General features: G+C 35.2%; 3 protein-coding genes and 1 long non-coding RNA gene across 9 annotated transcripts in view; 2 read left to right on the top strand and 2 right to left on the bottom strand.

Moving 5' to 3' along the window:
- Positions 1–2,325, top strand: part of LOC132551875 (integumentary mucin B.1-like) — a 2,659-nt gene extending 334 nt beyond the window's left edge. Inside the window, exons 2-5 of the mRNA XM_060216020.1 lie at positions 58–141; positions 606–737; positions 1,155–1,206; positions 1,994–2,325. Coding sequence (XP_060072003.1) covers positions 58–141; positions 606–737; positions 1,155–1,206; positions 1,994–2,325 — 600 coding nt within the window. The remainder of the gene's footprint in view (positions 1–57; positions 142–605; positions 738–1,154; positions 1,207–1,993) is intronic.
- A 37,727-nt stretch (positions 2,326–40,052) lies between these two features.
- LOC132551877 (uncharacterized) lies at positions 40,053–49,141 on the bottom strand. Of its 4 annotated transcripts, none has more exons than XR_009554301.1 (3): positions 48,997–49,141; positions 42,544–42,646; positions 40,053–41,127 (listed from the first exon to the last, which is right to left on the bottom strand). It is a non-coding gene; the product is annotated as an uncharacterized LOC132551877 (long non-coding RNA). The 4 variants fall into 4 exon arrangements; XR_009554303.1 differs by lacking the exon at positions 48,997–49,141 and adding an exon at positions 48,872–48,959; XR_009554300.1 differs by lacking the exon at positions 48,997–49,141 and adding an exon at positions 46,249–46,378.
- A 10,123-nt stretch (positions 49,142–59,264) lies between these two features.
- On the bottom strand, positions 59,265–103,305 carry LOC132551874 (TBC1 domain family member 14-like). The gene is made up of 12 exons (XM_060216019.1): positions 102,179–103,305; positions 81,844–82,068; positions 81,430–81,512; positions 69,725–69,842; positions 68,936–69,042; positions 68,409–68,501; positions 67,952–68,046; positions 66,741–66,812; positions 65,818–65,946; positions 65,415–65,524; positions 65,072–65,175; positions 59,265–64,802 (listed from the first exon to the last, which is right to left on the bottom strand). Exons 1-12 carry the CDS (start codon positions 103,303–103,305, stop codon positions 64,609–64,611), a joined length of 2,457 nt encoding a protein of 818 aa, XP_060072002.1. The 3' UTR covers positions 59,265–64,608.
- A 479-nt stretch (positions 103,306–103,784) lies between these two features.
- On the top strand, positions 103,785–127,080 carry LOC132551873 (uncharacterized). 3 transcript variants are annotated; one of them, XM_060216016.1, is made up of 20 exons: positions 103,785–103,859; positions 104,590–104,696; positions 105,881–106,019; positions 108,106–108,158; positions 108,426–108,535; positions 110,959–111,304; positions 113,176–113,259; positions 113,638–113,763; positions 114,053–114,157; positions 115,303–115,647; positions 116,003–116,064; positions 116,493–116,505; positions 116,762–116,970; positions 117,700–119,182; positions 120,955–121,051; positions 121,153–121,320; positions 121,848–121,881; positions 122,137–122,390; positions 123,028–123,067; positions 124,472–127,080. In XM_060216016.1, the coding sequence occupies exons 2-20, from the start codon at positions 104,616–104,618 to the stop codon at positions 124,926–124,928; spliced, it is 4,206 nt and encodes a 1,401-aa protein (XP_060071999.1). In that variant the 5' UTR covers positions 103,785–103,859; positions 104,590–104,615; the 3' UTR covers positions 124,929–127,080. The 3 variants fall into 3 exon arrangements, with proteins under 3 accessions (XP_060071999.1, XP_060072001.1, XP_060072000.1); XM_060216018.1 differs by having other exon boundaries at positions 122,137–122,379; positions 124,472–124,517; XM_060216017.1 differs by having other exon boundaries at positions 103,828–103,888.
- The last annotated feature ends 17,099 nt before the right edge of the window (positions 127,081–144,179 follow it).

Here is a 144,179-nt window from a genome sequence, read left to right as displayed (position 1 = left end):
GCCCAGGAACTGTATGATGATGTACATGTCTCTAACAATCTGATGTTTGTTTCACAGGGAGAAGAACGAGTCAATGCTACAGACCAGTGCTGTGGTCAATGTAAGTCTGTTGGCTGTGCTGCCAATGGTCAAGTCTACAAGGTAAGGACAACAGTCACCAATATCATAATCTCAACAATTTTGTTAACTTTACAATGGAAGTGACACATTTTGTTTTGTATGCCTCAATGATGTGAGATGATATCCAATTATGAGAAGTTTTCAGGACATCAGTTACAATTCTTGTTCTCATTTCCCTTTTTCCTGTCATTTCTTTAACCTCATTGTTGTATTTCTTAATATTCATTCATTCCCAACAGTGTTCATATCAGAAAATTAATAATTTATGATATTTATATTCATGGATTGTGTGAATTAAGTAAAATTGAAATGACACGGTCATATCAGCCTTTCATGCTTCAATCATCTGTCTAGTGACCTTAAAGGCTACTGGTTCTTAGGCCTAAACATAAGACTACACATTGTAATTAAACCTCTTTATGAAGACCACCTGCCTTTAACGGTCAGGTTTGACTATACCTTGTATTCACATTCGATGATTTTAGGGTGGAGAATCCATACCAGGGGCTCAGCAATGTTACTCTAAAGTATGCGAGTTTGATGTGAACAGTGCCAGCTATCTGATTCGTGAAACCCAGCTGGACTGTCGCACTGATAATTTGCCAACATGTCAAGGAGTAAGTTGATAATACTTTCTGGAATCTGAGAGGGAACTTGCTGTTAGGTAGCCTGACCATGGCACATTTAAATAAAAATCATTTTGCTTTATATAAATAAAACATGAAAACAATTCATGAAAGTTTTCTTTATACTCTGTTTATCCTGTGGCAAGCCTGTGCTTAAAGATAGGTCGAGACAAGTCAATCACATTGGGGTATATATATTTGTAAATGTTATTGTTCAGAATTGTTGATAAATTTTGTGATTTATCAGGGCAAAAACTTACAGACAGCATATTGTATTTGTTCTGTGTCAGCAGTGCTTTGACAAATCTGATATGTACATGTATTAAGACAAACATAGATTAGAAATTGTCCTTTTTTATTTGTAAACATCAAGAAAATAGTTCTCTCTTTATTGAATTTTTTTTTCAGAACCAGACAAAATATGACAGCACTGGATGTTGCAAAACTTGCATTGTTAGAGGTAAGTTTATAGACGAATTTTTATCTATTTGGTTTTGTTTTCCTTGATGCTTTTTCAGTAAAATATCAACACAGAATGAATGATATGTAGTTGACTTCAGACTAGAGTTAATTACCTTAGCAAATTTCTAAGTATTCGCATATAATACTATAGTATAAGACTAAACTTAGTATGTTTAATTTCTTAAACTTCTGACAAGTTTAATCTTAGCATGTGTGATGTCCAAGACTTCGGACAAGACTGACCTTAGTATGTTTGATTTCTAAGACTTTGGACAAGACTGACCTAAGCATGTTTGATGTCTAAGACTTCGGACAAGACTGACCTAAGCATGTTTGATGTCTAAGACTTAGGACAAGACTGACCTAAGCATGTTTGATGTCTAAGACTTAGGACAAGACTGACCTAAGTATGTTTGATGTCGAAGACTTCGGACAAGACTGACCTAAGTATGTTTGATTTCTAAGACTTTGGACAAGACTGACCTAAGCATGTTTGATGTCTAAGACTTAGGACAAGACTGACCTTAGTATGTTTGATTTCTAAGACTTTGGACAAGACTGACCTAAACATGTTTGATTTCTAAGAATTAGGACAAGACTGACCTAAGCATGTTTGATTTCTAAGACTTCGGACAAGACTGACCTAAGTATGTTTGATTTCTAAGACTTAGGACAAGACTGACCTTAGTATGTTTGATTTCTAAGAATCCAAATCAAGTGCAAGTTGACTTAAAATCACTTGTATATGAATGTTAGTTGAATAAGATTTGTTTTTTTTGTTTTAGCCACTGCTAGTCAGACGTGTTCAGAATGTTCTCCACGTCTAATGTTTGGTCAGCCTGCTGCTACGGTAGGGTTTTTCAAGGTTACAAGAAACAATACCATATGTCAGAACTCTGCCCCTATCCAAGATCTCACTGAATGTTCTGGATACTGTCAGTCACGTGCTAAGTACACAACACTGATGCGTGGCTTTGACAACAAGTGCAATTGCTGTCAACCTCAACACACTATCACACGCAATGTCACATTGAATTGCACTGATGGCACAACATTTGCCAAGACCTACACGGTGCCGACATCATGTGGTTGTAGTGCATGCACAGGCGGAGCCTAAAAATCTATCAATATGGAGAGGACCTACCAGAGGAAAACTTACCTATGAATGATACAAGGACTAGAAAACTGTAGTGTAATATCTCTAGGGCTATGGATACACCAAAAGGTGGAATGAGCTGGCCCTATTTTTGTTTATTGAGGGTAAAAATATGAATCTCTACTAGAAAATGTCAGCCCTCATCTCATTTTACTTGTACTATGTATTTCACCCCTAATAAATTATTAACATGCTCCTATCTTGTTGTAGTGATGTTTTGATGGATCGGTCTAATTAAGACACTGGGGTCTTGAGAAATGCTTGATGCACATTTCTTATATTGATAACTATCACATGATTGCTGAAATAAAGCCCGGTTTACTGTGACATCAGGAGAGCATACAGGAATGGCACAGACTTCATTATGTTGTTTCAGTAGGGGCCATGTATTATAAAATGTAAAGATGAGAGATCTTCAGGAATGAGAGCAAAAAACACATTTTCTGAAATATTTGTTAAAATTATTGATTATCTCATAAAAGGATGTAAAATTTGTACTCTCTTCATATCTGATTAATGAAACTGAATTGTCAAAAAGTTGCATTTTACCTTAACAGAGGTCATTGTTAAAAGAAAATTCTAAATACTTGCTTTATCAATCTCATATGAAACCAACACAACACAAAAAAAAAACCCGTTTTTATCTCTATTGTCATACAAGGTATTTGTTGTCCATCTGTCTATCAACTTTTTTCTACAAGTCAATACTAGTCATAAATGACTGCGATTTTAACCAAATTTTGTCAGAAGCATCCTTGGGGGAAGAAAAAACAAATTTGTATAAATGGTGGATTCAAGCCCCAAGAGGCTTGAGGGATAGGGCTCAAAAGGGTAAAAAGAGCAAATTCTTTAAAATCCTCCAACTGTTGTAGGAATTATTGAATTTTCTCCAAATTTGGTCTGATACATTCTTGGAAGAAATGTAATCATTTTTTTGTATAAACAGTAGGTATTGGCCCCACAGGGCTTGAGGGATGGAGCCCAATACGGGAAATAAGCATATTCTTCAAAATCCTTCTTTCCTGTAGGAATGATTGGATTTTGCCCAAATATTGGTCGGAGCATTGTTTAGGCCAAGGGGAATCATTTTTGTGTAAACATTGGGTGCCAGCCCCCTGGGATGGAAGGGGCCGGGCCTAATTGGAGAAATGGGACAAATTTTTTTAAATGCTTCTATAGGAATGATTGAATTGTACCTAAATTTGGTCTGAAACATCTTTTGGGGAAGGAGAATCAATTTTGTATAAACGGTGGGTCAGGACTCTCGGGGCAGGGTCAAGTGGAGGAAATTGGGCATATTCGTTAAAAATCCTACTTTCCTGTAGGAATAATTTGGTCTGAAGCATGAATGGTTTGTCTGAGCCCCTATGGACAGAGGGTTGGTATCCAATAGGACAACATATGTTTTGTGTTGTTTACATGAATAATTAGATTTCCTTTTTCTTTAATTCTAATGAAGCAATTTCAGCCGAACATAGCCAGGTTAGCTGTACACGCCCTTTTTTAAGTGGTAAAACATCTAAAGATGAAAATGAAAGCCCTCATGTTTCACAGTTCATCCTTTTTTCTTAGTCTGATTCAATACCATTGTAATATATATCTCTACCACGAGGTCAATGATGCAAAATTACGCAAGGAACAAGTGAACTATAATACAGAACAGAACTATTTGTCTGTCTCATGCCACAGACAAATCCATTATTGTATTCTAATGAATATGTAAATGAAAGCATTTCACTGAGAAAACAAAATCTAATTTCATTGTAATAGGCACTATCGAATTTGAACGAAAGCAACATAATTATATATATATATGTATTGACGTTAATATTTACAGAATGTACCAAGAGATAGGTCAGAAACTTAGGGAGGGGATGTCTGGACAAAATTTAAATGCTGAAACACACTATAGGTCATTCGAAAATTGTATCAAACTGCTATTCAGGATAACAGTTTCATATCGTGGTTACACAATGTACCGTGCTTCAAAGAAATTAGTTAAAACTGGAAGAAATTTCCCTACAAAAATATTGGGAAAACAAACGTCAATTTCTCCAGGAACTGTTCAGTGAAGTCGCCGTCCAGAACTATAGTTATAAACACATGAAATAGAGATCAGTTGAAAACAGAGATCCCTGTGAAAAATAATAAGATTATGAAATTATCAAAAAGAGGGCAGTAACTGTGGTTGTATAATCTCAAATACAGTCGAATCCAAACGTTGTTCAAGAAAGCTTCATATCAACATTATGGTGGTATATTTAAGTCTACCTTGTTTGAAAGAGATCGCTGACAGCTTTAAGAGATCTCCGGACAAACTTCACGACCGACGAACGGACAATTTTTATATCATGAAACTAACGTCATGCTTTTTGCTACAAAATTATTAGTTTTTGTCTATAACAGTGTTACGATAAAACTGGCCAAAATTGGTACCTTTCCATGTAAGCATTATTAGATGTGAGTTGGTCTACGTACACAATGGACATCAATTCCCTTGTGAAAAATGTCTCCATCCCCGAATTGTATCAATTCCCTTGTGAAAAATGTCTCCATCCCCGAGTTGTATCAATTCCCTTGTGAAAAATGTCTCCATCCCCGAGTTGTATCAATTCCCTTGTGAAAAATGTCTCCATACCCGAGTTGTATCAATTCCCTTGTGAAAAATGGCTCCATCCCCGAGTTGGTATACAATTCCCTTGTGAAAAATGTCTCCATACCCGAGTTGTGTACATACACAATGGACATTAATTCCCTTGTGAAAAATGTCTCCATCCCCGAGTTGGTATACGTACACAACGGACATCAATTCCCTTGTGAAAAATGTCTCCATCCCCGAGTTGTGTACGTACACAATGGACATCAATTCCCTTGTGAAAAATGTCTCCATCCCCGAGTTGGTCTACGTACACAATGGACATCAATTCCCTTGTGAAAAATGTCTCCAACCCCGAGTTGGTATACGTACACAATGGACATTAATTCCCTTGTGAAAAATGTCTCCATCCCCGAGTTGTATCAATTCCCTTGTGAAAAATGTCTCCATCCCCGAGTTGGTATACGTACACAACGGACATCAATTCCCTTGTGAAAAATGTCTCCATCCCCGAGTTGTATCAATTCCCTTGTGAAAAATGTCTCCATCCCCGAGTTGGTATACGTACACAACGGACATCAATTCCCTTGTGAAAAATGTCTCCATCCCCGAGTTGGTATACGTACACAAAAGAAGCAATGGACATCAATTCCCTTGTGAAAAATGTCTCCATCCCCGAGTTGGTATACGTACACAACGGACATCAATTCCCTTGTGAATAATGTATCCATCCCCGAGTTGGTCTACGTACACAATGGACATCAATTCCCTTGTGAAAAATGTCATATATTACATGAAAAATGGTCCCATCCCCGAGTTGGTATACACACAACGGACATCAATTCCCTTGTGAAAAATGAGTCCCTTGTGAAAAATGTCTCCATCCCCGAGTTGGTATACGTACACAACGGACATCAATTCCCTTGAAAAATGTACTCCAAATATTGATACGTAACAATGGACATGTGAAAAATGTCTCCAAATTGTTATGTTCACTCCGAGTTGTGAAAATACACATATATTTACAGGACATCAATTCCCTTGTGAAAAATGTCATTCAATATTGCAAAGTATTACCCCGAGTTCATTGATGGACATTTTGTGAAAAATGTCTCCATTCGAGTTGGTATACGTTCACAACGGACATTCCCTTGTGAAAAATGTCTCCATCCCCGAGTTGGTACGTACACAACGGATCATCCCCGAGTTGTGTACCCTTGTGAAAAATTCCATCACACCCCGAGTTGTGAAAAATGTCTCCAAGTATGACAGTGGACATCAATTCCCTTGTGAAAAATGTCTCCATACCCGAGTTGAACGTACATACAAATTCCCTTGTGAAAAATCTCATCCCCGGACATCAATTCCCTTGTGAAAATGTCTCCATCCCCGAGTTGTATACGTACACAATGGACATCAATTCCCTTGTGAAAAATGTCTCCATCCCCGAGTTGTATCAATCCCATTGTGAAAAATGTCTCCATCCCTGAGTTGTATACGTATACAACGGACATCAATTCCCTTGTGAAAAATGTCTCCATCCCCGAGTTGGTATACGTACACAATGGACATCAATTCCCTTGTGAAAAATGTCTCCATCCCCGAGTTGTATCAATTCCCTTGTGAAAAATGTCTCCATCCCCGAGTTGGTATACGTACACAACGGACATCAATTCCCTTGTGAAAAATGTCTCCATCCCCGAGTTGTGTACGTACACAATGGACATTAATTCCCTTGTGAAAAATGTCTCCATCCCCGAGTTGGTATACGTACACAACGGACATCAATTCCCTTGTGAAAAATGTCTCCATCCCCGAGTTGGTATACGTACACAACGGACATCAATTCCCTTGTGAAAAATGTCTCCATCCCCGAGTTGGTATACGTACACAATGGACATCAATTCCCTTGTGAAAAATGTCTCCATCCCCGAGTTGGTATACGTACACAACGGACATCAATTCCCTTGTGAAAAATGTCTCCATCCCCGAGTTGGTATACGTACACAACGGACATCAATTCCCTTGTGAAAAATGTCTCCATCCCCGAGTTGTGTACGTACACAATGGACATCAATTCCCTTGTGAAAAATGTCTCCATCCCCGAGTTGTATCAATTCCCTTGTGAAAAATGTCTCCATCCCCCTTGTGAAAAATGTCTCCATCCCCGAGTTGGTATACGTACACAATGGACATCAATTCCCTTGTGAAAAATGTCTCCATCCCCGAGTTGGTATACGTACACAACGGACATCAATTCCCTTGTGAAAAATGTCTCCATCCCCGAGTTGTATCAATTCCCTTGTGAAAAATGTCTCCATCCCCGAGTTGTATACGTACACAATGGACATCAATTCCCTTGTGAAAAATGTCTCCATCCCCGAGTTGGTATACGTACACAACGGACATCAATTCCCTTGTGAAAAATGTCTCCATCCCCGAGTTGGTATACGTACACAACGGACATCAATTCCCTTGTGAAAAATGTCTCCATCCCCGAGTTGTGTACGTACACAATGGACATCAATTCCCTTGTGAAAAATGTCTCCATCCCCGAGTTGGTCTACGTACACAATGGACATCAATTCCCTTGTGAAAAATGTCTCCATCCCCGAGTTGGTATACGTACACAATGGACATCAATTCCCTTGTGAAAAATGTCTCCATCCCCGAGTTGTATCAATTCCCTTGTGAAAAATGTCTCCATCCCCGAGTTGGTATACGTACACAACGGACATCAATTCCCTTGTGAAAAATGTCTCCATCCCCGAGTTGGTATACGTACACAATGGACATTAATTCCCTTGTGAAAAATGTCTCCATCCCCGAGTTGGTATACGTACACAACGGACATCAATTCCCTTGTGAAAAATGTCTCCATCCCCGAGTTGTATACGTACACAATGGACATCAATTCCCTTGTGAAAAATGTCTCCATCCCCGAGTTGGTATACGTACACAATGGACATTAATTCCCTTGTGAAAAATGTCTCCATCCCCGAGTTGTATACGTACACAATGGACATTAATTCCCTTGTGAAAAATGTCTCCATCCCCGAGTTGTATACGTACACAACGGACATCAATTCCCTTGTGAAAAATGTCTCCATCCCCGAGTTGGTCTACGTACACAATGGACATCAATTCCCTTGTGAAAAATGTCTCCAACCCCGAGTTGAATACTTACACAACGGACATCAATTCCCTTGTGAAAAAAGTCTCCATCCCCGAGTTGTATCAATTCCCTTGTGAAAAATGTCTCCATCCCCGAGTTGGTCTACGTACACAATGGACATCAATTCCCTTGTGAAAAAGGTCTCCATCCCCGAGTTGTATCAATTCCCTTGTGAAAAATGGCTGCATCCCCGAGTTGGTATACTTGCACAACGGACATCAATTCCCTTGTGAAAAATGTCTCTTCGTTCATCCCCGAGTTGTTAATACAATGGACATCAATTCCCTTGTGAAAAAAGTCTCCATCCACTTTTTGTATAAATTCCCTTGTGAAAAATGTCTCCATCCCCGAGTTGGTATACGTACACAACGGACATCAATTCCCTTGTGAAAAATGTCACTCCGAGAAGATACGTACAAAACGGACATCATATATTGTGAAATAAGTAAAATCTGTTTGTATTTTATCGATATATATATATATCAAAATGTAATTAACTGTATTCAAGGTTGATTTACAGTAATCATTCATATATTGCAAAAAATATTACATTCATTGATGTTTGGGGTAAATGCGTCTCAGCATTCAAATTGTATTCACTCCGTTTTCGAAGTTGCTTATATTTACAGTTAGATGCCTCACACCGCTGACGATATCCCGACGAATTATTGACAAACACTTCAGTATGACAGTGGACACTTTCACTTGAAGTCGTGTACAGGGAAGTAATATAAATGTTAAATACTGGTTTTAATGTCACATGATAAAAGATTTCGGAAACAACTCGTAGTTAATTGACCTTCGACCTACAGTTTGTATTGTCTCAATATCAACAATAATTGGGAGAACTCTTAGTTACTTTGAAGCGAACTGAACATACGGAATGTGATTCATTTCCGTGAACTTTTCATGATTTCATTACAAATCTATGAAATAAATAGTTTTGAAAGCAATAACCTTTACCCTTTTTTTTTCTTCAAAAAAATAACATTAAATTTTAAATAAAACTGTGATTTCATTACAAATCTATAAAATTTTAGTTTTGAAAGTTTAATAACCTTTTTCGTTTTCCTTTTTTTCTTTGTTATTATTATTACTATTATTTTTTTTTTGTAATTGTGGATTCTCACCATAGACAGGGAGAGCGATTTTGAAGCCACCTGTGACTTGGACTTTTTAACCTTCGCGACAGTCGAGTGTTTGTAAAATGCCGATGTCTGCACAGTATTTTTTCACCTGGGGGACTAGACTTGGCTCTGCCAATCAGAGAGCTTGTTGCATAAATTTAAGGAGATTGGTGAAGTACTTCAATACAATACTATCAAGTTCAGGGAAACGTCACCTACATTATAACTTTTAAGTGATAACGTATCTTTCACTAACTTATTTACATATATGTACAGTATAGTCTCATTCATGCCTATTTAAATACTGTTTTTAGATATATGAATACATATACATATATAGGCTGCGATTCCCTGAACTGATATGTGTTTTCTCTGATTTCCCCATAGTAAGACCCCTCGCGTACTTACAACAAGAGTGATAAGTTGAAATGAATTAAGTTTCTATATATAAATAGCAGATGCACATAAAATGATACAACAAGAAGAGAGAGGGGGGGTAGAAAGAGAGAGGGAGGGGGGAGGAGAGAGGGAGAGAGAGAGAGGGGGGTAGAGAGAGAGGGAGAGAGATTTTTTATCATAGACACAGATGGAACACCAAGATGAAAGAATTAATATTTAGTTGCTCGTGTAAGCTGTGTACAGACACTGGTCTATATGCAGAATAAACTAATTGTCAACTTTATCTTTTCTGATGCAAGGCTGAAAGGCCGTAATAGCGGACGTAAACCTGTTTAATATATGAATATGAATCAACTGTTTACATTTTAATGTTGATACTTTGTAAATATAAATAATTTTGACACTTATTCAATGTCATAGGGGTCAAATTTGTTGTAACCTCAAAACAACTTCTTCTGACACACCAAAAGACCCAGAAGCATAATATTTGGCTGGTAGCAAGGTCTCTGTGATACATGTTACAAACTTTGCCAAAAAGAAATTATCCTGAACTATATTCAAGGTTACAGGGGCCAAATTTTCAAACCCTGTAAAAGTCCGAGAAGCTAGATCTTTTGTGGAAAGGTGAAAGCCCGACAAATTGTGAGCAAAAAATAAAAGTTTACCTATAATCAAGGAGACGTCATTGTTAAAATTAAGTATTAGAAGCTATTGTTGTGGAAACTAGTTAACATTGATTGGATGAGCCCACTTTGAATGCCAATGATTTATGATGAAAACCAATTCTATTTTTTGATGAACGTTGGACACCAGTTGAACGATGCAGGCCCATTGGGCCTCTTGTATATCTGTGATTCCCACAGAGTTGGGTTTGTTAACCGTGTCTTGGCTATACCATCGTCAGTACTAACCAGATACGCTTCATCTCCGCCAGCGTGGTCATCTCCTTAACTTATATCTTGATTCACCATTTCTCTTCTGTTTACTCATCTGTTTATATCCTGTTACAAACAATGAATTTATTTACATTTTTATTGATTTACAAGAAAAACAACTTGATTTTTTTTAATTTGACGATTATTATGACATTCTTAACGGCCCGTAAACACTTAAAAGGTCATTAGGGCCTTCAACCGTTAAAACACACAACGATCGACGCGACATTCTTTATTTCCGTTTTTTTAAGTGGTTATAATATTTATAGAAAAAAGACCAATAAAAAAAATGAAAATGTTGTTTACAATTTTAGAATCGAGTCTATGGAAGTACGGTGTATAATTTATAAGTTCTAATTTTACGTCAATTACTGGAAATCATTTGTGATATAGTGGTCAGAACGGTGGCACTCTACACCCCAATACAATAGAAGTTTATTTGTAAACAAAATAGTATGGCTTTAAAAAAGGGAGTCTGTTTTATTGCAGTACGTTTATAGATATAAATATCAAAAATAAACAAATAGATTTTTATTCAAATATTGTGATACATGGATTTTGTTACGTATCACTAGTTAGCAGGTCTAAGATATATATGTAGGAAATTATGAAAAAAAGAATGGTTTTAAAATATATTCATATCTTTTAGATGATATTGCACATGGTACTTTAAGTGTTAGTATATCCGGATATTGTAAAATAATCAGACTGCTAGATATATATCTGACATAGATAAAGGGACACGCTTATTTGTTTTATGTAGAGGAGTTCCATTATCATTAAAACCTAAGGATTCATATACATCAATGTTCCTATCGAACCTCTGGTGTTTTAGAATGTTTAATCATCTCGATTTCGACATGTTTTTATCTTTATAATAAAATGACTAAACTCAACAGTCTAACAATTACAAATTAATTTTCCCCATATCTTACTTGAACCGTACCCTATAACTAATCTTGCGCAACAAATGCCTGAATTACTTCATGTGTGTAAAACGCATTGTTGACGAGTCTTTGTCCGAAGGAAATGAGCTAATTATCTTGTAACGTGCAGCATGATTGTGTGACTGAGTCACAATCTTTTTCTGAGGTATCCTTGTCAGAATATCAACTGTTGATAATGCGGATGTGTTATGTTCAAACTTTAATAAACCTACACATTGAGTTTGCGAAATATTCCATCGGTACTCCAAGAAACAGCGATAACAAACTTCAAATATTAGAATCCAAGATGGCCAACTGTCGGCCTTTTTCATTCACTGACCGTAGTGGGCACAGCTGGGGATATAGGTAATTCTACATATGAAGTTTGAGAAATATCCCTACAGTATTTCTAAAAAGAATTGTTTAATGACGGACGACAGATCACATACGGACGATTGACCCTGTCTTAGGGCAATATGAACAGCCCAAGGTTTGATGATGTGAAGGTAGAACGTCCGTTATTTCAGTAACGGCTAACCTGTACATTTTCATGTGATAACTGAGATGAATGATTATGATAATGCTACAACATAAAGAGACAATGAATCTTTTGATGTTGTTTTAGAGTATTATATTACTTGAGAAAATAAACGACAAAATGAAATCTTAGTTTTCTCACTTTTAATTTCATTTTTCTATAGTTTTGATTGGTTTGCTTATTCATTTTATTTTACCCAGAAGGTTCTTCAACATTATAACATTATTTTTGTCCTATTGGAAACAATACAACAAAACAGTTCTACTAGCTTAAACTATTATTATTAGTCACATAAAAACGGCATTGTTGTTTTTACGTGCTTTCGACTCGCGAAATAGTTTCTCAGATTAATGTGTTCGTTAGAGTATAAAGTCTCGAGTTGAATTGTGTCATAGGAACTCACTTGAATGTTTTAGGTTCAATAACGCAAATGTCGGTCAACGTATATTCTTTTCAGAGGTTTTTGTGTCTCGGGTTGTTGAACTTTTGTGGAACATGGCTAAATACATACATGTCATTATTGATAATATAACTATGGAGTCGTAAAGATAATTAATGAGTTGCGAAATGCATGATGTACATTTCTTATATTGATAACTATCACATGATTGCTGAAATAAAGCCCTGTTTATTGTGACATCAGGAGAGCATACAGGAATGGCACAGACTTCATTATGTTGTTTCAGTAGGGGCCATGTATTATAAGATGTAAAGATGAGAGATCTTCAGGAATGAGAGCAAAAAACACATTTTCTGAAATATTTGTTAAAATTATTATCTCATAAAAGGATGTAAAATTTGTACTCTCTTCATATCTGATTAATGAAACTGAATTGTCAAAAAGTTGCATTTTACCTTAACAGAGGTCATTGTTAAAAGAAAATTCTAAATACTTGCTTTATCAATCTCATATGAAACCAACACAACACACAAAAAAACGTTTTTATCTCTATTGTCATACAAGGTATTTGTTGTCCCTCTGTCTATCAACTTTTTACTACAAGTTAATACTAGTCTTAAATGACTATGCGATTTTAACCAAATTTTGTCAGAAGCATCCTTGGGGAAGAAAAACACAAATTTGTATAAATGGTGGATCCAAGCCCCAAGGGGCTTGAGGGGTAGGGCTCAAAAGGGTAAAAAGAGCAAATTCTTTAAAATCCTCCCACTGTTGTAGGAATTATTGAATTTTCTCCAAATTTGGTCTGATACATTCTTGGAAGAAATGTAATCATTTTTTTTGTATAAACAGTAGGTATTGGCCCCACAGGTCTTGAGGGGTGGAGCCCAATGCGGGAAATAAGCATATTCTTCAAAATCCTTCTTTCCTGTAGGAATGATTGGATTTTGCCCAAATATTGGTCGGAGCATTGTTTAGGCTAAGGGGAATCAGTTTTGTGTAATTATTGGGTGCCAGCCCCCCGGGATGCAAGGGGCCGGGCCTAATTAGAGAAATGGGACAAATTTTTTTAAATGCTTCTATAGGAATGATTGAATTTTACCTAAATTTGGTCTGAAACATCTTTTGGGGAAGGAGAATCAATTTTGTATAAACGGTGGGTCAGGACTCTCGGGGCAGGATCAAGTGGAGGAAATTGGGCATATTCGTTAAAATCCTACTTTCCTGTAGGAATAATTTGGTCTGAAGCATGAATGGTTTGGCTGAGCCCCTATGAACAGAGGGTTGGTATCCAATAGGACAACATATGTTTTGTGTTGTTTACATGAATATTTAGATTTCCTTTTTCTTTAATTCTAATGAAGCTATTTCAGCCGAACATAGCCAGGTTAGCTGTACACGTCCTTTTTTAAGTGATAAAACATCTAAAGATGAAAACGAAAGCCCTCATGTTTCACAGTTCATCCTTTTTTCTTAGTCTGATTCAATACCATTGTAATATTTATCTCTACCGCGAGGTCAATGATGCAAAATTACGCAAGGAACAAGTGTACTATGCCACAGACAAATCCATTATTGTATTCTAATGAATATGTAAATGAAAGCATTTCACTGAGAAAACAAAATCTAATTTCATTGTAATAGGCACTATCGAATTTGAACGAAAGCAACATAATTATATATATATATGTATTGACGTTAATATTTACAGAATGTACCAAGAGATAGGTCAGAAACTTAGGGAGGGGATGTCTGGACAAAATTTAAATGCTGAAACACACTATAGGTCATTCGAAAATTGTATCAAACTGCTATTCAGGATAACAGTTTCATATCGTGGTTACACAATGTACCGTGCTTCAAAGAAATTAGTTAAAACTGGAAGAAATTTCCGTACAAAAATATTGGGAAAACAAACGTCAATTTCTCCAGGAACTGTTCAGTGAAGTCGCCGTCCAGAACAATAGTTATAAACACATGAAATAGAGATCAGTTGAAAACAGAGATCCCAGTGAAAAATAATAAGATTATGAAATTATCAAAAAGAGGGCAGTAACTGTGGTTGTGTAATCTCAAATACAGTCGAATCCAAACGTTGTTCAAGACAGCTTCATATCAACATTATAGTGGTATATTTAAGTCTACCTTGTTTGAAAGAGATCGCTGACAGCTTTGAGAGATCTCAGGACAAACTTCACGACCGACGAACGGACAATTTTTATATCATGAAACTAACGTCAAGCTTTTTGCTACAAAATTATTAGTTTTTGTCTATAACAGTGTTACGATAAGACTGGCAAAAATTGGTACCTTTCCATGTAAGCATTATTAGATGTGAGTTGGTCTACGTACACAACGGACATCAATTCCCTTGTGAAAAATGTCTCCATCCCCGAGTTGGTATACGTACACAATGGACATCAATTCCCTTGTGAAAAATGTCTCCATCCCCGAATTGGTATACTTACACAACGGACATCAATTCCCTTGTGAAAAATGTCTCCATCCCCGGGTTGGTCTACGTACACAACGGACATTAATTTCCATTGTAAAACAATTTCCACTCCACGAGATGGAATACTTCTTTATTGATAAAGAAGCAATGACTTTTTTAAATGAACAATTATCTTTTAAAACCTTTCATCGATGTCAGTTTTGATTCACCTCTCTACATGAACAATATCGTAGATATATATATATATATATCACATATATTACATTGGTCCTCCTACACTTAGAGTTTCTACCCAAGATGTCGTTCTCCAAGTCCTAAATACACTCTGTTAGAATGGATATTTCACAGAAAAGTACTGTAAATATTGATAAAAATGAGTGAAGATACAATATTGTATCTGAAATTGTTATGTTCACTCCGTGAAGATAGCGAAAATATCGCATATATTTACAGTAAAATCTGATATTTTATCGCGACAAAATGAATTAACTGTATTCAAAGTTGATTTAGAATCATTCAATATTGCAAAGTATTACATTCATTGATGTTTGGGGTAAATGCGTCTCAGCATTCATTTTGTCAACCTTTTCAGAGTTGCTTCCCTTAGATGCCTCACACCGCTGACGATATCCCGACGAATTATTGACAAACACTTCAGTATGACAGTGGACACTTTCACTTGAAGTCGTATACAGGGAAGTAATATAAATGTTAAATACTGGTTTTAATGTCACATGATAAAAGATTACGGAAACAACTCGTAGTTAATTGACCTTCGACCTGCAGTTTGTATTGTCTCAATATCAACAATAATTGGGAGAACTCATAGTTACTTTGAAGCGAACTGAACATACGGAATGTAATTCGTTTCCGTGAACTTTTCATGATTTCATTACAAATCTATGAAATAAAAAGTTTTGAAAGCAATAACCTTTACCTTTTATTTTCTTTGTTGTCACCTACATTATAACTTTTAAGTGATAACGTATCTTTCACTAGCTTATTTACATATATGTACAGTATAGTCTCATTCATGCCTATTTTAAGACTGTTTTTAGATATATGTATACATGTACATATATAGGCTGCGGTTCCCTGAACTGATATGTGTTTTCTCTGATTTCCCCATAGTAAGACCCCTCGCGTGCTTACAACAAGAGTGATAAGTTGAAATGAATTAAGTTTCTATATATAAATAGCAGATGCACATAAAATGATACAAGAAGAGAGAGAGAGAGCGGGGTAGGGGGGAGAGAGAGAAGGGGGGGGGGGGAATTTAGAGAGATAGAGGGAGAGAGAGATTTTATAATAGACAAATATGGAACACCATATATATATATGTATATTTATATTTAGTTGCTCATGTAAGCTGTGTACAGACACCTAATTGTCAACTTTATCTTTTCTGATGCAAGGCTGAAAGGCCGTAATAGCGGACGTAAGCCTGTTTAATATATGAATATGAATCAACTGTTTACATTTAAATGTTGATATTACTTTGTAAATATAAATTATTTTGACGCTTATTCAATGTCATAGGGGTCAAATTTGTTGTAACCTCAAAATAACTTCTTCTGACACACCAAAAGACCCAGAAGCATAATATTTGGCTGGTAGCAAGGTCTCTGTGATACATGTTACAAAATTTGCCAAAAAGAAATTATCCTGAACTATATTCAATGTAACAGGGGCCAAATTTTCAAACCCTGTAAAAGTCCGAGAAGCTAGATCTTTTGTGGAAAGTTGAAAGCCTGACATATTGTGAGCAAAAAATAAAAGTTTAGCTATAATCAAGGAGACGTCATTGTAAAAATTAAGTATTAGAAGCTATTGTTGTGGAAACTAGTAAACATTGATTGGATGAGCCCACTGAATGCCAGTGATTTATGATGGAAACCAATTCTATTTTTTGATGAATGTTGGACACCAGTTGAACGATGCAGGCCCATTGGGCCTCTTGTATATCTGTGATTCCCACAGAGTTGGGTTTGTTAACCGTGTCTTGGCTATACCATCGTCAGTACTAACCAGATACGCTTCATCTCCGCCAGCGTGGTCATCTCCTTAACTTATATCTTGATTCACCATTTCTCTTCTGTTTACTCATCTGTTTATATCCTGTTACAAACAATGAATTTATTTACATTTTTATTGATTTACAAGAAAAACAGCTTGATTTTTAAAAATTTGACGATTATTATGACATTCTTAACGGCCCGTTAACACTTAAAAGGTCATTAGGGCCTTCAACCGATAAAACACACAACGATCGACGCGACATTCTTTATTTCCGTTTTTTAAGTGGTTATAATATTTATAGAAAAAAGACCAATAAAAAAAAGGAAAATGTTGGTTACAATTTTAGAATCGAGTCTATGGAAGTACGGTGTATGATTTATAAGTTCTAATTTTACGTCAATTACTGGAAATCATTTGTGATATAGTGGTCAGAACGGTGGCACTCTACACCCCAATACAATAGAAGTTTACTTGTAAACAAAATAGTATGGCTTTAAAAAAGGGAGTCTGTTTTATTGCAGTACGTTTATAGATATAAATATCAAAAACAAACAAATAGATTTTTTTTTTTTTCATTTCTTTTATTTTTGAAAAGTTTCATAATTTTTACAGATATTGACATCTACATGTGCAACACACTTTCCCATACATCATCATCATCCTCATCCTCATCATCATCAACCATCGTCATCATCTGTATCTCATTAAATAACAACATCCTCATCATAAACTATCATCAACCTCATCATCATCATCATCATCATCATCATCATCATCAAACCACAATATCCTCATAATCAACCAACATCATCATCATTATCATCAACCATCATCATCAAGATCCTCAACATCATCATCAGTAGAAGTCATTATCTTCACGGAATATTTATCAACACACTCATCATTTATCATCCTGCCGTCACACATCTTCCACACCCTCACACACGATTATCATTACCATAATAAATGCAATAATAATTATATAATCACAATGATATCATCATCAGCATTTTCATCAACATCCGCTATTTCTACCAACATATAGACATACATATAGACATGCATACCTTTGTACATGTATCAATCACATCATCACACACGCATTTCATGCTCTCTGCAAAAACAAAAAGAAATCCAATAAATTAAGTCAGTCAATATTAAGTCAGTAGAGAGAGAGAGAGAGAGAGAGAGAGAGAGAGAGAGAGAGAGAAAAAAAAAATGACTGGGCTACAGATGAAACTAAAATATATGTAAGTAGAGAGAAATATTTCCTTTTTCATAGATGTTCTTAGAAAAAAAAAAAATACCTAAGTGAATTCACCAATCATTAAAAAGGGAAAATTATATATAAATATATATATATATATATATATATATTTAAGAAAGAGAACTAATATTTCATGAGTGTAAGAAAAATTGATGGCTAATAATATCAATACCAATTAAAGCTTAAATATCACTTAAGTCTAATAATCTTCTCCATTTTCTCCATTTATTTTCTAAATTCTGCTGTGCAAGATCACCTTTGCTGTTAGCAATATATTTTTGAAATGTGTAATACTCTTTGATTGAGTTTAGCAGAATATTTGGATTTAAGATTTTATGTATACATCTTGATTTATATATATATATAACTTAATCATGATCAGAATTTCATTATCTACTGAGTTTCCCATAGCATTGTCATAATCTGAAGTTACCCCAAAAATAAAGCTTTTCTTGTAAAAGAAAATGGAATCAATAGTGCATCAAGAAGAGTTTCAACATTAACCAAAAATTTCTGAGTTTCTCGACATTCCCACAAAGTATGAATTATTGTCTCTCTCTCTCCAAGTTGCAGAGAGGACAGATAGGACTATTTGCTAATCCAGCTTTAAACAAATATGTATTTGTTTTTAAAATATGTTGCACTATTCTGTATTGAAACCACTGTAGCTTTGTATTCTTTGTAACCTTAAATGGAGTTTTATAAATATCAGACCAGGTCAACTCAATATCTTCAAATATGTCTTCCCACTTCTTCCTACCTATAGATACAGTACATTTTTTAACCATAAAATTATATAGATCCTTAGTCCATTTTGTATTTTTCAGGAAAAAAAATATGTTACTTGAGATGATAGGGTGAAAGATTAACTGCCTTCTATAGCCTATCTTTGTTACATATGATTTAATAGCAGAGATCACACCATTATATTGAAGAAAGTTTGTATTAACTTGATAAATCTCATTAAATTCTTGAAGAGTGTAGAACGAGCATGTATCAATATCTTTTATCAAATCATAAATTATTGTTACTCCCCTCTTGTACCACAATTTATAAAAAATAGTCTTTTTCCCAATAAGTAAATCTCTGTTATACCATAATGGCAATGCCAATATGGAGTTTTTCTTTCTTTCCTTTACTGTATCTGAATCATTAAATCTTTCCCAGGCTTTAAACACATCCTTCCAAAATTTATTTTTGCATTTATTTTTACGTTCTTGAATATAGGCACCGCCACATATAAATAATTTGTGTGGGTCTGAGAATGTTTTGAAAATATGTTGCCACTTTGATGTTTTTTGATATAACCTTCTTATCCAACCTAATTTTAAAGAATCTATAAATACCCTAACATTAACCATTTTCAGACCCCCCTCATAATAATTCTGCGTGATAATATCTCTCTTTATTTTATCCACCTTACTATTCCACAAAAAGTTGAATAAAACTGTATTGAGATCTTGTAAAAACTTTTCATCAGGGTTAGGTAAGGAAATAAATAAATGGTTAAATTGTGAAAGAAGAAGAGATTTTATCAAGACTATTTTACCAATTGGTGTAAGTGCTCGTCTACTCCAAGTTTTAACAAGCATTTTAAGTTTAATTAGCTTTTTATCAAAATTTAATTTTGGGATCTCATGTAAATTAACACTAAAATCTATTCCAAGCAGTTTAAATTTATTTTTTCCCCATTGTAAGCCTAATTCAGGTAAAAATGTATCTTCACTGTAACTTTTGCTCCCTATCCAAATAACTTGAGTTTTATCAACATTGAGATTTAAACCAGATATCTTCGCAAAATATTTCAATTCGACAATAGATTCTTTTAAAGACATTTCAGAACCATCTAGAATAAGTGAAGTGTCATCTGCATACTGAGAAAGGAGAATTGGACAGTTATTCATATGATACCCTTAATCTTATTGTTATTTCTAAGTCTAATTCCTAGTATTTCAACACATAGTATGAAAAGGTATGGTGCAATTGGGTCGCCTTGACGACAGCCTCTTTTGATATTTACAAAAGAAGATAAGTTCCCCCCCTGATTTACAGTTGCAGTAATGTTAGTGTGAAACAATCTAACCCAATTTCGAATATCAGAACCAAAATTAAAATAATTCAAAACATTATCAATAAATTTCCATGATACTGAGTCAAACGCTTTCTCAAAATCTAACATTAATAACATACCTGGGATATATCTTCGTCTGCATATTGCATAATATCAAAGTCTAATATTTTCTCCAATATAGTGACCTGAAAGAAATCCTGTTTGATCCTCACAAATTAACTTATCTAAAACTGTTCTAATCCTACATGCTATGCATCCTGAGGCTATCTTATAAACTATATTTAATAATGTTATAGGTCGCCAATTTTTTAAAAACTGTCTGGGCTTATCACCCTTGGGAATACAAGTAATGACACCTTGTCTTTGTGTTATCGATAACAAACCTTTACTATATCCATAGTTAATAGATCTGACAATAAAAATTCCTAGCTGTTTCCAAAATCATTTAAAAAATTCAACAGTAAAACCATCTGTACCTGGACTTTTGTTATTCTTCATGTTTTTCAAATTTTTTGTTGCTTCCTCTATCGTAATTAGCCCTTCTAAATTTTCAGCCTCATTATTTTTTAATGTTGGAACATCACATCCATCCAAAAGTTCAATCAAATCAACATCATCTGTCTCATATCTGTCATCATATAGTTTTTCATAAAAAGAACATACCTCCTCAAGAATATCTTCCTGCTGTGATATTATGACATTTTCTTTCTCTATCTTTGGTATTATTTTAGAGATAAAATTCCTATTTTCTAAATTTAAAAAATATTTAGTTGGTTTTTCCCCCTCTTCATGCCATTGTGCCCTAGATCTTATAACATTGCCTTTAATCTTGTTAACTCTAATATTTTCTAATTCTTTTTTCTTACGTTCTAATTCTTCAATATCAACCTGCTCTTGGTCCTCCAAGTTTTGTATCTCATTTCTTATAATGTTTTCATTTCTATTTTGCTGTTTCTTTTTAAAGGATGAGTAGGATATGCTCTTTCCCCTAATTTCCATTAACAATGTTTCAAAAAAAGTTGATCATCAATTGAAAATTGAATTTCAGTATCTGGAATATTGATTATATTATCCTTATTGTAAACAGGTAGACAATACTGCATTTTTGTCTGTAGAATAACATTTTTAACCAAATCAAGATACACCTCGTCATACAGCAAAGAGGAATTAAATTTCCACAGACCCTTTCCTCGTTTAAATTCATTAAATTTCAAATTAAGTAAAGGAAATGAGTGATCTAACCTGTATCCTGGTTCAATAGTTGCACTAGTTACACTGGATAGTAAATTATCTGATATCAAAAAAAAATCTAATCTAGCCTGTTTCAATGGGTTCTTCCTCCTCCACGTATATCTTCTATCTGAATGCAGTTCCTATAAATATCGACTAAAGAGTGACTTTCAATAATTTCTAAAACTTTCTCCCTTGCTTTTTGATTATTTGTTGTCTTATAGCTACTATCATAGTCTAGGTCAGGACTTATAACTAGGTTAAAATCACCACATATAATGTATTTAGCATTGTCAAAATCCTCAATAGTATCAGCTACCATATCATAGAAGCTAGGCGAGTCAGTATTTGGACCATACACTGTAATTAATGTAATCTTAGCACCTTCCAGTGTAATATCAAGAGCCAAGAAATTTCCGAACAAATCTTTCTTTTCTTTATTAACTGTAATTTCAAAATTATTATTCAACAAAATTGCAAACCCTCTTGAATTAGATCTAAAGGAATTAAAGTAGCACTCAAACCCCCATTCATTTCTAATAATGTTTTGATTCTCTTCAGTAAAGTGTGTGTCTTGCAGGGAGTAAATACAACATTTCTTAGCTCTGAGATAAGACATAACGTCTTTTCTTTTAATACTGTCCCCAAGACCCTGACAGTTCGCAGACAATATGGATACGCCCTCCATCATGTTACATCTTTAGCGTTCTGGAGTATAATATTTAGCCCAGTCATAGAGAGCAAAAGTAAAGAAGAAGAGAAAAGGAAAGATGAGAGATAAAAAACCATACCGAAAAAAGATCAAAAACAAGTACAACTGTCGACTTACGCACTCACACCTCTAGCAGTACCATGCCGGCGAACGGAATTGGAAGTACACCGGAAGTAGTATACTATAATATAAATAGAAAAACGACACAGCGTTACCATTTTCTGGATACGCTGTAAGTCGTTACAGAAATAATTTTATAAATATTTCCAAACACCAAAATTCTGCTAACTTCATTATTTTTTTCAAAAAGAGAGAAAAATACCCTAAGTCGCGCAGATAAAAGAATTTCATTTCAATTCAATAACAATACAATTTTAAACGAAGGAAAAAAAGACTTACCGATCTACATGTTTTTTCCACTGTTTACCATCCACAATAAAAGAAAAGAAGAAAAAGAATAGCACTCTTAATGAACACACTGAAAAAAACACAAAAGAAATTAACATAAAAGATTGATCGATAAACCAGAGAAAGTCCCTCTCTGGTGGTACTGAGTCGTACCCAAGTCCACTATCGATCACATCATTCGATATCTACATTTAAGTGTTCACTGTGTCCAGAGATATGAGACCTTTCAGTCGAAAAGTCCCGTCCTGAAGTTGTTATCCTCAGCCAGGTATTGGTCCGTTAACACTGTATCATAACGTAGTCTACGTTTCTTATCGTTAGCTAAAACTACAAAAAGCTTTCCATCCACACTATAAGTATGTTTGACGCTCTTAAGTCTGTAAGCCTCTTTCAGGATCTCTTGGTTTCTTCTTGTCAGGTCTTCAAACACAATTTGCCTCTTCCCCCTTAGCTTCCGGCGGCTTTTGAGGATCTCTGTCTTTTTCCTCCTATGTGTCAACTTACAAATTATGGTACGTGGCTTATCTCTGCTGTACTTTCCCAACCTATGGGCAATGTCTATGTCTTTTTCCTCTAAGTCGACTTCGAGGGAATTCCGCACAAAAGTCACAACTTTATAGACACATTCGTCTACAGATTCCCGTTCGTTGGTATCCTCCAATCCAACAATGCGAATAGAATTTTTTCTCCCCTGCTGCTCCAGGTCGTTCATCTTATAATCAAGAGAAGCGTTGAATTTCTCGGACTCCCTCACATGGTCTTCTAGCTTTTCCACTTTATCTCGTAAGACATCGTTGTCTTTTTCGAGGTCGAAAATTCGTCCTTCTAGCTGCTCCACTAGCACACGGTTCTCCTCCCTAATATCCTCTCTTAATCGCTCTAGTTTTCTATCCATCATCTTGTCCAAGTCCGATTTGGTCACAAGGGTAGCTATCATCTCAAAAAGGACATCTACCCTGTCCTTCTCTGCAGTGGGTTCATTAACAATATCCAGAGTCCTCCCTTTGCTGCCCGTCCTCCCGCTACCCACACTGGTCCTAGATCCAGGCATGATTAATAAGTATAACAGCTCAAATCTACCAGTACGTTCAGGTAAGACAAGTTAAACCAGTGTAGGTAAGGTAAGGTACAGTGTATAAACACACTCCGAGTGCGCGCGAACAGTGGTCACTATTGGTGGTCAGTCCATTGTCCTACGCGATTTTTCCTAAAACATCGTTTTCCACAAACTTTCACAGAAAAGGGTCATCAACATATGCTTCGCTGATGTTTCAAACTACTCAAGGCCAAAAATTAGCATCTTTAGATTCGAAGGAATAAGTAAACTTTGGTAAAATTATGGAGCCCAAACATACGCCGACTGACCAGGTCCAGGTATCACGTGACCTTTTCCAAATAGATTTTTATTCAAATATTGTGATACATGGATTTTGTTACGTATCACTAGCTAGCAGGTCTAAGATATATATAGGAAATTATGATAAAAAAGAATGGTTTTAAAATATATTCATATCTTTTAGATAATATTTTACATGGTACTTTAAGTGTTGATATATCCGGATATTGTAAAATAATCAGACTGCTAGATATATATCTGATATAGATAAAGGGACACGCTTATTTGTTTTATGTAGAGGAGTTCCATTATCATTAAAACCTAAGGATTCATATACATCAATGTTCCTATCGAACATCTGGTGTTTTAGAATGTTTAATCATCTCGATTTCGACATGTTTTTATCTTTATATTAAAATGACTAAACTCAACAGTCTAACGATTACAAATTAATTTTCCCCATATCTTACTTGAACCGTACCCTATAACTAATCTTGTGCAACAAATGCCTGAATTACTTCATGTGTGTAAAACGCATTGTTGATGAGTCTTTGTCCGAAGGAAATGAGCTAATTATCTTGTAACGTGCAGCATGATTGTGTGACTGAGTCACAATCTTTTTCTGAGGTATCCTTGTCAGAATATCAACTGTTGATAATGCGGATGTGTTATGTTCAAACTTTAATAAACCTACACATTGAGTTTGCGAAATATTCCATCGGTACTCCAAGAAACAGCGATAACAAACTTCAAATATTAGAATCCAAGATGGCCAACTGTCGGCCTTTTTCATTCACTGACCGTAGTGGGCACAGCTAGGGATATAGGTAATTCTACATATGAAGTTTGAGAAATATCCCTACAGTATTTCTAAAAAGAATTGTTTAATGACGGACGACAGATCACATACGGACGATTGACCCTGTCTTAGGGCAATATGAACAGCCCAAGGTTTGATGATGTGGAGGTAGAACGTCCGTTTTTTCATGTGATAACTGAGATGAATGATTATGATAATGCTACAACATAAAGAGACAATGAATCTTTTGATGTTGTAATAAACGACAAAATGAAATCTGATTTTCTCACTTTTAATTTCATTTTTCTATAGTTTTGATTGGTTTGCTTATTCGTTTTATTCTACCCAGAAGGTTCTTCAACATTATAACATTATAACATTATTTTTGTCCTATTGGAAACAATACAACAAAACAGTTCTACTAGCTTAAACTATTATTATTAGTCACATAAAAACGGCATAGTTGTTTTTACGTGCTTTCGACTCGCGAAATAGTTTCTCAGATTAATGTGTTCGTTAGAGCATAAAGTCTCGAGTTGAATTGTGTCATAGGGACTCACTTGAATGTTTTAGGTTCAATAACGCAAATATCAGTCAACGTATATTCTTTTCAGAGGTTTTTGTGTCTCGGGTTGTTGAACTTTTGTGGAACATGGCTAGATACATACATGTCAATATTGATAATATAACTATGGAGTCGTAAAGATAATGAATGAGTTTTAGTCCGATTTGTGGTGTCAGCAACTTTAACAATAATACCCCGGGTCCGTCCGTGTGTGGCGACCGTCCGCCTGTCTGCCTTTCCTTAACGAATAACGAACATTGATATACCATACCGGGTGGTTGGGTAGCGCAATGGTAACGCACCAACCTTTCACTTAGGCTTCCCTGTTCGATTCCCGGAACAGATGTGAAAAGTTATGGGTTCACCTCCCCAAACTACGTGGGATTTCCCCGGGTACTCCGGTTTCTTCCCACCATGGCTCTTCTCGCACTATTGCATCCGGACTTACAAGTGTGGTCAATCTTAGTCAGAAAAAAACTCCCCACAATATTATTACTATGAAGTAAATACAATTTACTCTAAATCTGCCTTATTGAATGCCAAAAACTTATTCATAAATATCCCGATTGGATTTTTTTATTATCAGAAGTATGGCCTCTATTGAAAAAAAGATACATGCACCACATAGGAAATTTCAGACAATAAAAGCGAAAAGTTAATATCTCGATCTACGACTACGATTGTTTATTCGCCATTTGATACCATCCATCAGAGACGAATAGTATTGTTTGACAGGTCGTTTTCAAATAAAATCTTTTATTACTTCTAACTAGCATTTCATTTTAATTCGATTTAAAAATGACAGCCAGGGTTTCTAGTTTTAGTTTTCTAATATTATCACACCAGTTGTATTTAGCAATAGGAAAATACATGGATGGTGTGTGAACGTGTATATATCGAATCACGACACCTTTATTTTTATATCACACCTTTCTGTCTTTCGCAACTGAATTCACGAGAAATCAAACTGTCGGTCACTTTGACGCAACGAGCTGTGTGAGCCAATCCAAGAACGAGGAGAATATCCGTAATCTATACTTATGTATTGATACATCATCCTATCGGTCAATATGATTCACCAATATAATGATAGTTATGGATGATCTATTTTTCAATTTGTGTTAAAATATATATTTACCTGTGACATGTTTAAAGCATTGAACTAATTATAAATATATCTTTAGTTCTTTTTTTAAAAATCCTCTGCAAATATAACTACACTTTCTCGTAAGAGCATTAAACAGTTTAAATTAGACGAAGATGACTAATCCGACCCGAATACATATGTACATCATCAGCTCTTAAGGTGTCCTTATTTGCACTTGACGGCAATAGCAGGACTAGTGATTCACGGATAATCACGCGTGTGGAAAGAGGACCCAAATCTCATGATCAGGAATTCCTATAATATTTTAGCATAAATAAGATTAATTCTTCATTACGAAATATTTGTGAAGAAAAAGACAAGAGAATGAGGATGGAGAAGAAAATGGTTGGTACTATATTTATTTCAGCTCAACCTTACATGCCTGTTTGTGTGCTATAAACATTTTAACTACCAAATTACTTAAAAATCTTGATTTAAGCGAGTTATAATTAATGTAGGTCCAACTAACGGGTAATTAAACCACGGTTATGTGAATACGACATCGATACACAATAATTAGATATGTATTTTCAGGCAACTGATATTTTTCGCATACGAGTAAACCTAAAAACTTCGGGCACTTTGATGGTGACTTCTGAATATCATTGCGTCAAAGATTGTGATACCAAATTTCAATACAAATTTAGATTTAGATACAGTAAAGCCTAAAATTGATTTAAACAGCATTAAACATATGTTTCGTCCTTCCAGGACTCGTCAGTGATGCCAAGGGTCTTAATTGTTGCATCATGAAATGAAAACAAAAGTTGCACATTAAGTGTTGTAGTTAGATCTTAACCGATATATAAATATATTAAAAAAAAAGATGCCAAAAACTCTGTTTATCTTAAGACTTGTAACAAATGTGTTTATTCAGATAAAGGTAATGAGATATTTCATTGTCTTTTAATATCTTTTAATTATCATTATTGTACTGACGAAGTTTTGAACACCTTAAAACCGTTTGAGCATTTGTTCAGACATTAAAGAGAGCGATTGTAGAGCATTTCATGGTTTTAGTTAGTGCTATTATCGAGGACAGAATATGGTAAAGGTTTGAAAACCTTGAAATGTAGTTAAATACAGAAATCTGTCCCATGGCTTCAGTGAGAACTAGAAGCCTCCTGCTTCGGGATCTTTGTTGAACCGATAAAATTGAAACGCTGAGAAGAGTTATCTATTCATGTACACGCTACGGGGTTCTACTTAATATGTTTTCCCCACAATAGACCTCCCATTTCAACATTACGAGAAGGCAAATGTAGTTTTGAGACAATGCCAAACTATTGTTGGTAATAATAGTATAAAATAAAGAGATTTCTTAATGTGAACTTAGTCGATACGATAACAAGATGCCCTTCTCATATTTCATGAAATTCTAGTCGGTTTCATGGGATTAGCCGCCGTGGGTCAGATGTAATTTTATCAACAATGACGACATGCAGAAAAGGTTTTATTTATTTACATTTAGAACTAGAAGATCTACTTTACCAATGAAAAAAAATCTGAAAACTGGAAACCAAACCTGAATGGTTCGATACAATTAAAGTGCTAGTTAAGCTGAAAATCCTTACTGTTGCATCATATTCAGTAATGGATTCAAAACGCAGAACCAACTTCATTTATCAGCAAATGACAATAAGATATAATATTCCCCAAAGTATTGCGGTATAAGGGGTATTTGTCATTAGTGACGAAACGTCTTTTACTAGTTAATCAACAGAAATAACCAAACACAAAATGAATAAAAAAATTCTTTCTTATTAAAAAGGTAACAGATAGTGGTAATCTGCAGTATGTGTAAAGTGCCCCTCTATTTTAAACAAGGAAAAATATACTGCTACGTTAAATATGATACTCTAAAATCTGACGAGTACATTTCGGTTCCTAGCGTTTTCACCTGTTTTGATAGTTATCACAGATATACCTTATTGCTAATCATGCCGAAACATACTCTTCACGTTTTTGTTTGTTTGTGTCTGTATTTTTGTGTGGGTGTAGTCGGGAGAAAGAGGTTTTCAAGATACGCTCCCAGTTGGTATCTCAGATGTGTAATATAGATCTTTTTTCTCCACAGGAGATGATGGCGCTCATTTTTCTAGCACTGCCATCTTTGATTATTGCTACATGTGAGATGTATGCGGAATGCAACATAACTGAAATCAATCCTCAACTGGCGTCATGCAACGTTGTTCTTCCTTGGTGTCCAGGTGTCGGTGAAATTTTAAATTCAAATCGTGAAATCGAGAAGGCAAAACCGAATGTTGACACAGCATTGTTAGGTCGTGACCGTGTCACTTCATTGCCAGATAATGACGCTGAATCAGTACAACCAGGTGATTACAAAAGTGACCCTGATTATGGTGTGACAACTGTCGATGACAAGGGACGCACTAATGGCGCGGAGAGTGGACATGATACCAAAGAAGAAAGACACAAGGCCATTTACATGGAAAAAATGAACACAGACCACTCGCAACACCATCCAACTAGACAAAGTGTTTTGAATACAGAGTCAGTCCTGACAAAATATCCCGGTCTATTTCACACAAAGAATGAAATAACAGAAATGGACCGTGTAATGCATAACCATACACGCCAGAAATTGTCTAGTAACTATAGAGTAGCAAATTACAAAGACAGTGATGACTGTTGTCCATCGTGAGTAGTCCTCCATGTTTAGTGTAAAGTTTGCATGCATTTTGTTGACATAACTCAAAATTACCCCTTTTTAGCTAAAATCCCAAATCAATTTAATGCAAGTCTTTGTTAAATCCACAATCTAACTTTACATGATATCTTAGCTTTACCATCACTTTGAGTGGTCGGGTGACGCAGTGGTAACGCATTCGCCTTTCACCTAGCTGTCCGGGGTTCGATTTCCCTGCACGACCACGTGGGTTTTTCCACGGATACTCACGTTTCCCCTCGTGCGCTTACATCAGGGCGAACAAAAGTAACTAGTATAAGTAAAAACTACTTGTTTCACAATTGTTGTAAAAAAAGTTTATATATCCAACACCCTACCCCGATCTTACCTCTACCTACACCCTATCCCGATCTTACCTCTACCTACACCCTATCCTGATCCTGATCTTACCTCTACCTACACCCTATCCCGATCTTACCTCTTCCTACACCTTATCTTGATCCTGATCTTACCTCTACCTACACCCTATCTTGATCCCGATCTCACCTCTACCTACACCCTATTCCGATCTTACCTCTATCTACGCCCTATCCTGATCTTACCTCTACCTACACTCTATCCTGATCTTACCTCTACCTACACCTTATGCTGATCCCGATCTTACCTCTACCCACACCTAATCCTGATCTTACCTCTACCTACACCCTATCCCGATCTTACCTCTATCTACGCCCTATCTTGATCCCGATCTTACCTCTACCTACACCCTATTCCGATCTTACCTCTATCTACGCCCTATCCTGATCTTACCTCTACCTACACCCTATCCTGATCCTGATCTTACCTCTACCTACACCCTATCCTAATCCTGATCTTACCTCTACCTACACCCTATCCTGATCCTGATCTTACCTCTACCTATACCCTATCCTGATCCCGATCTTACCTCTACCTGCATCCTATCCTGATCCCGATCTTACCTCTACCTTAAACCTATCCTGATCCCGATCCTACCTCTACCTACGCCCTATTCCGATCTTACCTCTACCTACACCCTATCCAGATCTTACCTCTACCTATACCCTATCCTGATCCTGATCTTACCTCTACCTACACCCTATCCTGATCCTGATCTTACCTCTACCTACACCCTATCCTGATCCTGATCTTACCTCTACCTACACCCTATCCTGATCCTGATCTTACCTCTACCTATACCCTATCCTGATCTTACCTCTACCTATACCCTATCCTGATCCCGATCTTACCTCTACCTATCCTGATCCTGATCTTACCTCTACCTACACCCTATCCTGATCCTGATCTTACCTCTACCTATACCCTATCCTGATCCCCATCTTACCTCTACCTATCCTGATCCTGATCTTACCTCTACCTACACCCTATCCTGATCCCGATCTTACCTCTACCTACACCCTATCCTGATCCCGATCTTACCTCTACCTATCCTGATCCTGATCTTACCTCTACCTACATCCTATCTTGATCCTGATCTTACCTCTACCTACACCCTATCTTGATCCCGATCTCACCTCTACCTACACCCTATTCCGATCTTACCTCTATCTACGCATTATCCTGATCTTACCTCTACCTACACTCTATCCTGATCTTACCTCTACCTACACCTTATGCTGATCCCGATCTTACCTCTACCCACACCTATCCTGATCTTACCTCTACCTACACCTATCCCGATCTTACCTCTATCTACGCCCTATCCTGATCCCGATCTTACCTCTACCTACACCCTATTCCGATCCTACCTCTACCTACGCCCTATTCCGATCTTACCTCTACCTACACCCTATCCCGATCTTACCTCTACCTACATCCTATCCTGATCTCGATTTTAACTCTACCTTAAACCTATCCTGATCCCGATCTTACCTCTACCTACGCCTTATCCCGATCTTACCTCTACCTACATCCTATATCCTGATCTTACCTCTACCTACCTATCCTGATCTCTTATCCCTGATCCTCTTACCTCTACCTACCTATCCTTATCCCGATCTTACCTCTACCTACATCCTATCCTGATCTCGATTTTAACTCTACCTTAAACCTATCCTGATCCCGATCTTACCTCTACCTACGCCCTATCCCGATCTTACCTCTACCTACATCCTATCCTGATCCCGATCTTACCTCTACCTACACCCTATCCTGATCCCGATCTTACCTCTAGCTACGCCCTATCCCGATCTTACCTCTACCTACACCCTATCCTGATCCCGATCTTACCTCTACCTACACCCTATCCTGATCCCGATCTTACCTCTACCTACACCATATCCTGATCTTACCTCTACCTACACCCTATCCTAATCCTGATCTTACCTCTACCTACACCCTATCCTGATCCTGATCCTGATCTTACCTCTACCTACATCCTATCCTGATCCTGATCTTACCTCTACCTACACCCTATCCTGATCCTGATCTTACCTCTACCTACACCCTATCCTGATCCCGATCTTACCTCTACCTACGCCCAATCCCGATCTTACCTCTACCTATCCTGATCTTACCTCTACCTACATCCTCTATCCTGATCCTGATCTTTACCTCTACCTACACCCTATCCTGATCCCGATACCTCTACCTACACCCTATCCTGATCCCGATCTTACCTCTACCTATCCTGATCCTGATCTTACCTCTACCTACATCCTATCCTGATCCTGATCTTACCTCTACCTACACCCTATCCTGATCCCGATCTTACCTCTACCTACACCCTATCCTGATCCCGATCTTACCTCTACCTATCCTGATCCTGATCTTACCTCTACCTACACCCTATCCTGATCCCGATCTTACCTCTACCTATCCTGATTCCGATCTTACCTCTACCTACACCCTATCCTGATCCTGATCTTACCTCTACCTATACCCTATCCTTATCTTACCTCTACAGACACCTAATCCTGATTTTACCTCTATTTACACCCTATCCTTATCTTACCTCTACCCACACCTAATCCTGATCTTTACCTACACCCTATCCTGATCCTTATCTTACCTCTACCCACACCTAATCCTGATCTTACCTCTACCCACACCTAATCCTGATCTTACCTCTACCCACACCCTATCCTGATCTTACCTCTACCTATACCCTATCCTTATCTTACCTCTACCCACACCTAATCCTGATCTTAACTCTACCTACACCCTATCCTGATCCTGGCTCTACATGCAATCTTAGCTCATCCAATCCTGATCCCGAACTTAGCTCAGAACTTAACTTCATTGGTCAATCCAAGAATGAGATGTCACGTTCCCAATGAGAACGAGGTAAACAATAATGGAACCACCAGTCAAACTAACAAGCATCAAAGATGTCCAGCTTCAAATCGCATCAGTAAATTATTCTTCTTTGTTTAAAGTCAAGGATTTTAGTTTGATCTGTCAATGTTTTGGCATTACTTTTAGATGTTGTGATTATACTTCTAATATTTATTCCACTATAAAGGTTTCATTTTTGATAAGTTAAATAAAGTCCCAAAACGGCTCACATAAAATTACACAAATAGTGAAACATGGCCTATTTTAGGAATGTATCCTCTTTACTGCAAGTATTCGTGAATCAGTCATAAGTTGAACCATCTAATAAGCATTTACATGATTTTAAATGAAAAATAACTTTGTGTATTTCAGACGATTTAGATTTTATCCGGTGGAAGGCCGTATGATGGATATCTACCAAATCATGAGAACTATAGTCAAATACAACAATACCTATCAAGCCATTTCGAAAGCTGAGCCATGCGGGTGAGCACAGAAACAATGTTGGTTGGGAAATGAACGATTCTGGTCATTTCTATCACATATCATTATTCTGGTCATTTCTATCACATATCATTATAATCCAAGGGACTTTTTTTATCTATGTTTGTTAACAGTATGTCTTCTAGGGTAAGTTACACAACGAAATACATAGAATTAAAATTCTAGAATCTTATTCAAGTTTGCAGAAAGAAGGGTTGTCTGTGACCTTATTGACCTCTGAGGTGACGTAGGTAAGGTAGATGCCGGTGGACAAATTGGTGCAAGACAGACCGGTGTCATATCATATTTGTATCCCTTATCATAAAAGTACCCGGATACTTTTTCTTCCATCATAAAAGTATCCCCTATAGTATTTCTATCCCTCCCTGAAATCAATACTTTAACTTTATCCAGTTAACAGATTACACGTGGTCAGGTGGATAGTACTCTGGTGGGACAGGGCTTGTCTGATTGTCTTTATATAGTCAATATTGCAGGCAATGATAGATTGCTTAACTGAACAAATCATTTACCTGTGCAGGAACAATTAACCATTTTTGAATATAAAGGTCACAATAATACAATAATACACATTTAATAGATATGCATGAAGGGGCAGTGGATGGGAGTTGGGAATGTTAGAAGACTGATCTGGAGTATCAATGAATCTTGCTGTTTGGCAGCTCTTCAGGGGATTGATATATAGATCAAACAGAAACAATGTTATCCTGTAACTCTACATTACTTAATAGCAATGGTGAAAGAAGGGATACATTAATGATAGGTAACAGAATAGTATCTAGGGGACAATTATCTGATATATTAGGGGCATACATTAATGATAGGTAACAGAATAGTATCTAGGGGACAATTATCTGATATATTAGGGGCATACATTGATGATAGGTAACAGAATAGTATCTAGGGGACAATTATCTGATATATTAGGGGCATACATTAATGATAGGTAACAGAATAGTAATTTACTAGGGGACAATTATCTAGATATATTAGGGGCATACATTGATGATAGGTAACAGAATAGTATCTAGGGGACAATTATCTGATATATTGGGAGGGGAGCTATCAGAATAATGGTGATTTACTTAAATATTGGGAGGGGAGGTTTACATTTATGATGGCTATCAGAATAGAGATAATCTACTTAAATATTGGGAGGGGGGTTACATTTATGACGGCTATCAGAATAGTGGTAATTTACTTAGATATTGGGAGGGGGAGGGGGACATATAATAATCCTGTATTGTGTGTTCTTTTACCTTAAAAGTAGAAGTAAAACTCACTAATACCCATACTATGAGTTACACACTTACCTCCCTTCACATTGTATGTGAAGGACCAAAGACTAGTTAGTTCCCATTTGCAATTTTTTAGAAATGAACTCGTCACGATGCATCATCCTGGAAGCTTTGAATCCTTTCAGCATAACAACTGATGTGTCCCCATGTATCTATGATAAACCTCCCCCTAGATACTTTCTAATGAGCATCATATATGTATCCCCCCATATATATGATATATCTCCCCCTAGATACTTTTCTGATGACCTTCATATATGAAACCCCCAGTAATTCAAGGTATGTGATTTTTTTAAAGTATTTACAAGTATTTATATATATTCTTGATTAGTTCCTATATGGATCCACCATAAACAAATACATTTACAGTAATGTGTGAAATGAAAGATTACTGCCTCATCAATATATTACATGTACGAGATAGAGGATCTCTGTTTGGAAGGGGGTTAAAACGTATATGTCGCCTCATTCCGGTCCAAGGTCTGTTCCTTTAAACATGCGGAGGATGAAGTGGGTGGTGTTAGAATTGCCTCATCCGGAGTCGAAAGAGTCGGGTCTGATACAACACAGGTGCGAGCCCAAGGCACCATGATTTCTGTCCAACTCGGCACCATGCAGCCATATGTGTATGGTTGACTTGGCGTCGGGTGTATTGCAGTCGCAGGCAAACTAAAACATGAGATAATGATATTAAAAGACGATGGTGGTGGGATCATGGATAGCTTTAGATACCTCACAGGTTTCCTCTTTCTGTATATGTTAAAGCCGACGAGGATAATTCCTCTATAGCCGACAGAGACGCAAATTGGCCAGTTACACACTGTGTACGATATAAGTAGGGGTGTGAAATTCTTTATATGAGGGCATTTGAGGTCAAGTGAATAGATCTCGACTGTGCATCCAAAGTTCTTGTGAACCATCTTTGGTTGAAGGGGAATCAATTTTGTATAAATGGTTGATCACAGCCCACTGAGACATGAGGCGCGGAGCCGGGAAATGGTGTCAATCCTTGAAAACACTTCTTTATCTGCAGGAATGCTTGGTTTCTATCCAAATTTGGTCTTAAACATTTTCGGTGAAGGGAAATCATCTTTGTAAAAATGGTGGGCCCAAGTCCCATCGGGCGGAGGGGAAGTGCTCAATAACGAAAATATGGCGAATTATCTAAAATGATTTTTCTTCTGCAGGAATGTTATTGTGTACTTATTTCAAATGAAGAATGGTTAGGTAAAGGGAATCAATGTTGTATAAACGGTGGGCCTCAGCCCCCTTGGGCGGGAGAGACGGGTCCAATAGGAGAATTCTTTAAAATCCTTCTGAAGGAAAGCTTGTATTTTGTTCCATTCCAGTCAGAAGCATCCTTGAACTGAAGAAGAAACAATTTTGTATAAATGGTTGGTCCCCGTCCACCAAAGAGCAGGGCCCAGTAGCGGAAATGAAGCAAATAATTTAAATCGTTCTTCTGCAGAAATGCCTGGATTCTGCTCTTCTTTGGTCTAAAGCATCCTTTTCGAATAAACAGTGTAGCACCGCCCCGTGGGCAGTAAGGGAAGGGTTGCTACACTAGGGATGCCAGGATTCTCAGAAGCATTCTTGGGTGAAAAGGAGTCTATTTGTAAAGACGGTTGTTGTTTTCCTGGATGAGGGCCAATAGGTGATATAGAGCACATTATCTTAAATACTACTGGTAGTCTTTTGTCTGCATTTGGTAGGGGCAGGGCCAAGAAAGGGGGTGGGGTTAACCTACAAATCTTCAGAATAATTTTCCTTTAGTTTAAATAAAGCAAAACCAGTTAATTGATAAGGCCCTAAGGACCTCTCGCTGGGATTTTAAATTTCCGTTGCCTGATAAACTCACAATGACATTACCCTTACTTCTACTTATCTATTGCAGAGAAGGTAGCTGTAGAAATTGCGAAATGGAAGAAGCCTACGTCTGGCTTCTTGTTGAACCTGAAGAAGAAGACGGACCCCAAGAAAGGCATTTCTGTATATTTAGTGTACCTGTGTACTGTAAATGCAGACGTGTTTGTGCAACTGGATAGATCCAATATCGACTCCTAAGTAAATTGTCAAAAGCACCAAGTCGAGTTCCTTAGGGTTTCTGGTCAATTTGGTTTAAATTTTGAATCTGAATCGACGTCTGAATCGTGGCTAAGAACGTTGCAGCAGCCATGTTTTATCTCTTCATATTCAGATTAAAAAACATGACACCATTTTTATACTGTATATGCTATTTTTCTAAATGGTTTTTATTTATGCTTCTCAATGGTTGTTTCATGACCACCTTGTAAAATACGTACCATCTCAGTAAGACATAAACAGGTATTTTCGCATCACAGACATGGCAACAAACACTGAAGTTAAGCTACACATGGGATAGGATATGCTATCTACAAATAAATTGACGATATATTTTGAAGTCGATTTCTGCTCCACATGCAGACAATGCACTGTTAACATAAATTTAATCCATCTACACGTGACGTTATCGTTCCACCTGGAGGAGAAACTTCTAAAGCAATATATATGTAAGCTGCCATGTGGTTTGGCGTTACACCTCGGATCTTGGAAGACATTTTTTTTTAACTTCCTTGTCTAACCAGAGTGATTTGTATGTCAATGTTTCATTCAGGTCTTCATAAAATCTCCTACATCAATTGAAGTTTTATTCTCTTGTAGCTAAAATCTTGATTGAAGGAACAAAACAAATAAAGATCAATATACATTTGTACTTTTGTGAAATTTTACTTCTTAAAAGCTAAACATTAGAAAACAAAAAAGAAGTTCAATACTCTTAAATAATTCTCCGTATCATGTTCGGTAGGGATAAACTGCAGCGGTTGTTCCAATTTACAAATGGGTGTCCCAAAATATGATGTCTAAAAAAGGGTGTCCCAAAATAGGGTGCTCCAAAACACTGTCCCGAAATAGGGGGTCCAAAAAAGGGGGTGTCCCAAAATAAAGTGTCGCAAAAAGGGTGTCCCATAATAACCAATAAACGTTTGTCGATGAATTAATCGAGTATTTTTCATATAATATTGTTAAGTGAGGTTAGAAAACGCTTGTCACGTTATTTTCAATAGATCTCTCCTATGTATCTACCTGTTTATTGTTAAGCAATAACATACAAATATGAACGAAAATACATTCAAAAACGTGCCAGCATTCTGATGAGACGTGTACATGCATGTGAATTAGAAATTATTCGAGTGGAATCAAAAAGTGAAAATGGGAATTTTGTCAGATTGTAGAATAAAATTTAAGGCATTGTGTTACTGACTAAAAACATGTAAATCGTGTGAACGAAATGTAGAAGCAAGTATGATTAATATGTAATGATGTCAGATTCTTGTGGGGAATCGGGTAAAAAAAATATTGCGCTGAAATGGAATGAAAAATCAAGACGAATTCTTGTGGGGGAAATAGAAACGAAAAATCAAAACAAATCCTTGTAGGGAAATGGAATGAAAAATCAAGAGGAATCCTTGTAGGTAAATGGAATGAAAAATTAAGACAATTCTTTTGGTGAAATGTAAATAAAAAATCAAGACAAATCCTTGTAAGGAAATGGGAATAAAAATGTGGTCAAATTCTAGTAGGGAAATTGAATGAAAATGCTGTGAAGTGTTTGTGAAGGTACTTCAATTAATATGTCGTCGAATTCTTCTTCTTTAGAAAGAGAGTACAAATATTTGGTCAAAATCTTGTGGGAAAGTAGGGATGAAAAAAAATTATCAAATTATCATAGGGAAATGGGAATGAAAATGTAGTCAAACAAGCAGTTGAACTCTTGTAGTGAATTTGAAATTAAAATGTCAAATTCTTGTGAAGAAACGAGAATAAAAAAGTAGAAAAATTCTTGTGGGGAAGTGTAAATAAAAAAGTAGTAAAATCTTGTGGAGAAGAGAGTATAAAAAGTAGTAAAATTCTTGTGCAGAAGCGAGAATAAAAAAGTAGAAAAATTCTTGTGCAGAAGCGAGAATGAAAAAAGTCGTCAAATTCTTGTGGGGATGCGAGAATGAAAAAGTAGTGAATTTTTTGCGGGAGAGTGCGAGAATAAAAAAGTAGAAAAATTCTTGTGCAGAAGCGAGAATAAAATAGTAGTCAATTCTTGTGCAGAAGCAAGAATAAAAAAGTAGTCAAATTCTTGTGGGAAAGTGAGAATAAAAAAGTAGAAAAATTCTTCTGAGAAAGTGAGAAAAAAGTAGTCAATTCTTGTTGAGAAGCGAGAATAAAAAAGTAGAAAAATTCTTGTGGGGAAGTGAGAAAAAAGTAGTCAAATTCTTGTGGGGAAGTGAGAAAAAAGTAGTCAAATTCTTGTGGGGAAGTGAGAAAAGAGTAGTCAAAATTCTTGTGGGGAAGTGAGAAAAAAGTAGTCATTTTTTGTGGAAGAGTGCGAGAATAAAAATAAAGTAAACAGACGTTATAGTCCTTTGAAGGATCGCGGTAAGATCGGTGAGGACTAAGGATATGTATCACTTACAACAATAAAATCACAAAGTTGTTTTATTGTTCAGACGAACAAGCCGTGAGAACGTTAATTAAATGAGATACATTTATATTTGATTTGGTGAAAGTACAGCTTGATATAGTCTGTAAGGACGTGATGAAGTCATGGAATGCCCTACTTCGAATTCCATGGAGGTCAGGATAGCGTACAATATATAAGGAATGTACAGGAAATACCTTCAGCTTAATCCTGTGTTATATGCTTCTTTTGAAAAATGTCTCATTGTTAGATATTCAGTTCATTTTTCAAAATATGGACATAACATAATTTCTTTCGTAATTTGATAGACACAACACTCAATAGCTGAAGTATGGAAATAAGGAATCGAGACACTTGTGGTACTAGTATCGTAGGCTGAATGTGTCAAAAACCACAGCGAAATTAGGAAGTAATTGGATGAAAATATCATGAAATGGTCAACACTAAAAAATAAGAAAAGAAATCGTACAGAGAAAATCTGCCGTAATTAGGCAGTGCTAAACCATCCAATTTTATAAGTTTAGTAGTTCTTGAAAAATAACAAGATTTTCTTCATGGTATCAACACACTACTCCATCTGCTAGAAGGGTTTAAGAGTTCTGTATTCTCAGTGATAAAGTCAAATCGTAATAAAAGTAAAGCTACAATCCCGATGTCTCTCATTCGTAAAGTGTGAAATACGAATATTTGATAGGATCAGGAAGACTGTGGTGTACTTATTCGAATTTTTACACAAAATTAATACTGCATAAAAACTTACAGGCAAAAGTGATACCCTTAGACGGTTTTAGAGGCAGGACATCCAGTAAGAGTTTAGGACCTAACTGATATTTTTCACTTGTAAACAACACTGAAACGTACAAAGATGGAAATATAGTAAATACTATACAACTTGTAATACAGGATCTTATTACAAAAACTGTAAATTAGGACCTAATTACAAAAATTGTAAAGTAGGACCTAATTACAAAAATTGTAAAATAGGACCTAATTACAAAAATTGTAAAGTAGGACCTAATTACAAAAATTGTAAAGTAGGACCTAATTTAAAATTGTAAAATAGGACCTAATTACAAAAATTGTAAAGTAGGACCTAATTTAAAATTGTAAAGTAGGACCTAATTACAAAAATTGTAAAGTAGGACCTAATTACAAAAATTGTAAAGTAGGACCTAATTACAAAAATTGTAAAATAGGACCTAATTACAAAAATTGTAAAGTAGGACCTAATTACAAAAATTGTAAAGTAGGACCTAATTTAAAATTGTAAAGTAGGACCTAATTACAAAAATTGTAAAGTAGGACCTAATTTAAAATTGTAAAATAGGACCTAATTACAAAAATTGTAAGAAAGGACCTAATTTTAAAAATTGTAAAATAGGACCTAATTACACAAATTGTACGATATGATCTTATTAATAGATACACATATTCTTTATAGATACATTCTTTTGCACACAAAGTGCCATATTTTAAGTTATTCATCTGAAGTATTTAGAAATATGTTTCATTGTGTCTCCTCACAATCCTCTTACAGACAAGGGCTCTCTGTGTACTTTTTCAAAAGAAGACGAAATTTCAATCCAAGTAAATAGGGAACGTTTTCCTACATCTAAGATTTGTTTTCAGAAATTGTTGAAATATTTCGGTATCAATATTTATATAAAACCTGTTGTTCCTTGAGAAGCCGGCGTGCTCGGTAGAATTCCCTGCGATTTTTTTCTATTCTACAATAAAAGAAAGTTATGACGACACACATGGATATCAGTAAAAACCCAGGAATTCCAGCGATAAGCCAGTTATATATGTCGACTACATACATTCGAACGACCAAGTTCATTTCAGCTATTATAGTGCTAGAGGAAGTTTCCACCACACACTGATAAATTCCGGAGAACTCTGGTTGCACATTTTTCATAATCAAAATTGAGCTGTTTGGAGTTATGAAGGCTCCCGTTGCATCCTCGGAATGTAGTTTATCATACGACGTCACCGGGACTGAAAATGGAATTGTCCACGTGACAGTGACATCATCACTTGAGATGTTAAATAAACTGGGAATGCATTCGAACACAGCTGTGCTTTCTTTCAGCGCTACGTAGGTCTCCGGTGGCCTCTTGATAAATGCGTTATGCTGGAAGTCTTCGCCTGATGGCAGAATGCATTGTATACAACGGTCTGCTCTATTGGAATGTAATTCGACGGTTGTATCGGTGATATTAGTGACGTTTTGTTCGACATTCTTTGGAATAGGCAAAGAGCTTGTGATTGAGGCATCGTTAATGACAAGAACGAGAAAGAATATCTGAACCAGTAATCTCCAAAGATTGCTGCCTCCTGCCGATAACATGTTGGCTGTGACTTAGACATCCAAAACCTTTGTATAAATCGTGTCTTTTCTGAAAAAAATGACATGTTTAGTCTATTGTAGGTGAATTAGATCATCTTCTCACCTTCACATGAAATGTACTATGTTCATACTATAAAGCTAGGCTTGCGTAATGGACTGAATTGACCTTCTGTCTACTCGAGAATTTTTTTATCGTAACAAGTCTAAAGACCCCTTTTGAAACTGTTGAAATTAATGAAAGTCTAGGTTATTGTTGGTCTGTATTATAGACTATGACATACAATTTTAATCTTTTGTGATACTATAACCATTTAAAATTTTTAGCATTTGCTTTTTTCATTTTAGTTCGTTTCATGGCCCTAATGACCTTTTGTGTGTTGACGGGCCGTTAAGAATGTCATAATAATGATAATGTTATTTCCTTTTGCATCGGTGTGTGTTTTACTGTTGACGGCCCTAATGACCTTGACCTTTTGTGTGTTAAGGGGCAGTTAAGAATGTCATAATAATAATAATAATGTTATTTCCTTTTTGGATCGCTGTGTGTTTTACTGTTGACGGCCCTAATGACCTTGACCTTTTGTGTGTTGACGGGCCGTTAAGAATGTCATAATAATAATGTTATTTCCTTTTGCATCGGTGTGTGTTTTACTGTTTACGGCCCTAATGACCTTGACCTTTTGTGTGTTGATGGGCCGTTAAGAATGTCATATGAATAAAGCTATCGTAATAACCGATTCCGTTACAATTTTTTTTTCAAATTTGAGTGAAGAAACTTCTTTATCAAAATAAAAACGACAAATTAAACACATACATATACTTCTTCTATAACACAATGACATTTAAGTAGCACAAATTTCAAATAAGAAATGATTCATTTATGACACCAATATACCGAAATTCCCACATTCATTGTCAGATGGTTACCCTGTCTTTGTTTGTCCATGCAATAAGCGACCCCTTCCTTTATATAGACTACATGACGATGTCCCAAAAATTGATACCTGTATCTGCTTGCGTATGATAAGGATGAAGACCTGTTTTAATACCCCTTTATCATCCTTATATCAGTTATACACCATTACTGAATAAAGTATCACAACACCATTGATCATAGGAATGTTATTCTGGAGTTAAACTTGCTACGTTTCTTTGTTGCATGACGATACCCCTAAAATTGTTACCTGTATCTGCTTGCGTCTGGTGATGATGATGGCGACATGTTTTAAATAACCTCTATCTACTACTCTTAACTCTTTTGAAAACAGACCCATATAAAATTTTTTGTTTTGTTAAAGATTAAACCATTCTTAAAGATTCGGACACTTTCTCCGTAAATGCTGTCGTTTTAACAACCTTTATAATCTTGTAGAAACGTAAGTCAATGGATTTGAAGTTATCAACACTGAACAAATAGATACTTTCAAACGTTCATGTTGTTGATGTTTAAGTTTACAATACTCACCATCACGAGTAGTACACGCATGGCTACACTACACGCAATCTCACATGACGTCATCGTGCGACGGTCACCATATTACGTATATAGATGACGTCACTGATGTTTCCTGTAACAGAAAGTCATTGCTAACATTACGATACATTTTGTTCAGCACGTGTTAGTAATATTTACCTCGCCAGTGTATCTTTTAATTGTACTTTGGTGGTTTCGGACATTTAATAAAAATAAATGGTTAGTAAATGCGTGATGAGGCGAAATCCTTATATATAAGTAATCAAATAATGATTTGTCAAAGTTCATAATCTTAAACATACACGGAGGGAATTACCAAAAAATATATCTTGAATAAAAAATAATTGAGGAAAACAACAGTCCGTTTGATGGACAATCAAGATTCTCATGTATCAGTAAATCAGAAGTGTAACGTTAACAAATTTAACGTTATGTTGGCATCGTAACAAACACTGAATTAAACCTCATGAATATCAGTTATGACAAGCATCAAAAATAAAAAAATCGCACGCTCAAATGCGACATACCCCACGATTAAAACCGCAGCTAGAGGGACAATGGTGCTCCTATCCGAGTGATTTTCATGTAGTGGTTGCACAAAAGTTACAAATGAATAACGTCTTCCCAAGTAAACTGATATATCAGTACAGTCAAATACAGTTGTGTTTTTCCTTGTAGTACTTGTCAGTGATAAAAACTCGTGAATTGTGGAAAATTTATAGGCTGATAATCAAAAGTTATCTAAATAATCAGTGTCATTCAGAGGGAAATATTTCAGGTGAAATTATGTTCAGGCACATGTGTAGAACTACTTCTACTGTGTATGTTCACACATGTGTAGAACTATTTCTACAGTATATGTTCACACATGTGTAGAACTACTTCTACTGTGTATGTTCACACGTGTGTAGTACTACTTCTACATTGTATGTTCACACATGTGTAGAACTACTTCTACTGTGTATGTTCACACATGTGCAGAACTTCTTCTACATTGTATGTTCACACATGTGTAGAACTACTTCTACTGTGTATGTTCACACATGTGTAGAACTACTTCTACTGTGTATGTTCACACATGTTCACACATGTGTAGAACTACTTCTACTGTGTATGTTCACACATGTTCACACATGTGTAGAACTACTTCTACTGTGTATGTTCACACATGTGCAGAACTTCTTCTACATTGTATGTTTACACGTGTGTAGAACTACTTCTACTTTGTATGTTCACACATGTGTAGAACTATTTCTACAGTGTATGTTCACACATGTGTAGAACTATTTCTACACTGTATGTTCACATATGTGATTGTTGTATATACACACGCGTCATCTTATTTGTCGTTTTCGTGTATGTCAGTCAGAAGTACTTTTCTGGACAGACTGTTCATGTGTATTGTAACATGTGTATCATTGTGTTATGTTCTAGAAGACAGTAAAAACTAAGGTTATGATACAAACAGCTAACCAAGATGTAAACTGCCAGACTTATACATTAACGACTTCTTTCACGCCATTTTAGTTAAGATGATACAAACCGATGTCTAGTTGTGTAAAGACAAAGCATCCACGTTACATTTATAGTATATATTTGATGGAAATAGATAATTATAGTGATTTTGTAAATATAAAAAAAAGTTTACCCGGTTGCAACGAAAAACAAAATCATATTAAAAGCTAAACATTGAAAAAAATACCAACATGTCCAAATAATCATAATCCAATATTAAATTAAATAAAACTAGGGCAAAGTAAATTACACGGAAACTACCGAAAAAGAACAAGAAAATTAGATCAGGTGTTCCAGAAGAGTAACCGTCTTCTGATTCACCGACTCCCAATATCTAAATCTTGATCAATCAAAGCAAGTAATGTCACTATTTAAATGAGAACAAGGTATACAACAACGTGACCAACAAGCAAACTAACACGCATCAAACACATCCACGTTTATATCGCACACAGTGGATCACTATGACAACCATACAACTCCCCATAAATTTCTTCAACCTGCATGTTTCTAAACCCTGTGTTAGAGTTTACCCGTCTGTTGACGACTTCTTGCATTAAATCGTGAAGTATAACGGTTTTCCAGCTGTCGATGTGGTGTGATAATTCTCTTGTTTCTCCAACATTTCACACTAGACACACCTATAACATATTGTGTACAGTGTATCGGTAGTACGTACGAACTCCTCCTGGTGATACATCTTACAATACAGAACACGCTGCCAAATCGCTATCACCGCCACAGATGTAGTCCAATACCGGCGGACTTATTAACTCTGACAAACTATGCAGACACGTGTTGATGAACACTTTAATAAATAATTACTGTATCGCACCTTCACCTAAATATGTATAACGTATATATATATTAAAAATATAGTTAATGACGATACGCAAGTGATAATATAAAGAAAATTATTAAAAAAACTCACAAGAAAAAGTTGCACTGTGGAGCAGCTAAGCTGTGAAAACGTTATGCAAAATACTAACTTAACTTTTTCTTGTGTGTTTTTTAAAATAATTTCCTTTACATATATATATATATATACAGTAGAGAAATACGTCTCTGCCTCTTTTTTCTGGGTAGTAACATATTGCCTTACGTTGTGAAAAAAAGTTTAGGAGAATCCCTGTCAATTCTTCAATATTAAACATTGATATCGCTGAAAAACTATCGATACATTTGATGTCAACATTAGTAAATGTTTATCCACATTTTTTACGTCATCTATAAATGACAATTTCAACAATTCTACGCAATAAATTTTGTTTTGTTTTAGAGCTGCAGGCACTGTCCACAGTCAGGCTGACTAATTATCCCTAATTAATATGTATTTAGGCAAGATGCACCTTTCATATTGTTTTGATTTTTTTCCCTGTCATGCAATAGATATTTCTAAAGATTGAGCTATTTTTATTATCTATTAACTAGAACACTAACAGAATAGATCATTTGTGTGTCAATCGGGTCCAGCGCGTGATCACCCCCTTCTTTCGCAATGGTCAGTGGTCTGCGGCTGTAGCTGGTCTCACCAATGAGTGAGATCCCAACTTGAACAGTTTCGCCATTGGTCACTTCAACTGGTAGTCAGATAGTTAACCAGGATGACACCCGTTAGAGCACACGAATGAGAGGAATCGCGCTTGTATTTTAAAACTGGTTAAGGTACGTTTGTATTTCAATATAATTAACATACAGACCTTTACCAAGCTCCAGTTTAAATGTTTTCATCACATATAATGATATAAAATCAGTTTAACTATGAGCGACAGCAACGACACCAATTCACTCCTCTACTGTCATTTGCTACAGAGAACGATTTCACAGCAAATCGAAAGGAAATATTCACAGAGCCATTTTGACGGCGAAGCTTTTAAGTCGCGAAACCAAAGAGTGGAAGTAATCGTTTACATTCAAGAAGTTTTTAAATCAATATACATGGTTAGTTGTCCGACAGAGCATGTGACCAGAAGCGGAAATACAGGTACGATAACAACAAACAACATCCAAAACAAGAATGAATTTATAACGCACATTAATCAAAAGCTTGTAGACTCTTTACTTCTGATGGCTCCATGTACCCCAACCATGATGCGTCGATACTTAGGACAAGTAATAGACATCAGTACTGATTACCTCCTTAATTCGTTCATTAGGAAATTGACATGATAATTGACCTACCTCTATTTTGTTCTTTCCATCGCCTGTTAACAGGAGACCTTAGCGATAACAAGTCAAATTGACCCATACAATGCCATCCATGTAAACTCGCATTAATCAGGTCTACGTGATGCCTGGGATGAGGCCCCATACGGGGAATCGGTGGTGTCGAGTGATAAATAGCAAATATATTAATATACGTGTTACAAGACAGAACAGTGAAAAACTGGTCTTATAACACCCGTGACTCGCTAGCGTTATTAAAACCAGATTGCAGAAACTATTCTCAAGGCAAAAGCGAGAACAAAACTACTGTGCCAGGGTAATATGCATTATGATGTGTAAATCTATGAATGTGAGACTATGAGCATTGTTATACCCTTCTGTAGAAACTGTTAGCTTCATTGGAAGAAGATAGAAATGAAATGCAATTTATACTTATACAGTGAAGTGTTTAACTTGTGTAGTCTGATGAAATCAACGACACAGGGTCATCATTGACCTAGTTTTATTTCTGTACAAGAGGTGTCTGCTGCAATGTTAGGACGCTACATTATTAAATAAGAAGACAAGGCGGTAGTGACGAACCTTCTGGGCGGGCTGGGAGACATTTTGGTGTATTATGTCATCTCTGAGAGATCACGCCTCGTTAACATTCATTCCCAGGGAAATATAATCACATATCACGTGCATGCACGCGCCTGTATTTTCATACCAGTTATATACCACTATTGAGTATTTCATAACAAACTTTGGTACTTAGTTGCTTATTCACTGATTAACGTTATTTAGAGATAAAATGAAGTTGTTGTCATAGTAACTGTAAGTGTAACACTAAAGTTGTCACATCAGTAACTGCCCTGTAAGTGGGACGTAAAAACTGATCGTAATGTCGATCTAATAGAGATTCTTTTTTTAAGATATTTTTCTCTGATGTCCATCTAATCGTTTTGGCTTTTGAGTAGAGCGTCCCCCAAAAGGAGGAAGATTAAGGGTTCTGTCCTCAAGCCGCGACATACCGCTGAAAAAAGTTTTTAGTGTTTCCTGTTTTTCATTCAGTATATAAGGACTAACTTGTCCATGGTCAGTATAAGATTTCCGGCTGGGGTGTCATCTTAACGTGTCCAAGTCATGATACCCTGTGCTAAGGTACAAGTTGTGTGATGTTTCGATGACCACATTGTCATCTTCATCAGAGTAACGACCACTAGGTGCCTGATGAAGATAACGGTGTCATATCGAAATCAAAGGAAAATGTTCCAAGATATTGTGTTTTTAACAGTTGGTAAAAAAACCCACGTAAATTAAAACTCACGAAAAATGTCTTCTTCACAGTATGTTGATTGTGCGGTACACAGTGTTTAAAACAGAATTAACAACAAAGTTACATGCAATTTAAGAGAATTTATATCTAACAATTGCAGGACATTACAGAATTGCACTGTATAAGTTTATCCAGGATAACACACTGCTTCCTTGTCAAGTGGAACTCATTGTCATCAATCAAAGCAGTATTGCCGAGAACTTTATAGACAAAGCATTGATTGAACAAAACTGAGAAATGTCCGACAAAGTTCGAAATTAAAGAAAAAGCGGATAGGAAAGAAGAAAATAGTGATTGGGTTTTTACTTACAAAGGTGTGAACTTTTGTTGAGGATGTCGGTTGTAAAATAAAATGTAACATTGAAAGAGGTATAAAACAATTAGTCCTGTCAGAGTTTTGTAACAGTTGATAACATTAATAAAATAACACTTAATAACTGGACGTACTTTTTCATTGATTTCTTTTTTTTTAATAACGCGCTGTTTCCCGTTTTTTTCCCCATTGACTTAATATTATATATAATAAGTATATTCCGTTGCAATATAAATTTTAGTGCAAACCGTTGTCATGACTTGAAGTAATATATACATAAAGCAGAATAGTTATATGTAAGTAGGTAAGATTATCTTTTTCATACTGTTTATTTTTCGCAAATTTTTCCCGTCCTTGCAATGTGGTAAAAAAATTTTTTTTTAAAGAATAATTTCTAAAACAAGATTTCCAATACCTTCGCGATCATGGGATTTTCAAATTCCGCTTTATAAAAAGGATATTAAATCAGCAATATTATCAGAACCATCCGCTGTAGTAATTTGTTTACATTTTTTTCAAAACGTGTTTACTAGTTATAAATGTCAACAGTATGTCTTATTAGCCCTCCGGCGCTGAGATAAGTACCAGCCGTATCCCAGCTATAAACGCCAAGGACTTGTTCTGTCTCAATATGACGGCGTAATAGACAAAAGTTCTCACAGACGCTAACACTGTTAAATGATATTTTGACTGTAGCTAGATGGGGTATTGTCTTCTGTAATCAAGCTCCTACACAAAGCACATGTCTCAAAGACAAATAAGTGCTAATAAGTGTACATATTAGAGGACTAATCATTCCTGATTGTGTACACTACATCAGATAGGTCCGAACACTTGTGATATGATATATGCTTGCAAGAACAATATACAAATATAAAAATACACACACAATGATATAAACACACATATATAGTGATTATAAAACATAAGCAAATGAAAAATCAACTATACATATTTTGGTTTAGGTTTAAATAAATTTGATGAAACTATATTTGTAAAATACAAACCAGGATTCCAAGCAAATGACATCACATACACAACAGGACAAGGCTCACGTGTGATTCCAGAACGTTCTAAACGGACAATTGCTCAAATACAGAAAATACCTCATACGAATAGGTAAACGTTTTACCTTTAGATGACGTCATGTACCGATGTCAGAATTCCAGTTAATGATGTCCACTAACGATTGCTGAAACTTCGGTCAAAACAATTTTTCGGAGATGCTTTGTCAATATCCCGTGTTGGCCTCAAGTCAACGTTAGCTAGTCATAAAGAATAATGTGTGTGCATACATGAATGTCATAATAGATGTATCAGGTTTGGATGAAGGGGGCTGGAGGAGGAGAGCGAGAAAGAATGAGTATTCAGGGAAGATGCGCAGTGAGAAGAGGTACGAGATGGACGGACGAAATCGAGGTTATGATGTGAAGGTTAATGAACTCTAGGCAGAACCAAAATCATAATTGAATTCAATTTAAGACTCAATAAGTGTTTCTATAATTCTATATTTATTTATAGATTAAATATTGTTTAAATAATTTTTAATTTAAATAAATTAAAACCACATGCGAAATTTCTATTGTTAGCTTTTTCTCATATAAGTACATAAAATGTTTCAACCTCATCTGTACCGTTTAGTCATGGGTGGTAGAGGAATGGGGGGAAGAGGGAAAGATGAAGAGGGATGAAGGAGGAATAACGAGGATTGAGAGGGAAGGATGAAGAGGGATGAAGGAGGAATAACGAGGATTGAGAGGGAAGGATGACGAGGGATGAAGGAGGAATAACGAGGATTGAGAGGGAAGGATGACGAGGGATAAAGGAGGAATAACGAGGATTGAGAGGGAAGGATGACGAGGGATGAAGGAGGAATAGGGGGATTGAGAGGGAAGGATGACGAGGGATGAAGGAGGAATAGGGAGGATTGAGAGGGAAGGATGACGAGAGATAAAGGAAGAATAGCGAGGATTGAGAGGGAAGGATGACGAGGGATAAAGGAAGAATAGCGAGGATTGAGAGGGAAGGATGACGAGGAATAACGGAGGAATAGCGAGGATTGAGAAGGAAGGATGACGAGGGATAAAGGAAGAATAGCGAGGATTGAGAGGGAAGGATGACGAGGAATAACGGAGGAATAGCGAGGATTGAGAGGGACGAATGACGAGGGATAAAGGAAGAATAACGAGGATTGAGAGGGAAGGATGACGAGGGATGAAGGAGGAATAGCGAGGATTGAGAGGGAAGGATGACGAGGGATAAAGGAAGAATAGCGAGGATTGAGAGGGACGAATGACGAGGGATAACGGAAGAATAGCGAGGATTGAGAGGGAAGGATGACGAGGGATAAAGGAAGAATAGCGAGGATTGAGAGGGAAGGATGACGAGGAATAACGGAGGAATAGCGAGGATTGAGAGGGACGAATGACGAGGGATAAAGGAAGAATAACGAGGATTGAGAGGGAAGGATGACGAGGGATGAAGGAGGAATAGGGGGATTGAGAGGGAAGGATGACGAGGAATAAAGGAAGAATAGCGAGAATTGAGAGGGAAGGATGACGAGGGATAAAGGAAGAATAACGAGGATTGAGAGGGACGAATGACGAGGGATAACGGAAGAATAGCGAGGATTGAGAGGGAAGGATGACGAGGGATAAAGGAGGAATAGCGAGGATTGAGAGGGAAGGATGACGAGGAATAACGGAGGAATAGCGAGGATTGAGAGGGAAGGATGACGAGAGATAAAGGAAGAATAGCGAGGATTGAGAAGGAAGGATGACGAGGGATAAAGGAAGAATAGCGAGGATTGAGAGGGAAGGATGACGAAGAATAACGGAGGAATAGCGAGGATTGAGAGGGAAGGATGACGAGAGATAAAGGAAGAATAGCGAGGATTGAGAAGGAAGGATGACGAGGGATAAAGGAAGAATAGCGAGGATTGAAAGGGAAGGATGACGAAGAATAACGGAGGAATAGCGAGGATTGAGAGGGACGAATGACGAAGGATAAAGGAAGAATAACGAGGATTGAGAGGGAAGGATGACGAGGGATGAAGGAGGAATAGCGAGGATTGAGAGGGAAGGATGACGAGGGATAAAGGAAGAATAGCGAGGATTGAGAGGGACGAACGACGAAGGATAAAGGAAGAATAGCGAGGATTGAGAGGATGACGAAGGATAAAGGAAGAATAGCGAGGATTGAGAGGGAAGGATGACGAGGGATAAAGGAAGAATAGCGAGGATTGAGAAGGAAGGATGACGAGGGATAAAGGAAGAATAGCGAGGATTGAGAGGGACGAACGACGAGGGATAAAGGAAGAATAACGAAGATAGAGAGGGAAGGATGACGAGGGATGAAGGAGGAATAGTGAGGATTGAGAGGGAAGGATGACGAGGGATGAACAGGAATAGCGAGGATTGAGAGGGAAGGATGACGAGGGATAAAGGAAGAATAGCGAGGATTGAGAGGGACGAATGACGAGGGATAAAGGAAGAATAGCGAGGATTGAGAGGATGACGAAGGATAAAGGAAGAATAACGAGGATTGAGAGGGAAGGATGACGAGGAATAAAGGAAGAATAGCGAGGATTGAGAGGGAAGGATTGCGAGGAATGAAGGAGGAATAGCGAAGAGAGGGAAATGTTTGATACTCAAGTGTTACGATCGCTCTCTGCACCATTGGAACCTGTAATGACAAAATTGACGTCCATGCACAACGCCTTGTGGACAAGACGAAAAGACTAATTTGTTCCTTTGATGTACATCAGATAAATCTTGAGGTCACATAACGGTATACTGTAATGGCTTAGAAGTTGGTTGTCGCTCCTTTGTAATCTTCAGAAGGAACGTATCAGCCTGTGATTGGTCAGGTTTTTCTCCTTGAACCAATCCAATAATTGCTCCGCCTGTGTCTTCAATTTTGCCATGACATGTTCCAGGGTTGCAGAAAGCGAAAGTGGTAATATCCCCAGGAGTATTTAGGATGGAGGTAAGGTTGACGAGAGATATAGGAGGAAGAGCGTGGAATGAGAGAGAAGTGTTGCGAAGGATAAGGGAGGAATGAGAGGGGAGATTGGCGAGAGATAAAGGAGGAAGAAGGAGGAACGAGAGGAAAGAGTGGCGAGGGATAAAGGAGGATTAGGGAAGAATGAGAGGGAAGAGTGGCGAGGGATAAAGGAGGAAGGAGGAACGAGAGGAAAGAGTGGCGAGGGATAAAGGAGGATTAGGGAAGAATGAGAAGGAAGAGTGGGGAGGGATAAAGGAAGAATAGCAAGGAACGAGAGGGGAGGTGGCGAGAGATAAAGGAGGAAGAAGGAGGAACGAGAGGGAAAAGTGGCGAGGGATAAAGGAGGAACGAGAGGGAAGGTGGCGAGGGATAAAGGAGGATTAGGGAAGAATGAGAAGGAAGTGTGACGAGGGGTGTAAGAGGTCTATAATGGAGTCAAAAATGAAAACTCCTTAGGCTTCTTTTACAAAATCTTATATGAACGATCCTAATTATCTCAATGGTACTGTGCATCCTTTAAAAATAAAAATGTCCATGTGACACGTGACATCGCCCTTACACCAATATATCACGTGATCACCATCATTGTATTACCACGTTATTTCGATGGTGTTTGATCATCAGCATCAGATCTTAGGATGAAACAAAAAGAATAAATTCAGTTAACCAACTTCAATAATGCTTTCCGTCAACAGTACTGACAGTTCTTGTTGTGATAAACGTAAAACGCAGGCTGAATGCCAACACGTGCGTGGTTCAGTAATATTTCGTGTTTCGACCGAAACACACTCATAGACGTATGATTGAAATCCTTGGGGATATGGCTACGATATAAACAGTTTTCCATACATATAGTAAAGACATGAATGATATAGTTATATATCTATCTTCACGGACGTTCCAAGTTAATTGAGTTTTAGAGTTTTCATTTAAAAGGTCAGATGGCCTTGAAAAGAGATTTTGACGGACGGTATTACTGCCCTGTCTTTGTTTATATATATTTCCTCCTTATATAACGTCTCTTAAGTGACAACAATCTACTTTTGTTATGATATGTACATGTATCTGACCTTTGGAATTTACTTCCTATTTTTCCGAGTTCTAAGATCCTGTGACATTTCTTTTCTTTTATTTGATATTAAGATAAACGAATCAACATTAAGAGTTTAAGAAAGCCGCTAAATCAAGGGGACAAATAGCCTACATGAAATCACTCATCACAATGAAATAACAAAATAACGCCAAAATAAGATAAAAAGACGCCAAAACGTAACATTGAATGTTCTTTCTTCTTCATTTCGGACTTTTTCCTGTGTGGACTCGTTTTGGCAGGTGTTTCCTTTCCGAAAATTTTGATAGTCTCGTGACAAATGAGTGCAATCTCTCTCCACTCGACCTAGATTAGCCCGATAACGCGAGCTTTTTCTGGATTCTCCGATTAAGAGCATATTTTTCTCATTCACCCACATCAGTCTGAGTCAATGATATTCACCGATATTTTAATTTTAAAATAAAGGTTTACTTCAATTTTTAATCACAAACTTTAACATAAAGATGATAAAGATTTGGGATTTTATTTCGGTTATCACTTAAAATGTAAAATCCCTAGTACTCTATATATGTGTATAGTATATACCAGCTGGAGTGGTTTCCGGTATGACAAGGATCTTCCGATGTTGACATCTGGCACAAAACACTATGTTTGGGCAAAGACTCGTCTGTCCCTATCCTTGATACTCCAGGGGTAAGGATCACTTCCGTCTCTCCACCACTTGAACATGTCATGGCAAAATTGAAGGCGCAAGCGAAGTAATTGGATTGGTTCCAGGAGAAAAAAAAAGCTGACCAATCACAGGCTGATACGTTCCTTGTAAAGATCACAAAGGAGCGACAACCAACTTTTATGCCATTACATTATACCGTTTTGCAGCCTCGATATTCGCTTGATGTACAGCAAAGAATCGAAGTAGTCTTTTCGTCTTGTCCACAATGTGTCGCACACGAAACCCTCAATGTTGCCATGACTTGATCCAGGGGTGCAGAGAGCGATAGTGATTGTAACCCCTGTAGTATCGAGGACGGTCTGTCCTGGACTTCATATTTCTGTATCGCACGAAGGCGCAAGCCCTTTCATATTGTGTGTGTGTGTGTATGTGTGGTTCATTTATTGCATACAAAAATACGTCATAAAATTAAAGAGATATCTTAAATCATATCATGTAAAGAACATCGTATTATTAATCAATTTGAATTAGTGATTTAAATGACAGATGCTAACATAATATATCTTGCATCTATACATACATTGTACATATTTCAAAATGAATATAACAAACGGAGTTTGACAGATCAACATGTCAATAAGTTCCATTTGATATTGATACCAGTGTCCACCTGTGTTTGGTTTTTTCTCTCCACATATATTTTGTTTGAATAAAAGCTCCGTTTTACTCTTATAATTTGTTTGAATGTAGCAAACACACAGATATACCTGCTTGGTATCATGTTGTCTTTCTGTTATCATTTCTTTCCGTCATATAGTATTAAGACAGAGTCGTCATGTTCATCGACGACAGATCGATGTAAAATAGTCAGTGTGGAACGTCAGAATCATTTGAACTATATATAAACACGCAGGATTGAACAATTGTGTTCAGTGTATGACAACAAAGACCATAACGTTTGTACTTGTATTGCTCTGTCAGGTCTCCATACATCTGTCGTCGTAGCAAGTTCGTCGCCATTTCAGATAACAGCCGATAGCTGCCAAAGACATTATGTAACCCTAGTAAAATACCTCTGTTACATTGGCGCCCATGTAGGGACCCGGGAATAGTACTTAGCCATGCCCCACCAGCTTCGCTGTAACCCCTGGAAACTCGAGGACGAGTTATTTCCTGGAGGGGGAGTATCTAACCCTGGTAAAGTACTAGCTGCAAGATACCACTCGGCTAGAGAGAACTTCTCATTAGCTCGATCGGTTGAGTGCCAGGCTAGTCCCAAGTTCGATTCCTAACGGAGGCATTGAAATAAATAATGACCTCTGTTACAACGTCATAATAAGGAAGATATGGTCAATTCAATGAGATATCATTCGGTGCCCATCCAAGATTTATTCTCCAACCAAATTAATAATTACAGAAAAAGTGAACCTTTCTGATTAGTTTGATCCCTCATCCCTGCCCCCCCTCTCCCACCAACCTGTTGTGTGTAAAACTGTATTTTATAATAGTGATACACCAACCTGTTGTGTGTAAAGCTGTATTTTATATTTGTGATACACCAACCTGTTGTGTGTAAAAGCTGTGTTTTATAATAGTGATACACCAACTTGTGTGTAAAGCTGTATTTTATAATAGTTGTACACCAACTTGTTGTGTGTAAAGTTGTGTTTTATGATAGTGATACACCAACCTGTTGTGTGTAAAGCTGTATTTTATAATAGTGATACACCAACCTGTAGTGTGTAAAGCCGTTTTATAATAGTGATACACCAACCTGTTGTGTGTAAAATTGTATTTTATAATAGTGATACACCAACCTGTAGTGTGTAAAGCCGTTTTATAATAGTGATACACCAACCTGTTGTGTGTAAAATTGTATTTTATAATAGTGAAACACCAACCTGTTGTGTGTAAAGTGGTATTTTATAATAGTGATACACCAACCTGTTGTGTGTAAAGTGGTATTTTATAATAGTGATACACCAACCTATTGTGTGTAAAGCTGATTTTTATAATGAAAGAAAACCTAGAAGCCTTAGGTGTCTTGAAGAAAGAAAACCTAGAAGCCGTAGGTGTCTTAAAGAAAGAAAACCTAGAAGAAAGATAACCTAGAAGCCTTAGGTGTCTTGAAGAAAGAAAACCTAGAAGCCTCATGTGTCTTGAAGAAAGAAAACCTAGAAGCCTCAGGTGTCTTGAAGAAAGAAAACCTAGAAGCCTCATGTGTCTTGAAGAAAGAAAACCTAGAAGCCTTAGGTGTCTTGAAGAAAGAAAACCTAGAAGCCTTAGGTGTCTTGAAGAAAGAAAACCTAGAAGCCTTAGGTGTCTTGAAGAAAGAAAACCTAGAAGCCTCAGGTGTCTTGAAGAAAGAAAACCTAGAAGCCTCAGGTGTCTTGAAGAAAGAACCTAGAAAACCTAGAAGCCTCCTCATGTGTCTTGAAGAAAGAAAACCTAGAAGCCTCAGGTGTCTTAAAGAAAGAAAACCTAGAAGCCTTAGGTGTCTTGAAGAAAGAAAACCTAGAAGCCTCATGTGTCTTGACGAAAGAAAACCTAGAAGCCTTAGGTGTCTTGAAGAAAGAAAACCTAGAAGCCTTAGGTGTCTTGAAGAAAGAAAACCTAGAAGCCTCATGTGTCTTGAAGAAAGAAAACCTAGAAGCCTCAGGTGTCTTGAAGAAAGAAAACCTAGAAGCCTCATGTGTCTTGAAGAAAGAAAACCTAGAAGCCTCAGGTGTCTTGAAGAAAGAAAACCTAGAAGCCTCAGGTGTCTTAAAGAAAGAAAACCTAGAAGCCTTAGGTGTCTTGAAGAAAGAAAACCTAGAAGAAAGATAACCTAGAAGCCTTAGGTGTCTTGAAGAAAGAAAACCTAGAAGCCTTAGGTGTCTTGAAGAAAGAAAACCTAGAAGCCTCATGTGTCTTGAAGAAAGAAAACCTAGAAGCCTCATGTGTCTTGAAGAAAGATAACCTAGAAGCCTCAGGTGTCTTGAAGAAAGAAAACCTAGAGGCCTTAGGTGTCTTGAAGAAAGAAAACCTAGAAGCCTCATGTGTCTTGAAGAAAGAAAACCTAGAAGCCTCATGTGTCTTGAAGAAAGAAAACCTAGAAGCCTCAGGTGTCTTGAAGAAAGAAAACCTAGAAGCCTCATGTGTCTTGAAGAAAGAAAACCTAGAAGCCTCAGGTGTCTTGAAGAAAGAAAACCTAGAAGCCTTAGGTGTCTTGAAGAAAGAAAACCTAGAAGCCTCATGTGTCTTGAAGAAAGAAAACCTAGAAGCCTCAGGTGTCTTGAAGAAAGAAAACCTAGAAGCCTCAGGTGTCTTGAAAAAATAAAACCTAGAAGCCTCATTTGTCTTGAAGAAAGAAAACCTAGAAGCCTCATGTGTCTTGAAGAAAGAAAACCTAGAAGCCTTAGGTGTCTTGAAGAAAGAAAACCTAGAAGCCTCATGTGTCTTGAAGAAAGAAAACCTAGAAGCCTTAGGTGTCTTGAAGAAAGAAAACCTAGAAGCCTCATGTGTCTTGAAGAAAGAAAACCTAGAAGCCTCAGGTGTCTTGAAGAAAGAAAACCTAGAAGCCTCATGTGTCTTGAAGAAAGAAAACCTAGAAGCCTCATGTGTCTTGAAGAAAGAAAACCTAGAAGCCTTAGGTGTCTTGAAGAAAGAAAAAGAAGCCTAGGTGTCCTTAGAAAAAGAAAACCTAGAAGCCTCATGTGTCTTGAAGAAAGAAAACCTAGAAGCCTTTAGTGTCTTTAAGATATTAAACCTAGAAGCCTCTTGTGTCTTGAAGAAAGAAGCCTAGAAGCCTAGAAGCCTCAGGTGTCTTGAAGAAAGAAAACCTAGAAGCCTCAGGTGTCTTGAAGAAAGAAAACCTAGAAGCCTCATGTGTCTTGAAGAAAGAAAACCTAGAAGCCTAAGAAGAAAACCTGTGTCTTGAAGAAAGAAAACCTAGAAGCCTCAGGTGTCTTGAAGAAAGAAAACCTAGAAGCCTCATGCGTCTGGAAGAAAACCTAGAAGCCTCAGGTGTCTTGAAGAAAGAAAACCTAGAAGCCTCATGTGTCTTGAAGAAAGATAACCTAGAAGCCTCAGGTGTCTTGAAGAAAGAAAACCTAGAAGCCTCAGGTGTCTTGAAGAAAGAAAACCTAGAAGCCTCATGTGTCTTGAAGAAAGAAAACCTAGAAGCCTCAGGTGTCTTGAAGAAAGAAAACCTAGAAGCCTCATGTGTCTTGAAGAAAGAAAACCTAGAAGCCTCAGGTGTCTTGAAGAAAGAAAACCTAGAAGCCTTAGGTGTCTTGAAGAAAGAAAACCTAGAAGCCTCATGTGTCTTGAAGAAAGATAACCTAGAAGCCTTAGGTGTCTTGAAGAAAGAAAACCTAGAAGCCTCATGTGTCTTGAAGAAAGAAAACCTAGAAGCCTTGAAGAAAGAAAACCTGTCTGTCTTGAAGAAAGAAAACCTAAAGCCTTAAAGAAAGAAAAAGCCTACTCATGGTGTCTTGAAGAAAGAAAACCTAGAAGCCTTAGGTGTCTTGAAGAAAGAAAACCTAGAAGCCTCATGTGTCTTGAAGAAAGAAAACCTAGAAGCCTTAGGTGTATTGAAGAAAGAAAACCTAGAAGCCTCATGTGTCTTGAAGAAAGAAAACCTAGAAGCCTCATGTGTCTTGAAGAAAGAAAACCTAGAAGCCTAGGTGTCTTGAAGAAAGAAAACCTAGAAGCCTCATGTGTCTTGAAGAAAGAAAACCTAGAAGCCTCATGTGTCTTGTAGAAAGAAAACCTAGAAGCCTTGTGTCTTGAAGAAAGAAAACCTAGAAGCCTCATGTGTCTTGAAGAAAGATAACCTAGAAGCCTCAGGTGTCTTGAAGAAAGAAAACCTAGAAGCCTCATGTGTCTTGAAGAAAGAAAACCTAGAAGCCTCAGGTGTCTTGAAGAAAGAAAACCTAGAAGCCTTAGGTGTCTTGAAGAAAGAAAACCTAGAAGCCTCAGGTGTCTTGAAGAAAGAAAACCTAGAAGCCTCATGTGTCTTGAAGAAAGAAAACCTAGAAGCCTCAGGTGTGTTAAAGAAAGAAAACCTAGAAGCCTTAGGTGTCTTGAAGAAAGAAAACCTAGAAGCCTCATGTGTCTTGAAGAAAGATAACCTAGAAGCCTCATGTGTCTTGAAGAAAGAAAACCTAGAAGCCTTAGGTGTCTTGAAGAAAGAAAACCTAGAAGCCTCAGGTGTCTTGAAGAAAGAAAACCTAGAAGCCTCATGTGTCTTGAAGAAAGAAAACCTAGAAAACCTAGAAGCCTCATGTGTCTTGAAGAAAGAAAACCTAGAAGCCTCAGGTGTCTTAAAGAAAGAAAACCTAGAAGCCTTAGGTGTCTTGAAGAAAGAAAACCTAGAAGCCTCATGTGTCTTGAAGAAAGAAAACCTAGAAGCCTCATGTGTCTTGAAGAAAGAAAACCTAGAAGCCTTAGGTGTCTTGAAGAAAGAAAACCTAGAAGCCTCATGTGTCTTGAAGAAAGAAAACCTAGAAGCCTCATGTGTCTTGAAGAAAGATAACCTAGAAGCCTCATGTGTCTTGAAGAAAGAAAACCTAGAAGCCTTAGGTGTCTTGAAGAAAGAAAACCTAGAAGCCTTAGGTGTCTTGAAGAAAGAAAACCTATGCACACCATAGCTATTGAAATATGACATGTGTCTTGAAGAAAGATCATTTGTGTAATATATAAAAATAAATTGATTTTGGACAAGATTAAATGAAGGCGACCACAATCTTTATATAAGTACCATGATAATGATCATTCAAGTTACGTTAAAATATAATCTTGAAATTTTCTTGTCCCCTGTTCAGCACTCAACACTTACTTTTGCTAAACTACACCAACAGTTATAAGTTGGTCACTATAATGTGTGTTATCCTTAAAAAGTCAGTGATATTGGAGTATTTATTTTTATATCACAGCCCTTGTGTAAAATTTTACAGATTTGAAGGCTCAATTTTAAGGGTTGTGTCACTACAAGACAATTTTGTCTTGTTTACTTCTGAGGGAGTGTCTATATCTAATCATTACTTACATTCCCCACACCTTATAGACATGCAAACACATCTCTCTTTACATACACATTGGGCACTTTTTTTATTTAATCAGATGATATGGCTGGACCAATGGAAATGATGGCAACAGATAGTTTCACATCCACTTTGATTAAATGAAGTCTCATAGGTCTATCTGAAGTCTATTCAGACAACCTGCAGACAAATGTGACATTCTAAAGTCTTCTACCATTGTGCCATACTGTCTGGATAAATAAACAGGTCCTTCTGCAATCTAATAACTTATTTTTTCCACAACAGATAGCTATCATTATCATAGTCTGCATTGCATCTTGTCCAATAAGTTATTCACTGTCTAGTATACATGGCAAGCACTATCTTTACATGTTATAGTATACAAACTACATATGTTCTAGCAAGCACAACAGGATACATTTAACATCATCACATTTCTTATATACTGTCCACCATATGCAGACTTCTATATCTTGTTATATGTGCATGGACAATAATTATCAAGGAAGCAATAGTATAATTGCTTATTAAAAATCAACATAGAATCAAGAATAAGGACTTAAGACGTAGCAGTGTATGTTTCTAGAGAGAGTTAAAGGAAATTCCTACCAATAAACACAAGATTTACTAGAAATATAAGTACCTCACACAATTCTGTCTCGGTTATCACATCCTCAACAAACATGTGCAACTTCTATGCATAAGAATTTGAGCATTTCATGTTACATATCTGTACAACCAAAAAATGAATGACAATTACATTTTTTGGATTTTTTAATGTGAATATTGGTTGTGGAGGTAACCTGAACAAAACTTACATTCTGTTAATTTATAAGTGAGCAAATTCACACTCAAACCACAGTATTTTGTCCTTATCAAAAAATTCTCCAAGAGCAAGCAAAATACTGAAAGTTATAGAACCCAAAATAATATTACCCAACATTTTGAATGAAGCTAGTGAAACAAAATATACTCTATTTATCCTGTAATAAGCCCACGGATCACCAAATCTCACTCAAAGCCCAAGGTAGGCTTATTGCATGACAATGAAATAACAATTGTTTGTAATTACAATGAACAACAATAATTATGGATGGGCTTTTAACCAGACATGGACTTATAAGTATAGGAAGATGTGTATATTTACTTTCTTCTAAATAAAAGAAAGTGGTAGATATGTACGAGTGACAGAATCACATCTGAAGATTTTAGGTGTGTTTTTTACTTCTATATAAAACAAAGGCTGATACTAAAAAATCAATAATGTACAGATAGTGCACGGAACAGAAGATAATTTGATGTAAAAGGGGAAGATACAGGAGGTGATGTATAGTCCATCATATAGATGAAATTGTAATAATGTATAAGGAGCATTAAAATTGTGGCTACAGATGAAATAATTGATGATTATCAGTTTTCATTAAGCCATATTGATATTGCATTTAAAAGACTCCTGACTGTCACAAACCCCTAGATTAGCTTCATTGTTTATAAAATATTAAAAGATCATCTTAATATACTACACTATGTAAAAGAACTCAAGGATCTGATATTTTTCTTGTTTTCCTATGGAACCCATAACATTTATGGTTTTACCTCATGTTACAGAGATTTGCTAACCAGTTTAACCTGGTATATAGGAAAACACTTAGTACACTGATCAATGTTACTTGTATACAAAATAAATTTCATCTTACAAAAGTGGTATTTGAAAATATATACAAAGCCTTATGTACAGATATCAATGTATACTGTATAGAAGCTATTTTTAAAACTTCTATCACACTGCTTCACAAATCGGATCAAAAACAGAGGTCTGAAATCAGCTATCTGGTGATTTCTTCTGTGTTACCATATAAGGCATAAATATGAAAACATACTGAGGCAAATAAATTCTATATGACAACTAAATTTTATCTAATTGTAAAGTGTTGTATGGTGTTGGTAAGAATTCATATCTTGTTTGGAGAGTACTGATGTGTAAATGTACAAAGTTTTGATTCATTGTCGATCTTGTTTTAGGCATCTGTCTGTACACTCATACACAAAAATACAAATCAATCAATGAAAGAATGCCCAATCTAGTAATATATCACAAGGTTTAATAGGAAAATTATAGTAAAGAAACCGAGGTTTAATGTAAAAATCTGGTCCCTGATTGGCCACATACTCTCTCTGTCAGTAAAAATTTCTCCAAATCACTCATTTTATATACATCCATCAACATACTCACACCAGTCCATCACAATAAAATACTTTTCATTGAATATAATCTTCAAGTACAACCAAAACAAACGCCTAACATTAACACATTAAACATAACGTATCTCAGTATTTCATATCTAGAGGACTTATTTATTTACAAGGCCAATGGCATGAGTATTGTTTGAATATTGCAAGACATCTGAATTCCATCTCTTCCACTTAATATGATCTATGTCAACTATAAAACTATTTAACAATTCATTTGTAATAGTCATTTAGTTCACTTTTCCAACAAACACTGCCATGAAATTTAACAAAGGGAGACAACTTGTATGTGCACAGTATTCTGAAATTCACTTTTTGTATATATGTACTGTAGTTCCAAAGATGTCCCAAGTTATTGTGATTGATGGAGTATTTGTACACAAAAAGTCCGTTTATTGAGTGGTGAAATTCTGACAGTTGATTTAAAAATTTTGGTCTTAACTAAGATTTTGCTAAGGTTCTATCCACAGAGTTTAAACCTTAGATTTAATTTCATTTATACATGTACTTGAATTTAACAAGGCCTGATTCTTAAACCACAGTATAAAATTTGACAGAAATACTTCAAGAAAATCAACTGTTTTCAGCAAAAATATGACATTGGCGACCTGATGCCATAAAAAAAAAACACACAAAAAAAAATTACCACATAGAATTTAGAATTTTTTTTGACAGTAAGACACCTTACTCATGATCACTTGTTGACATATCATGTCATAATCATGACTCCAAAAGCACTGTTGACCTCATTTCACATTGTGACTTTAACAACAGTAAGCCACCATGCTATAATAATGGACCTGCAGATTAATCAATAATGCTTTAGCTATGGACATGTGAAGTCTAACTTCTAGTGCTTAGCAACATGGACAGAAGATAAGCAGCATGTCATGATTTAGAAAAAGACAAAAGAAAGACTCTTAACATTATTGTAATTACTGTATCACGTGCCAATAAGTATATTTACTGTGACACACAAACTTGTTTGTTACAGTCTTATAATATAGCTCATCAACATTCCTTAAGAAATAAGTTATTAGAGTGACTTCACCAAATCAGTTGATCATTTTCTATAAATAGTAATGATAACATTGCCAATGAAACTGAACAGATTTTCATGCAACTATCTTTTACACTTGACCTTATAAAAAAGTGATATGAAGTTGATTGACTTGGAAAAGGACATTACAACAAATAAGGACACAATGGCATAACAACACAAGACAATTGGACAAGGCAGAACAGATAGGACACCACAAGACAATAGGACAGGACTGACAACAAGACATATCAAGACAACAGGATAGGCCACAAAGACAGAAAACCACAAGACAAATGGACAGGACAGAACAGATAGGACACATCAAGACAATAGGACAGGACAGGACACATCAAGACAACAGGACAACACAGGACAAAACAGAGAGGACATCCCAAGACAACATGACATGACAGGACAGGACAGGACACACAACAGGATACATTATGACAATAGGTAGGACACAATGATATGACAGGACATACAGACATGGGAACACATTACTTTTCAAATCCACTTTAACATGGCAGAGGCATATACAAACAGTGGATAGTGTTTTATGATAGGAAATAAAAAGGCCTATAAGTGACACAGAAAATGGACAAAGAGGAAATGTTTTAAGTTACTATTGGACACAAGAAAATTAGGGGAACAGTTATAGATGTTAGGGCAATAGATATGAGAAGACCAGCTTCCTCAGTGTCACATTATGCTTACACGTACCGTAACAATAAATCTCACAGGCAACACACGGAAAACAGTTCACTACATGACATCATAATCTTACTAACCTGACTTCCAAATAATTCAGAGTTGGGTAATTGAAATGTGGAGATAACATTGACAAAACTTCATATCAAAGGACAGACAATCAATTACAAATTCCAAATAAAGTGACTTCTGTTTACATTCCAGCTACAATAAATAATTAAACTGAAATGATCTGTCAGAAAACAAGGTGGTAAATAGCATTTTATAATGCATCATGAAAAAATTCTGCTTTCAATATTTTTGTACCATTGCAAAATGTTTGAGCAAGTACAACTCAGTATGGGAAATATCAGTGTATATATTGAGGTAACAGGTATATTAAATACAACCATTGAACATATTTATTGTTCTTTGCGAATGAAATCCAACATGATTAACACAGCAAATACCTCATACAAAATCCCTGGTTGTTCGTATATACCATGATCTGGCAATAGTTACCTTAGAAATAGTCCTGGAACAAACAAACAATATCAAGATATTTTCCCTCTCAGGGTGAAGTAATCATGTCCTTTAGGGGCCACTCCAGCACTTGGCCAGGCAAACAAGATGTATTAAATATAGTGTTTCCATACTAACTATATATGCGATATGTATCCCATAGACTATTAATCTCATCCAACAGATCTGTCAAATATTCTTCTGACATCTTCATTATTCTAAAATCAATCTCATCTTCCAAACAGCATTCTTCACAATATTTCATTTTTTCTCTATTCAAAATTCACTATTTCTCAACCATAATTGTATCACAAAGCTAGTTACACTAGACAAATATATTGTTGATGGGGCCCCATTATCACCATTTTCTATCCCCAGTGATCGTGGTTCCTTATGGGCCCCATCATCACTACTTCCTATCCCCTTGTGAACATGGTTCCTGTTGGGTCCCATCATCACTAATCCCTATCCCCTAATGACCACAGTGATCACGTGTTGTCCTTGGTCTCTTTGTTCCCAGCCAGTATTTGTGTGAATCTTTTCTTGTCTATGTTCATCCTCACAGATTCTATACTTCTGAATAGTGCATCGGCACATAATGTCTCTGGCAGCTTGGTGAGGAACTGGACACAGTGGATGAAATCGTGTTGTATCAGAACATTCTCGTGCATCTTCAGAATTCCTGAAAAATGTTACATGTTGAATAGGATATCCATAATATACAGTTTTTTAGATAAAAATATGTATTACACAAAGTTTTATATATAGATATCTATTATATACAAAGTTTTATACATAAATATATGTATTACACAAAGATATATATATATATATATATATACTTAATATATCTATATATACAAAGGCTGATATATAAAATTCATATAAAATCTACATGGTATACTTAACACATTAAATTTAGTTTATAATCCAATGAATTGCCATGGTTACCTAATGCAGTACGGAAGAGGAACTCTTCACCATCCCGACAAAACATGTCCCAAACTCTACAGGCCACATCAAGGGGCAAGGACTTACTGAACAAGGTGAATATCCTAAAACACAACACAAAACAAGCTATCAATTCTCAGCACAAAAGTCACTTCCAAAACAGATATATAAAACAAGCTATTAATTTTTTAGAACAAAAGCCAACGACAAATACAAACATATATTCTAGAAAAATATGACATTGGCACCAACAAACATATAATAGCATTCAGCTCTGATTACCAGGTACTTACCAGTCTGTAGTGTACAAGTCTGGTGTTATACTGCAATACCGACTACTTACCAGTCTATAATGTATAAGTCTGGAGTCACGCTGTTTTTCATAAAATGTCGATGCAATGAAGGCATGTTTTCGTGGAAAAGATCATCGTAAGTTTGAAAGTAAGACTTCATCTAAAAAAAAAATATAATTCAGTTAATATCAATAAGAAAAATACAATCTTCTTTACATGCTCTTTATAACAATGAAATATGTTATATTATATGTATCTCTACATACATATAATGTTAACTTATAAACATATCAACTAAATGTCATTCTATAGAAGAGTTCTTGGATCTTAATCAATTGGTATTGTTTTGAAGCAGCTGTAGCAGTACCAGCATATGTAACAGATATGTGTCATTAATCAATCACAGTTAAGGAGATATGGCAGACAGATATATTGTCGAACAAGGATACCTACCATTTCCTCGTCTATCCTAAAGAAGGCCACTTGACATGGTCGGTTAAGAAGATTGGCAAAAACAAGAAAGGCATCAGCTACATCCATGTTGAGTAGAAGAACTGCTGCGATGAAAGACATACCTTGTACCTGTAACAAACATTATGAAAGTTATTTCCCTTTAACCAAACGTCGTCTATCTGTCGAAGAAAATTTTATTCAAACTGACAATCTGTTAACAGTTCATTGCTAAATTTAGGGTGAAATGATTACAATTCTGTCATCCAGATTGCATTCATATCAACTGTATACTGCCATCTGGTAACAGATCAATGATTATATTTACATTCATAAGTAATTTTCATAATCCGAAATAAAAACTTCTCACTTAACAGAAAACTGATATCAGAAAATTCATTTCACAAAGTACAATCACAAAATTAAATTTATTATCTTTTAATATTGAAGTATAAATTTATCACAAATTCTGAATAATTACAGTCTTTCACTTTATTCTTTTATTTAGAATAAAAGCCATCAATCAGATGCCACCATGCAACAAGTGTGTCAGATTTGCTTGATATTATTTTTTTGTCATGTTGTAGATTAGTGTAATTTTCAGTGGAAGTCACTCCTGTCAATAAGTGATAACAACCATAAGCATCTTTCATTTGTAACAGGTTCTATGTCAATGTTGACACATTTCAATCTTATGTTGTGGTGATTATAAGGATACTTTGGAAAATTATGTATTTGACAATGAATTTTTTCTGTCATAATTTTAAAAAAGTTACTTTTTTGTTGATAAAGGCCTCTAACTAAAGACTAACCACTTCAGATATGCCCATGTATTGATATAAGTGAAAAGCAGCCATTTTTGTTCTGAATTGTTTATATCTGCAGTGATAGAAATGAGCTAGGGTCATGTAGACTGCAACACTTACGTAACCCACGTCAGGCCGGTAGCAGGCATAAGCACCAAGTAGGCTGTGTAACAGGTCGTGATATGGTCCACCCTGCCACAGATGATGATCAACATTAGTGGACTTAAAAAAAAGTAGTATTTCAAGGAAACACAGCAAAACTATGTAAGGTTTGTCTTAATTGTTTGTTGGCTTTGATTTATCATAAACAGCCAGACACAAACTGAGGTAGTACCTTGAAGTAAATAAGAATCATGTTATCTGTAATTCAAGGGACCCTGGAAAACATTTTGACTTATCCAAATTTCATCTAAAACAAAGTGTCCAAATAAGGTTAACAATATCAGTTTTCTGACATTGATTACGGTTAAACAAAGTAGGCCTATGATAGCACAGTACACCATGGTACAACCAGCGTAATTTAATCCATTACTTAAAATTGCAGTAAACATACAAACAAATAAATTTCTACCTTCAACATTTATTATTTATGAAAAATGTGACACTGGAAAGTTTTTACTAGACTAAACAAATCACACACTGATATTGACTCTATGAATGAAACATACTTTAAGCCCTTCATTGTTCAAACACTTAATCTAATAAAGTTCCCGATTACAATCCTTTAGTAAACAAGCTTAAAATTCGTTTCTCTCGGAATTGCGGGGATCAGATTGCATTTTGTTTTGTTTTTATCTTTTCTGAAGATGCATGCAACCAAGCTGTTTTCATATTTTGTGTAAATGCACTACTTTTTTAACATACAGGTAAGTCACTGCTACAGGATGGTGACACTAATTAAGTTGCCAACTTTAACTGGATAATTAAACTTGCAATTAATTGATCAATTTGAGACAACAAATGACGTTTTCCTTGCTTTAAAATTGAAGGGAGTGGAAACACACTTCGACTCAAATGAAATTTTGACTCAATGAAATTCGAGTCAGCCAAACTAAAATTACAAAGATAAAGAAGGAAAAAATCATTATTTCACCTCAAATTGAATTTTGACTTGAGCGATTTCGAGACAAGTTTCAACTGTAGTTGGTGGCTACCTCACAGAAAATTGTGCTGAAAGCCTGTTGAATGCTATCCAGAACAATCGGGGTAGCATGTCAAAGTCTTGTCCCAAGTACAAAATCAGGCCACTCCATAATCACAACTTTCTGAGAAACGCCAAACTGCCCAAGTTACAGATAGAAATAATAGTTTACTTAGATCCATTTTGTTACCTTTTGAAATATACAGAGCTGAGGGAATGTTCGTGATACATCAAGTTTGATAAGTTCAACACTAGATTCTTTACTGGACGGAGGCTCAGATGAGGCTGAAACAAGCAATAGAAACATTGTAAGCATTGATATCAAAGTTTTGTGTTTGTTTCTATTCAATATGAACTAGAATGGTCAGCTAGAAGGTGAATTAATACCACATAAAAAATATCAAAAATGCCTTGCTGACTCTTGATCTATTACAGATCACCTTCGGCAAATGAAGAAATCTCTCTTTTATCCAAATTTGTACTAAACAGCAAGAGCATCAGGAACTATATGTGTGATACATTTTTAGACATCTGAAGCTTTGTTTTGTCATCAAGCCACATTAGTCACCATGACATTTAAACTGTACTTGTCACCATGGACTGTGGTGGCCATGAAATGGGTTGGCCATTTACACTCAAGAACTTACTCTCAGAGGTACCATATACTTCTCCTGGATCACAAGCTGTCAATGTCAGCCGGATTCTATCTTCTGCTCGACTTTCACAAATCTCATACAATTCTGTAAAACAAGGCAAGAGCAATGATGAATTGTTTAACTAATTGTTACAACGTAAGAAAGATTTGACTGTATTGAGACACTGTGGATCGTCAGTCTAGAAGATTGTCATACCGTACACTGGATACCATATTTATCCCACAGTAAGTGTACGACATCAACATATAACCTCTACCTCAATTTTAGGGATTGATTTTATTATAGAAAACAAAAATAAGACTAGTTTATAATTTTACAAAAAAAGGAAATATGACAGGACAGATTTACCAGGCATAGACTTGTTGCTGGACAAACATGATAACAAGCTGACAGCTATGTGAAGTATAATATTAGTTGTCTTGATCAGGACTTTTTCATATCCAAAAATTATTTCTGTTTCTTTCTTTTTTTTCAATCTTTCATTTGTCTACATTTCATTATGTACATTCAGTGCATACCTTGTGTAAGATTGAGGTCATTGCCTATGGCCAGTTTCCACACCTTCCCTCGTACCATTGGAGGAATCCCTAGCCACCAAAGGTCTCTCGTTTTCTTAGATGTTTTCCTGTGAAACCAAACAAAGCCTATTTTAATACATTTTTCTATTTTGTTTATGACACAATATCTTAATCAGAGAATATAACTGATGTGACCCTTTCCTTTGGTATAAATCAATATTCAATAATTTTGTGTTACAGCAGTAGTTAAAACCAATACCGAATATCTGTCTGAAACACATAAAAAGTCCTTTCTTATTGATCACGAAATTTTGATTGAAATTTTAACAAATATTCTAAATAAAAAAGTCATTTATTCCAAACTTGTCAGCTTCAAATCAAGGTATTTTATCATATATCCTTGTGGGTATTCACAATTTTTTCCTGGCGCGTGTGTGTATGTATGTGGGGCTAAAAATATCAAGAAATCAAGTTCTTTTTTTTTTTTTTTTTTTTTAAATTATACATATATGTCTAAAAGGCTGGTGTCTGTTGTGCCTAGGAAGTATGAAAGACAGTGACATTGAAATAAAAAGTCAGAGAAAGGAAAAATATGTAGAGTATTTTTGATGATGTTAGTCTACAAAGAATATCTATTGTAGGGAAACAGTGATTCAACTAATTATAACATTAATTTACAATAATTATATGGTATACTATTCATAAAAATGACTACACATGTACTAGATGTGATCATTTCACACTAAATCAACAATGAAACACTGAGATAAGGACAAGTAGTGTAATTACGCTGTCTCCCAGTTCGGCAGAATTTCGTTGGTCCATTTTTTCGCTGCTGCTAATAGCTGATCCTCCTGTTTAATTTGCTGCATTTGTTGTTTTCTCTTCATCTTTAAATCTCTTTGTTCTGTAATGATAAAACAACACCATATCAAACAAATGTAACCTATTTTTATAAATATAACTCTATTTATCTTTCATATCAATTTATACTGAAAAACAGAAAACCAATGATTTGTTGCTGGTGATAAACATACTTTTTTTCAGAATATATTTGTTTTGAAGATCCACACATATAATCACCCAAGAATCTAAAAACTCTGCTGATGATTGATAGGTATAGCAATTTATTAACTCCAAATTAGAAATAAATAGGAAAGGTCTTTACATGGTGAATGCTGTCAGGGCTGGAAAATCAACAGTACCAACACATAATCAATATCAAATGTTAGTTTACTGTAGCAATAACATCAGACTATTGACTAACAAGATCACTTCAATTTGTGTTCCTAACAAGTCCCTTGGCTAAGCATCTGATCACTGTCATCACACATGAAACATAATGGCAGTGTCTTGTTGATGATACAGCCAACATGTCTAGTATCAAAGTGTAGTGTAGGCCTAGTGAGCTTACAGTGGTGACTGTATAACACTGGCATCAAAGTTTAGTGTAGGGCTGGTGAGCTTACAGTGATGCCTGTATAATACTGGCATCAAAGTTTAGTATAGGCCTAGTGAGCTTACAGTGATGCCTGTATAATAATGGCATCAAAGTTAAGTGTAGGCCTAGTGAGCTTACAGTGATGCCTGTATAATACTGGCATCAAAGTTTAGTGTAGGCCTTGTGAGCTTACAGTGATGCCTGTATAATACTGGCATCAAAGTTTAGTGTAGGGCTGGTGAGCTTACAGTGATGCCTGTATAATACTGGCATCAAAGTTTAGTGTAAGCCTAGTGAGCTTACAGTGATGCCTGTATAATACTGGCATCAAAGTGTAGTGTAGGATTAGTGAGCTTACAGTGATGCCTGTATAATACTAGCATCAAAGTTTAGTGTAGGATTAGTGAGCTTACAGTGATGCCTGTATAACACTGGCATCAAAGTTTAGTGTAGGGCTGGTGAGCTTACAGTGATGGCTGTATAATACTGACATCAAAGTTTAGTGTAGGGCTGGTGACCTTACAATTTTGGTGTATACTGGATTATTTCATGTTAGTTTACAACTATACACGTCTCGATGAATAGGAGCTTGCATGCAACTGTTCTCTGGTTATCAAACCAGCCAACGGGAAGAGCTGTGTAATAGAGAGGGTCTAGTGGGTCGTCGCTTCACAGTATTGATTGAATTGATATTGTCATAGATATGTCATGCAAGCAAGACAATTTTTGCAATAAACATTCCAGACCTCCATAGCTAAGGTGAAGAAGCAAAACACTGACTACTGACTTGTAACAGTAACATTTCCTAGAGATGGAGCACAAGAACTTCGGCACTGAGAATTATACCTTGAAACATCCTGGGAAACTTTATGTGCTACAACTTGAATAAAACACATTGATGTTTTACTAATGAGGAGGGAAGAGCATCGAAAACAATTCCAACCTCCACATCATTCAAAGCTTTGACATGGAAGAGTAACAACATATTATAATAGAGTGAGGCTTGTGACTTCCTTTTTGATAATTACTCCACCATCTTACAGATCAAAGTACCCACATACAACAATGTTACAATGTTAACATAGTATAGAAACTATGTCATATACAAAGTGATGTACCCGGGTATGTTGAACATAGGGCCTGAACTCTGTATACAGTAATTTTGAAAGTTTAAATATTCTTCCATCTAAAGATGTACTCATTCACAAGATTTAGAATTTAAATGTGAAAAAAAGTCATCACTAAATTGTCCTACACACAGTAAGAGTCATCACTAAATTGTCCTACACAAATACGAGTTATCACTACATTGTCCTACACAAACTACGAGTTATCACTAAATTGTCCTACAAAAACTATGAGCCATCACTGAATTGTCCTAACTCATAGTTTGTATAGGACAATTTAGCGATGACTCATAGTTTGTATAGGACAATTTAGTGATGACTAGTGGTTTGTGTAGGACAATTTAGCGATGACTCATAGTTTGTATAGGACAATTTAGTGATAACTTGTAGTTTGTATAGGACAATTTAGCGATGACTCATAGTTTGTATAGGACAATTTAGTGATAACTTGTAGTTTGTATAGGACAATTTAGCGATGACTCATAGTTTGTGTAGGACAATTTAGTGATAACTCGTAGTTTGTATAGGACAATTTAGTGATAATTTGTAGTTTGTGTAGGACAATTTAGTGATGACTCATAGATTGTGTAGGACAATTTAGTGATGACTCGTAGTTTGTGTAGGACAATTTAGTGATAACTTGTAGTTTGTGTAGGACAATTTAGTGATAACTTGTAGTTTGTGTAGGACAATTTAGTGATAACTCGTAGTTTGTATAGGACAATTTAGTGATAACTTGTAGTTTGTGTAGGACAATTTAGTGATAACTCATAGTTTGTATAGGACAATTTAGTGATGACTCATAGTTTGTATAGGACAATTTAGTGATAACTTGTAGTTTGTGTAGGACAATTTAGTGATAACTTGTAGTTTGTGTAGGACAATTTAGTGATAACTTGTAGTTTGTGTAGGACAATTTAGTGATAACTCGTAGTTTGTATAGGACAATTTAGTGATGACTCATAGTTTGTATAGGACAATTTAGTGATAACTTGTAGTTTGTGTAGGACAATTTAGTGATGACTCATAGTTTGTATAGGACAATTTAGTGATAACTTGTAGTTTGTATAGGACAATTTAGTGATAACTTGTAGTTTGTATAGGACAATTTAGTGATGACTCGTAGTTTGTATAGGACAATTTAGTGATAACTTGTAGTTTGTGTAGGACAATTTAGTGATAACTTGTAGTTTGTGTAGGACAATTTAATGATGACTCATAGATTGTGTAGGACAATTTAGTGATGACTCGTAGTTTGTGTAGGACAACTTAGTGATGACTCATAGATTGTGTAGGACAATTTAGTGATGACTCGTAGTTTGTATAGGACAATTTAGTGATGACTCGTAGTTTGTGTAGGACAATTTAGTGATGACTTGTAGTTTGTGTAGGACAATTTAGTGATGACTCGTAGTTTGTGTAGGACAATTTAGTGATGACTCGTAGTTTGTGTAGGACAACTTAGTGATGACTCATAGTTTGTGTAGGACAATTTAGTGATGACTCGTAGTTTGTATAGGACAATTTAGTGATAACTTGTAGTTTGTATAGGACAATTTAGCGATGACTCATAGTTTGTATAGGACAATTTAGTGATAACTTGTAGTTTGTATAGGACAATTTAGCGATGACTCATAGTTTGTATAGGACAATTTAGTGATAACTTGTAGTTTGTGTAGGACAATTTAGTGATAACTCGTAGTTTGTATAGGACAATTTAGTGATAACTTGTAGTTTGTGTAGGACAATTTAGTGATAACTTGTAGTTTGTGTAGGACAATTTAGTGATAACTCGTAGTTTGTATAGGACAATTTAGTGATAACTTGTAGTTTGTGTAGGACAATTTAGTGATAACTCATAGTTTGTATAGGACAATTTAGTGATGACTCATAGTTTGTATAGGACAATTTAGTGATAACTTGTAGTTTGTGTAGGACAATTTAGTGATAACTTGTAGTTTGTGTAGGACAATTTAGTGATAACTTGTAGTTTGTGTAGGACAATTTAGTGATAACTCGTAGTTTGTATAGGACAATTTAGTGATGACTCATAGTTTGTATAGGACAATTTAGTGATAACTTGTAGTTTGTGTAGGACAACTTAGTGATAACTCATAGTTTGTATAGGACAATTTAGTGATAACTCGTAGTTTGTATAGGACAATTTAGTGATAACTTGTAGTTTGTATAGGACAATTTAGTGATGACTCGTAGTTTGTATAGGACAATTTAGTGATAACTTGTAGTTTGTGTAGGACAATTTAGTGATAACTTGTAGTTTGTGTAGGACAATTTAATGATGACTCATAGATTGTGTAGGACAATTTAGTGATGACTCGTAGTTTGTGTAGGACAACTTAGTGATGACTCATAGATTGTGTAGGACAATTTAGTGATGACTCGTAGTTTGTATAGGACAATTTAGTGATGACTCGTAGTTTGTGTAGGACAATTTAGTGATGACTTGTAGTTTGTGTAGGACAATTTAGTGATGACTCGTAGTTTGTGTAGGACAATTTAGTGATGACTCGTAGTTTGTGTAGGACAACTTAGTGATGACTCATAGTTTGTGTAGGACAATTTAGTGATGACTCGTAGTTTGTATAGGACAATTTAGTGATAACTCGTAGTTTGTGTTGGACAATTTAGTGATAACTTGTAGTTTGTGTAGGACAATTTAGTGATAACTTGTAGTTTGTGTTGGACAATTTAGTGATAACTTGTAGTTTGTATAGGACAATTTAGTGATAACTTGTAGTTTGTGTTGGACAATTTAGTGATAACTTGTAGTTTGTGTAGGACAATTTAGTGATAACTTGTAGTTTGTGTAGGACAATTTAATGATGACTCATAGATTGTGTAGGACAATTTAGTGATGACTCGTAGTTTGTGTAGGACAACTTAGTGATGACTCATAGATTGTGTAGGACAATTTAGTGATGACTCGTAGTTTGTGTAGGACAATTTAGTGATGACTTGTAGTTTGTGTAGGACAATTTAGTGATGACTCGTAGTTTGTGTAGGACAATTTAGTGATGACTCGTAGTTTGTGTAGGACAACTTAGTGATGACTCATAGTTTGTGTAGGACAATTTAGTGATGACTCGTAGTTTGTATAGGACAATTTAGTGATAACTCGTAGTTTGTGTTGGACAATTTAGTGATAACTTGTAGTTTGTGTAGGACAATTTAGTGATAACTTGTAGTTTGTGTTGGACAATTTAGTGATAACTTGTAGTTTGTATAGGACAATTTAGTGATAACTCGTAGTTTGTGTTGGACAATTTAGTGATAACTTGTAGTTTGTGTAGGACAATTTAGTGATAACTTGTAGTTTGTGTAGGACAATTTAGTGATGACTCGTAGTTTGTATAGGACAATTTAGTGATGACTCGTAGTTTGTGTTGGACAATTCAGTGATAACTCGTAGTTTGTGTTGGACAATTTAGTGATAACTCGTAGTTTGTATAGGACAATTTAGTGATAACTTGTAGTTTGTATAGGACAATTTAGTGATAACTCGTAGTTTGTGTTGGACAATTTAGTGATAACTCGTAGTTTGTATAGGACAATTCAGTGATGACTTGTGGTTTGTGTAGGACAATTTAGTGATGACTAGTGGTTTGTGTAGGACAATTTAGTGATGACTCGTAGTTTGTGTAGGACAATTTAGAGATGACTACACAAACTACGAGCTATCACTAAATTGTCCTACACAAACTATGAGTCATCACTAAATTGTCCTACACAAACTACGAGTCATCACTTAATTGTCCTCTACACACTCAGTCATTGTCCTATAACAGGCCAAGCATCAGGTCATATCACATATAATGTTGATGCAATGCCAATAATTAAATGGTGATCCAAGTGTTTTTCTCTGTTACTAGATAACTAGTTAAGTTTGCCTGAAGGCAAATGTCAAGGCTTTAAGGTACTGAAGACATTAATTGTGTACACTATTAAAAGCTATGTAACACATAGCCTTCCCAGTCAGACTGTTAATGATCTAAAATAAAAACTGTATAAAGCCATTAATAATTATTACCCAACAGAAATCATTACAGTAGAGTGCTTTAACTATTGATTGTGCTATCTCAGCAAACCAGAGCTACATTCCTTCACTTCACATTGTACATTAGGTTTTCAGCTTAGACAATACACTACACTGCAAACTTCATGTCATTGCAGAAGTATGAATAGTCATATATGCCATTAACTGACTAAGCAAAGTATTTTTGTTTTCATATCAAACTTTAAACCTAAAGAAACCGGGCATTACATTACCTTTGACTAAAAGGGGAAAGGGGGGCTTAATTCAGGACATGTACCTTTTGTTTTGTCTATTTAACAATATTGATATCAGTATCGCTGGACAAAGACATGTACCTTTTGTTTTGTCTGTTTAACAATATTGATATGAGTATCGCTGGACAAAGACATGTACCTTTTGTTTTGTCTGTTTAACAATATTGATATGAGTATCGCTGGACAAAGACATGTACCTTTTGTTTTGTCTGTTTAACAATATTGATATGAGTATCGCTGGACAAAGACATGTACCTTTTGTTTTGTCTATTTAACAATATTGATATGAGTATCGCTGGACAAAGGGACAAAGACATGTACCTTTTGTTTTGTCTGTTTAACAATATTGATATGAGTATCGCTGGACAAAGACATGTACCTTTTGTTTTGTCTGTTTAACAATATTGATATGAGTATCGCTGGACAAAGACATGTACCTTTTGTTTTGTCTGTTTAACAATATTGATATGAGTATCGCTGGACAAAGACATGTACCTTTTGTTTTGTCTGTTTAACAATATTGATATGAGTATCGCTGGACAAAGACATGTACCTTTTGTTTTGTCTGTTTAACAATATTGATATGAGTATCGCTGGACAAAGACATGTACCTTTTGTTTTGTCTGTTTAACAATATTGATATGAGTATCGCTGGACAAAGACATGTACCTTTTGTTTTGTCTATTTAACAATATTGATATGAGTATCGCTGGACAAAGACATGTACCTTTTGTTTTGTCTATTTAACAATATTGATATGAGTATCGCTGGACAAAGACATGTACCTTTTGTTTTGTCTATTTAACAATATTGATATGAGTATCGCTGGACAAAGGGACAAAGACATGTACCTTTTGTTTTGTCTATTTGATATTATTGATATGAGTATTGCTGGACAAACCCTAAATAAAGACCACACTAAATTTAGTGACTAAAACAAACTTGAAGTTATCAGTACTATTAGGCACAGTACTGTAATGGAGATAAAAGACTTGAGATAAAAACTATGGCGGATAACAATCCTTCATTGTACTGATTACCAGGAAACCTAATCCCACAGCAATCCAGCCTCTAGTGTAAAAAGTATTGTTTACTTATTGGTAGGTATACATAAATAACAAATCAGATCATCATAAATATAGCACACCATATTTCAATTATGTCAATATGAGATAAGAATCATTTCAATATGAACACATCTATCTTGGTTGATGTTGAAGTTGTGTATATGAACAATGCTTTTAGTCCCTGTGCAGCATTGTGACTCACTCATTTTAGCACAATATGAAGGCTGCAAGCAGCTGATCAAAGGATCAGTTCTCATTTCAACAGGTACAATACCTGTGGTTATCCTCTACAGCTCTCATAACAAACACAAAGATCAACACCAGAATGATTTCATTTCAATCTCTACTGCTCTTATGATGAATACAAGGATTAGCACTAACATGGATCTATCTTACTCCCTAAACCTGTCACAATGGGTACAAGGATTAGCACTAATATAAGTCTATTTTACTCCCTAAACCTGTCATGATGGGTACAAGGATTAGCACTAATATAAGTCTATTTTACTCCCTAAACCTGTCATGATGGGTACAAGGATTAGCACTAATATAAGTCTATCTTACTCCCTAAACCTGTCATGATGGGTACAAGGATTAGCACTAATATAAGTCTATTTTACTCCCTAAACCTGTCATGATGGGTACAAGGATTAGCACTAATATAAGTCTATTTTACTCCCTATACCTGTCATGATGGGTACAAGGATTAGCACTAATATAAGTCTATTTTACTCCCTATACCTGTCATGATGGGTACAAGGATTAGCACTAATATAAGTCTATTTTACTCCCTAAACCTGTCATGATGGGTACAAGGATTAGCACTAATATAAGTCTATTTTACTCCCTACAACTAAGCGATAGCTAGCTGAAACATGTACATACCATATGTATTTGCTGTACTTTAGCAATTGCCATTGTGGACCAACCCATTAAAAAGGCCAAAATTAAACAATCACCAACTGTATCCAACTCAGAAGATCCAACCATTACAGATACTACTACTACTAACACTATCACCCGAATGTCGGACGACAATTTGGCTCATTTTTGAGCATGCAGAATTTACATCTAAACTCTGTCAACGCAATGTGACCATAATGTCACCATTGTATTCTCAATAATATGTGATATAGAGAATTGTAATTACCTCACAGCTGAGGCGTAATTTTAACCTTAGCTATACAAATATTTATAGCATTGTTCTGATGAGAAGTTCTAATGACAACTTATAAAAAAATACCATGGAATTGAGATGTTGATGTTCTATCTTCTATGTCATTTATAAGCCATATAATGTTGGTATACTGACAACAACCTATGTGCAGTATATGTATCACAACACGGACTGTACTAGCTTTAATTATGTCTTGATTGTGATATAGATATCATATTTTCTACGAAACCAGATTTCTTGTTTTGAAAAAGGAAACAAACAAAAAAGTCATTGCAATAATGGAAATAGACAGAAATTGCTGATAAAACGGATTTCAGTCTCTGAGCTTCCATTTCTATGTAATTTGATTTACAAGTCTTGGCTGCATTGCTTCCAAATGCTTGAGATAACTACAGGGCAGCATCAAACACAAGATCATCTCCTTGGAGTTACAAGAAAATCACATGCTTGAAATGTTTGAGATAATTTTTGATACAACATACATAGAAAAAAAGATTGCTGACAGATAGTGGTCTGGAGCTACATCCTCAGGAAATCCTGCCTTCTTCCTTAGAAGGCATAGTTACACACAACATGTGTGTTCAAGGTCTGGCTCATCCCAGGATAATTACCATCACACCAGATCAGCTAATAAACACTTTCTGGCTTCATTTTCTCCCAAATATAAAACGGGAAGATTACATGATCTTGAGACTTGATACTTCACAATATTGCAGTTTGGCAAGTTACAAGTATCTGGCACACAATTATTTAAGCAATATCCTGATTTAACCATAAGTTAAAACATTATAATGAAAATCTGTACAAAGCATTTAAGTCTTTATACCAATCCTAAATCTTTACCATAGATCTACCAGTCCAAACTAAACATAGTTAAACTAATTCTAACATTAACCATAGTTATACCAGTCCTAACTATTTACCATAGTTATACCAGTCTTAACTCTTTACCATAGGTATACCAGTCCTAACTCTTTGTCATAGCTATACCAGTCCTAATTTTTTACCATAGGTATACCAGTCCTAACTCTTTGTCATAGCTATACCAGTCCTAATTCTTTACCATAGGTATACCAGTCCTAACTCTTTGTCATAGCTATACCAGTCCTAATTCTATACCAAAGCTATACCAGTACTAACTTTTTACCATAGTTATACCAGTCCTAACTCTTTACCATAGCTATTCCAGTCCCAACCCTTCCCCATGGTCAGCCTATGGCAGAACAGCTATTTTCCACATACTCTATGTGACTATTGACCTACAATGGATTGTCTATTGTTATTAATTAAATATTATTTACAAAATCATATGATTTAATCAAATGAAAGATAACATGGAACAATGCATAATATTAGACGTTATTACATGTGAGTGTGGAGACAGTGACCAGAACGCTACAACACTAGAGGTTGTGTAGGAACAACAACAGGTAAGTATATCCAGGTCAAAGTGAAGTCAATCTATCTCTCATATACAACCACGTCACCAGCATGACGATTCTGAAAACACTGAGGAAACAGACTTAGAAATAAGTGAAAAATGACAAAATGTTTAATGGTTAGCATGTTTGTTATGTTTTCGGAAAACACTTCACTTTGGTTATACTTCAGTACAAACAATCAAGATTTTCCCTATTAAAACCTGATTGTACAATAATTCCTTTCAGTAAAGAATGAAATGTATTTTCCATATCTAATGTGTTTTTTTATTTCTCTGATTGAAGACACGATGTATAAATAGGAGAATTTGTCACTAATCCCATTTAAATGAATCTCCGCCCACAATCCTCGTCATCTCACATTCAAGTCTAACATAATCTAATATATATTACTAGCCAAAATCCAATCATGTGGACATTTACTTGAAAAGGATAAAAAATTTAGAAAAATGAAAGCCAGAAATGGTGTTACAAGGCCACCATTAAATAAGAAGATCCTGTTTACAGAATATTTCAAGTGATAAATGTATAGGGTGACATATCTTTCCGTGTTCAGGACATCTCAGGTGATTACTGTACAGGGTAACAGATCTTCCTGTGTACAGAACATCTAAGGTGATAACTGTACAGAATGTCAGATCTTCCTGTGTACAGAACATATCAGGTGATTACTGTACAGAACATCTCAGGTGATTACTGTACAGTGTGATAGAGCTTCCTGTGTACAGAACATCTCTGGTGATTACTGTACAGAAAATCTGATCTTCCTGTGTACAGGACATCTCAGGTGATTTCTGTACAGGGTGACAGATCTTCCTGTGTACAGAACATCTAAGGTGATTACTGTACAGGGTGACAGATCTTCCTGTGTACAGAACATCTCAGGTGATTACTGTACAGAATGTCTGATCTTCCTGTGTACAGAACATCTCAGGTGATTACTGTACAAGGTGATAGAGCTTCCTGTGTGCCCAACTTCCTGTGTACAGAACATCTCAGGTGATTTCTGTACAGGGTGATAGAACTTCCTGTGTGCCCAACTGCCTGTGTACAGAACATCACAGGTGATTACTGTACAGAATGTCAGATCTTCCTGTATACCGGACGTCTCAGGTGATTACTGTACAGGGTGATAGAGCTTCCTGTATGCCCAACTTCCTTTGTACAGAAAATCTCCAGTGATTTCTGTACAGGGTGATAGATCATCCTGTGTACAGAACATTGCAGGTGATTACTGTACAGGGTGATAGAGCTTCCTGTGTACCAAACTTCCTGTTTACAGAACAACTTAGGTGATTACGCTACTGAATGACAGATATTTCTGTGTGCCTTACAACCTGTGGAACATCTCCAGTGATCGCTGTACAGGGTGATACAGGGAATTTTTGCTGTATACTCTTCATAACGTGTTTCTTGAATGCCAGAAAATGATAATACTCATAAAGTTTCTTTTTACCACAAGTTCACATTTTCATGGTTTTCCAAATTTTGAATTAATATTGATGTATTTTTTTACAGCCATGATGCAACAGTCCATTAACTTTCCTTAAGTTAATTTCATGATATCTTTTTGCATGATTTTAGTCATTACTTGTAAATACCAAAAATAGGATTCACTGAATGAACAGAACAGCCACTCACCATAATACAATTTCTAATGTAATCATAGGTCATATAACAATATTCATAAATACAATTTGTCTTTGTCTTTAACAGGTACCAGTCGACTGGGATATATGAAGTGGTAGTCAATATTCACAACAAAAGTAATGTAAAAAATACTGATCTCCCTCAATATAAGTGATTCAGCACTTTTTTTATAGAGACTTTTGTGAGCATTGTAATCAAACTGACCTGGAAATTTAACTTTTATTCTGTGTTTTTACAAATGTGTACAACAGTATTATTTTAGACTTGTCATATAGGAAAACATACCTTTTTTCTTTGCAGCCTCAATCATAGTCTCATACTGCTGTCGATGTCTCTCTGCCTCCTCAGGATCTTTGGTAGGCAGATTCCTGTGGAAGCAATGCTCTGTCTATTAGATGTGTCACACAAGGTCACATAGTAGAGGTCAAACTAAAGCTGTCAACCACCTCAATACTGAACACATTATCTAACAACTTACCATTATATACATTGTATTTTCATAAACAACTGAACTTTAATGAAAAAAAACCACTGTATTTGGGAAAACTGGTACAGGTTTATATATTAAGCCTAATATTTAATGGGCCTGATTTAGGCCTACTGAGAGTCTGAGAGTCTATTTAAAGCCTATTACTCACACAAACCTCATTTCGGCCAACTGACATCTTTCTTTTACAATGTATACAACCTAATACTTACATGGGTCTGTTTTCGAGTATCAATGCTGTGGTTGACATGACCTCAATATCCTGCTTTTTTGCTGTCTTGACAGAATTGTTCTGATTCTCTCGTTGTTTGTATTCCAGGGAGATCTGTTCAGGGTCCTTAACAGGCACCTGTTTCGGTGTCACTCGCCCAAACAGCTTCCATCCCTGTTGTTCAGATTCAGGATCTAGCTCTTTTGGTTTGCGGGAAAATATGTTCCTGAAAAATTAACAAAATTGTTTATAATCCAATAAACATATAGAATTCTAGTAAACAAACAGTTAAAGCAATATCTTGTTTCTGTAAAGTAAAACATTAAATGAAAATATCGTGATTTAGCTGGGACCTCTGTTGCACCATTTCTATACCAACGTAAGAAAGATACTTCTTGATGAAATCTTCACTTATATGACTGCAGATCATCTAAAACTCTGTTAAGTCGAAGAACCCATTCAACTGAAGTGTTCATCTGGTCGAGACCAGTATTCTCACTTTATATTATCATCAGTTATCATTAATTCAAATACCATAAGTTTTCATGGTTCAGTTGACTTCAAGAAAACAAAGTTTGACTGCATTCTAATACCGGTAACACATTTCAGAAACAGTCAAGCATTACCTGAAGACATAATATCATAACTTTGCGAAAATAAAAGTCAAATGTATGTTAAATCACAGTAAGGGATGTGTTGATTATATCAGCACTAGATAGCTACCTCCTGAAACTCTCCGTCTATCATACTCCCCATTGTACTGAATCACAATTCATCGTATCTATAAACATCAATCCTCAATATATTCATTAATGTTAAAATCATAACTGATCATCCCTACTGTAAATTAATGGTGATTACCTGCTGTGGTACAATTCCATAGAGTGCAACGTAAGGGTGATGTGGCTGTAGTGTGTATATGACAAACACGCCCCCTTGTTAGGGTTATTATGTGTGGGGCACACTGACATCACCACACACAGCCTTGGTAATGGACACCAATAAAATGTCATTAAAAATCTAGTTACATAGTCTTAAATAGAGTAGGGCAAGACTGGTTCTAATATGGGTAGGACAGTCCTGAATCAGGAAGAAGCTGGTCCTAATAAGGGGCACAATAGACCTGTACTAGAAAGAGGGTGGTCTTTATGAGGGTCACAACCAGTCCTCCATTAAGGAAACAGCCGAGGTTATATGAAGAAAAATATTACTGTTGACACATAACTATACAATTTATAGCAGGACTTGAGATTCATGTTCTATCATAAAATTTACTTATTATGTGTGAGAGTAGCTAAATACACAACCTGTTAACCTGATTCTGCAAATTATAACTAGCCCAATCCATAACATTAACCACACCTCTGTAAATACTAGTCCTTTTGTTCACATTAACCACACCTACAACACCTAGATCTGTGTTTGATCACATTTACCACACCTACAACACCTAGATCTGTGTGTGATCACATTTACCACACCTACAACACCTAGACCAGTGTATGATCACATTTACCACACCTACTATACCTATATCTGTGTGTGATCACATTTACCACACCTACAACACCTAGATCTGTGTATGATCACATTTACCACACCTACAACACCTAGATCTGTGTGTGATCACATTTACCACACCTACTACAACTAGATCTGTGTGTGATCACATTTACCACACCTCTGTAAATACTAGTCCTTTTGTTCACATTAACCACACCTACAACACCTAGATCTGTGTATGATCACATTTACCACACCTACTATACCTAGATCTGTGTGTGATCACATTTACCACACCTACTATACCTAGATCTGTGTGTGATCACATTTACCACACCTAAAACACCTAGACCAGTGTATGATCACATTTACCACACCTACTATACCTAGATTTGTGTGTGATCACATTTACCACACCTACAACACCTAGATCTGTGTATGATCACATTTACCACACCTACAACACCTAGATCTGTGTGTGATCACATTTACCACACCTACTACACCTAGATCTGTGTATGATCACATTTACCACATCTACTACACCAAGATCTGTGTATGATCACATTTACCACACATACAACACCTATATCTGTGTATGATCACATTTACCACACCTACAACACCTAGATCTGTGTGTGATCACATTTACCACACCTACAACACCTAGATCTGTGTGTGATCACATTTACCACACCTACAACACCTAGATCTGTGTGTGATCACATTTACCACACCTACAACACCTAGATCTGTGTATGATCACATTCACTACATCTAGATCTGTGTATGATCACATTTACCACACCTGCTACACCTAGATATGTGTATGATCACATTTACCACACCTAGATTTCTTCATGACTATAAATGCTAATTTCATTTCTATATAGTGTTCTTGTGCAGTTCTGCTTTTTTGCTAGACATGTTAGTCATTACAATATTGATGTTGGTTAAAAATTATACCATTAGCTAGGGTGTAAAGGTCAGATTTACTCCTGTTGAAACTGACACATACTGAAATGAAGTTACTGAAATAAATGTTTATGAGATGTGAGAAGGCATATTTTAACATTTGAAGGCTATCACAGTAATGGAACTTGTCCAAGTAATTCATGTAAAAAGACAATGTTTTTATACAGAGCTGTGTGCTCAATGATATTGCATCACTGAAACATGCCTACACTGAGACTGTAAACCTGATGCAGTACTTTCACATTGCAATTATCAACAGTTCAGTACTCCTTGATACCCCTGTATTGACTTCTTGTGTAATTATATCTCAGTTTGGCTGAGTGAAGTGATGTAGGCAGTACTTACGTAGGGGTTGTAAGGATTTCAAGTGTGAAGTAATTATATAGAAACCTAACTGTAAGATTCGAAAAACATTAACGTTTAATTTTATGAAAGAAGTCCCGCCTACATAAGTTAAGTTTATTACCAGTACAGGATCAGCTAAGATCCTCTACACCGATCTCAAACATACAATAGTAACAATATAAAGCAATATCACATCCAGAACAAAATTGTATTTCAATATCTGGTTTCCTGTTATGGTTTCACAATTCACTGATGTGCCTGGTGTATGTAGGTACTACGTTTAATTGGACATCTACAGCAATAATCACATACCAAATCATGTGGTCGTTATGAAAGTAAACATTAACGTTTCCTTGTTGAACCTTGCAACTAAATCTTGTTATTGATATTTTAGTCAAGGAAATAAACTTGGTACTCATTTAGTAGTTGTTTTAAAATTGACAAGTTATTTCAGAAACTAACATTGAATACAAACAAGTTGATACAATACTCCTGGAAATTTGGCTAACTTTTGACAGAATCTTTATAATTCTGTATCCATCCTGCTATAAGCACTGGGAGTCACATTTAACCATCCTCAAAGTCAGGGTGATCATATCATTGGTTTATAAATTTGATAAATAGCAATATTTAATGGTTAATGAGTGGGCTTATTGTCAGGCATGGGCTACTGTTATATAAATACAAAAAATGATTATCTCCAGCATAATGATATGTTCTGCAGTATCATTCATTAAAAGTTGAAGACTTATGAAAACTTAACTGTACTTTAAACAACTAATGATAAAAATACTCTGGTGTTTCACATGACTTGTTATTCGTAATGTAAATATTATTAATTTTACATTGATTGTGAAACGTGCTTAAAGCTTATATTAATTGCTCTTGTTGGCCTGGATGGAAGGGTGTGAGTGGCCTAATTAATGTGGGAGGGAACCAAAGTTTTTACAGAAAATGCATATTGGCAGGCAGGTGACTCCCATATGTTTTCATGCCCGTTTGGGGAATTGAACCCAGGATGAGGTGATAGGCGTGTGTGTTACCACATTGCAACCTGACCATCCATCCATTATTTTGTCATAATATTACATGAAATTAAACATAAGAAATTGAAGCAATATGACAACATAGAACATACTGTTAGCATACAATTGTTGGTTTGTGTAGGTATTAGCCTGTCAATGTAAACTAATATGACAATTACAGACAAATATGACAGGCCCTCTATATATATATATGATATACCACTATATTTTTCCTACAAGTTGTGATGACAAAAAACGGAGTAGAATATGATTCACTGCTGTCTTCTATCATTGAGGGCCTTGACCTACATCTGTTTACATAAACACTTGTCAACTTCAGTGTCCATCCTCACTTCCAACATCACATACTCTAGATTACACAAGGTGCTAGTTTAACCATTTCTATATAATATCCGTGGATTACAATATCATTACTGTCTACAATCATATTAAACATGAATAATCAATAATAAATCAATTGCTAAGCAGTAGGAAATGCTCTTTTTGATCTAAAATTGATGTAATCATTATTAACACACCCTACATCTATCTGGCAATGAGCCAAGCCTGCTAACAAAACTCTTCCTGTCTATTGTTATATATCAACTAGTACTTCATGTAAGAAGTACTGTAAACACACATATTTTTGAGGTAATATTATTTTCAATGTTTTTCACATGTAGCAATTACAGTGCATGTGCTAATTCATCATTAGGCTAATTCGCCAAACAGTGATAACACAATTTAATTTGATTAGACTAAGGATGACTGAAATGTATATTGTAATTTGTAAATGTATTAGCTGAAATATACTGTATGCATTCAGGAAAAAAGAATGAAAAAAAAATCATTCAGATCAAATACCATTTATTACTAGTTATTCAAAATGAATGTGTGTAACTATGCTTAATGCAGTCAATGACAGGGCTTTTTTAAGGGTGTTTTCAGGTTGTTTATTAATGGGCCTCATTCTAAAGTGAAATTATTTCATATTTGAGCATAATTCCAAAAATTTGCATTTCATTCCTGAAAATTTCCTTCCAAAAAATCACCATTTTTCTTCTCAAAATGAGACAAAGAGCCCAGGATAAATAAAAGCTTAGGCAGTATATGAAGGCCCTGTGAATATGAGTCAATTTTGTTATGAATAACACAATAATTCTGTAGTACTGTTATCATATCTCAATGTAGACTTCAATTAATCACATCTGCATTATCCTGGTATTAATGAAAACCTACATGTACAGCCTCTATTATTACTGACAATGTGATAATCAAGTGTGGTTAATACATCTGTGGAGCCATCAACTACCCTGGTACTGAACTGATATGTGGCATCTCAGCCACCCTGGTCCTAATAGTGAACCAATAAGTACCGGGTATGTATATCATCCTTCTGTGGCAACATCAGCTGCCCTGGTTGTAATAGTGAACCAATAGTGTATATATATATATATATCTATTATCCTCTTTGATGTGTCATAAAATAATGATTACCTGACAATCTGGATAAGATAACACACATCTCAGTTCTGTTAGGTGTTAACTGGCCATGTGTCCTGTATTACACATTTTGGCTTCCAGCCACTTATTTAAGTGCTGCACCTGTGTCAGCATGGCAATCTATACCTTTATCAGAATCTGTCTTACTTTACTCTTCTGATTTCCTTTTCTGCTGTTGTAAACAAGTTTTCTGTTAATAATATTACAGGATCAAGGAGAAATATATCATTCTTTCATTTTTAACTTTTGATTTGAAATATTCTTAGTTACCTCCAAACTAAATGATGCATGAAAGGGACCTGTAACAATGTTTCAGGGGGAGGATGGCTTGTATGTATACTTTTACTAGTAATAGACCTGTGCATAGCACAAAGATTCATGTAACAGTACAGGTATGTCAGTGGTAGATAAAGAGATACAGTTATATACAGTAGAAATACAGGTAAAATGACCGATATTTCAGTGTAAACAGTATAGAGATACAGGTATTAAAAAGGGCTGGTGTAGGACAAGAGAATTTCTACCTTTTAATGATCACGACCACACCTTAAACTTGTCCCCAAAAAACACCATCTCTCATTTACTGGTATATTTTTTAACCATTACTTTTGGCAAGCAACATATGTAGGCAAGTGATTTGTTAGTTATGAACTTGGTACTGAAACCTGAAGAAACAAGGCTAATAACCAGTACCATGTTCTAATGTTGATCTTTCTCTGTATCAACAATGTTCTAAGTGTCTCGTATCATATTTAGGTCTTCTGTACTTTTAAAATATTAAATATGTAAATTGCTACACACCAATTTTACCTGAACAAACATTATATCCACCATTCTCAACTACACTTAAACTATGACTGTGTTAACCTCTAGTTGTTCCATTTTGCAATTAGGTGTTTTAATATTTACAATCCAAAGTCACAACTTTTTCAAAGAAATTTTGTATTATGTTTTATGTCATTGAAATATTATTCTTCAGTAGTGAAATTTGTGTGTGATTTTGTAACACATTTTTTTCCCCGAACAGGTACACAATGACACCTATGGTGACTTATATCAGCACATCTTATCTTATCTACCACCCATCAGCCAACTTATATATCTACACAAACTTGAAGAAGGGTTATAAAATCTATCTCATTAAGGATATTCAAAAATAATGTCCATTGCTATATCAATATTTTACCTTTTTACACAGAGACACATTTGGAATCAGTTAACTTGTGTGATCAGAGATCTTGTGAATCAGCTACCTTGATGAACAGTGACCTTATGAATCATTATCAGTGACCTTGTGAATTAGTGATCTTGTGAATCAGTGATCTTTTGAATCAGTGACATTATAAATCAGTAGCCTTGTGAATTGGTAAGCTTGTGAAACATTGACTCCATGAACCGGTGTCCCTACAATGCAGTGACTTTGTGAATGATAGAGATATACATTCATGTATACATATGTAAGAAAAACAATCTTTATTTGATATGTTATATATTACACCTATCATTTAAACACTAGATATATATATATATATATATAGGTAAACAAAAACATGTGACATATGGGGGAACCTTCAGTGATAACATCCTGTTCCTAAATATTGGAAAGATATAGCCGAGTTTTAATTCCATAATCATGGGATATTGATTGCACTTGGAAAAAAAAAAAAAACTCATTCTCATAATCATGTCGGAAAAAAGTTGCATAGGGGAAAAACCATCACATCAAGATCTAAATTTTAAACAATCCTCATATTCCAAACTGTTTCATGTTATCAAGGTATCTCTACCAATAGGGGAAAACAGACTGAAAAACAAAGCCACAGAGAATGTATTGTAATCCTTCTGCTGTACTAATCTGGTATGGGATTCCAAGTGCACCAGTAAGTATGTGATAACCTTACATCACAATGCCACACAGGAATTTTTTCTGATGCACTTACTATTACCGTTTATTTAGGAGCCACATGATACAAAGGATATCAGTAAATTGGTAGGTTTGTCTGTGAGGCTCTAGACACACACAACATACAAAGGACATCACAGGGATCTCTTCATCTAAAGCCAAATTCTCCCTGGCGGCCTTAGACCATTATAGGAGGCTAAAAGTACTGAAGCTGCTTAAACTGACCACAAGAATGCACATAAACCGACCTCCATGTAACATCCAGAACACTCTTCTCCTGAAATTTCTTTTGTCAAATTAGGATGGGATAATTTTTATCTCACTTTGGAAAGAAAATTGAAAAACTAAAAAAACAAAAAAAAGGGAGCAAGAAAAACATATGTGAACATTAGTGGATACAGAAACATGCAACTAAAGCTTAGCATAGATACATAAAGTAATACTTTCCACCTAAAACGCAGCTCACACACAAACAAGTAAGTGATGGCTTGAAGACGACTAGCTATTCACAAGGGATAAGACTAGAATTTATTGGTGTATTTGTTTTTTAAAGCAGACAATGTGGTAGCTTTGAACAACAATACTTGTCAGGATACCATCCATTACATTCTTCTTTTCTCTGGTTATCTGGCTCCCAGTAAATCACCTTCTAAGCTGCTGCAGTATTGGTGGTCTAGAGCTAATGGCGTGAAACCTCCCAGACTAGTAGGAGAGAGACATCCTGTTCTGGTGGACACTAATTTCTCTTTTCAGCCAATGTATTACCTTATCTAAGAAGACAGATTTGTCTCCACTGCAAAAGCAATGGTGCCAGATAATCACATCTGGAATACAGGAATGACTTTTTGATGGAATCTACCTCTGATCACCAAGACAACAGGACTTATTCTGTCGACCAATCACAACACCTTATACACTAATGTCACATTTAAAAGTTTGGAGAGCTTTGAAAATCAATTTCTTTTCTTTCTTAAATACTAAAAATAAATTATGTAACAATGAAAGCCAAATTCAGCAATGAACAAAATGTTTGAGCTTTAATAAAAAAACTATCAGGCAAATGTAATGATTGTAAGCCTTTTGGATCATCAGAAGAAGTTGTTTCAAATTTTTAACAAAGTTCACCACTGTGAACTTAATCTGCATAGCTTTATACTAGGAACTTATCTGCTAAATATGATGATTGTAAGCCTTTTGGTCACGGCCAAGAAATTGTTTAAAGGAAAAGTTAATGCTACACCTAAACTAGGAAAATTAAGAGTGTTAATATCTGTACAAGTTTGAAATTGTTGTGTTATTTCCAATGAAATATAAAACTGAAATGCAGAGAATTTTACCGATATAGGGGTATTACACTCTACTTCAATCATGTATGTTTTTTCTTTTTCACAATATTGAAAGCTTATTGTTTTCTGAAATAACAAACTTGATCAAGATATATGTGTGCACACAAACCACAGGAATGTGGTAGACTGTCTCCAGCAATGTGGGGTTCCCATGTGTGAGTCCTGCCCCTCAGTAGTCTGACCTCTATCAACTTGTGACTCACACTAAAGTCTGGTTTCCACCATTGAGACATTCTTTACTGAATCAACAACATAAGAATCTTTACTATGCATGCTTAGCTTGTACAATCTTAACTCACACTAAAAAACATTTTTGAACTCATTATGTTTTATCATATTCCCAAGATAAAACCTTTATCATCAATATATTTTTTATTTCTCTGTGCTGTCTGTAAATGTGACTTAAAAATCAATAGTAAAACAATGTGTGTGTTGGGATATCTCTCTGGAGTGATGATATTTATGACGAAGCACAGCTTTAACTCCACATGGTATATTAAGCATTGTCATCTTTCCATTCTGTACCACATCATTGACTCAATCCTCTTTTTTAAATTAACAAGTTTTGTTATTTCTGGTGGATATCAACTTTTAATTTTGAAGATTTGCATTAATTTTTTAGCTGAGAAATCCCACTACTTCCTTAATTGAAAAGTTGAGTTAATATCATAGAAAGAAGTTTTAGCTATGTAGATGAAAGCTGTAATTAGATAAAGTATAGAAGCCTATTTAATGAGTCCTGATAGATCCTGTATTATAGTTAAGGTTCTAGATGTCAGAGTGGGTAAGCTGCTTAGGGAGGGAGGTGATATTGTCAATGTTTGCCCATTACACAAATGTTATCTCCCTAACAACTACAGGTTTACTCCTTAAACCTTGTTTACCTGCCTAAAATGCATATAAATAGAAAGCTGACCTAACATTGAAGTATCAATGCCAGTGTTTGAAATTATGTAAAATGAGTGATCTGTCTGCATGAACTGTGTAAATCTAACTATCTGTATTTATCTAAAGAGAGTAACAGACACAGGAAAGACATAACAATGAAATGTTGTAAAAACTGCTCAGGAATACCTGGGGCATCTCTAGCTATGTGTGAAAATGGTTGATGACCCATTTGTACAATAACTTCATTGGTCTTCAAGCTTTCTCTCTGTGACTGCCTAGTCAGATCTACTATATATATACAGATAACAGTTTAAAAGTGTTTTCATTTTTAATTGTATCTGTGGTATCATAAAGTCTGCAAATTGTCCTTAAACAGAATGGTATGGCACAGAAATGTTATAAAAGTATAGCAAACTAACTGTTCATGTTTGACCAACACAAAAACTAACAACCTCTCCCTCCATTTTCATGCTTGGAAGGAAACATCATATTATACCAACACAAAAATAACGTCCTGTGATAAGCTCGGGTAATTTTGAGGTAGGGACGTCCTGTAGTCACTAGTGTCTACCTCAGTGAACAAAATACAGGATGCCCTTTACACGAGGGAAACTTAAATAACTTAATTTCTGCACTGAAAGATAAAGAAAAATGTCAATACAAGGATAATGAGCTACCTGACTGTGACACGAATGCTTTATTGATTGTTAAATTAGAGTATGACTGATGTTTGTCCATCTCTATTGTCCCAACGTAGAACTACTGATAAATGATGGTTCGTCATCCTGTATTATGCTGATCCCTTGAGTTTGAATCTGGACTTTACTGACATATGGATATGTGCATTATAAAGACAATGATGTCCTTAAATTAAGACAAATTGATTCCAAGTTCACCACAAAATAAAGAATTTTATGTCATGGTACATGGTGTAAGAACTACTACATCAAAAATTTCACTTAACAAAATGTCGCAAGTGTTAGGGTAGACTTTTTATTCTACGGAAATTAACAGGCACATGTTGATCAGTGATGTTTGCTGTTACTGTACATGGTATCAATTGGTGTATTGAGTGGGAAATGGTCCACATTTACAATGGCAATACTATGGTAATAACTCCAGTAATCAAAAGTCTCCTTACTGACCTGAGAGTCAGATGGGAATACAACAACATTCCAATGTTCCCTGAGATGTTTGTGTTATAGTCATACAAGTAGTAATGTAAATTACATCAGGAGCAAACTTGAGAAAAAGTCCCACATCACCGCCATGTTCCATTGTAGAGACTAACATATCCCTGTTCTAAACATCCTATCAAACCTGACAGAATGTCCTATCTGACAGAATGTCCCAAATCACCCCAATTTACCACCACAGGTATCTTCTGTAACCATCCCTGTCCTAAACATCCTAACAAACCTGACAGAATGTCCCACATCACCTCAATTTACCATCATAGGGTATTGTCTATAACCATCCCTGTTCTAAATAGGTTTTATGTTTCTATAAATCAACTTAGGCTGAAAACCAATACATCTTTTAATGTGTTCAATCATCCCCATGGTAATACTACTGTACTTAACAGCAATATGAAGTACAGATACTGCAGGAAAATTAGAAATAGTTCTCTGTTCACACAAACGTTTTATTGACTATAGTACAATGTAATCATCTTTTTTTGCTAATAAAGGTTACCCCAGTTTATGTACAAATGTAATCAGGGAAAGTAAAGCTCATCAGAAATCCCTGCGTCCTTATAATTAACCAACAGTTACAAATCAGAGTAAGCTTCAAGGCAGACAAAATGGTTGAGTCATTGTTTTTAGAACTTAAAGCTCACTTAATGTACAAAGCATCGAATGATTTCTAACATCGAAAATTAAGATCTAGCTGAAATTGTCTGCCTCTAGATAAAATGACTTAATAAACATAAATAAGTTTTGCTGTCAATACACCTAACGTAAAATCAATTGATTTATGGGAATGCATGTTACCACTCAATTACATTACACCTATTGTATAGAAAACAGTCCTTTCTGTACTGTTAGTAAACTTGAAAGTTGAGAACATAATCTGTTTATTTGTGATCACTGGCAAGTCAGACAGAAAATGGCAATCCAATTCCTTCTGATGAGGTTCAGGCATTGAAGCCTATATTAAGAACAGAATCAACTGAATGAAATACTTTTCCATGAAGGACATTAATCCACTTAAATAAACTCTGTCCAGAATTTCCATATGGTCATTGTTCTGTTATAATAGACATAAAGCTTTTAGCTAGCTAACAACAGTTGTCACATAGCTCTTCTTTAATATTAAACTGGTGACCACAACAACATGCTTATTACCTGTAGAATTTTTACCTGAGTTTATAAGGTCAAGGTGGTGTTGTGAGTAGATAATGTTATAATGCATCCTGCTACAAATTATACATGTTCGGTGCCAGATCTGTGTATTATGTAATGTTTAATACATGGCATTTCATCATGTTGTTACAGGTACAAGTAAAATTTGTAAGTATCATTTGTTTATTTGAAACTATTGATAAACACAACTGATCTTCATTGTAATGTCAGCAGTCAGGGAAATATGTCAAGATAAAGTTGATCAATATGTGTCAGTGAAGATAACACCTCTATATAAATTGGTTGTAATCATGTACTAACTGGGCAATGTCATATTCTGGATTGTTTTATTTTTAAACATTACAAGTCATATATTCATAAACTACTGATCAGAGATATTTTTTTTGGGCTACAAAACTCATATTTCCAATTTAGTTGAAGAATTCAGTAACTTGACCCAGGCGATGAATACTTTAATGAAACACTGAGTCACATTTCCATTGATATGTGATAATTGTAGGCTAGGTCAGGGTCCCCAAGTAAACATCACGTGTGTGTCCATTATACAGAAAACAGGCCAAAACTGGAGAAATTAATTATTCTAGCAGAGCTGGATATGATTATTACAATAACAGATATGGATACATAATTTTCAATAAGTTCTTACACAACCTTACATAAGATCTGATGATGAATATCTGTATACATTTTAACATTAGACAACGAATATTCCAGGATATACATACAACTCAGCTAGCTAAATCTAAATCATCTCACATCCAGGAAGTTAACATCCTAATACCTAGAACCATCACAGATCATAGAGGAGATTAATCTTAGTAATTGTTCTCTATCTGTAACGCTGGTTATCATCAATATTCTTTTACAAATGTAGCTGCACACCTATATCCATGTACAAATACACTAATGATTGGAGATAAAAGTGATGAAATTCTTCCACCAATACACCTTAGAACATACATCTAAGACTCCATGGAACCTTTCTCTGATTTACAGTTATGAAAAAACCAATTTACAACTGTAGGAAATATTGCAATTATTTTGATGAGTCAGGCATACCAAATTATCAGTGCCACCCCTTACCCTCTTCTTAACTATTTCCGTACTGCATGTTCCGTCCCAGTTCTGTACTGGATGTACTTTTTAGTCTTAACCCCAGCAAGTATAACAAAAAATAGCTTCGCCCATGTGCATTTTTGTCGTGTTGTATTTTGAAATGACTATTTAACAGGTTAGTGTCAAAATAGGATATTATTAAGTGATAGAGTTTTAGTATATATCTTTATTGTATTGTTGATGATATTTCTTGTCATGAAGAACTGTTATTAAACAGAAATTCATTAAATATATCTCAAGGTTGTATCAAGAATCTTCTATCTTTCAGGTTAAACTTTTTTTCTACATTGGAATGTACAGTGAATTGATATCATATAGGACACCAGATGGCCATAGGGCACCAGTTGGCCATATGACATTGGTTGACCATAGGTCATTGCATGTTTGAATGATATCAAATTCCTGTCATAACAAGCCAGTATTATTGATATAAGACAATGCTATGATTTATATTGAAAATAAACTTGCAAGATAAAATATTGCATCACCGTTGAAAACAAACGTGTGCACATATGTACACTGTCAATATTTATGTTGGCTGTTTGTCATTTGTTGTCAGATGGTAGGATGATGTACATTGTAAATATTTCATGGAAACCTGTCATTTAGAAAGCAGTATGAAGTCTTATTCATAGTTGCTGAGCTTAATTAGTCTGAATCCATGCTTTAATTGATGTGTAACAGCTGATTCATTATGATCATTCAGACATACATTCATGACCATTACATAGTCCAGATCTCTGCTTCAATAATAAAATCTGTAGATAAAGCACTCAGTACCATTAAAGATAAATAAGTTTAAACTTGAATTGTTACGACTTGCTAAATATTTACACACACATTTATAGTTATAACAGATTTCTTTTTAATATATGGGGTTACATAGAGTAGACGTTTAATTCAATCCAACTCTTCTGGTGTCGCTTTTAGTCTTTGACATTTTTAGTTTCACATAAAGACTTGTTTCAAATATGTGAGATAGGAAACTTGTAATGTACATGTATATAATGTACTTTTTCCTCAGCTTCCTCAAAGCTAGAGTTTTATTATAACAGTTTTCTTGCCATTTTTTCACTAAATTGAACAAATCTTATAAATACTTTCTAGACACTGCTCTAGCTATAAACCAGATACAGTGGCAATAGTACAAACATGTATGAATGTCTTATTTTTATGTATCCTTATGTGAGAAGTGACATGATGTACATTCAACATTATATTTGAATACTTCAGACAGGAATCCCTCCCTCCCTACTGACACAAAGATACAAATTTATAGATGATGGAGAATTATTGGACACAATTTTAATGTAAAAACCACACAATACAACTCCTTTAATATTGTTATTTTCTTGAGATCTTCCTTGATCCAACACCCAACATCTGTACCCACAAATTTCATTGGTTACCAATCCAATAAAATCTGATAGATACATCTTTACAGAGAAAGCAGTGAACCCTGGTACATTTTAGCTTTGTACTATTGCAAATAAAAAAAAAATTGTATTCAATTTATTATTTTTCATATGAACATTCCTCCAATGATTTTACAGGCAAGACAGAATTTCACAAATATTGCTGTACAGTAATATGGTATTTACAAAAAATTTTAAGTAACTGAAACTCCATCAGTCCTTTCTTTGGTGGAAACCGTACAACTATCTTTCGATTTTAGCTTCTAATTGATCAAGGTTTACAAATTATGCACTCTAGTATAATATTCATTGTGACAGGCTAAAATATCTTCCTTTTAAATTTTAATTCAAAATGGCATCATCTGTCCAGTTGCTGCATTTGAAAATTGTTTTCAAAAAAAAAATCAACATTTTGCTTTTTGCATAGAATACCTTCCATTTGTGTATTTTGTGTACGAGAATGAAATCATGACATTATCTAATGTCCTGTTTCGCTGGATACAAACATATGAACTGAACATAGCCACCATTTGTCTCCAATAATAGACGTTTACATAACGTCAACACAGTTTGTTGACTTTAGTCGACAACCGGGAGAAAAGAGCACATTTTTTGGTCATTTTTAGTCAACAACAGTAGAGAAAGAGTTAAAAGATAAAACCATCACAACATATACAACAAAGTCATTATCTATGTGAAGGACTTGTTTTTGTTGAATTTTTATGTCCTTGAAAGGAAAAAAAAAAAGATAAAAATTGAGAGGGATTTATCCACAAAGTCTAATGTCATCGAAAATCTTTGGAAAACCACAAAATCTTCTCATCCTGACAATGTGATTTTTTCAGTACTTAAGAAAGCTACAACTCATAACAACATAAAATATCTGAAAATAAGCAGTAATTACAAATTTATTTTTATGTCTCTTGACATGTTTCTGTCAGGAATTCTGAAGAAATAAAATTTAATTGGTGTGTTGTTTCATTACTCCATCACAGGATGCTGTTGAGTAAATCAGAGGATAAAGGAAGTGTGACCTCTGACAAAGGTCAAGTGTCATGTACAGTCTATAGTCTATCAAACACATGTCTGTCATTACCTCTCAATAAGGCCTGTTGACTCTGTATTTCTAAAATCTTATGGAAATGAGTCAGAAAATCAATTTTATTACTTTTGCAGTCTTCAGTGCTCAGAATGCGTAAGATAAAATTGCCAAATCATCTACATATTGTCAAACCACTGACCTGGTGAACTTTCATTTATCATTTAAATTACACATTAGCTTTCTCATTTGACCTCAATATCTACTTGATACATATTTGTTCAATTCACATTTTCTATTTCACAAATGAGGTGACAGGGACTGCCCACTATCATAACAAACTTGTGTGGTGTTATAGGTGTACTGTCACTAAAACTCTGTAACCTATATATAGTTAATTCACATGCTAATTACACATTAACTTTCTCATTCGATCTCAATATCTACTATGGAATACTAGAAACCACAAGATCTCTTACTGCTCTAATTGATATTAACACATACCTCTTCAATTTACATCTTCTATTTCACAAATGAGGTAACAAGAACAGCAAACTATCATAACAAACTTGTGTGGTTTATAGGTAGACTGTCACCAAACCTCTGTAATCTATATATAGTTGAGTCACATGATTATTGTAGTACAGCAGTAAATGATCAGTCATTACTACAGGGATATGCCTTAAACATGACATTGTCAGATGAAGTAGATAGAAATATTTTGCTATTCATCTGTCAGTGCTTCAAATGTTACACATATCCACTTACATGGACAACAAGAATTACCAATAATTATGCCTACTGTATCCCCACTTTGCTTATCATAAGGACTAAATGAATATGTTGCATTCATTATACTTCTTGTTCTAATATCCGAAGATCTATTTCTGTAGATTTTTCAGCTATACTTTTCAAAATCTCAAAACTTCTGTTTGGATGGTCATACATATATATAAAAATATATGCCAGGTCTCATTATGATAGCTTAAATAATTTAAGAGAAATAAAGACCAACATTGTGCTACACAGAAAGATTTCACATTGCTCAATCATGAAGGTCAAACAAATAGTAAACTGTTGGTGAAATTCAAGATATAAAGTTTGTGTAGGGAATATCAAACATAAAGATCCATACAATTTTAAAGACATTGTGAAAAATAAAGCTAAACAAAAAACTTTAACATTGCACAATCAATTAACAATGTCTAATTAACGTTAAATTGTTGATGAAAATCAGATGATTTAGATGTTCCAGACATAAATCATGGACACCACATCAGATGATTTAGATGTTCCAGACATAAATCATGGACACCACATCAGATGATTTAGATGTTCCAGACATAAATCATGGACACCACATCAGATGATTTAGATGTCTCAGACGTACATTATGGTCACCGTGTCTGGTGATTCAGGTGTCTCAGATGTACATTATGGTCATGGTGTCAGGTGATTCAGGTGTCTGGGACATACGTTATGGGAAACATGTCAGGTGATTCAGGTGTCTCGGATGTACATTATGGACACCATGTCTGGTGATTCAGGTGTCTCGGACATACGTTATGGGAAACATGTCTGGTGATTAAGGTGTCTCGGACATACATTATGGGCATCTTGTCAGGTGACTTAGATATGACTTATACACCCCGTTAACTTTGAATTGTTGCAGGAGTTGGCACATTACCTTCAGAAAAACTAGCACTGGCACTATAACATTGTAAAATCAAAAGTACCCAGCAAAATTATAGCACAATTACATACTTACTGATCATTGTCTATAATCTCCTATTTTTCTTTGTAAACATCTAGAATTTTTATCAACAACGTGATAATTGCTGGCCTGGGTTTGCCCACAAGTCTGTCGTCTAGCAGCTACAAGTTGGTGTTTACTTATATGATAAAGTTCAGTAGTTATCTGTAATACAGATTATAATCCTTTCTCTAGGAAACACATGATGCTCCCTGATGTTGATTTTAGTAACATCCTAACTGCTACCTTATAGAATTACATGCTTTTGACCCATACTTCAAAATAACAAGATCTTCATGAGATTTACATAGGATAAGAAATTTCTCCATACACATCTAGTCATTAAATTTTCTTTTTGACTGTACATATGTGATGGTCACGAATGTATGCATTCACCACGAATCCTGTACCCACACAATACAGAGGTACATCAGTGTAAACTAGAGCAAGTGTCATAAACTAGAACAAATTGTTGACTCAGACTCAAATTCTACAACAATGTCATGTTAGTACAGATTTGCAAAATAAAATAGGATAATACATATATCATCACATGACCTCCATCTGATCAAACCCACACTGGCATAACCAAATTCTACAATATTATGTTGTTTATGATATAGATAATACCTTATATACCACATGACCTCCATCAATAAAACACACCATGCCATCATCAGGGCATTAACACACTACACTTGTTCGGAATATTTTAAATCCTATTATTTATTATGGTAATATATAACTACTATCTACTTCTTTATTTTTTTCATTTTTGCAACTATGACCATCAAACAAGAAATGTTGATGACTTTTATAAATATAGGATATTGTATTTGATTATTGATTAAGTTTAACAAAATGTGGCTATTTTTTCACATCTCTGCTTGCTGAGAATCAAATATGGCTATTTCTTTTCATTCTCATCTCTGACAGACAAAGGACACAACACAAAATATGGCTATTTCAATAATGTATACTACTTTTCATCACTGACTGTTCAGGGACACAAAATGTGGCTATTACTTCTCATCTCTAACACAAAATGTTACTTCTGAAGTTATCTGGTTCTTTATGAACACAAAGTGTGACCATTATATTTGAAGTTCTCTGATTGTTGAGGGACACAAAATGTGACTATCACTTCTTAAGTTCTCTGATTGTTGAGGGACACAAAATGTGACTATCACTTCTGAAGTTTTCTGATTGTTGAGGGACAAAAATGTGACCATAACATCTGAAGTTCTCTGATTGTTGAGGGACACAAAATGTGACCATAACATCTGAAGTTCTCTGATTGTTGAGGGACACAAAATGTGACTATCACTTCTGAAGTTCTCTGATTGTTGAGGGACAAAAATGTGACTATCACTTCTGAAGTTTTCTGATTGTTGAGGGACAAAAATGTGACCATAACATCTGAAGTTCTCTGATTGTTGAGGGACACAAAATGTGACCATAACATCTGAAGTTCTCTGATTGTTGAGGGACACAAAATGTGACTATCACTTCTGAAGTTCTCTGATTGTTGAGGGAAGTGAAGATCAAATCATCATACAAAGTTCTCATATGTATATATATATTCTCATGTAGATGATTCTACGTCTGACACTGCTTGTGCATTTTTGGCTGCAATCATATTACCAGTAACTTTAAATTGTGGTATACAGTGTTGTAGCCAATACCAGAACCATGTTAAATATTATGATACTGCCAGGCTGTCTAATGTAACCATCTTATTAATAATGGATCTCCTTAAAGCTTGTATTGATTATATACCTGCATTAGCGGGGGTGAAGATGTCAACATTCTCTATTTTATAGTATAGCCATGAATTATTAGCCAACAATAACACATGACCATATATCAAATCTGGTTCCTAGCATGATGTTACATTTATGTACATTTGCTCTCTGCACCCCTGGAACATGTCGGGACAAAATTCAAGGTTCCATATGGGACACCTTGTGGAAAAGACAAAAAGACTAGTTTGATCCTTTGATGTGCATCAAACGAATCTCGAGGTCACACAAGGTATATTGTAATGACTTTGAGGTTGAGTGTTGCTCCTTTGTAATTTTCAAAAGGAGTGTATCAGCCTGTAATAGGTCAGATCTTTCCTCCTGGAACAAAACACATTACTTTGCTTGTGCCTTCAAATTTGCTATGACATCTTCCAGGGATACAGAGAGTGAAAGTGAAAAGAAAGTGATCATAAACCCTGGAGTATCAAGGATGATGTACAATATATCTATGCAGAACCTATAAACTGGAGTATTAAATCACAGACTCTTTGTTTTTTTTAATTAATCAATGACATCTTTGTTTAAATACAGATACATGTGTACAAATATCAGTAAATTGAATCTCAGAATATCATTGAAAATAAATCTAAGTAGTGTGTCTATCATCGTCTTATATCACTGCCTCAAAATTCCTTACATTATTTCAAAAAATGTGCCAGAAAAAAATTGTTTAGTATTAATATAACTTATGATTGACATTTGAGATACTTTCTGAAATGCTCCTGTTAATTATCCAGTCTAGTGAAAGAAAAAAAAATTCCCCCTAGGACATTAAAGTGTGCCTTTACCACAAAAGTCATTTAGCAATTCCAAAAAAGTTATTTACTCCTTGCCATGTAATCAAAAATATTCATTTATTGTGTTGCATTAAAAATCAAACAATATATGGTACAATATATACTACAATATAATGACACTAGAAAAATTATTTTAAGTTCCAATTCATAAACTAGTATCAATTAAGAATATCTATAATTCTTTCCTGATTTGATGGTAAACTAACATAATGATCTTATTTGCTTTTAGAATAATATACTACACTGGGAACTTGAACCCCTCATAAGGATTTTATTCAAACTAACAACTAATTTAACTATATACATGATCTGTCAGTTGCAATCATGTCATGCATGTTCCTAAATTTGATAGCATACATGTATGTATATTATCCACTTATTGTGCTGTAGCAAGTCAAAACTACTGGTTTCTATGGCTGAAAGATAAGTTGATGCAAAATAACATTTGAATGAAAATATGATACTTAACCTGCATACCTACCAAAATTGGGTTTAGAATGACATTGATACAACCTTTAACTGCCTATGCATTGAAGAGAGAAGAAATGAACAATTACCTTGATAAAAACCCAGAAATGCCTTTCCGCTTCGGCTTAGCACCTCTATCATCAATTCCACTGTCTTGAGAGCCATTTTTACATCGTTCAAAAGAATTTCTAGAATGAAGATTGATTTCCATAAATCCTCCATCACCAGTATCTATACAAAGTCCTGTCCCTTCACCATCATCTATGGAGGCTGCGGACACAGAAAAGTCTGTACAAGTGCTAAGACTAGAGAGGCTAGAGGCATCATTGAATGTCCGCAGGAGAGAATCTCCAGTATGTACCCTGTGAATCCCAGAATCCAGATCCAAACTGCTACATGTAAGCTGGTCTGGTTCCTTTAATCTCAACAAAGAATCAGTTTCACCTAAACTTCCAGTGTCTAAATTGGTTTGCTTTAATATCTCTGAGTTTTGGTCAATATCATCAATATTGAGTATAGTTTCAGTTGATGTGCTCTGGTTACTGTCATGTTCAGATAATGCACCTGCATTGCATGCAGCCGCTTCCTCAGGTACATCAACTGAACTAGAGGCTCCTTGACTATTCTCAGTCCCCTTCTTGTTGGTGACTAGTTGACGAGTGGTAGGAATGTACACAAGTGGCAACTGAATGTTTTGCAGAACAGTAGACAAACGATTATTAGACCCTTCATTAATGTCCAGTGGAACATCTTGAGTGAGAGTAATTGGTGATATAAGAAGTCCAGATTTCAATCTCACACCAGGATCTAACCCGGACTCACAGTAAGACTGATAACTGTCATTTGAGAGAGATATTTTCTCATCTGATACTGATGAAGAACTATTTGACCGTTTGCAATCAGGTTCATCAGATCCATTGCATCCCTCTTCTGAACTACAACTTAAGTCGCATTCCTTTGAATTGCTGTCGTCTGATAAAAGTCTTTCACTGCCATTTGCACCATTGGTGCTGCTAAAGCAATTGTGTGTAGTCTCTTTAATACGAGATTTCAGAATGTCAACATCAACATTGTTTTCGCTATCAACAAACCTCATGGTATCTTTCGATTCAGTTGAGAGTACACCGGAATATGAAGCAGAAGGCAGATCTTCACACATGCCTAATATCATCTTCTCATTTTTCCGTACTAAAAGAAGCAAATCAAGTTTGCCCATTTTGTACACACAAACAAAGCACAGTCACATTCATAGCTGCTTTGACAGTTGTGTGTATTGAAAAATATCCGAATACTGAGGTCAATTGAGAAGGTTCCGATAACGACATGGCTATGTAACATATAACAACATATCAAGCCACGTGAACTTAACACAAGTGTGAAATATACAAACTCTTTTTATTCTCGAGAGCCATAACTTCCCTCGAGTCGAGTTCGAAGTTCACCGATCTTCAGTTTGGCATCTCCTTGTCGTCCATCTTGGAAATATGCTAATGAGGGGGCGTTAAAAAGAAAACAAAAATAAATTTGCTAAATTCTTACATATCTACATATTTCTAATGCTAACTTAGATTAATATATATTCGAAATACAAAATATCAATATATTGAAAATAATTTCTAAGGCGTAACCAATTTCCCATCATACCCCGAAACTCGCGCCATTTTTATAATTTTCTCGATGTAGGCCTATGTGAAGTGGAGACTCTGTATACTCTCGGAGTGTTCGCTCCCAGCAGTTGTTTGATGCCTACCAGAAAATGTCACTGACTTTGTATGATCTCAATTTGTTTGACTGGCATTGTATGCATTGTCTTGTTCTTTTCTCTTTTTAGGTCCATGATCAAAAGAAAATTGTTAAACACGAAAATGTGGCTAACCCCCCCCCCCACCCACCCACCCTTAACTATCCACCCACCACCGTGTCATTCTTTTATTTTCTGGTAAAAGCAGTTGTTCTTATAGGAATTAGTGCAGTTGTTACCCATCCCTTTAGTAAAGATTAGCCATTGGGCATGGGGATATCTATAATGACAGTTTACGAATTGTGTCTCCCTCAGCTGATCAAGGTAATGTAATCACGAGATCGGGTGTCGATATGTGAAAGAAATCTAGTGTGATAGAGGAACCACCTGGACAGTAGTAGTCCGAATAGCTCTTCCTATCCGGAATTCTATTTTTGCCTTAACAGTTTAAATCGCAGGTAGATGGAGCACTTCGGACTACTTTCCATAAATTATTAAACCATAGACACCAAAATAAGTATAATTGTAATTGATTATAAATGTTTATGTACGATATGGACATTGAGGCTCTAAGCCTGTGTCCATTATTAATCCTATTAAATCTATTGAAAAAACAAGTAGGATGAAAGGTTTGGAAGTAAACTTCTGACAAGTAAATGTAAAACAGATTATGCCGACCAATTATAATTTGTAATATGACCGTCAAAGCGGACCTCCTTAAATTTGTGTGTGATGTGTTTTGTTTCAATACTTTTGTAGAGTGACAGTTTTCCTGTAAAGAGGATATGGATAAAGAAGACATGGAACATAAAAAGTTAAAAGACAGAATACCGCCAGAAGGTGACACTGATTCTGACTCCAATGACGTGAGTATAGACATATAACTATGGTAAATATTAGTCATAATACATAAACAGCTTGACTAGAGAGATCTTCTTCAGCTTGATCAGGTGAGTATAAGACCAGTAAGCCAGAGTTCTCCAGTTCAAATCCATACAGAGACGTTTAAATAAATAATGACCTCAGTTACATGAAATATGAAAAAAATTTAGTTATGTCACTGTGATACTTGTAAACTTTAATCCTTAAATGTCATTAAATGCTATTTTGAATTTTTTTCTCACTTTAGTTAAAAAAAAGATCCCATTCATAGATACATCAAACTAAACTACCTAAGGGAAAATACATTATTTGATAATGAAAGATGCAAGTTGAAAGACATTTTTTTATGTAAATGCTTGGTTTACGATAAGGAGATGTTCTTATGGTTTTCATTTCCAGTAATCTCTTATTGAATACTGTATTTTTCAGGTCAATTTGTCAATTTTTAAAATTTGATCCCCATATTAGCAACGCCAGATTATTGGACTCATTTGCAACCTTAAAAGATTGATAATGCACAATCTCTCAATTGGTGTCTGTACTGTTAGATATTAACAAAAGCCCTTGCATGCTGACAAAGTTCATATAATCCCATAATATTTTTTGCATCAAAGCCATTCATATCATACAAGCATGGTGGCCATTCTAGACTTTGAACCATCACTCAATGACCTGTCAATCCCAGGGTGCAATAGGCTTGATAATACCTGGCTATGCTCTTGAGTAGTATTGTAGTTATTTCACTGAAATCAGTAACAAGAAATGAAAAACGGACTTACCATTATAGAAACGTTCTAGGTTGGCAGTGTGGTGGATTTTTATTTCTGTACTGTGAGAGTTCAAAAGGTTTATCAGTTTGTTATGGAAAATATAACTGTATAAAATTAAGTGGCATTTTAGCTAATACTTGAAACAAGAATTTATACACCCTTAAGAGGTTTTCAGTTTAAAAGAAGGAGAGCAATTCATTTCAAAGTTTAAGACGGTTCTATTAAATTACAAATAAAGTGAGTGCACAAATGCAATGCTGTTTGCAGCTGTATTGCAGAGTTTCAAATGAAATATTACTGGTGCTGGTTATTGAAAATGCTGCTATCAAAGGAAACCTGGAGTAGATATAGGATAGATTCAAAATTATTCAATGTCTCTAACATTTGTGAAATTGTAGGTGATCTATGTGAATCCAGCTGACCATGATGGACCAGATTATGTGCCTACATTGACATCTCGAGACCGGAGAATGAAGAAAAGATGTGTCAAAAAGCCAGCTATGACTGCTGAAGACCGCCATGACCAGATTCTTCGAGGTATGTCTGTGATATGAAATTGATTGGTAGAATAACAAAAGCAGATTATGATCGGTTCAGTTAACACAATTTATATTGTTTTATTTCAGCTTTTAAAGAAGATTTCTTTTGTTAAAAAACCTATTACATGTGACAGAAAATAAAATATTTAAACTGCATTTTTTGAAGCCTTCGTTTTACCTCATTATGTCTTTTCTAATTCCTTCAATTCATTATCTTTTTGGTTAGAAAAGCTTGAAGCTAAATTACAAGGACCAGTATCAGACAATGCCTTAACATGGCATATGAAATAGTGCAGAAAGATTTGTTCAGATAAAAAATTTCCTCTGCCAACTTTCCCAGTTCACCTGACTGAATGTCCTGTAAAGATTTTTATACGCCGCCGGAGGCATTTGTATATTGGCGTCATCTTCTCATTCTGTCCGTCCGTACGTCTATTTTTTGTGAACGCAACTCCGCCTAAACTAATCATCAGATTTTCATGAAACTTGCTCTTTGTCACTTCTACGATGGGTAGATGTCCATGAAGGGGCGATTTTTCGGTTCTTTGATTTTTGTAAGATTCATGCCATTTTCAACTTTGTATCTGTAGCTTGCTCTTAGTGGAGCTTTGTGAACGCAACTCCTCCTAAACTTGCTCAATGTCGCTAATACAACGGTTTGATGTGCATGAAGGGGCGATTTTACGGTTCATTGATTTTTGTAAGATTTATGATACAGACATGTTAAAAGAGATAATTAAAAGGACCAATCTTGATCTTTATATTTTGTGGAGGACTATTTTGTGTCCACGGCACTCTTGTTAAAGTTTGGCAAGTGCTGCAAATATGTTATTTTCATTGTTTATTCTTCTCCAAGTCAAACTAATTTTAAGGTTTTACCCTGGACTTATAAGAATCTCAAATTATTTTTGTTTAAAGAAACAGTAGGAACTTACTAAGAAGTTAACTTACTCTAGCTTTTCTCTACACTTCTGCCTTGAAATATGAATGTAAGACAATACTGATAAAGCTATCATATATCTTAAATCTGTGATTATTGATGAAGTACAAAACATATCTGCTTGAGAGAACTATATTCCAGGTTTGATTTTGACAGTAAATGCCAAATGGAAAACTTTAAACAGAGCACAATTAATTAAATAATTAAAAGTCTACAAAGTTCAATCAATGTTCAAAGTGAATTTTACATCTTATTAATTCTATTAAGTAGTAATATGATGAAAGTTGATGATGATCATGAAATGAACAGAAGCATTAGATATAAAAGGTCCAATTAATGGGAAACTGAGGTGCAATAAAGAGTGTAAAATATGTATTTGTGTTGCCATACATAGATATGAGTACATATAAAGCTCAACAAAAAGCTAAATAGAAAATGTTTAACGTGGCACAATTAACAAAATCCAATTAATGGTATTCTAAAAGTAAAAATCAGAATCAGGTTTAAGTAAAACAATGTCTAGTGTTAAGTTTGTGTAGAAATTAACTACCCAGGTATTAATTAACGAGTGTGAAATTTAAATCACTGACCAGTCACATTCTACATTTGATGTCAATGTATGATATATAAATTTTGTTTATTTTACAACAATTGCGAAACAATTTATTTCAACTGATATTCATCACTCTTGTTGGCTGGAATGTAAGGATGCAAGAGGGGGTCTTACTGTTTTAGGAAACAGTACCTGGGGAAGACCCATCTGGTTAAAATGTTGCTGTGACTAACCATGTCTAGTATGTAAACAACAGTTCAGAACATTGACACAACACAAATGCTTCTGTTTTTCCCTCTGATATCGTTGATTTGCAGAGCAAAATGATCCCATCTTTGTGATAACATGCATAGTGAGTACTTTTCACTGCTAGCTGTAAGGACATATTTGAATGGTGCTTGACCATGGTATCACTTTTTTGATGACCAGTGTAACACTTATCAGTAAACATTGAAATCGTCAAAACCCTTAAGTCGTGTTATCTGGCAGGGAGAATGAAGAAATGAAACAATCAACTTGTAAATATGTTACTGAATACTTAGGTAGATGATTAGGTCTCTAAAAAAACATTTTTCATGGTTAATATTTAAGATGCTGGATTTGACACCGCTGGTATGAGTAAGCAAGAGAAAAAAGAATTTGTGGTGAGTTGTATTTTTTTAAAGAAATTTTAAAGTAATTGTTTGTGTGGTTTAAATTGTTCAGTGCTGAATTTCATTAGTGACATGCATTTGAATATAAGAATTGGCTTTGTCAGTGAGGATCATTGTTTCAATGTAGTGACATTAGTTCTGATTGACTGATGAAAAGTCCATATGCTATTAAATTGCACCAAAGTGATAGTAGTGTGAAGTATCCTTTTACCCCAGGCATTCTGCTTGTATGTAATGAGTATTTCTATAATGTTGTAGAAAGTTATAATGATGTCTAAGGATGAGGCTACACCAACCAAAAAAGTTGTGACAGATGTTACTGGTGATACATTGAATTCCTCAAGTCAGAATGAACACCCTTTTAACAGGTCAGTCAACAATTGTATCAAATTTTAATAAGCTTACATTGTGTTTCACATCTGAATTTGTTTATAAAAAGGGTAAAAAGTTTAAAAAAAAAAAAAAAAGGCTGGGGGAGGGGGACAGTTGCCTTGATATTAATCTGTTGATTACATGTAAGAAATTAAAATTGGTTCTATAGATGATTGGGGGGTGGGAATGGTGATTTTGATAGAAAAAATATTTTGGTGTCATGGTAGTAAGTAGGTGCTTACACAAATTACAAATGGTGGGTGGTTCAAGGGACATAACTCTTGCTGTGTAGTATTAAAAAGGATTTCCCTCAACTCAGTAAAACACAAATAAGTCCAAGTCAAAACCATATGAAACATTCAACTTTTCTGATTGTTCAACTGAGCAGTGTTTCTATGAGCAGGGACATTCTGCAATGAAGATTGACCCTATTTTCATCGACAGTTTACCGGATACATGCCTTATAGCATGATGTGACAGTTATACATCAGTCATAAATAGATAAACACAGTTTATATTTTTATACACTAACAATATCTTTTATTCAAATAAACAGTTATAAGTATGAAACACATAACTTAGTGAAATTTAGTGAAATTGATACCTAAAGTAATATTTTAAAATAATACTGAATAAATACATACTCATGAACATTGTACATTGATATAACATCGATAGCACTGAGCTGGGTTATGAAAAGGTGAAGGCCATAGCAAAGTCACTGAAGCATAACTTTACATGTACAGCGCCATATATAGAGCGTATATATACACCATGAAATGAATAAAACTTGCAGTTTGATTATGTACACATACATCCAATAAATGTATTTAAAATTATGGTTTCTAAGTCTGCAATGGCAATCTAGTATTTTTATTAATCTGCACGGTCACAGTAGTTATCACTTGAAGAAATATATTCCCAAATGAAAAGCTTTGATGTCCTGTTACACCCAAGAACTCTACATAAACAGCTGTATTTTCTCCATCATCGAAACCAAAACTGTCTTCTCTTTTATTGGTTAGGATGCAATGTAGTTTTGTACAAACTATGCATCTAACCCCCTTTTGGAGGAGGAGTAAGCTATTTCAGGGAAATGGATACAAGTGTTTTAAATCACTTTTCCTTCACTTTAGATTCATCAATTTAGCAAACTAAATCAAGTAAGTGATACAGGCCTTATGGGCCTCTTGTTTGTTTTGAAAAACCAATAAATATCAAGTAACTTTTGATACTTTTTACCTCACCCAGTCCAAAGGACCAGTGAGCTTATGTCTTACTGCGGCATACATCATCCATCTGTCTGTCTGTCACCTTTTTATACATATCTCTACTAGTCATGAACAACTGGGCAGATTTTGACCAAATTTGGAAGAAGAGTAAATTTTGTATTAATGACTGTTCTTTGCCCCACTGGGGTTGTAGGGCAGGCTCCAATAGGGAAGATAGAGCAAATTCTTTAAAAAGCCCATAGCCTCCTGAAGGATTCATTGGATTTTGCCCAGATTTGATCTGAAGCATTATTGGGTGAAGGAAAGTTAGTTTTTGTGTAAATTATGGGTCCCTGTAGGAATGATTGAAGTTTGCCTAAATTTGGTCATAATACTTCCTGTACTAAATTGGGATGGGCAGGGCCTGTTCAAGGGGGAAATAGGGCAAATTCATTGAAAAAAACTCTTGTTGGAATTTTTCAGGATTCTTTCTAAATTTGGTATGAAGCATGAATTGCTTGGCTGATCTCCATAGGACTGATGGGAGGGGCCCTATGTAGTAATTCCAGCCAAACAAAGCCAGGTGAACAATACAGGTCCTATGGGCCTTTGTACAGTATTGTCTAAAAATGAAAAGCTTGGGTATTTTAAAAAAGGCATTTAAAAATACCTGTGGTATAGAATGAAAAAAATTGACTAAACCTTTTGATAAATGAAAGCAAACAATGTTTCACTGGGATTTCGAACATTAGGTAACCAAAAAGTATAGGTAAACAGTATTTTGTATACAGGGTTAAGAGTTAAAGGCAAATTCCAAATGGTAGTAAAGTTGAACAAGTGTTAAACACATTAGTTTTGGCGATCAATAGAAAATGCTAATTTTTAGGTCACCTGGCCTGACTACTGGATTTTGACCAAATTTGGTCAGAAGCATCTTTGGTGGAAGGGGGAACAATTTTGTATATATGGTGGGTCTCAGCACCTAGGGGCTTGAGGGGCGTGGTGCTAAAGGGGAAAGTTTATAATCTGATTCCTCCTGTAGAAATGATTGAATTTTGCCCAAATGTAGTCTGTAACATTCCCTGTTTAAGAAGCATCAATTTTGCCAGGCGTGCAAATACATACCCAAAGGGTGTTTTGATATTATTCTATCAAGTAATATTGATAGAAAATGTGTACCTGTTGAAAGAATAAACTTACATTTACAGAAGAGACCATCCTACTGCTGTATCTGATGTTGATTCCATCAATGAGACTCCACAGCCATTGATCAAAGTTGAGCAGTCAACAGTACATCAATCGCCCCTTAATGATGAGGGTAACGATGGTAAATCAAAGAACAAAGCGCAAAGGACCAAGATTGTGACAGTATTTTCCCAGAATAAAGTCAAGAACAGTCGAAACAATCAAGGTTATACAAAAGACAGCAATGATGAAGATGCTGACAAGGAATTGATGTTCCCAAAGGACATGAAGCAGGCTTTACCCATAAAAAATGTAGTGGTGGAGAAACATCAAGTCAAGAAAGGAAGTTGTAAACGGTCAAATACACAGGTAAGAACAAACTACATTTTGAGATCTCTCAAAACATGGCCAATATTTTGTTAGTGTGGTAGTTGTTTTCATATTTTTTAATGGCATCGACAGTAGACAGTTCTATCATATAATTAATGAGATAACTTACCTCCTACTTAAATGAGAGTAAGTATATATAGTAATTATATTGTATCAAAAGTTGAGCAACGTTGATGCTGATAAAAAGAATATAAATTTGAGTGATAATTATAAATGAGAAGTAGGGAGTTAACACTGCATATACCAGCTTCAACATTAGTTAACACAGCATATACCAGCTTCAACATTGGTTGGTCAATAAACAGTATTACTACTGACCAGTTCCACCCATATCAGGCTCATCGGGCAGAATAACATGTAATTTCAGACCCTAAAGTACATAATATGTGGTTCAAAATATGACGAGACTTAACTCTCCGATATGTTGCATCTCTACTATTCTAATTGCCATAGATATGATTTGTTTTTAAATCTTTAGAGTAAATCCTGACATTCTCTTTCAAAATCTCAAATGTTGCTGCATAACTTCCTGACTCTTAACTCTTTTGCATACCGGATATTGTCATTTTGATGACAACTGTGATATTGTAGATACAACTATGCGTTGGTGGGCTTGTTAAATGCCTTATTGTCTACATACCCTTCAAAATATTTGTATCAAAAGGAAAAAGAAGGGGATGGGTTATAGCTCTATGTGAACCCCTGATCACTTTTTATGCCCCCGCCATTTATGGCCGGGGGCATATAGCGTTGCCCATGTCCGTCGCATCCTGTCCCGTCGCGTCCCAAATCAGTATATACCACCTAACAACTTCATTCGGAAGGCAATTTTCATGAAACTTCATACAAATATCAAGTATGGAAAGACCTCATGCAGTGTTGAATTTCTCGGCATTCTAAAAAAAGATGGCCACCAGGGGGAGATAACTCAAAAAGAGGAACATCATCTTATTTCTACATAATTTGGTTTTAAGGCTTAAGGAACTAATATACTCTCTCATTTTTTCCAGAGAACAAAATTCCAAATTCATGTACGTTAAATCAACTTGTCAATTTAAGTATGAAACTTAAGTTGTACATAGTTGCATACAAATTAACAAAATCATCTCTTTCGGACCTTTCACTATTATTTCACATGGGGGGGCGGGGGCATTCATGTCTTACAGACATTTTCTAGTTTTGTAATTTTTTCAAGCTATAAATTGATAACATTTTAAGATTGCAGTGGTTTTTATGCCCCTGCCAAATCAGTATATACCACCTAACAACTATTATTTCTATTATTTCACATGGGGGGGGCGGGGGCATTCATGTCTTACAGACATTTTCTAGTTTCATTTATTGCCTATTCTGACAAAATGTCAGTTATTGTTACTAATGATTCACATAAACATGTAACCATGGTTACTAGAAAGTAGCCAATAGGATGTTATCTCAGCTTTGTAAGTAAAAGTGTATGGTGTTTTATAATTGGAAGTTTTCTATTGACTAGTTTCCCCATAGTAGAAGTGTTGATAATTGTTCATTTTGCTGGCAGTCTTCACTGTTATTGGCATCTGTCACATATTGAAATTACAACACTTTGTTAACTGCTTTTTTTTAATTTGATCTTAACAGATGCTTTTTTAGAGGTCAAGTTCCCCTTGATCTTGGTTGCAGATGAAAAGCAATGCAGGGTAAATTCTATTTCTCCTAGTAGAGCAAATTAAAATAAAGCTTGTTACATCATGAAGGCATAGGAGGCCTTTGAACTCTTGGTGATTATAACCAAAAGATTTACATGATAAATAGGTTTTTATACTTGCATGAAATACTAATTCCACAAGATAATTATTCAGTCTTTATTTCAGGCAAAAAGTGTTGCTGATGAAAGACCCAAGAAGCAGAGAAAGATGGAGCAGTATTCACACATAGTCATCAATGAAGATGTACCGGTTAGTGTTTATACTATGGCTGTCATTGGTAAAGAGTGTAGGCCCAGAATTTCAGAACCTAACCTATAGCTGGATCCTACAAATATTTTACTGTAGCAAAATGCAAAATGCGTCGCTGTTGAGTGGGGTTTATAACAGAAAGGATTATTTAACAGTTGGAAATCAAACAAAAAACAAACCATACGAAAATGTAAAGAAAGTGTGTATATAATGGTAGAGTGAAAGATGATTGCCCAGTTATGTTTTGAATGCTATATTCTGGCAGATCTAGAAGTGTTTCTTATAAAAATAAATGTTCTAAGAAATAAAAAAAAAAGTGTTAAATGTATGTTTGATGGAAACTGAAGGAAGACTCATAAATAATAAAATATATTGTAGAATATATCACCAGATGAAGAAGAAATGATGGAGAAAAGAAAATTTTCTCCGAAGATGGTATCATCCCTCACCACGGAGGATGATGACACACAGCCTCCAGATTCTTCTGATGTTTTGGGGATGGAGGTAATTGGGTCAATCTTTCTCAAATTTCATATGTGGGTTCTGGTTGGTCCCTAGTTGTGCTCATTTGACTTTTGGAGTGATATTGGATTGGTATTTACATATCACAGTCCATTCAAAGGCCTGTTCTTGACAGATTGAAAAAACAAAGCCATAAAGAAGAAGAAAAAAGATTGTTTCATCAGTATAGAACACAAAGTTTGGAAAATTTTGACTGATTTATTTGCTTTACAATAAGAAAATGATAATTGCTTTGTTAGTCCTTATGTTTGTATTGATACTTGTTTTGCAGTCTTCAGAAGAATTGAAGGCTGTCCGAGTGGTCAGTACACCAGAGGAGAAAGATGAAACAACACAGGAAATGGACTACTTTAATTATCAACAATCTAATGTCCAAGTAATCAGATTTTTAATCAGATTTGTTGCTTCATTATCCACTATTCGATGGGGATATTTAGATTGACACAGTGTGTCAGGGTAAGAGGAATTTGGCAGTCTCTATCGGGGAAACATAAGGTGCTGGAGGGCTTTTATTTGGATAAGTGATGCATATTTGGGGTACTACAGAATGCAAGCAGCATATTCTTAATTTAACCTACATTTCATGCTTCAGTGACTTGATTTGTACAATCCATGTGTGGGAAGCAACGAGTGCTGCATGACTTATTCATTCATGTATGATTGATGGAAGTAGGATTGTTCTACAGAATTCTGTGTACAAAGCCTGCTCATGACAGGTATACACTTCGGGGGCAAAGCTTAAAACTGTCACTTCAGGTGTTGATTTCATGGTCGCTGGTCAGAACTTGGGTCTTGATTGTTTAGGTAATGCTGTGATTTTCGGTATATTTCAATCATAATTGACACAAAATAACTTCAGTATTTGGAGTTAAGAGGACATCATTCTGTACAAGGCCATTTTATTTAGTTTCTAGAGGTGATAGGTTTTGAGAAGGGTCGGTTCAGGGAAGTTTCACCGTCTTCAAATATTTCACTTGGTTTACAAATTTTAGGAGAAAATGAAAGTGTTGATTTTGTTCATATCAATATCAAAAGTTCAGAATTATATTGCACTTCTTTTTTTTTCTCTCTGCCTTTTATATATGACTTTAATGAAGAATATGTTTAGCATTTAATAAAAAAAATGTATAGACTGACTTTAATACAAGCTTTCATTTCATAGTATACCTTTAACATACAATAGTGCTAAGCTTGTTGAATCTGGAAACATGTTTGATAACCTCTAACATATCTACTATATCACACTTTATTTGTAGACAATGCACAAACTTAATAGAAAATAAGTTTTAAACTAATACTTTTATTATTCATTTTCTTGAAGAAATAGAGAGTGGAGAGGATTGGGAGTTGTCATAGACAAAGACAATACCTTGTTGTTCATACTACAAAAATGTAAAAAAAAAAAAAAAAAAAAGAAAGAAAATAAAGTAAGTAGATAGCTTTATGTTGGATAAGTCTTAGTTAAATATTGTATTATGTGTTGACACATGAAAAGATTGATATATTTTGGTTGTTGTTTAGGCAGCATCAGTTCCGGACAGTCAAACAACACCACCTCATGAAGATGACAATGTTCAGCATCGATTAGCAGGACATACTCCACCTCCAAGAATATTTCAGCAAATTCACGGTGCAGGTGATGCAGCACCTTACAGAAGGAAAAATAGTTCTACCAAAAGTAAAAATTCAAATGTGTCGCACAATGACAGAAGCTCTGAGGCTACCGCTCCATCTGAAAAAAAAATCTTTAAAACATTGAAGAACAAGATGGTAGAGATGGCTCATATCGTACAAAACAAGTTTTCACACAAGTCTGACAAGGATGGAAAAGGTGATTCTACTGGTGAACCAGACGTTACCAGAGAGGTATTGATATTTTGTTTATACCCTGCCATTTTATGGGATGTAGATGTCTTGAAAACTTAACGGATTTGGTTTGTATTTACCCCATAGTATTACAATATCACCTTTGATACCTGATCAGATTCTGGTTTTCATATGGTTGGGGGGAGGGTGGGGGGGGCAGTATATTCATGTCTGTTAAATATATTCTAAACATTCAAGTTTACGGCTTTAATTTATCCTGGTATGGCTTTTAGCGAAAGAACTTGGCTAAATTTACAGAAAGCATTGAATATCAGACCATGACAGAGAACTGGAAATTGATAATAGTGGTCAGTCTTGTTGTACACCCAATTAACATTATGTTTGTTTTCAATAGGATTCGTCACCTTCACGAGAAACCAACTTTTATGATGTGCCGACCCTTAGAAGACATTACAGGTAAGGTATAGATACGATGTCCTGTGAAGAAAAACAATGTAATTACCATATTGGCTGTAGAACATTTATCCCACCTCAGAACTCAAGGTTTTGATAAGGAGTTCACCATTGAATTCATTTGATCATTACAAGTAATATGCGTGAAAGAGTCCTGAAAAAAAAAAGTAATTTGTGTAGCCACAGGGTTAAGTAGATGTTTTACTGGAATATAACTTAAGAAGGAAAAATGGAATCAATTATATTTGAAGGGAAAAATAGTTGTTGTAGAACAAAAAATATTCTGTATACCAGTAATGTTTTAGGGAATCCTTTCATCAATAGATTTTTATCAGATGAGAAATATGGGCTTCAATTCCATTTATAAAACTTTTAATCCTATTTGACTTCAAGCAAAGTTTTCATTGTTTAGTCATTCTTATCTCTTGTAGAAAAGCAAGGAAGGTATGTATAGCTTTTCTTCAATTTGAGGAAGTATACAATTGACTGTAAAAGATCACAAACTGAATTTTTTCCTCACAGAGATAACAAAACTAAGTTTAATCTGAAGATCCCAATGCTTAAAAAACCCAATAAAATATGGCTGATACACGCATTATGTTTAAGAAAAAAAGAAAAGTAAAACAAACCATCCTTTTGGATATTAGATAAGCCTTTGTTGGAAAATTGTGCTCATTGGAATGAAATGACTACATGACAGGTGACACCTAGATATCCATTTTATGCTCCTGATGCTGGGAGTGTACAGTCCTACACCAAGGTTATCCTCCAGTTGATGGAAATCTACAGCCGTAAACTGACGGAGGTTCAGACCATGGCCGCTGAAATGATAGCCTGGGGTGATCCAGTGAAGTGTGGCCGCCATATGGAAAAGACACTAGACTTTGCTCCAGTCAGCCGAACAAGACAGTGTGTATCAATTCATTACAAATTCTGCCCATTGTCATGAAATACATGTTCATAGGCATACCTAATATTCAGTGATTGTTGCACAATTATCCATTTCATATAAGGTTTATGACAAGTCTTCCAAATTTTTCATTTAACCAAGCCTCTGTCAAGTTTCATGACCTACAGATGTTAGAAATATAATTTTACGTTCTGTTTATCTAATGACATTAAAAAATTTTGAAGATATTTGTGAAAACAACATATATTTAAATGAAAATAAATTCTAAATTAGTAATTCATTATCACTTCCCTTGGTGACGTCACATATGATAGAATGAAGATTATGACATTATGATTTAAACATTTAAGAACCTTTACTCAATTACACCTCTGCTAAAGATTGATACATATTAATTTATAGGTATTGTTTCACCGATAACAAGACAATTAGGTGGTGGAAGTTAGCATTTAACCACCAGGAAAAGGATCTAGATTAATTTTAGATCTTTTGAAAAATAAATGAAAATGAGAAGATTTATAGAAGTGGTAGGGGATTTAGCCCAATATGATGAGGTGGTGATATCACCAGAATATTAACATATTAATGTAAACAATTCTTGTGATAATTATTCTATATATATCAATATGGAAATATTTCTAAGCATCTAAAATGTTGGAATCTAAACTGATTTAGGTTCTGTTTCTAGTAGTAATTAAGACAAAAATACCTTTTCTATTAATTTTCAGAAATCTGTATAAGGAGGAGAGTTCAGAGGAAGATGAGTTTGTACCGTACAAGCCAAAAATAACCATGCCAAAGAAACTTGTGAAGCTTAAAGGCAGTCATTCCAAAATAAAGGAGGACCCAAACTATGTTCCAAAGCACAGTGAGGACAAAGAAAAGTCTTTGCATGACACAGAAACGCAACCTTTTGGTGACCATGTGGAAAAGATTGTAGATGAGGCTGATGTATTAGATAACACATACCCAGTTGCTCCGAATCATCAAAGACATGAACCAAAAATAGAGGATCCAGACAGTATGGTTAGGTCTGATGTGGATGTCTGTCTGTCTGTTGAGAAACGAAAAAATCAGCCACGCATAAAAAGAGGAGATAAATCTGATGGCGAGCAAATGACTGATAAACCAGACACTGGTTTTAGTGGTAGAAAAGCAACTTTACCTGTTACCGGTCAAGTCAGGCCTGTGCGCAGGACAATATACACAGACATCCCCACAAATCCTAAGGCTGTGAAAAACAAAGAGCTTTCAGATATATACAGCTTATCGGATGACAATAGTGGCGAAGAATTTCTTTCTCTGAAAAGAAGTGGCGGGAACTACCGAAAGACAAGAAATAGACATGCAAAGCTTCAAAGGAAATTGTTAGAGAGATCTGATAGTGGGTTCTCTGTAGAAAGTGCCCGATCAGATGATGAAAATGATGATGCAAAACATTCAGGAAAGACTGTACAACAAAGAGTTCCTTCACCATTGAGAAGGATAAGGTTACCCAGTCCTCCTGACTTTCAGTCTGAATCATCCATGGACAGTCTCAGTCAGCAGTCTGCAGCCATGATCAATGCCCAGGGAGAACTCTATTCTACTCAGGTCTGTCTACAGCGGGAGAGAGCAAAAACAAGAAAGCCAGTTTCAAAAACAACCCAAAAGGATAACATATACAGTATTGAAGAGGAGGCAGAAAGTGTGGTGAAGCCAAAGAAAAGGAAGCAAATGCCATCTGGCCAGAGTCAAAAGGAGTTCAGCAAGCTTACAAAAGGAAGTAGTATTGACAGTCATTCTGATAAATCTAATGATTCTGCGGAGACGCAGGAATATACTGGGCAAAGCTCTCCTTCTGTCAGTGAAAAATCCAAGGAGGAACTACCAATTTTACGGGAGGAGCCAACCCTTGTTGATGATATGGTAACTCCAACAGACTCTCCTGAAGGTGGAGACCAAACAGAAAAAATGGAAAGTCAGTCACCAAACTTCAAAAAGGGACGAGGCTCAAAGAACTTGAAAATAGGGAGATTTCTTTCTGATGAATGTGATAAAGAAGTTTCCTTCAAAGATTTATCTGAGGTTACAGATTTAGAGAACATTGCTCCTGCATTCTCCATGTGGGAGCCTCCACAACAAACATCGATTAATATAGAAGCTATTAGGAGGAGGAAAAGGACTCAGAAAGAGGAGAAGAATGTACAGAAAAAAAGGAAAGAAGAACTGGTAAGATTAAATGATGTTAAATAGACTGAGCTATGTAAGGTTTCATGTTTACAAAACTCAATTCTCATTTATTGCTTTATGAAACTTGCATGTGATGTCACAAAATATGTATATATTGTTAATGAATGCAGTTGACATGTGTGATGAACAGAATTTTTTCATCAGGAGAGCAACGTCAATAAAACAGAAGTTCTTTTATCAAAACCAGTAAAAGATTTAAATGTGATGTTTTAATGACTACACGATCACTTTATCTTATAACACAACCAGTAAAAGATGTAAGTGTGATGTTTCAATGACTACACGTTCACCTTCATCAAACAAATGACCAGGGTGAAGGGTAACATTTTTGTAACACTTAAATATTTTACAGATTGTGTTACAAGAAATTAGAATAATCTTTTAAAAAAGTCAGTTTTCACTTGATGTTTAGATGACATGCTTTTTACTTTTATAAAATACACAACTTAATCAAAACAATGACAGTTACATGATAGTTCAATCAGAAGATGTAATACCAGGTGAAAGTCTTTGGTGTGTGGTTTGATTCCTACCTGAGGCAGATTTATATTTCATAGGTGAAGATCTGAGGTGTGATGTTTGATATCTACATGGGACAGGTTTATATTTCTCAGGTTAAGATCTGAGGTGTGATGTTTGATACCTACATGGGACAGGTTTATATTTCTCAGGTTAAGATCTGAGGTGTGTGGTTTGATTCCTACATGGGACAGGTTTATATTTCTCAGGTTAAGATCTGAGGTGTGATGTTTGATACCTACATGGGACAGGTTTATATTTCTCAGGTTAAGATCTGAGGTGTGTGGTTTGATTCTTACCTGGGACAGGTTTATGATTCTCTGGTGAAGATCTGAGGTGTGTGGTTTGATTCCTACCTGAGGCAGATTTATATTTCTCAGGTTAAGATCTGAGGTGTGTGGTTTGATTCTTACCTGGGACAGGTTTATGATTCTCTGGTGAAGATCTGAGGTGTGTGGTTTGATTCCTACCTGAGGCAGATTTATATTTCTCAGGTTAAGATCTGAGGTGTGTGGTTTGATTCTTACCTGGGACAGGTTTATATTTCTCAGGTTAAGATCTTAGGTGTGTGGTTTGATTCCTACCTGAGGCAGGTTTATATTTCTCAGGTTAAGATCTGAGGTGTGTGGTTTGATTCCTACCTGAGGCAGGTTTATATTTCTCAGGAGAAGATCTGAGGTGTGTGGTTTGATTCCTACCTGAGGCAGATTTATATTTCTCAGGAGAAGATCTGAGGTGTGTGGTTTGATACCTACCTGAGGCAGATTTATATTTCTCAGGTTAAGATCTGAGGTGTGTGGTTTGATACCTACCTGAGGCAGGTTTATATTTCTCAGGTGAAGATCTGGGGTGTGTGGTTTGATTACTACTGAGGACTGTTTGTGTTTCTCAGGAGACTGATATCATTGACTGTGATATTTTCATTATGTCTTTGCATTGGGCAACACAATTTAACAAGATTGCATGTTACAGGCATTCACAGAGTTACCTGTCAATAATTCAAAAAGGCTGTATGTCAAAATAGCCCGAAGTCAAACTGAACAAATGAAATGTATGGTTGCCTGATTGATATGTAGGTTATCACTGATTACGTCGCCTCCATAGTGAAAACTATGTCTTAGATGTGAAGTCAACAGTCAGGACTTCACTTGAACAAACAAATGATAATTTCTATCTTCATTGTTATATTTTGTTTGCAATGTTGGAACTTAATAAGTGTCATTGTTATACAGATATCCCTTGTGCCATGTCCGCTGTGTAATGTGCCTTTCCCACAGGACCAAATAGAGGCTCACGCAGCTGAATGTGAAGGAAACGAAGTGACCAATTGTAAGTTTGAACAATTTTATAGCCAGATATAAACATTGTTAACTAAGACAGCATAAGTTTGTAATTGTTATTTATATTTCCACAATTCTTATACTTTTCAGCTGATAGTGCTGCTATTCAGCACAATAGTGCAGAGTATGATGACGCTGATTTTGATGCAAGTCCTTCAGGAATGCTAGCAGGGGGAATGATGGATTTTTTCAAGAACAGCCAGAGTCCACAGCAGGCAAACTCCCCTTCACCCCAGAAACGTCGGACAGTTGCCAATAGTGAGTCATATCTTCCAGATTTTACAGTCCAGCAACCTTGAAATTTAAGGATATTGAGAAGCTGAACTTTGAAGTTTTGCATTTATATGACTTTCTCATGCTCCGTTTTTCATAAGATACAAATGCTAATCCAATCAAACTTGGAATAAAGGCACATTAGTAGTATGGATATCTGCATCCTGCAAATAGAAACTTAATTAAAAAATTCATATTTTGAGAAACGACTTTAAAGTCTTTATGCCTTATTCAATTCACTCTTTAGATTTATATTATAGTCATATTGAAACATCAGATGAGCTTCAAATTTTCCTCTCCTTCTTCAGACAGAGGAAGACTTGAAATGATATAGAGAAGGGGGCTAAAAATTGAAAAATTACAAAATTATCATTTCATATTCAAAAATGCATCAAAATTTAACCTTGACAATGTATCTTAAGTGTTTACATATGATTGGTTAAAATTACCTTGTTTAAAAAGAGAACATTAGTGCATTTTCATTTTTATGAATACTGATTTACTTGTTGCAGAATTGACAGGGGAGATAACCGAGCAGGTTATAAGGTTTGTATTGCAAATTTTTCAGTCACAAAAACCTATAGAATAAAATGTGCTCAGTCGCCTAAAATAAGTTGTCATTCCTTTTTATTCTAAACATTTGAAAAAGTCTTTTTTCTTCACCCTTAAATATAAGGGTATAAGTCATATGTAAGTGATAGTTGCACTTCATTCTATCAGTGATTGTGTTAATATCACGCAATGATTGAAAACAAACATGGGTGTGTTCATTACAAAATTGATAACTTAACTATCCAACAGGAAGATGATGACGTGTTACCTGTGTGATGAAAAGTTACCAGCAGGACAAGAATATGACAACCACATCGAAATTTGTTTAATGGAAGCACAACAAAGACAGGCTGAGGCTGATGCCCGAGGATACTTGGGAACAAGTAATTCTGCTGTTACTCCAGAGAAAAGGTCAACAAGGTCAAGAATGAAAGAGGAACAAGGAAGCAAATTACTGGGACGACTGGACCAAGTGCAGCACCAGACTGAAGGGTACACATCAGGTCTAGTGTAGACTGAATCTCTCTGTCACACAAGATAAAAAGTTTGATGCCAAAACCTACATAAATGTTAGATGAGATTTGTTAGATATTCATTTGACTTGATGCTTGCTTGAAGTTGTATTGATCTGGCAGTGTTACTGTTTAAAGCATGTGAAGTTACCACTGTATTTGGTTGTTGTTGTATTACACAATTTCAACCTGTTAGTGGATGTAATTGAGAGCAAGAAACTAAGTTTGTTCCATCCATGATGGTTTTTAACAGGAAGTATAAAACTAGGACAGTGGACTGTGTGTTAGAAAAATAGCAATGAATGTAGTTATTTAACCTCATTTGGTAGGTGCCAAGACAATCTTGGATCTTTCATAGTTGATGTGAGGACACAATGTATGAACAGAAGCCGGAACATTTAGTGTATTTTCTAGTCCAGGTCACAAAAAACAGCTTGTTTTGATTTCCTCTGCTATATGCACATTTAAGATTATGCTAAAAACTTCAACAAAAGTATGCAGGTATTCTTGATATGAAAAACATTACTGGAAAGTTTCAAATGACTGAAGATTACTTATATGCTGAACGTGCAATATTGATGTGGTTTGTTTGAAATTTAAATGTTTTTTATGTTTAATTTTATTACAGAGACTGAAGAAGAGTTGTGCACACTGGGTAGTTTAATCAGGTAATGTTTCCATCAAGATCTGAAAGAAATAGATCTCTGAAGAAATAGCTGGTTAATTAAGTGGCATCACTTCATTATTTGCACTGCAATTGATCAAATGATGCTTATACTAACTTTTAAATGACATAAAAATATTAGTTTCTATCCTTGAATCATTTATATCTTGATTTTGACAAGAATGTTTTATTAGCAAAAAGTATATTCTCTAACATTCTAGCTGTCATCTTGACATTTTATTTGGTAACATGAGTGGACTCTGAATTCCTTTGTGTTGTTTTAAACATGCCTTTGTTCATGTTTAGACAGTAAGGTACTATACAGAAGGCTATTTTTTCTTTTCCACTCACCATCTGAAGATCCACATTTGTCTGTGATCTGGTGCGGACCGTCTTTAAAAAGATTTTACTTTATTTCTTGAGAAGAACTTGATGGACAATTCTCAAATTTTGCATGTATGTTCCACTTTGTCCCATCTTTTGCATTGTCCCATTTTTGGCCTGATATGAAAAGAAAATGGAAAAGGAAAAAGTTAGTACCTAGTTGTGCAGACTCCATTTTGAGATCTGTCAGAAAACAAGATGGCAGACATCTGACCATCTTGACTTTTGATAGTCATAATTTGTTATTGTTGTTCTGGAGAAGTCATAGATGGAACTTTGTAAAGGAAGTTTTGATGTATAAAGTTAGCAGCAAGCACTGAGGAAAGAATAGAAAAGAAGGGGAAAGATCTTAGTTTTTAATGTACCGATAAAGACCCAACAATGGTTTGCGCCAAGATCCTTATGAGATCTGTTGTTGAGCTTATTTTCCAATGGATATTGCTGTTACTTCAAACATTTTAGTTGAATACACAAAATAATTCTTATTTTTAACAAACCAGGTCTGAAGGACCATTGAGCACCCATCCTTTGTTCAGTAAATTCTTTCCTAAAATTTGCCAGAGTAATCATAAAAGACTTTCAATTTTGACCATATTTTGTCAGAAGCATCTTGTGAAGGGATTAATTCTGTGTAAGTGGTAGGTCTCTGAGTATAAAGGTGGGGCCTAGAAGTTATTTAAAATCCTTCTTCTGTAGGAGTGATTGTGTTATGTCCAAATTTGGTCCGAAGCATTCTTGGGTGAAAGGAATACAACTTTGTATAAATGTTTGGTCTCAGGGTCCACAAGGCTAGAAGGGTTGAGACCCAATAGGGGAAATAGAGTTATTCTTCTTCTGTAGGAATGCCTGAATTATGTCCCAACTTGGTGTGGAGCATCAGTGGATTAAGAGGAATTAGTTATCCCACTCACAACTTTTTTTTTTTTTTTTAATATTGTAGTTTCTTTTCTGATGCTGTCAAGTAGATAAGGTGTAAGAGATGTTTTAAAAGACGTTGGTTTATTTGAAGTATTTGTCATTACAGGAAGAAACCTGGAAAAGAAAACAAGACACACGTCATTACTAGAGAGTATGGTTTGGAAACTGAGAGCAGCTACACTGATTCTTCCTCATCAGATTGGGACCAACCATCCCAACCAATATCTAGAACCAGTCAATCACAGAAATCTGGACATAAAACGAGCCATTCGAAACAGTCCACCTATGGAACCAACAACCTACCTGGAGACTGGACTATAGAAGAACTTACAAGTTCCCCTCTAAAAACATTTGTTCCTATAAATGTACAGGAGAATCCAGAAGGTTTTATAAATCAGTTTGACAATGCCAAGAGGCGTTTTGAGAACAGGGTACAGACAAAAACAAAAGTTCATCAAAAAGGTAAAAAAAGAAGGAAACGGAAGAAAAGAAAAACAACTGCCAACAAACCGACTGCTAAAAGAAGGAAATTAGATAATGCTGAAACTCTTTATATATGTTAATTAGGGAAATCCCAATTTGTACAGCACCATTGTCTACTTCTCTTAAAGTAATGGTAATGTATGTGTAGGGAAATCCCAATTTGTACAGCACCATTGTCTACTTCTCTTAAAGTAATGGTAATGTATGTGTAGGGAAATCCCAATTTGTACAGCACCATTGTCTACTTCTCTTAAAGTAATGGTAATGTATGTGTAGGGAAATCCCAATTTGTACAGCACCATTGTCTACTTCTCTTAAAGTAATGGTAATGTATGTGTAGGGAAATCCCAATTTGTACAGCACCATTGTCTACTTCTCTTAAAGTAATGGTAATGTATGTGTAGGGAAATCCCAATTTGTACAGCACCATTGTCTACTTCTCTTAAAGTAATGGTAATGTATGTGATGATTACAATTAGAATGTGCTTGAATGATAAAAATTTATATTCTTTGAAAGTAATTCAAGGTCACAGAGTTATTGAAGTTATGAAAGTTTCAGATGACCATCTTCAATATTGATACATTGAGTGACTGTGATGAAAGGCTTTTCAAACTTCTTAGATCATCTGAGACAAAGTCTCATGGTGAACTATTGCAATGACCTTTTGCCTGGTGTTGTACATCATTGACTTTCCACATTTTCTCTGTAAATCTCCACAACAGATTCAATGAAATTTTGAAGAAGCCGCTGATGGCGAAAGAAGTACCAAAATTGTAAATTAAACGGTCCCAACCCCCAAGGTCAAATTGATAGAAACTGCAAAAATCTTCTCAATACCTATATATGCTCCTTGTGGATGGAAAAACTCTTTAGATGCTTTACCAAAATTGTGAATTTCTTAACCCCCAGGGTCTCACATTTCCACCTGGGAAAGGGGTAAAATTTACTATAGTTTATTTAGGAAAATTACATTTTTAAGCATAATTTGCTTATTTGAAATAGTTCAAACTTGGTAAGAATTATTAGTATAAGATGAGTTTGGCAATATGTACACATTTACACTGGCAAAAAAGGTCAAATTGACTCAAATTTGAAAGATCTCAGTATCCCAATATGATAGAATGTATCAAATGCTGTCCAATGGATGGAAGAATTATATAGGAAATTTACATTTTTGAGTGTGATTTCTTTTAATCGAAACATGTTTAGAAGCCTTAGTATGGGACAGCAGTTAATGTTATGCACAGTTTACATTAGCATTACATGTACAATGTAGTTTTATCTTACATTTTTAACAAGATTTTTGTATATATTACTATGACATCTTACAAGAATTATCGTAACTCATGTGACTACTAAGGCCCCTGGGCTTCTTGTTCAAATAAATTATCAAAATTTCTGTTCATTGTTAAGAAGTCAAATCTACTTGAAATGTTGAAACATCAAGTCTATTTTCATGATGAAATTACTTTAAAGTTGACTCAAGATTACAATTGCCAAATCTTTTCTAAAAGATGGATTTAAGATGTTTCCATGTCTAGATACGTATCATCAGTACCTCATTTCACTAGCCATTTATATACTGTGGCTATTATCAGAGCTCTTGAGCATCTTTCGTTTTGAAGGCACGGTGAATACGAAGTTTTTGATCCTCCTATGTCTTCCCATGCAAAACATTCATTTTGATCAATGGAGCCTTGAATTTTACCCCAAGAGCGCACATTGCTGTATCTGCTTGTATCTCTGAAACGTTACTAGAGATGACCAGAATTTTCTAAAGCCAACCGAAATAAGCATCTCTGTATCCAAGGCGACAGCATTCAAAGTTTTTACCTGATTGACAAATGTACAAAACTGAAGCCAAATGTAATTTCATATTGGAAGCCATTGCAGTTCCAATTTTTTGACTCACAAACGGCGATAATAATTCGTTAATATTGTTTTGGATATGACAAATTTATTGCCATAGAAAATATAATATTAGTTCTTTGTCATATTGTTTGATGAGACCTATTCTGAAAACATAATAGTTAAAACATTTATGGGATCAAAGTGATAATACATGATTATTACACATGCATCTTACAATTGACAAAAAAGAAAGAAAAAAAAGTGCAATGAATTCGAAGTGAATTCAACCTAAACACGTGTTTTTAGAAGAGATGATATCGTACTAGCTAACTATTGATCCCATGTTGTTGAGTTTTAGTTTGGATTATCATAGTATAAATATGTTCTTTATTGTTAACTTCCAGTTGGATCAATGTGTTCATCATTGTTTTCATCATTGTTAACTTTTGAAAATAAATGCTTTTGTTTTCAATTAAATCTTTGCTGTTTTCTGTTGGCGGCAAATTAATTAACCAGATATATTTGTAAGCCTTTCGAATACATCTCTGCAAAAATGTTTTTGACTTAATTATCAACAAAATCTTACATGAAATCAGCATGCTACACTTATTGTGTACTATACATGATCTTAGTATGACTTAACTAAGTTTCATGATCCTAGTTTAAATGCATATGAAGTTATGCCCGAGACACAAAATTTTGACAAAGGGAAGTAACTCTAATTGAGAGCCTTGTGTTTGGTACATTGCACTCATTTGAAGAAGTGAAGATCAAGTGATTCGGATTTTGGTTTCTGCTTCATCGACGACACCCGTAATGTAAGGCTTGGTCAATGAAAATAATGTCACTTTCTCAAAATGGGAATCAGAGCAGTGACGAGAAAATCAATGGACATGATGATAAAGAACATTAAACATCAAATCCATATCGAACAAATAAATGACACATTTCACAATAAGGTGACAACCATTTACTTTGTTATTGCAATCACTATCATTGATTTAAACACAATCCAAGCGTATACAGTTAGGTTTACATATAAATCTTAAACCTGACTCCGAAATACCATATGGGCTAATGATATGCAACCTTACGTACAAATGATAATATAACGACACCGTAAAAAGTGCTAGCAACGTATACACTTAGTAATGTAAATGTAGTAACATATCACCCCGTTCATTACTAAGGTACACGTGTAGAAGAAATGGAGTGTTGTATCCTATTTGCTTTAAGAATCAAGATTTTTGTTAAAATGGATCATTCACAAAAACATTCTGCTGAAAGACAATCGTTTAAACGATTAGCGATGAAAAACAAACACAGGTAACAATTGAATCACCAACTTCACCAATCGATCAAATCGATGGTATCGATGACCGATCGGTCTGTCAGGGTGTGCTAGGGCCATCACGATACACAGAAGAAAAATAAACTTGTCGTGGTATTTTGCAAAGAGGTAGGCACGACTTAAAATATCATAAACAACGAGTTAACAGTTAGAAATCATTAACCTGTACACTGTTAATCGATCATCATCATCATCATCATCACCATCACCATAATCGTCATCATCATCGTCATCGTCATCACCATCATCATCATCATCATCATCATCATCGATATCGTCATCACCATTATCATCATCATCATCATCATCATCATGGTATCTAGTAGATAGGCTTAACCAGACAAGATAAGTGGTGATGATAGCCAGGTTGATATGCCGAGAGAGAGTAATCAATGAATGAGGATCTACTAAATACTGTTAAAGGACGTTATGGAACATAGATACTGTTAAAGGACGGTATGTAACATAGATACTGTTAAGGACGTTATGGAACATATATATTGTTAAAGGACGTTATGTAACATAGATACTGTTAAAGGACGTTATGGGACATATATATTGTTAAAGGACGTTATGTAACATAGATACTGTTAAAGGACGTTATGTAACATAGATACTGTTAAGGACGTTATGGGACATATATATTGTTAAAGGACGTTATGTAACATAGATACTGTTAAAGGACGTTATGGGACAATATATATTGTTAAAGGACGTTATGCAACATAGATACTGTTAAAGGACGTTATGTAACATAGATACTGTTAAGGACGTTATGGGACATATATATTGTTAAAGGACGTTATGTAACATAGATACTGTTAAAGGACGTTATGGGACATATATATTGTTAAAGGACGTTATGTAACATAGATACTGTTAAAGGACGTTATGTAACATAGATACTGTTAAGGACGTTATGGGACATATATATTGTTAAAGGACGTTACGTAACATAGATACTGTTAAAGGACGTTATGGGACATATATATTGTTAAAGGACGTTATATAACATAGATACTGTTAAAGGACGTTATGTAACATAGATACTGTTAAAGGACGTTATGGGACATATATATTGTTAAAGGACGTTATGTAACATAGATACTGTTAAAGGACGTTATGTAACATAGATAACGTTAAAGGAGGTTATGTAACATATATACTGTTAAAGGACGTTATGTAACATAAATACTGTTAAAGGACGTTATGTAACATAGATACTGTTACTACCGATGAAGGGAAGGTGTGAACGACACACTTACTATAGTATTGAACAAAGTATTGATACTATTGTATTGAAGTATTCAAATAATCGAGTCAAGTATACAACGACCTCTGTGATTGGTCGGGGGCGGAGTTTAGACAACCTGAATAGTTGATCTGACACCCAGTTTGTTCCGGTAGGCGGAGTTAATGTACACTATCAGTTACATAACAATTACTAAGTAATCGCTGGAAAAATGTCCGACGACGGCAACAGTACGCAAAATTTTCTTCGACGAAATTATGTCCGATACGAACGATATGGGGAATCATGTTTTTGTACAAGGCGATGTGGTTGTGATGGATAATTGTGGATTCCATCACCATAGACAGGGAGAGCGCATTTTAAGAAATATGCTGAAAGAATATGGCGTGTCCCTGGTTTTTCAGCCGCCTTATTCCCCGGGATACAACGTAACTGAATATGTATTCAATGTCATGAGACAGAGGCTTCGGGCAAATACCCGACTTGTGTCAGAATTTCTGGAACTTGCATTAGTAAATGCTCTAGATATTCCGCCCAACCAACTTCAAAGTTTTTTCACATGTTGCGGATATGTATAATTTTCGATAGAAAGATAAAAAATAAAATAAAAAATATATGGGACCACAGAATTCCTTTACTTTTTAATGCAGTATGAATTATTGGCATATATCAGGAGGTCCCAGGTAAATCGTAATTCTTTGTTACATTAATAGAGCTTGGGCTTAAACCGAAATATTTTGAGCCAACCCTCCCCCCCCCCCTTTCAAAATAAATAAATAAATAAATAAAACTAGTACAGAATGACTATATGACTATATTCACTGTTAAGATGTTATGAATTCTCCGGTCCCAGTGATCTAACCTGTTGATATATATTTTGTACGTAAATTAGTTTAGTACTGAGTAACTTTCGTTTTCTCGTTGTACCATCGATGGAAAAGCAAGGTATCATTGGGTGTAGAACGAAACAAATGGGACAACCCAATTAGGTCTGATCTGAAGCCACCTGTGACTTGGACTCTTCCAATTAACCTCTCGCGACAGTCGAGTGTTTGTAAAATGCCGATGTCTGCACAGTATTTTTTCACCTGGCTCCACCCACAATCGATCTAGACTTGGCTCTGCCAATCAGAGAGCTTGTTGCATAAATTTAAGGAATTCGATTGGTGAAGTACTTCAGTACAATACTATCAATACTTTGTTCAGTAATACAGTACTTGAAACGTTCACACCTTCCCTTCATCGGTAGTAAAGGACGTTATGTAACATAAATGCTGTTAAAGGACGTTATGTAACATAGATAACGTTAAAGGACGTTGTGTAACATAAATATTGATAAAGGACGTTATGGAACATAGATAATGTTAAAGGACGTTATGTAACATAAATACTGTTAAAGGACGTTATGTAACATAGATAACGTTAAAGGACGTTATTGAACATAAATACTGTTAAAGGACGTTATGTAACATATATAACGTTAAAGGACGTCGTGGAACATAGATACTGTTAATGGACGTTATGTACCATAGGTAACGTTAAAGGACGTTATGTAACATAAATATTGTTAAAGGACGTTATGTAACATAGATAACGTCAAAGGACGTTATGTAACATAGATACTGTTAAAGGACGTTATGTAACATAGATAACGTTAAAGGACGTTATGTAACATAAATACTGTTAAAGGACGTTATGTAACATAGATAACGTTAAAGGACGTTGTGTAACATAAATATTGATAAAGGACGTTATGGAACATAGATAACGTTAAAGGACGTTATGTAACATAAATACTGTTAAAGGACGTTATGTAACATAGATAACGTTAAAGGACGTTGTGTAACATAAATATTGATAAAGGACGTTGTGTAACATAGATAACGTTAAAGGACGTTGTGTAACATAAATATTGATAAAGGACGTTATGGAACATAGATAATGTTAAAGGACGTTGTGTAACATAAATATTGATAAAGGACGTCGTGGAACATAGATACTGTTAAAGGACTGTAAAGAACATTTCTCTAGTGAAGAATGGTGGCTTCATATTAAACAAATTTCAAAATGATACATATCGTCATTTATGATTTAAGCATCAAACAGGTTTAAAACTAATTGGTGGAAAACTTAAGCGATCAAAAAATCGTCCCCGCTATTTTACTTTCCTTTATCTCTTCCTCTTATTTAATTTCTCTTGTAATAAAAACTTTTGTGTTATAAGGTGTCGACATTCCTTCAACAGAGTTGTCGATATTTCAAAGGACGCTTTCCCTGTCGGTCTTCCGGGCACTTTTTGCCTTTTCCCAGAAGTATCCTGTAAGTTCTCCATTCGTTTACATTTTCTTCCATTTCATCTATTTAAAGTTTGATCTAATATTTTGTGAACATGTCAGTATTTTCGTCTGTTTTATACTATATTTTCGAATTCCCTCCATCATATTCTATAAAGTTTGATTAAAACATGCGTAGTCGAAAGCAAAATACTGTTTATTAGGTGATCCTCTGCTTAAAACCATTAACTAGCAGCAATAATAAATACTCTTCATAAGTACCGGTATGCTGACACCTTTCTGAATTTTACACTCTTCTATGAGAACGTTCTAAATTTTAAAGCCACACTGTAGACCCATTCAATAAAAAACTAAAAAAAGCCCAAAAAGACATGGAGACCAATTGGTGAACTACTAATACACCAAATTAAATCACTAACGAGCTTTAGGATGACGAAATGGCTGTTTGGCATAGATTTAATTCTAAATGCGTGTCTTAAGTGCAATCTTGTATGTCGGGTATAGGCTATAGAACCATAACATTGTCGGGTAAGGGTCAAGTAGAAATGTGTTTGTAATCCCTTCGCATGAATGCCAATGAAATACATTTATGTTTGTTAACATGTATTTTATCATGTTCTTATTCAGGGAACATGATGTCGCATGCTTAGATTGACAAATGTTTACTTTGCGGAAGGCATCGTTGAAGCAGAAAACGCTTACTCCTCCGAAATACCTGGCCCTTTTCACCTTGTACCTTTCCAGGAGTCCACGTGTAAATCGGGTTTTAAGTTAATCATATTACAGAATTATGATTCTGTGGACATGTTGATATAGATATTTTTTGACTGAGTACAATATTGACATATTTCAGCCATTCAGCTAGATAGGTTGATTAACCAAACGGATATATCATCGTGAAAATAATCGCTAAGAAACACTTGTTCACTCAAAAATTAATTTATTGTTTATAAATAAATATGACAACAAACATGAAATAGGATGATAATGAGCGCGTACGTTATTAAGCCTCCTTGAATGCTTGTTGCAGGTATTGACACAGATGGAGCATTACAGTGTGGAGGTTTACAGTGATGATGGTTGATATTTCGTCATATGAGAAGAGACAGTCGATAGTGTATCCATACCCATCATTTGATGAATGGAGCTTTATCCAGCTGAAAACATGAAACATAGTAAGTCGCCGTATATATTTCACATTTCTCAACAGTAACAAGAATATAACATTATATTTCGAGTGAGTCGACCCATTTGAATTTTAAGGAATATTTTGTTTTCCCCATTAGAACTGAAAAAAACAGACATGAATGTTGTATGTAAAAATTTTGTACCAATAAAGTAAACATACCGGTACATCTTAATGCATTTGATAATTTTTCAAGACCACGTGTCACTAGATTTGAACGTATACACTGCTTTGAAAGTTGAACATATATATGGCATAAATAAAAAAAAAACTGAAGTGATTTGCTTGTTACTTAATTTCTATTGGTCATATAATGTGGAAGGTAAGACCCAAAATATCTGTCTTAAAAATGATGTCAATATTCACATGTATTATGCTGTTATGGATATTTACATTTTTTATCGATTATGTTCATTTTAGAGACAGACATTTCGGGAACTACCAGGCAGTCATACTCATGTGTTAATATATGAGATGATAATAAAGGAAATTATTCTCTTTCATTTTTCTTCCTTACACTTCCTTTGTCTTCTTGTTTCTATTTTCCTTCAAAAGTCTTTCTATTAATTTGCTGTACTGATTAGATTATTGACGCGGTCACCGTCCATGTTGATGTGTTTTTGTTAAGAAGACTTGGAATTTTTTGTCCGATCCTCTTGCTTAAGTTATAGAAGCAAATTAAAACATAATTAATAGCAAAGAAAAGAGATACATACTTATGATGTAGTTGACGTCATCATCAAGCTCGTGAACACGGTATCCATAATTGACTCGATAGTAGGTTGTCGGCAACCGGTACCGGATGTAGAGGGCGCTGGCGGCACTCAGATACAGCACCAAGAGGATCAACAAGCACAGCAGTCTTAGCATTATGACGTAGGAAGATAGATTTGGATAAAACTTCAGCTTCTGTAAAACAGGGGGAAATGAGATAAATTATAGAATAATTGTTATCAGTTTTTCAATAACAAAGAAATTTGAGATGAAATGTGATATATGTAACAAACATAGTTTCTGTCAGAAACCTTGATTCCAAAGACGTGAAGGAACTTCAGTTAAGCGTAAAACATAATTTGTTTTCGCTTACCCAACGCATGGCTACCAATTTTCAGGGGTTATTTAATATACTATTTCGAAGAAAGTTGAGCTCTATAAATCTACTTGTGCTAATGCTAGTACTTGAATTCTTGAATTAAGAATACCCACAACATAAAAAAAATCCCACGAAAATAATTGATTTCACAGTAGTATAGCCTTAATGAATCTATCGGAAAGGGGTGAGGGAGGGGGATGTCCGGACGGACCTGTCCTTTTCTTTCTAACGTTATGATGAAAACAATCGTTCTTGTACATTTTATGTGTGATGGGTGGATTATCATCATGGATATGTTTTTCACGTTACTACCACAGCACTTTCCCCGTTTTCCGCGGATTACACAAACAAGTCTAGAAGATCAACGTTTTGATACGTGTTAAGTCATGTGTATTTATATATCCTGAGATTCTTGCACTCCTAAACTCGCATTAATAAGACTCTCGCAAAATGGCAACGTTTGATACAGACAGAAATACTAAAATATTCTTTGTATAATTGCAGAATGTTTCATCCTTTAAGGATATCTGATGGTAAAGGAACCAAATTTAAAAACTAGAACAATACGTCCCTAAAAAGTCATTATTAACCTTTAAATATTGAACTAGGTGTTTATTTACCCCACAAGTTAATAAACTTGGTAAGTATCGGATATTTTCAGAAGAACGTTTAGTTCATATCTATATTCTATATCTACCATATTCTGACACATATAACAAAATTTAGACATTAATACATGGGTGAACAGTCCACCAGTAGGGCGTACCAACTAGCTATTTAGAATAAATAAAAAAAAAAAATGAATAAATAGATAAAAATATAACAAAAAAAAAGTGATCAAAACTTTTCTTTTTCTTTTATCTAACGCGAAATACTATAATTCTAAAAAGCGAATTAGATTACTGGTATGCGACGATTTCTGAGTCGGTTATCAGGGTATCACCTTATCCTATCAAGAAGGTCGAGGGTGATTGTATCATCGATAATCTGTCATTATTCCCCGCTAACCATTGTTGTTTTACCGAGAAGAATGTTGCGGATGCATAGCCACTATTACTTCAGGGATATACCGATAAATATGATAGTAGGAAACGAAGTAAAGATGATGTGGAGATTTGTAAATTAAACTTATTTTACACTCTGTAAAACCGAAAGCATAGGATATGAAAGACAATACATATATAGTAATTTGAGAAACGAAATAATTTTATCTCGAAATTTTCGTTAAAGAATAAGAGGATAATGATATATATAGCATTTCAACGTTTCATGCCATAAACAGCAATCGTTCATCTTTATGGCAGCCCCACATAATAATTTGTACCCGATAAAGTTTACTAACTTAGTATAGACATCAAGCTATGAAGTGTAAGTTAGACTTTTAAATTCCAGAAGAATGAAAAAGTAAAACTTTTGGATTTAATTTAGCAATTTTGTTTTTGGTTCGTATCAAAATAATCTGCATCTATACAATGTTGATTATCTATTTCTCTCATAAATGTTGATAGCAAATTATTAATGAAGTGATATTTAATTCTTGTTCTAACTTTAAGATACTACATCAACATTCATAATGTGTTTACGCTGATAATAATTGTATTACTGTTATAATATAAATGAAATCAATTAAATAACAAATGATTTGTATTTATTTTTTTAAAAAGTGCGCAAAATATAATTAGAAAAATACAAGACACTGTAATTAATTAGATTTAGAAATAAACACCGGAGCAGATCTTATATACTTACAGTGATCAGTGCACTGATGAAGTCCGGAGGTATGTCCAATACAGTTTGGAAGAAAGCAGGACAGCCTCTCTTATATAGGCTGTCCAGTAAGTCCATGGGCCTGTTATGTGTCATGCTAACGAGCGGTCAATATCAGTGACCGATAAAAGAGACATGAGTCCATGTCTTTGACCACTGTGACAACATGCCTCGTTAATCATCAAGGAAACAAATGACAGTCGTTACACTACAATGATTTCTAATAGTAAACAAGGACATACTTAAGTACTTACATACAAAATATATATAAATACACTTCCTTATTTGTTACATGCACTTTCCTTTAATATTTTGTATTTTAGTCTTTAAGGTAGATACAAATTACATGAAATATTTTAAATATATAATTACATAGGATTGTTGTACACGAAGGTCGATCTAACGATTTCCGTGTTGTATAATGTCGTGTATACGATCAGCTCCTGTTATATATTCAGGTCAATTATCACGAATCTAAGATACCATGCTTAATTGAACAACTCGGTGACTGTAGGTCACGCTGGTCAAACGTCAGATTGACCTTGTCCGGATTACATACTATTAATAGGTTTCTTGAATATTTTACATCCCAGGCAATAATTATTATCATTTAGCTCAGTCATTTGTGTCCGATTTCTAATTTATTGGCATTTACAACAGGAATGCTACAAAAACAGATATGCTGCATTGCCCTACTTTAGTGAGTACACCTATTTCAAAACAACGACAATAAATATGTTACATACTTATTGAAATATCGCAGGCTAAATAATGTATCCCTCAAAACAATTTAGAACTCCAGAGGACTAAGCACAAGAAGAAAATACCAATATGTTAACATAATCATAATCCAAATCAAATTTGATATAAAGATTGCAAAATATGAACAAAAGAAAGATTTACACGGAGACTCATGAAAAAGTACAATTAGAACGGTGTTCCGGAAGAGTAAGTGTCTTTTGCTTCATCGACAGCACCCGCCATGTAAACCTTGGTCAATCCAAGTAAGTTATCTCGTGTTCTCAGATGAGAACAAGATATACAACAATGGGACCAACAGGCAAACAAAGGAGCATCAACCACGCCCAGCTTCATATATCACAAAGAAATAGATTATTTTTCAATGGGATCACTATGACGACCGTAAAACTTTGCCATTATTTTCATCAACCTGCCTCTTGTGAAACCCTACCTTTGTCCGTCAGTTGATGTCTTCTTACATGAAAATCGTGAACATCGAATCAACTGAGACATGTAAATACCATAGATTGGAGATTCATGGATGTTGCTATTCAGAAATTCCCAATAGGAAAATTGAAATTGAAATCATCACGCTTATCATACAGCTTGTTTCAATTATGTTAAAAACCCTGACGGACTAACCAAAGTATCCCTCAATTATGTTAAAAACCCTGACGGACTAACCAATGTATCCCTCAATTATGTTAAAAACCCTGACGGACTAACCAAAGTATCCCTCAATTATGTTAAAAAACCTGACGGACTAACCAATGTATCCCTCAATTATGTTAAAAACCCTGACGGACTAACCAATGTATCCCTAAATTATGTTAAAAACCCTGACGGACTAACCAAAGTATCCCTCAATTATGTTAAAAACCCTGACGGACTAACCAATGTATCCCTCAATTATGTTAAAAACCCTGACGGACTAACCAATGTATCCCTTAATTATGTTAAAAACCCTGACGGACTAACCAATGTATCCCTCAATTATGTTAAAAACCCTGACGGACTAACCAATGTATCCCTCAATTATGTTAAAAACCCTGACGGACTAACCAATGTATCCCTTAATTATGTTAAAAACCCTGACGGACTAACCAATGTATCCCCCAATTATGTTAAAAACCCTGACGGACTAACCAATGTATCCCTCAATTATGTGAAAACCCTGACGGACTAACCAATGTATCCCTCATTTATATAAAAAATTATCGTTTTTGTTTTTATTCTTTTGCGAAAAAACAGCGAATCTAATGTTGCTTCATTCCTGTGTAACAATAGTTATTTATGTTATTAAGAAGGATATAAAATTCAACCCGCTTATCTTTTACCTCGTCATATTTGTAGTGAGTAAGTATTATTCAATAGCCTGACCATTTAATCCAAAAATACGTGTTTGTTATTTCAATAACCTGACAAGATGAAAATATATCGGTGAACTATGAATGAACTCTCCTTTTAATCTCAGTTTCTCAGATCAGAGTATTGAAATCTATGTCTATTTGTATACATCCTGTAAGTATTCAATACTTTTTAATTGCATACATCTCGCCTTATATATAAAAGTCTGTAACGAGAAGAACTATCGGAAAAAGTCTTATATTCCGAAAGATTCTAACCAACATTTCAAATTCTATTCTAATTATGTCGTCATTTCACATATGCAAATATGTTCAAGTACACGAAATAAGCTGCGAGATGAAATATGACGTTTCTGTAACAGATAATTTATACATAATCTTCAATGTAAATGAGCAATGCTAACAAGCAACATCAAAATCGTCAGAACAAAGGATGTGATGTCAAAATAGAACTCATAATTGCTTTTGAAGATTGTGATAATTTCATCCATGTTAGAGTTATGATTGATACATTAAGAAAAACAAACAAAACGAAATATATGTCTAACTATACGGCAATGATTATGAAGCAGACATGAAATGATAGAATATTCAACATGTGCCGTAAATCATTCGTCTTCTTTACAAAACACTCCTTAAGCACCACCACATGTATGGTGAGATTTACTACCTCCCACTTACAATAATAGCTTCTTTTCTAGGATAAATTACGTTATGAAGAAAAAATAACATATATATCTTTGAAATCGTGACAATTTTGCCATAATGGTGGTCACGGGGCATGCAAGTACGTGGGTGTACCTGTGTTAAGTATCTTACAGTTTTCATGTTAGTTTAAAGTAATAATGCTTGAAGAGAAATATCTCATTTATATAATTCTGTATGTCATATCAGAAACACACACAAGTCTAATATAACATACTAGGCAACATTTAATCGTTTCTTTATAAAATAAGAAAATAAAAATATTTGCTGAAGCGTGGTACATTTCTTCCGAATGGAGGACATTAGCACTTTGAATTAAAAACATCAGATATATCGGTATTGTAAGTGAAAAGAATACATGTACTTTTGTGCAGGTCTTTATATAAATCATGAAAGGACATTTGACGTATTGATTTAAGTGTAGGTTACATGTTATCACATTACAGGTGAAAGGAACATGATTCAAACATTTTTTATCTTTATTTTATTTTAAATTTCAACCTCACTGGCCAATGTTCATCCATGTCCGTGGGTGGTAATGGGATGAGAATGGCGGAACGAGACAGCGGTAGACCCGAGGTTAATAGGACTAAGGACAGTAATCACACTCCTACACAGGTAAGTACAGATAAAAATAGATAGGTATATATAGAGCAGTACATCAATCCCCCCGAAAAGCGATGTAGTAAGATGTCTGTCTGTGCACATGTACACACTCCTATCACTGTATAACTAGAACAATACAGCCACACTTCTTATACAGTTGTGTATAAATAAGATGTTATGTTCCGGGAGTTCCGTTTCTAGTTCTTTTAACAATTTTCGAGGATGGTGTAAAATCGCTAAAAATACTTTGTAAAAAAATTATTAGAGAAAATTGATGCACTTTTAATTGTTTTCGCAATTTAGACGAAACAAATCAAAACTATAAAATTAACAGTGAAAATTGATGGCTATTTAACTGCTTTCGCAACTCGGAAAAGACAACCATCAGTTATTCAATTACATGTTGAATTGAGATCGATATTGAATATTGCTCACTCTTCAGGTATGAACAAAACATTTAATGCCGTCTATTCATAGTTATAACTTCACCATAAATAGTCGAACGTATTTACTGTCATCTAAAAACCAATGGTTCCCGAGGCAATTTCTTCATCTATCTTTAAAATTCTACAAAAGCTGCAACTGCTCATGGTCACCGCGTATAACGCTGTTATACTTTAGCAAATGTCTTAATTATTATTGAGGATACTAACTCTGACACACACAGGATAACCTGAGTTTCCATAATTTTACCGTCTGACATCCTTTTGTTTCAGTGAATACTTGTTACAATGATATATCATTATATATTTAATCCATGAAATCCACGCATACATGTCTATTTTATTCTTACCTTTAAAATCAAGTTATTTGAATATATAAAACATGCTATATTAATACCTTTAGCCTTGTTTTTTATTTTGTTATTGTTTTTATGTATTATATATGCGTGTTTGGGTGCATCGGTTAGATAATTTAGAAGATAAGCCTGACAACGTTGAATTTGTTTTTTATTATTATTAATTGTATTATACACACGCCCACAAATAAGTTGACATGTCTGTACAAATTATAAAAGTGCATATCACGTTTTCATTTGATGTATGGCTCGCTACGTTAGATGTTTCTGAACACTCTGGACACGTGTGTAATGGATGTGTCTGAGATCAGTGAATCTTATATCGAGTCTGAATGATTGAAACATTTAAGATAAATACGATGTTTGTATTTTTTTCGCTTGACTGTCCTACACATAATGACCAAATTGATCTTTATTATACTATACTGATGGATAGGCAGAATAATACATCAAAATGTTATAAGCTCAACCACCCGCTCCACTTTGTACTAGCATTATTGTAAAAGTACGACTTACGCCGTTCCCAGTGTAAATGTGTTCAATGTTGGCACATTTAATGTTCTAGGGTAGTAAACTGTGTTTTACCGCCAATTTATTTCATAGTACTCACCACACTTCAGTGATTGTCCTTAACGGTTAATGACCCGACAAAACTTTGCAGTACGCATTGTTCTCGCCGAAAAGGAAAAAAAAAAGCATACTAGTACATGTTCATTGATCTTCAATCACATGGCATGTATTGTATATTTCAACCATCAGACGTGTAAACAAATAAATAAAGGAGTGAAATTTAGAATGAAATACACAACGAAAGCATTGTAGACGAAATGATTGTAAAATACAGTGAACCTTCAGCTTAGAGAAGCTTTCGTGAAAAGCGTCAGTGGAACAAATCGACGTATTAATTAGTTCTCAGTACATGCTGTAAGCATTCCTGATGTTTCAAGATGATATTTATATGTATGCCTGTCATAAATTAATCTTTGCAATAGGAAAAACTTATCAAGTCATTATCTTACAGGCTTAAACAAAACTTCGCATACAAATTTTACGTGAAAGATAAAAGTGATTTTAGTTATTTTATTATCACTAAGTTTTACTACACGGGGTTACTTTATCATCAGGAATTTGACGCATTTTTATAATCAGAACTTTAGCGTAAGATTACTACATCTTAAGGAATCTACATTTATTATCAGGGATTTGGCATATGCTAACTTAATAATATTTTTTAAAATTTTCTAGGGGTTTGACGTTTAATTACGTAATAATCATAAGCTATAAGTTTAATGTCATTTTACTTTATTCTGAGGAGTTAAATGAAAGTTTACTTTATTATCGAGAGTTTAACGTAAATGTTCTTTATCATCAGGAGTTTAACGGAAATGTTCTTTATCATCAGGAGTTTAACGTACGTTTGCTTTATAATCAGGACAAGTTTACATTATTATCATGAGTTTAAGGTAAGTTTACATTATTTTCAGGGATAAATCTAAGCTAACTTTATGATAAGAAGTTTAACGGAACTTTACTTTAAAATCTGTTTGAACGCAAGTTCACTTATCATAAGGAACTTAACCTACGTTTATTTTAAGACCAGGAGTTTATCGTAAGTTTACTTCATTATCAGGAGTGAATTCAAGTTAACTTTATTATTAGGAGTTCAACCTAAGTTAACTTTATGATCAAAAGTTAAACGTAAATTTATTTGATTATCTGGAGTTAAGATAATTTATTATCGGGATTCAATCGAAGTATTAATTTATCCTAAAGAGTTCAACCTAAGTTAATTTTGATCATGAGTTGAAAATTTGTTTTAACGTAAGTTCACTTCATCATTAAGAGCTTAACGTAAGTTTACTATAGTATCACGTGTTTTACCTATGTTTACTTTATCATTAGGTGTGTAAGGTAAATTCACTTTATTATCATCAGCTGTTTGACGTTTATTTCTTTTATGATCAGATGTTGGTTTAACATTTTTAGAAGCAGCTGTTTGACGCAGGTTTATCTGAAGTCAAAAAACATAAATTTACAATATCATAAGGGAATTAGCATTTTTGCACTGTTTTAACAAAACCCTAAAGAAGATATCGACATGCTGACAAAATCCTAGTCCATGCCACAAATCGATGAAAGAATGGTAGAACATGAACTAAGCACGGAAGCATTAAAAATAAGTACCTGGAATGATACCAGGTGTTGCGGAGGTGTAAACGTCTTCTGCTTTATCAATGACACCTACCATGTGAAGTTTAGCCAATATTACGCCTTAAATTAAAACAAGGACAACAACAATGAAATTACAAGACATATTTACGAACAATTCTACCTTTATATCGTTCAAGGATATTGGATATTATCTAATGACATCCTGATGAGGACCATGAAACCTTGCTGGCGTTATTCAAAACTGCATCTCTCGAAACCATGTGTTGTAAATATACTTGTCAGATATCGATACTTTTCGTTGGAAACTGTGTTATTAGAAAGCCATTCTATATTTAATTAATATCGTATCAATATCGACATGTAAACATTTAATAATGGATTTAGTAAGAAGGATTGCTGCCTTCTAGAAATAGCTAATGCACACAATAGGGATATAGGAAATAAAATGCCTAACGTCATACAGTCACTGCTAGCTGTTGGTAAATATCAAGGAAAGTGATTGATGTAGAAGAGATAGCAACAATCACTAAATGTATCGAACATGCAAATAAAGGGTCTATGTTACATGTTTTGATAAACTGTTTTGATAGGTTTAGCAGCCTTGGATGAAAAAAAAAACAAAACAAAAAACAAAAAACAAAAACAAAACAAATCACACAAGAGAGGGACACAGTTTTCCTTGGGCATGTAGTGGCACGATTTAGGCCCTTGGCATCACTGACCAGTCATAGAAAGACGAAATAGCTGTATGATGTAGTTTCCCCAGTCATAGAAAAACGAAATAGCTGTATGATGTAGTTTCCCCAGTCATAGAAAGACGAAACAGCTGTATGATGTAGCATCACTGACCAGTAATAGACGAAACAGCTGTATGATATAGTTTCACTCATCATCTGGCTTTGCTGTATTTAACTCTAGATTTGTACTAAAAGGCGCTATTCATTCGTAAGTCTTGTACATCAATTATCAACATATTTCATATAACTAATAAAATGATGCAGACTTAATGTGTGGTCAGAAATGATTGTCAGTAACGTTACATGATAATGGAAATCATATCAGAGACATGACATTCATTACCGTAGTTATTGTCAAGTTCTGTTTGGTAATGTAGGGGTAATATGGAATACAATTATGTTTAAGAGTCATCGACCCCTATCGTCTTTAGTTCCTGCACTACAAACTTTGTCTCGCTAACAGTACTGTTTACACGGCTGACATAGGTCAACTATACATTGGACTAGGTATCTGTACTCATATAGCGTACACATAGTAGAAAGTGCCGATAATTACATATCTATTTTGACCCCCCTCCCCCCAACTATAGACTTTAAGATAACTTTCATAAAATGGTAATACAATATTTACTAAAGAACACAAAATTTGACTTTAATAACTTACAAGCTTACGCATAATCGACATGCTAAATTACACTTTTTTTTACAGCGGCACACATGATAGAAAATAATTAAGGACATTAAAAGACTGAAATACAATACAACATTGACATATAAAACATAGGTAGTCACACTAAGTAGAAATTCTATATGGGTGTGGGAGTAAATTGAAACTGTGGCAATAGAAACTTCATCGCAACTTTCACTTAACTCATGTTCGTACAACGTTTGTTTTAGAAGGAAACCCATTTCCTGTTATTTTATCTGGCACGTCTGCACGGATAAATGAAGTTGTAGGTGTCTGATATTTTAAATTAGCAAAGTTCGATTGAATCCTTAAGTTGCTTATAATTATACTAGTAGAAATTTGCAGTCAGGAGAATACAAAAACTTCCCTCTACCTCAACATCTCCGCAGTGTACCTGTGTAAATTCGAGCAACCCTTTCATGTACGACTTTTAAGCATCGTCAGCTTAGCGAAACATTATCAAAGACTTGTCTCAATTGTTTCCTCATATAAATATGGTCACGTAAGAAAAACAAATGCATTGGAATACAAACAAATAAAATGTCACGAAGATATGAAAGACGGATGACAAAATAGAAGAAAATATGAAGATACTAAACATGCATCTACAACTATTATTCAAAACAATATTTCTATATATAAATATGATATCCATTATATTAATTATCCAAAACTGAATTCTAAATTTTCTATATAAAACTATGATATCCATTATATTAAT

Source organism: Ylistrum balloti, unplaced genomic scaffold, assembly GCF_031769215.1.
Source record: "Ylistrum balloti isolate Yb309-2 unplaced genomic scaffold, AGI_CSIRO_Ybal_v1 Utg370224, whole genome shotgun sequence".
Taxonomy (NCBI): Eukaryota; Metazoa; Mollusca; class Bivalvia; order Pectinida; family Pectinidae; genus Ylistrum; species Ylistrum balloti.
Note: the sequence above shows the minus strand (reverse complement) of the source record. Positions and strands in the feature narration are given on the sequence as shown.

Bases quoted from the DNA above. Each gene is read 5' to 3' on its own strand.
- LOC132551874 (XM_060216019.1), bottom strand. From the start codon at position 103,305: ATGGGCAAACTTGATTTGCTTCTTTTAGTACGGAAAAATGAGAAGATG. The intron at 69,843-81,429 runs GTATGTTTTCCT...TTATCATTACAG, and splicing joins TGAGGCTGCAAAGAAAAAAG to AACAAAGAGATTTAAAGATG. The intron at 68,502-68,935 runs GTATGCACTGAA...CTTGTTTTACAG, and splicing joins TGACCTCAATCTTACACAAG to AATTGTATGAGATTTGTGAA.
- LOC132551873 (XM_060216016.1), top strand. From the start codon at position 104,616: ATGGATAAAGAAGACATGGAACATAAAAAGTTAAAAGACAGAATACCG. The intron at 114,158-115,302 runs GTAATCAGATTT...GTTGTTGTTTAG, and splicing joins ATCAACAATCTAATGTCCAA to GCAGCATCAGTTCCGGACAG. The intron at 121,052-121,152 runs GTAAGTTTGAAC...TATACTTTTCAG, and splicing joins AGGAAACGAAGTGACCAATT to CTGATAGTGCTGCTATTCAG.